This window comes from Miniopterus schreibersii, assembly GCF_964146895.1.
Source record: "Miniopterus schreibersii genome assembly, chromosome: 14".
In the NCBI taxonomy this organism is placed as follows: Eukaryota; Metazoa; Chordata; class Mammalia; order Chiroptera; family Miniopteridae; genus Miniopterus; species Miniopterus schreibersii.
Window position 1 is genome coordinate 47,273,657 of NC_138114.1, and position 144,179 is coordinate 47,417,835.

A 144,179-nucleotide genomic window follows, 5' to 3' on the forward strand; every position below is an offset into this window, starting at 1 on the left:
ATGCATGCCAATTAAAGTGAGATATGAGTTAAAGTCTCACAGTGCAGAGCCTTCCCCAAAACGCTGCCACCAGGCCTACAGCACACCAGGTCTCCACTTGGTTTTGGTTCCGAAGATGAGGCCTCAGGCTGAACAGTGGAGACTCCAGGGAAAATGGAGCTGTAACATTTATCATCACCCAAACTCCCCCCTCGGGGTCAGCTTAGATGCCTTCTTCATTCCTAAAGATGGAGAGGGGAATGGAAAGGGGTCTGATTTTTTGGAGCATCTTACTCAACAATACTGGGCACTCGGGGCTTTATGTGCATTATTCCATTTAATCTTCCCAACACTCCTCAGTCTACAAATGAGGAAAATGAAGTTCAGAGGGAGCGAGTCCTTGCCCCAAGGCTGGCCTGGCTCGGAATCCCATGTACCACCATGTGAGGCTTGGTCTTTGGAGTTCCACTGACTCGTCAGGTAGTTGCTGCTTGACCTTGGACCTGGAACATTCGTATCACCTCTCCAGTCCTCAATTACTGCACCCGTGAAATGGGAATAACATGACCTTTTTTGACAGAGGATCATCTAAGGAACTCTTGTAACCCTCAGGCCTGTCACTACGAATCCCTTCAGGAAGTATAACTGATTATCATGAAAAGCGCCTCGGAACAGGGCTTACATTGGGACTAAAAGGATGAATGACATTTGGAAAGACAAGGGAGGGAGCAAGGTGAGCAAAGGGAGAAAACCGAGTTTGAACTGAGCACGGCAGTGAAAGCGCTGCGCGCAGTGGTATAGAAAACTGCCCTTCGCTGCGTGTTGACTGTACAGCAGGGGGTGCCTTGCACGTCATGAGCATGATTTCACTTAATCTTCACATTAATCCTCTGAGGTTAGCTGTTCCTTTAGTCTCATTTTACTGATGGAAAAACCAGGGACAGAGATTTGCTCAGTGACACAGTTATGACTCCATGCTCCTGACTAACCAGGAAAAATGGCACATGCTGGAGGGGGGCTCCGGGGAGGAATGCAGAAAGCCACGCGGCTCTGCGGTCACCGGCACTATCAGTCTCTGTGGATTAACTTCCTCCACAAAATGCTGAGAAAGGCAATACCTTAAGGGCACCTCCCTCCAGTTCCTAAGACTTGTCCTACCCTTTGGTGAAAACAACAAACCCAACTCATTTCATTTGACCTTTCCCTGAGAACTCTCTGCATCATTTCACTGTTGCTAATGTCAATAGATTTCATTTTTTGTTTGTTAAACCCTGATGTCAACAGAAAATCAAGGTGGTTCCCAGTATTTACTTTTCTTCCCCTTTTGAAAATTATACTATCTTCCTCTTTTTGAAGTTAATATCTAACAATTTGCCCGGCCAGGCGTGGCTCAGTGGTTGAGTGTCGACTTAGGATCCAGGCGATCAGGATTCGATTCCCGGTCAGGGCACATGCCCAGTTTGTGGGCTCCATCAATGACTCTCTCATCATTGATGTTTCTGTCTCTCTCTCTCCCTCTCCTTTCCTCTCTCTGAAATCAATAAAGATATATTTAAAATATATATATCTAACAATTTTTTTACTTAATAATTTGTCTGTAATTCCTTGTTGTAAGAACATCAATGAGAGGTTGGCTGGTCAAGGAACAAGCAGACTTATTTCCTTAATTCCACTGGATAGAGGACAGCCCCATGAAGTACTTTATAGAGACGCACTTCCCGAGAACTCTTTAGAGGAAAATAGTCTTTAAGATCTTTGTTTTGTAGTCTAAACTTCTTTCAATTTCATTATGTTTAACAAAGCGTTTCAAGTTTTACTATTATTGTTTTAATTTCTAGACTGATTTCTCATGTGCCTATTGGTTCTTTCCCCTCTATTTCTTTCTCCTGGGTTTTTAACTCTCCACACACCTCGTTGAGCTCTTTAACTAATGCAACTCTTAATACGTTATTGTCTCAGAGAATTTCTAGGCTAGAGGTTTTTGTTCGATCATATACTTAGTCCTTGTGCTCCAGGCAATTCAAGAATTTAAAGCTAGAACTCTAATTAATATACAAATGGCATGATATAAGAAGTCACTTCCTTGCGGCCTCTCACAAAATGGAGCAACCAAATGCTTGACTCAGTGACATCAGGGTCTTAGAAGGGACCTGTCATCAAAATTAAGCCACCTTTGGTCACTGGCCCCTTTAGGTTCAGAAAGAGCTGCTCTTTAGGTGACCACCGCAGTCTGAAGCATCCACACCTGTTTTCATCCATTCTCAATGGAAGGACTCAGCCAACCAGTCACCAACCAGTCACCCAACTTCATGGCATAAAGGTTGTGACCGTCAGGCAAAGCCGCTACAGTTACACACCGCTGACTTTCCCAGGAGGCTGATGATTAGAAACCAAAACAAACACTCAGCAAATTGTCTCAGATGGGAAAACTCAGGATCCCGTGACTTCAGCTGGGAAAGGCAGTAAACTGTGTGGAAAGGGGTGGCGAGGCCGTCGGGAGGGCACTGGCTGTGCCCCCTCCGTGAGTGCCCCGCTTCCCCTGCTGCCCCCTGCGCTGAGACGGGGGGGGGGGGGGCAGGGAGCAGGCTTAGCCAGTGAGCGTCCACCTGCCTGGGCCTCGGGGCCTCGCACTGAAATGCTCAAGCCGAGTGTCTTAACGCACCATCAGCCCGTCCCGCGCCCACACGGGAAAGTGTGCGGGCGGAGAGGGATCGCGCAGCATTTTCCCGTATGCTCGCTGCTCTTCGTTTCCGATCTGGAAATAAAATCAAGTTTAATCATCGTGGCGGGATTGAGTAAGAGTCTGCCTCTGTGTTCGGTCCTTATGTCGATTCTTTCCCCAGGTGACACTTGCCAAGAAAAATAGAAAGCTACGCTTAAAACGTAAGCTGCGTAGCCCAGTGTCACTCTTTCAACGCGGTGCGTTGAACACCTGGGTGTGCGCGACACCCTTAGGATATCAGCTGGATGACACGCAGCCGCGTCCTTCCATCGCCACCGCCGGCATTTCGAAGGGTCAAGGTGAATGTGCGGCTGCGGACACGTGGGCTGAAGATCTGGAAAATCAACGTCAAGGCCCAAATCCCTTCCGACTCCCAAACTGATGACCAGCCTCAACCTAAAAGTGGGAATAAGTTTCAAGTATTAAGTGCTATTTAACCTTGGCAAATCCTCCAAATTTATCATCGCGGCTCTCTGCTAGCCAACTTGTATCTGTTTTGTTTTGTGTTTTGTTTTGTTTTGTTTTGTTTAAGTCATCGGCTCTACAAATACAGGCGTGGGGCAAAAGCAGGCTTTCAGTTGGTAGGGCACAAAACACAGAGTTTATTCTTGTATTATTATTTATTAATGTATTCTTGTCCATATGAACTGTAAACCTACTTTTGCCCACCCCTGTATTTCTAGCACCTATTACATTTCAGGTAGAGCTACGGCATTAAACAAAAGCAGCAAAAAATTGTGGCTCTTTAAAAAAAATTGTGTACTTACCCTAAAATTAAGTATAGCTATGTTATTAATAAATACATATCTTTTAAAATTAATCATTTAAAAAGTTTGACTATACTTACCATGCTGACAATATCAAAATGCTTTTGTGAATTTTCTGTTGTCCCTAAGATCTTGGGTCTTGCTGGATTGTGGTTTCTGAGGCCAGCATATTATTGCCTTTCTCCTTCCAACAAATATAATATCTCGAATAACTTGTTTTTGTCCTGAGACGTAGCCCACATGTGTACCCTTTAAAGGTCCCAAGTACTTTCACTTCACAATTTTGCTGCACTTCTGCAAGGTAGTTGGCATGGATCAGGCATTTCCTAGCAACATCTTTTGGATATAAAGAGCTCTGGAATTTAACATTCAGATGATAAAGTGCACCATTTGGAAAAAGCAAGAAATTGGTTACAAACTTGCAGAGGTCTGCATTTATTAAGAAGAACTGAAAACAGGGTAATGTGGCCAGTGAATTCAGCTGTGGCATTCCCAAAACAGCGGGGTGTCGGGGAACAGTACATCTGGATTTAGCCTGACCTTCATGGCCAACTCACTGTGCAGCCTTAGATAAGTGACAAGTGTCTGTTTCCCCACCTACTGTCCATTTAAAACCTACACCTGGCCTCTGTCAGGAGCCTTCCCTCCTAAACAATCTGACAATGTTTAAATCATATAGATTGGATCTCTGTGTGTAATCCCATTTAGTTTTAAATAGAGTCAGATGGAACAATTCATCTTCGTGTTAGCATTTGGGTTGATATTGACACTAAGCTCAGGAATTTAGAACTGGCTGTCTACTTTTCAGTACCAAAGGGCACTAACATTATTTCCTTTCATGCACAAAATGATTTTAACAGAAATTTAAAAATCATATTACCTCCCCTAGATCTGTTCTGAATGATCACAATTGGAATCTTGGCTAATTCCAAAATGACAATATTGGGACATTCACAGGACTGTAATTTAATAAAACAAAGGCAAGAGACTGGGCTGGTGGGTTGTTTTCAAATTATTTCAAGATCACATCTCCCTAGTTTCATAACTCATTTCTTCAGCCATGAAAATAATTTTTCACACAATATTTTCAGAACTTAAATCAGGTTGAAATGAGGCAATCAGACTAAAAACAACTGAATTTACCCTGCTTTTCTTTCACATTTCCCTGGTTTTTGTAAGAGCTATAATTATTGGGAATCTTTTAAGTTCAGTGAAAATTTCAGATTTATCTTGTTAAGGAATGGGTTATCTAGTCCTTTGTATAAAAAAAGGTTTTCCAATACAAATTGGCATTGAGGCTAATAGTGACCATTCTCCCCATGAGACTAGGAAAACACTCCTTAACGAGATAGTGAATTTTTTGTGTTCTTAAATTTTTAAAAGCTTTAAAAAAAGGCCTAAAAGTGGAAAGATACCAGATGGGTTTTTTGTTGGTTGGTTTGCTTTTGGTTTCTTTTTATTTTGACCCCCCAGGAAGTTTACACAATGAAGGAGAAAATGCCACCGCTGCAACTTTCCTGCTGCCGGGAAGTCTGGCAAGTTACAAGATCAAGGTCTCGCAGGTACTGCAGGTGATAAAAATTCTCACATCCTGTCCCAACAAGATATAAAATAACCCAGCAACAAGGAGGAGCCATAGACTAAGCAGGCTGAATTTTCCTTTGGGCTGTTCAAGATTGGGGTTGGCTAGAGGGTGGGGATGCTTCCTGACCCGAAGGCCTACAGAGTATCTCCTGGGAACACAAGATAAGCATTTACTTAGTCTAATAGATGTTCCTTAGATCATTGGTTAAATTCACTTCTAAGAAATGCAAACCCTTTTCCCACTCATTTGTAATTTGTGAAAATATACAGGGTCTATACATGGTGGGGTGTGTGTGTGTGTGTGTGTGTGTTTAAAGCTTATTATATTTTCTCCTGCAAATTTTCAGTTTTCTTCATGACTGGACAAAAATTAAATCTCAAATAAAATGCTTTTTAAATCTTCATGCTTCCAATATTTAAGAGAGCCTCCAATTTCTCAGTCTGACATGGACTCGTGGTAAAGGAATGCTAAGGTGACAGGAACATTGATATGAAATACATATTAATGCATTTCTCTTCCTGGATTACACGTTTTTTTATAACTCTTTTCATTTTTAGCATTTATTGATATCACAGCTTATAATCTGAAATGTGATAAAAAAATAAAAGCTGACTAATTTTAGGCTGGATTCCTGTTTGGTCAGGAGGAAAAATTCTGCAAGTTTACAGAGCAAATGATTGATTTCAACTTCTCTTAATCCATAAAAATCGTAGAGTTGAAATAGATTGTATTAAGGGTATGAAATAAATGGGAGTACTTGGTGTGGATATTACAACACTGAAGGCATAGTTTTCACTGTTACATTAACTTTCTCATTGCTGTACTATGGAGATTTGACTGATTAGCTCAGTGGCTCTCAACTCTGGCTACAAATTAGAATGTTCTGTTGAGCTTATCAAAAAAATACCAATGCATGGGCCCCTCCCCAGACCAAATTGCGTCAGAATCTCTAGGGGTGGGCTTGGGAATCTAGACCTCTGAGAATCTCCCACATGATTCTAAGAGGCAGTCAAGGGAGCTGAGGATCCTGACTCCTTAGAGTCTGACCCTAGCAACAGGAATGATCACATGGCTCATGTTCTCAAAGTTGCCACTGCGGATCTACTACCAGCAGGTAGCAGTAGAGGGAAAGAAAACACCAGGCCAGATGCCAGCCCTGGTTAAGAAGCCCGGCCAATGCACACTGGGCACCAAAAGGGCTCTAAAGATTGGAAGATGTCTTAAAAATTATTCTCAAGGCTGTGATCTTTGGCTTTTTCTGAAACTTACACTTGGGTCTAATATTTGGAAAGCTCAGTACTTGCAACCCAGGCAGGTGTATGAAAGCCTAGTAAATGGGAGAGGGGATGGGGAAGGGGGAGAACCCACAGAATAAAAGACTTTTCTTTTTCAAGGACTTCTTTGCCTCCAGGAAATGCAAAGTTGTTGGGAGAAATACCTATACTTGTGTCTATGTCTATGTTCAAAACTCTCGTGCACTGTTGGTGGGAACGCAGACTGGTGCAACCACTGTGGAAAACAGTATGGAGTTTCCTCAAAAAATTAAAAATGCAACTGCTGTGCGACCCAGCGATTCCACTTCTGGGTATAGATCCAAACAAACCTGAGACACTAATTTGAAAGAAAGAACACCTATGTTCATTGCAGTGTTATTTGCAGTCACCAAGAGTTGGAAGCAGCCCAAGTGCCCATCAGTAGATGCATGAGTAAAAAAGCTGTGGGACATTTACACGATGGAATACTACTGGGCTGTGAAAAGGAAGGGAATCTTACCTTTTGTGACAGGATGGATGGCCCTGGAGAATACTATACTAAGTAAAATAAGGCAGTCAGAGAAAGACAAGTACCATATGATTTCACTTACATGTGGAATCTAAAGAACAAAATAAACAACCAAACAAAATAGAAACAGACTCATAGACACAGGGAACAGTATGGCGATCATCAGAGGGAAAGAGGGAGGAGGTAGGTGAGGGTACAGGGGGGATGGACAGCGAGGAGGGAGACCTGACTTTGGGTGGTGAACACACAATACAATATACGGATGATGTGTTATAGAATTGTACACCTGAAACCTGTATGATTTTATTAACCAATATCACCCCCAATAAATTCAATAAAAATAAATAAATAAAAATGTTTTCACTGCAAAAAAAAAAAAAGTTGGCTTTCAGATAACTGGAATTTCAAGTCAATCCCTCAGCCATCACTGTGTGACTGTCTCCCATGTACAGAGCCCTACACTGAGGGCCATGGTCTAATGGAGACCCTGACTCATTAGCAAGCGCGGTTAGGAATCTCCACCAAAAATGTAGCCATTGCTCTAAATACCCGTACATGCCTTGACTTTTTCCTGGTGTCTCAAAAACTAGCTAATGAAGAGTTAGGATTCAATTAAAATTACTGAAATATGACTAAAATAGGACATTCTCGTCTCAGCAAAGGGAAAGAGAACCACCACATTTTTGACTGACGGCTTCTGGAGAGTCGCCAAGTTTTCAATGTTTCTGTCCCCAGGTTCTCCTGTCCCAGGAGGCCTAATAAAGATTCTGGTTGGAATTTAATTTACAATATAGTGTACTTTATCTATGTAAATATCTACAATTTACAGATGTCCTTCCCTCACCCAACAAATTGCAAAGACTGTTGATGATATTTGGCCTCCCAAGAACTAACAGATTTGTTTACAAACTACACTGAGCATTATTTTCAAGCTTTGCAATCAAAATTGTGAGCCTCAGCAGTCAGCTGCTGGGACATTTAACACATAGCCTTAGACCGATAAGCTCTCGTTTCTATGTCTTCATTCCCATCAGTACTGTCGTGACTGCGGGCAGGACCAGGACTGCTGTTCCGTGTCCCTCCTCACGGTCTCCTGCACAGGGGTGGGCAAAGGTAGGCTTATAGCTGTGAGTACACGAAGCACAGTTTATTCTAGTATTATTATTTACTAATTATTGTATTATTTATTTGCTTTACAACTATAAACCTACCTTTGCCCACCCCTGTATGTCTCATTCAGAGAAGACACTCGTCGCTTCTCTATAAGACATGAGTGCTGGAGTTGGAAGTCACCTGCTCCAATGTTCTTATCTACAGTGATGTTGAAATACCCCAGAAAGTCGAAAGAAACACCCAAGGTACCTCTGTTAGTAGCATAACGAGAACTTGAACTCAGGACACCTAACTTCCAGGTTCATTGAATGAATTAGTAAGAAGCATTAAATAGCCCATAGAAGACCCAATGGTTTGAAAGGCTGCCATTGAGAAGGAATAAAGTGCCATTCTATTCCCCGCAGTCCCTGCAGCTCCCCTCTACTCTAAGGACACTAAGTCACATGTTGGAGTAGGACACAAGAAAGCAGAAGTAGTGGCATTTGGGGGGGATTTAAAGATACGGTCAAAAAGTAGAGGGTTCTCCTACCCCAACCTGCCTCCAGGAACTTCCCCAGCTGTCCAGGCCTGGTTCTTGGGAGAGAACAAGCTGTTTCACCACAGCTCTGAGCGAGGGCTTTGGGACATCTGCACACACTGGTCTGGACCTGGGTTGGCCAGATGAGCGGGACAGGGATTTGTAAATAATAAAGCATTAGAGAAGCAAGCGGGGATTACTGCCCATCTTTTATTTTAATCCAAGAGAGGCTTGGCTTTCATTTGTACTGTTGGAATTTGGAGTCAGGACAAAACAATACCAAGAATGTTACAGAATTCAGTCTGGGCTTTTAAAACGTAGAATTGCCACGCATGTTCCTTTCATCCCAGAGACGCCCCAGCTTGCTCTAAGTGAAGTTCCCCCGCTATTTCCTCATCTGAAGGTCCATAGGAAGCACACACATCTTTCGCTGGACTCAGATCCACACGTGAACTATTTCAAAGGCTGACAGAACCCAAGCACAGCAGGACAGCTTTGTGAGTCATCCTGTGTAATGTGGTGACTTCAGGCATCCAGCGTGTGAGGTTTACGAAGTTAAGTAACAATTTCAGCTATGTTCCTTGATTCATGACAAGAGAACTCGGAGGGTAGCAGAGACAGTAAAACAATTAGAATTGTAATTCGCATCCCCTCTGAGGACCCAGCGCGTGAGGGTTGGCATAACACCTAGCCAAGGCAAGTTAGCAGGAGAGCTGCGGTGGCGGTGTTCTTGGGGGCCAGAGAGGACTTCCTCTCCCATCTGGGGACTGAGCTGAAAGCTAATTGTGCAAAAAGCCAAATCTCAGATACAGATGGAATGACCATCTAAAGCTAACACACAAATTAGCAGAGGCGCATGGATTTAGCCCTAAAGTAAAATAAATCCAGAGCAGAAGAACTGGGAACTCCAGCAGAGACTAGAGATAGATGGATGATTCTTCTCTGAATACAAGACTGTAAATATTAATGCCACCCCAGGCATCTGCCAGAATTAGTCCTAAATTTTTATAAATGATCCAGACTTGACATCTCTGAGTTTGTACATCATGCTATGTTTTTGCAGAAGCGAGTGCCAAGCTAATAAGGACAAATGGCAGAAGAGTGCGTTGAGCTCTGAGAGTGGCCAGGCATGAGCGCCCAGTGTTTTTCCACCCCAGATTATAGAGCTACTAAAAGTCAGTGGCATTTCCTGCCCCCCAGCATGCAAACTGTGGGGAATGAGCCTGGCCCTCCGGGAGGGAGGGAGGGAGGAGAGCTTCCAGGGTCCAGGGAAGGCAGCTAGCTGGTGCTGGAACTTCACTGCAGCGCAGTCTGCTAAGAGACCCCTAACAAGGCCACTTCCCCATTCAAGCCGTGCTTCCAGATGTGCCATCTTTCCCTTACGCAGTTTATATTCCTGAGCTACCAGCAGATGAGCTTCCTCAGTTTTTGTTTCAAGACCCATTGTGCTGCTATCTTTTATGACATCTGTGTATTGTAGCCTTGCAGCGACTGTTTTCTCTTTCAATATTTGTACACACATATTTCTTAAATTTTGCAGGATCCTTGGAGCTAAGCAACATCTACATTTCTTGGCTGATGCTCCAAGTGCTAAAACACTGTTCAATTTTATCTCTTACAGGAAGAAAAACAGAGCTCTGAGTCCCATGGATTCAAGTGGTGATGCACAAATTTTTGTTGGCATTAAAAGGCACCGGGGCCTTCCTCCTTAAACACAAAAGCAAAAACCCCTGCAGATTGCACAACCCCCCAGGGCCCCATCCCTGGAGATACTGCTGTAGGTCCAGGAATGTGTCTTTTTTTTTAAACTAGAGCCCCAGGTGATTATGAGAAAGACCCAGAGGTCATCCTCTGAGAAGCCCTAGAATAGAAAAAAGCTCTTTTAGCTACTTTCCACCTTTTATTAAGCTGTCATCTCAGAAAAATACCCATGAAGAGTTAAAAAGTCCTTCTGTGAGTGAACCGAACATTCTGCAGCCGAAAGTTTCTGGATGCCTCCAAAAGAGATAAAGGCAAATGCTTTGTTTCAAAAAACTGGCCTCATTCCATTGTGCGGGTGTCTTCTCCTGTTCTCCTTCCTGCTCTGTGTCTGCCCCCACCTCTCCCTTCTTTTTTGGGAATAAATAAATAAATAAATAAATAAATTATATATATATATATATATATATATATATATATATATATATATATATTGATTTCAGAGCGAGGAAGGGAGAGGGGGAGAGAGAGACAGAAACATCAATGATGAGAGTCATTGATCGGCTGCCTCCTGCACGCCTCCCACTGGGGATCGAGCCTGAAACCCAGGCACGTGCCCTGACCGGGAATCGAACTGCGATCCCCTGGATGTCAGGCCGACGCTCAACCACTGAGCCACGCCCGGCTGGGCCCCCCTTCTTTTTTGGTTCATTTAGGCCCTACATTCTTTCCTCCTCTGGTGTCCAACCTCCTTTTCAGAAGCTGCTGCGAGGTTGTCAGATGACTTTTTTAAGAAGATGGAGCAGGTAAGTATCAATGGTTAGCAGACCTTAAGAGGTGAAATTCAGAACTTCAGAAAAGCCAAGAGGCCACTATCTCCAGTGTCTTGGCGCTGGCTGGGAATAAATCACCTTTCTTATTTTTAAGATGACTGTGGTAGGCGTGAAGTAACGTGGTGGGGAAATTCAGCAGCACCCCATTGCTCGGAGCCAGCAAGGGAGTGTTCCTCCCCAGCCCACTCTACAGAGACCCCCCCAACGTTACCAGGGACAGGCGAACATACAACAGTCCATGGAGTCACCTTGTCCCACCAAATTCAAAGCCAGCGGCCCCATGGAAACCTCCAGGGACTAATGATCTAGATTAGTCCAGGGTGACTCCCGGCCTCGGAATGGAGCGGAGCTTTGAAGCAGCAGTTGGGGACCGTGAGGGTGGCACGACCAATGCCCGAGGTTGCCAACACAGCCAGAGCTGTTTCCAAGCAGGCTCTTTCATTCTCTATCGCTGAGGTGAACCAGCTGCCCCGTCAGTCTCGACACTGTAACTGGCCAGTGAAACGGCAGTTGGTTACCAGCATCCTCTCCCCGAGCCAGAAAATGACGAAAAAATGTCTCCACGGACCCCTTTCGGGATAAACAGAGGGACACGCTTAGTATCTGTTGAACATTTAGCTGTTGCGATGGGAGGAAAGAAATTGTAAAAATGGATGAATGATTAACAGTGAGGTTTGTATCCCGGCAGTTTGTATCCATCTTTCTTGTGGCCGAAAAGCTGTCTTTAGGAAATAATCCAGAAAAAGAGAATGGAACTTTGAAAAATGGTCCTTTTTTCCCCCAAAAGCAGAGCATCTCTCCTTTTGTGCGCCCAGTAGGGACCAGACCTCTGACTGGCCTCGCCGGCTAGGGACTTAATCTTGCACCTGGGAACCCGGCTACCCCAGGCCTGCGGAGGGAGTCCTGGGTGCAGGGAAGGGGTGGGGTGCACCAGTTCTGTCCTCCATGAGCAGGAGCGGCCACTTCTCCCTCAGGGTTACTCAGCTTCTGTGTTTCATCATGTTCGATTGGAGCTGGAAAACCTTCGGATATATCCTTTCTGTCCCTGCGTCCTGGACTATCAATGTTTTCTAAGTGCAGGGTAGGAGCAAATTCTGACGTGTATCAGCGACCAGTGGAATCACCAAGGAGGTTCCATAGATCTGCCCAAGCCGCCTAACGTAGCGCAGCGCCAGGCTCACCCTGGGGACTGCAGTTTGAGCGGCGAGGCAATCCTTGGCTACCGATGTAGCACAGAGGTCTTGCCAATTATTTGCACCAACACCCTATCAAAATGAATCACCTGCGTCTGTGGATTTGTTCTGCTCCTGGGTGCTCCCTACACCCCGAGAATGCTAAAGAATGCATGTGCTGTGCTCACTCCCGCTACTACTGACAGGCTATTCTGTTGCCATGGTCTCCTGGCCCCATTTTAGTGTTAATACAGCCATTTTAGTTAATACCACTATAAAGGACTGATTCTCCCATTGCTCCACCTCCAAGACCCCAAACCTAACCTGGAGAAGTTGTGCTTAGAGGGGAAAAAGTAAATAAACAAAATAAGTTGGCTCAAAACATTTTCTCATCTGACATATTTTAATATTGTAGGACACATTTATTGTGATAAGTAGCTTGACCCAAACCACCCTGTCCAAGTCCTGCAAAAGCATGAAACACTCTGGGGAAAAAAATAGCAACTGAGGTAACAGCCTCACAGAATTATAGAGGCATGAACCTAGAGGTTAGTCAGCATTCTCATTCTACTGGAGGAAAGAGGCCAATTTCAGTAATTCAGGGAAGTGAATGAATTTGACCGAGGTCACAAAATTAGTGGCAGAACCAGGCCTAAATTATAGTCTCTGGAAACTAAGCCAAAAGTTTTCACTACTACACATGCTGTATGAGCAACATCTCTTCTCTAAGAGTTCTAAATTAATTAAAAGTGGTGTGATGATGATACCCATGGCCTTTTGACAGCGCTAACCCTTGACCCCTCCAATCATCATGAAATGACGTTAGTATTCCCAGCTCACTCGGTTACTTTCATCAAGTTTAATTGGAGTTGGGAAAATTCCCTCCTTCTTTGGTTGGTGGTCATTCCAACCAAAAGGTTTTCATCATCAAAGAGCCATGCTGGGGAGTGAAGGTGCTTCACCCACTTATGTTCATCTCTAAAAGCTACTCAAGACCTGCCATCCATCACTTTATCTGCTCCTGTCTGGGCAGCTATGGCAGGGACCCCCACTCCCCCGTGGAATGCTGCGGTGACCTCATCTCCAGGGGTTTCCAAGTGTGATGTCTCAGCTCATCTCAAATGCTTCCCCAAAACTATCAGTGTCAGCGGCTACCCGAGGTTTCTCATTCATTCACAGGTTTATTGAATAGTTGCTAAGGCCTGTATTTGCTGTTGAAATCTGTAGCACATAGGTGGTGCTCACCGCCCAGAAGGTGCTCAGTAGCGTGCTTTTCTGAATGGGAGTTTTGATGTCAATGCAGGCAGTATAGAAGCATTTCGTTTGAACACAGTACACTCCACCACAGAACATCATGCCCTTACTGTTCCTATGCAATTTGCTCCCAAGAGTTACTATAAAAAGAAAGTCATGAAATACAAGATGGGAAAGATAACAGATTTAATGATGTTTAAGTAGAAGCAAGAAACAGCGCTGGTTAATTGTAGAGAAAAAGTAATAATATTATGGAGCTGTGATAAAAAGAAAATTGATGGCTTGGGGGAAGAAGGCGGGGGAGCCGTATGCAGAAAATAACCATGGCTGCGAATATCCTTAGCCAAGAAACTTTGGAGAAGTACATGATCCAAACGTCAATCAACAATCGAGACTATGACAGCAGGATAATTTTTAGTTATAAAATCTATTATCCTTTTCTGGATCTGCATGTGTGTGTGTGCGTGTGTATTTTTATTCTAGGAAAGATGAACAAGACACGCAGGAACTGGGGCTACAACCATAAAGCAGGGAACGCCAAGCATTTCGAGCACTGGTTTTGCAAGAGCCACATCTTGAATCAGCACAAACAAGTCCCTGTCAGCTCACCGATAATACACTGATTACAAATGTGACCAAGTGGAAAAACCTCCCGCTGCCAAACTAGTCACTAGAACTCTGATAAGGTGATAATTCTGCAGTGGCTACAAGTTCAGGGATGCATTAAAATTAAAGGGGGGGGACTAAGAGGTAAAGGTGGTAGATGATCCCCTCGGTCTCCTTAATACAGTAAAATGGTTCACAATCTCTAATTTTCCTGTATATTCTAAAACTCCCCAAGCGATGGTCACTAACCGCCTCTTTGCTCTAAACGCACAGGCATTTTTCAGAACTGATCTTCATGCTCTATTGGCAGCATTCCTGTCCCTGCTGACTGTCCCTTCTTCTGTGACACCCCATTTCCCCTTGTCTCTCTGGTTGTTCCCCTTTCCTCTCCTTCATGGCCTTTGCCCTTTAATTTGGCAGCTGCTGAGAGGCTCTGTCCTATCTTCTCCTCTCACCCTAGGTATATATTCCGATGAAATATTATTCCCCCTCTGACTCAAGGTACCATCTTTATGCTAATGACTCTCAACCCTATTTCCAGCCAAGATCTTGCAGCCCGGGAGATCCAACGATTCGCTGACTGACTTCGCGTGAATGAGCACCAGGAATCTGTAACTCAACCAGTCCAAGCCACTTACGGGTCCCCTCCACGCCTGTGCGCTCCTGCTCAGGAACAAGCCCTCATTCACCCGGTAACCTGGCCCGGCTTCAAGCCTCACTCTGATTCTTCCCTCTTCTGGAGATCACAGTGTTTACTGAGTGTCAACACGCAGCAGGGACTGTGCGAGGCAGGCCCCGGGACGGAGGGGTAAATGGGGTCAAAATGGCCCTTGCCTCCTGGCGCTTGCGGTCACGGACACCTCCTCACTCAGCGGTCCTGCTAACACTGTCCTCCAGAAGCCGCCTTCTTCTAACCCCACTGTCATTTTCTTACTTGGGGTACCATCATTTCTCTCCGTGATTGCTTCCATTGCTTCTCAGCTCGTTTCTCTGACTCTAGACTTGCCTTTCAAACCATTCCCACAGTAAGGGAGAAGGATCTGCCTAAAGCCTAACACACCATCTCTGCTTAACATGCTTCAGTGGCTCCTACCCGGGCCCCAACCCATCAGGAGACCCCACCACCCCAACTCCTTTAGCCACTGTGATCAATGATCTTGCCCTATATAACCCATCTCCTGGAAACTATCAGGGAGCCAGGTCTTTTCACACTAGCTTACCTGTGACCCCGGGCTTGGCACCATGTCCTCAAGTAAAGAACCCTAACTTTCTTGGCTGCAAACTACTGTTAGCGTTTGATTGGGCTTTGATGCGTGCAGGCCAATGGGTCCCTTTAGTCTGATAATACCTGGTCTCTGATGATACCCCTAAGGAATCCAAGCCCCTTCCTCTGCCCTGCACAGTGTCTTACACACAATTAGCATCCAGTAAATGTTCCCCGAATGAATATACTAAGTCACCCAATGAGGATTCAAATAACCTTTTTCATACTATGTATTAACAAAGATTTCAAGGTTCTATCATTAAATATCAAGTAGATGAAAAGGCAGCACAGTGAACGTTGAGCATCATTTCCAGCCTACACGCAGACACGTAGCAAAAGGATACTGAACATTTCCCTCAACTGTGTATTTGGCAGAGCAAGGGTAATGTAACCAAACCCCTCTGTTTCCTCCTGCCCAGGCACTTCCAATGGTGATAAAAAGAACTGTATGCTGACCTTCTATCGACTCCTGACTTCTCTCACCTGTTCTTTGTCAGAAAGGTGTTTAAAATTTTAATACATATGAATAAATCACTAGGACACAACCTGGAATAAGTATAGAGTTCTTATATAAAAGTCAACAGCTTTGAAACAAAAGGTTTCTTGGCTGATTATCTATTCTCATGACATGTAAATAGCTGAGCTATTTAAAACACTATGCTTTTATTATGTACTTTTAAAAACTGTGATGTTAACCAGGAATCATCTGATTATAGGATTTAGGGCTAAACGAGACCCAACAAGTTATTTCATTATCTAGCTTATTTTAAAGTTTAAAAACTGGATCAAGATGTACACTTATCTATTCGCACCCCCATTATGGGCCATTTTCGTAAATGACATCCCTTATTCAAGGTCAGCTGGTGTTATCTATCCTGATATTCAAAACCTTCCTATCTCACCTTCCTGTCCAACTTAGAATTATAAGGTCATTTAGCTTCCTTCCGCAAGCCGAGGCAGCGAGTTTGTTTTACCTGCTCTGCACTGCATATAACCACTTCATGATCCCTGGAATGCTGCTATGCATTTTGAATTTACTTGTTATTAACTCAGGTAATTCCCATTGGACTAAAACTGTACGCTTGTCATTATTAAACATCATCATCTTCTAGCAAACGTAGACCAAAGTCTATAAAGCTATTTTGCTTCAGTTTAAATAATACATTTTAGAATCACTTAACTGAGTTTTCTGTAGTGTCCTCTTTCAAAAAGGGTTAGTAGCCCTGGCTGGTGTGGCTCAGTTGGTCGGGCATCATCCCAGGCACCAAAAGGTTGCCGGTTAGATTCCCGGTCAGGGCACATGCCCAGGTTGTGGGCTCGATCCCCAGTAGGGGGTGTGCAGGAGGCAGCCGATCAATGATCTCTGATCATTGATGTTTCTCTCTCTCCCTCTCCCTTCATCTCTCTGAAATCAATAAAAACCTGTTTTTAAAAAACTTAAACACAGCTACCATATGACCCAGCCATTCCACTTCTAGATATATATCCAAGAGAAATAAAAATATATCTCCACACAAAAACTTGTACAAATGTTAAAGCAGGTAAAGCAGTATAATTCAGAATAGAAAAAAAAGTGGAAACAACCCACATATCCACCAACAGATGAATGGGTGAATAAAATATGCTATTTTCAAACAATGAAATATTACTTGGCCATAAAAAGGAATGAAATACTAATATATGCTAAACATAGGTGAAACTTGGAAACACTGTTAAGTTAAAAAAGTCAATCATAAAAGACCATGCATTATATTCCACTCATCTGAAATCTCCAGAATAGGAAACTCTATAGTCAGAAAGATTCGTTATTGCCTAGGATAAAAGGTAGGTGGGTGCTGGGAGGGAGGGGAGGAGAGCACTAGGGAGTAACTGCTCATGGGTATGGGATTTCTTTTTGGGTGATAAAATTAATCTAAAATTGATTATTGTAATTGTTGCACAACTCCAGTAAATGTGCTAAAAACCACGTTGTATTGCACAATTTAAAAGGTATGCGAATTATATCTCAATAAAGCTGTTTAAAAAAAACATAAAAGAGTTCGGCGCTCTTTCCATGGATAAAAGACACTAATAAAAAAAATTGTGTCTGATTGAGCAAAACAAGGGTATGTGGCCTTTATTCCCCTTCCAGACACTGCTGCTTTTAGCACATTTACAATTTTATCTGCTTATCCCATGTGATACCCAAGCAGAGCTCGGAGCCACAACAGGAAGTCCAAAACAGTTCTTTCAAACAAACTTAAAAAAGCAGCTTAATAACGTTACCCAATATGTATTAAAGCACCACTTTGTTGCCATTTTATGATCTTAAGCTCTTGCTTTCCATTTTGAAATCACAAAAGAGACTTATTTTTCAAGGAAAAAAGATAAGCCATCATATTGAGGACAAAGTGAATAGTGTACTTAGGTGTTTCTAAATCCCCACACCACCAAGAGTAGTGTGGGGACGTAGCAGCTAACCAACCAGTGAGTAGTGCTGATCGACCGGATGCAAGTTCCTGGAGGGAGGATTCAAACGCTCAATGACTGATTTAGTGACCAACTAAAGTGATAGCTCGACCAAGAAGAGAAGTTTATTTTCTAAATTGTTCCTACACGGAAGTGGACGCTAAGTAACAAGACATTTTAACGTACCAACAATCAGCTGAGTAGTTTCCATACATTTCTGTGTCAGTGGTTCTTCTGCAGTAAGACTATTCTCATTTGGAAAAAACACAAGGGAATTTTGGAAGTCAAGTTCTGAAACTATCGACGGGTTTTTCACTATTTATTCCAGATTCATTCAAGCATTACAATTTATTAGAACTGGCTCTGGACCACACACTGGAAAAGGGACTAGATCATAAAATGAGTGAGCGGGGCTGCCCTGAAAGTGTCTGCAGAATCCTGGGGTGAGGATCTCACAGGATCTGGGTTTTGGTGCTTCAGAGAAAACTGGGCTAATTAGCTCTATATTGGTGAATCTGGGAGTTATTTAAAATGTACTCTCTTAAATTCAGGTTGTAATATTTATGTTTCAATGTATACTAAAACAAAGTCATAACAATATTTTATTTAGAAAACCAAAACAGGGGAAAAAAACCCCAAACATAATTAGATGTTATGAATCCAGCAGGGACTACTAAGGTGAGGCAAGAGGTTCCCTGTGTAGAGTTTAGGGAGGCACTCGGTTTAGGGTGGTGCAAGTGCAGGGGCAGCCTTAAAAAAATGCACCCTAGACACCTCTCCTGCCTCAGTGGTGTATACTTAGTATACTTCATAACAAATGGCTTGTAAATTATAAATGGAGCTGTGAAATCCCCGGGAGAGTGAGTTGCTACAGAGAGACTGTCTACTTTTGGGAGGAAGGCAGAGATACTAAGGGAAAGATGAGACACACTTAGCATATTAAAATGGTTACCAAGTTAAAAGCTTCCAACTTTTCAGACTGAAAGTTATTCTCAAGCCCAAACTGTTCTATTATCTATAACTATTAACTTACGCTTTTGCTGACTTCAATAATTTCTTTAGTGGAATTTTTCTAAGATCAATACCAGATAAACTGAATGAAAAGTTACAAGTCACTGCCAATACTCTTCCAAGACAGGTCATTTTGGGGACCTGAGGACAACCCTCTCCTTAGTTCCTCAGTCTAGTTATTGATGGTTATTCAGGGCCAATTAAGGAAAATCCTGAATGTATCTGGTTCACAGGAATGTAACTCCATAACTGAACAAAGCATTAATTTTAATTGGTGGTTCTGAAAACTGGAACATGAATATAGAGGAAGCGATAAATAACTTAGATTTAAAAGACACTGACATCACGTGGAAAATATTTTCCTATTACATCAAAGCCATGAGAACTTGAAACCCACCTGCCACCACTGCATCTGGTAAGTGAATGTTCAGTGTCGGTAAGACGGTGAAAGCTTTCTGAGACGTCCCAAATGCACACACAGGAAAACGTTTCCTCTGTGTTGACTTCATTCCCCCGCTCCTTCTCTACACACGTGTAGGATGCTCAGAGCTATCATCCATTTAGTTTGGGTTAATTTAAGTAGATTTCTTCTTCTTCCATTTTACTTTAAAACTGAAAATTTTTACCTACCTGTTAGGTATTGGAACTAAAACTTTCATATACAGCACTCAACAGAGCCTAGAAGAGCTTGGTTGTGATTGTGACTTGTGACTGTGATTTATAAAACTTTCTGGGATGGGCTCTAAACGAGGTTTTGTATAGTCTTCAGCAACAGCAGCAGAACAAAATCATTCCAAGCCGCCACAAATGGTGCTGTTTGTGTAGAAAGATGTTTCTGTACCGGATAATTAAAGGCTGCGGCTGCTCTCAAATAATATGCCTGGATTATCCAAGTAAAACATTCAAAATCATTAAGAACCTTTTTACTAATGAAATGTGGTAATTCAAGGAAAAAACTATTACTCAAATAATAAATAAAAATGGCCCCAAAGATCTGGCCATCTCCTCTACGTTAAAAATATCAAATTTGTAGAATCTTTAAAGTTTTTTCTAATTATAACTCTTAATTAGTAATTTATAAAAAGTGTAAGGTGCCAAGCCCAAGCAAGTTAAAATATTTTAAATATGGAATTGAAGTCAACTGAGAACATAGTGCTTCATTACCACTGTGGCCCTAAAAGCTTTTCCTCCCCTAAATGTGATCCCTACAGCCGTTACCTCTATAAAGTAAAATCCAAGCTTATGAATAAAGTCCATGGGGAATACTATCTTTCTGGTGACTGAAGTCATTACTGAAAATACTTTTCCATGAAAACATTTACTAAGAACCCCCCAAATTAATTTCACTGCTGGAGGTGATGTAAGAATATGCATACGCACACATGCATATATCCGTTATGCTGGCCATTTTCATATTTAAACCCCATAAAAACATTTTTAATGAGCATTGGCCTAAAATTTCCATTTTAGATTAGTTATTTAATCTGTGTTGGAGAGATCAAGATTCACAAATAAATGATATAATCTCACTTAAAAAACCAGTGCAATCTAAACTTTTGGTTATCTGACGTCCTGAATAAACAGCTCAGATAAACATCACCATGCAAACTTTCCTCCAGCTTTTATTGGGTGATTATCTAGGCCCTCTGAATCATTATCTTGAGAGTAAAATGCTGAATTATTTGTATTGGAGTTTCATGAAATTATATGAAAGGCACAGTTATAAATCCTAAAAACCAAGACACGGTGCAGCGAATTTAAGGTTAATTTTTAATTTATATATACATATCAAATAAAAGCTTTTGCTCATAAAAATATGCTCCACATTAAATAATTTTAAAGACAAATAATTATTTATATATAATGCTTTCAATCTAATTATCCATTATAATGAATCCTACTGGTCCCTGAATCTGCCTTTATTTCCTCTGTTAAGGCTGGATGCAGAATATAACTACCCCCATTGGCAGGGGCAAAAATCAAGGGTCCTAGGGAGACCAGTCTCCGTGATCACTGATGATGCGGAGAGGCACTCAGCACCATGAACAGGTTATTCAAGTGTAGATAAGAAAATAAGCTGTATGAGTGACCTTCGTGAGGTTTTTCACATAAAGTATATTTCATATATCATTAAAGATTTAACTACTAACAAGTTACACCTAAGTTACTTAACTACTACTGAGTCCTTCGAGGTAACAGTCAATATCCAGCTTCCAATTTCCATTCTTTAAAACATTTCTCCATTGTGCTCCTAGACTTCCAGGTGCCAACATTCACGGTGGGTATGATGTTCTTGGGCCTGAGCCACTGAACAAAACGTTTCATTTCTAGGTAGCTGCTGTGTTCACTATAAGGAATTCCTAGAACACAAAAGAAAAGATTGCCTACTAAAAAAGTCAAATTAATAAAAAAAATTCACAAGCCCAAAATAAAATAATAGAGAAAAGGAAAGTGATCCCAAGTATTTTTGTCAGAAACTCCTCGATGTTTTATTTTTTGATAATAAAATTTATCTTTTACGAAAAATAAAGATTAAAACATTAAAATGTTAAAACTTTGAACATTAAAAAATTCTATTACTTTTATATGTAGACAATACTATGCATTTCTATAGATTCGTATTTATAATCAGGCTTTTCTTTTTAAATAATTCTTTCCTTTAAACACTCTGCTCAGCTATGAATTGCGAGAAAATCCTAAAAGAAATATGAGTAAAATTTGAAGAACAAACAGGAGACACTTCATTTCTGGAGTAAGAAAGCAGATTCCAGTCCTCAAGCTTTGCACATACAGAAAACAAGCAAAAAATGAATAAAATAAATAAGTAAATAAATATTAAACCCTAACAAAATCCCTCATCTTCTCTACTAAGGATCAAGTACCGCAGAAACAGGGAGGAAGGGTCCTGTTCTGAGTAAAGCAGGGTCTTCAGAGGCTGAGAGTCAGTCACTGGACTAGTGACATATCAACAATGTTCCCAGCAGCCATTACTGTAGTAAGTCCATTCTGAGGACAACGGTAAACCTCCTCCAAGAGATGAAAACATTCAAGTCAAGCTTGGAACTCCGGCTGCAGCTATCTCTAGCCACTGTTTTCCTGCTCTCAGGGGCACAGCGCCATCGAAATCTGCAGCGCACAACTGTGCCCCCTGCCCCGTTTCAAGTAGTTCCAAAATCTCCCCTACATGTCACTGATCCCTCAAGCAACACGATCTGTATCAGTCAAAGTCTATCTGCTACGTTGTATCAGCTGATGATGTACTAGAGAAGCAGGTACACGTTCGCAGAGCGATCTGAAACTCTTGAAGCATTAGAGTCTTTTGTGCCTCTTTCTCCTGCATCTTTAATTTTATGGCTCTTCTAAAAAATGTGATTACAAACATTAAAAGTGAGGAAATTTAATAATTGTACCATATATTGAAATCTTTCCTTTGGTCTGAGGTACAACATCTGCTATACTCGTCAACTTGTTAGAATGTGTCCATCCTGTAGGTCGAAAAGCCAGAATCTGCTCATATCTCCCATGATACTTCTTCAAATGACTCTGTAGACCCTGTTAAATAAAAATAGGACATCAATCTAATGGTCAGGGGAGATGGGTTCTGAGGAATAAAACAACAATTACAGGTGTTACACTGACATGGTCACAGGAAGTTTCACTTGGTAAATTTCAGCCTGTGACAATCTAGTGCAGCAATTTTCAACCAGTGGCCGCAAGAATGTTTAAAACATGCAACACCCGATTATTCAATCAGGGGCACTGACCTCCTTTCCCTTAGATTGTCAGATAAAAAAATGACAACAGCCAACACAACAGCTGTCTGGTGTGAATGAAATCAAGACTACACTTATTTTTTGTCGGATGGGCAAAAAATATGTTTCTTGGTGTGCCGCATAACTGTAGTAATCAGTTTGTGTGCCATGAGATGAAAAAGATTGAAAATTGCTGATCTAATGCCTTGCTTCCAAAAAATAAAATAAAATCACTGAAAAAATATATTTTCACCTTTACTTATCTAAAGTTAAGCATGCTGAAGTACAGTCTGAAAAAAATAACTAAGATGGGACAACTTTAAACATAAGTAATTATATGTTCAAAAATTACAATTCAGATAGCCACCAAAAAAGTCATCTCTCCAAATCCTACCACTATTAAGAAATTAATATTAGAAATACAAATATTATCACTGATAAACATCAACCCAAAAATATCCCCGTGCATGGACAGAGGGTTGACAGAAGAATAGAAAGACAAACACTTTTTCTTTTTTTTACAAATACTTTCATATACTCAACACAGACATATATTTTAAAGATGCACAGTGGCACTCTCTCATGTATTGCTCTTTTCCACCTTTAAATATGAGCTAGAATAATATTAAAACTTTTTATGCTGGTACAACTGGAAGTAATATGCTTCCCTAACTAACCAGAAGTAGAATATAAAACTTTCCAAACCAAAGTCATTGTAAGTGATGCCATTTGATAAAATCCTTAGAAAATCACTAACCAGAGTTCAATCTTTGAAAGATAAAAGAAGTCCAGTTAAGAGATAATAATGGCACAAGGGATACAAAAAGGATACCAAAGAAAGTCTAACACTCTTGGTCTTAAGACTAAACCCAGAGTTTCAAAGGCTTGGTGTAAATATGTAATAAAATTCTAGTTTTATTCAAAATAATAAAAAATCAAAACTGCTCATAATATCATCTTGGATTTCCAAGTCTCCTTCTTCCTTAATCATATACACTCTGAACTATGAAAGTGTCCTAAGAGATGCTGGAATCCATTCATCCATCTACCTATTGACTCATCCAGTAGGTATCTGTCCCAGCTTCAGTGCCAGGTGCTGGTGTGGGGCTGGCAGATGAGAGAAGCACCTTCACTTCTGGAAGCGTACAGCCTGGGGGGGAGACAGTCAAGAAACCCCACCTTCTGGGTCTTTTTTAATGGAAACTATCTGCCCTTTCTTAACTTTCCCTAAGACTCATCATCTAACACACCATTGGCACCTAGGAGCCTTAGAGTTTGACCTTTTCACAAAGAACTCAATTTTTAGTGTAAGTTTAGAAATGGGATTTAGAAATAGGATTGTTGAGTTAAAGGATTTACCCCTAATTTCTACTACTATCCAAGTGGATGAGAGTGCCAATTTCTCTGAATGTCAGCATAGAAATATTACCTTTAAAAAATGCGAATTTGGTAAAAGACAAACATAGCATAGTTATTTTACATGTTTTATTACTAGTAAGACGCTAAACATTTATTATGTTTATCAGGCATTTGTATTTCACTAATGAATTAATAATAATCCTTTCATTTCTCTTGTTTATCGAACAATGACTTTTTATTAATCTGAAGTCAATACAGGAATACCTACCATTAAACGGTCATATTTCTTACCAACTACTACCCCCCTCCCCCCAAAAAAGGTTAAGTTATGGATATATAAGTAAGTTTTCACTACACTAGCCCTGGCTTTGCAAATTTTCAAGTTTTTTGTCTTGCTTAGTCTAGGGTCTAGCTGATGCAGTGCGACTCGCTCAATTACTAATCCTAGTCCCCTTGTCCTCACAAAGAAAAGGAAGTAACAGGAAACCGAGGTTTAGAGCAATTACAAACGTAATACCATAAACTGAGAACCCAACTTTCAATACAGGTCATCAGACTTATCCATTCCTATGTGTCTCTGCAAAAACGCTCAGGAGAATTAAATGAGAATTTCTGCTTTTCATGAGACAAATTAGAGTTACCACAAAAACGTATTAACCTGTGCCACAAACAAAAACATGCTATTATCCTATCAGCCAAACACAGAAAAGATTGCCAACAGCCACTTGTCATTAATTCACCACAATTGGAGACCTACTATTATGAGGAATTTTTATTAAGGTACTCAAAGTGCCTGATCTATGACTTGTCTGTTTATTGGTAACCAGTTTGTGACAAAAATGCTTTCGGTATATGCCACTAGAATTACTTCTTCAGTTCAAAAATAATCATCTGTAAGATTGTTACAATGTTTTACCATATTTAGTCACTTGGGTGGCAGTCAACTCCACATAATGCACATAAAATTGGGATGTTGAACTAGGTAGCAAGAATGGTATTATTTAGTTTTTACGGCTTTCAAGCATGCCTTACTTAGAAACCCTGGAAATTGTATCAGGTTATATTTTCACAAAAAGTAATTAGTTCTGACGCAACAAAACCATTTCTGGCTAGTAAAAAAAATGGCTTTAAGTACTAAGTACAATATAGCTTCATGGTAAACATCAACTTCTCCTCTAACTGTGTTTTGAAGATAAGAAATCGTCAAAAATGTCATGAACATCTGGTCACTTTATTGGAGGAAGGGGAAGGTCTCCTGAAGGTGATACAAACAACAGATGACAAATACAGAAAAAGTAGACAATGTTTCAGATCATTTCTTTTTCCAAAACACTAGCCCCAAAAAACAACAACAAGAAAAAAACAGTATCAAAATGAATACTTCTGAGTCACTAAAACTGATCTGAATTCCTATCATAAAAGTGGCACTTGAGTTTGGAGTTGTTTGAAGATTAAATTCTCAGTTAAGTTTGGACTTGTAAACATATGATCTCTAAAAGGCGGCAATGCGTATCAGTGCAAACAGTCTGTAAAAGCTGTAGGCTGCAAGGGAATTGCCGAAGAGGAAGAGGCGACCCTTTTCCTGTTTAAGGCTAATGACTCCCTCTGGGTTTCCAGGTCCTTCTCAGAAACTTTACTTCGTTAATTATTCCCTTCTCTCATGCATTTGTTTCCTCCCTTATGCCAGTTCTCTAGTTCCTAAGCTCCTGGTGGGCATGTGAATTACAATACAGAGATGCACACACAAAAAACTAAAAATATTTAAAATTCCCCTTAAAAGATTTTCTAGGGCAAATTTACTACAGGCGATGACTTCATTGTAACTGAATCCCACTACATTAAATGCGGGCAAATGGAATTCTACTTTTACGGTCATCAGAGCACCTTTTCTAGTTCCTCCTAAAGACGTGTCTCTTGGATGCTTACCTTAAAATTAATTTGCATCATTGGAAGAAGGTGAACCAGTGAACCACACATGTCTGTAGTGATGAAGGAATTAATTTCTGGTATATTGAGGCACTGTAAGGTTTTATATTTTTCTTGGGACATGCCCACTTTTGAACCTAAAACATCAGCAATGGCTATAGGCGAAGAAAAAGGTTAAAAATAGTAAAATTTAAAATAAGAATTTACCAAATAAAAAGAAATTCAAAACATTCACGCTTTTACCATAACATCTCAAAAAGGCTGAATAATTTTGTTGTTTAAATGTGTGGAATAAGTTGTGAGAAAACCAAAGAATTTATTTTTAAAAACCTAGTATTTAAGAACTACAAAATATGTCTAGAAAGGGGTAGAAGAAGGGAAGAAACCAAATTTGGAGGAGTTAAAACCCTGGCTTCCTCACTTCATATCTTAATGTTTGACCTTATGTGACCATAGATAAGAAGAAATGGAAAGTACTTCAAAAAACAGTTCAGTACTATTTAGATAAACTACAGTTACATATCCAGAAATCATTTAGGAACAAAAATTAAAACTATTGTCTAAGATAATTAACTGATGGTCAGCATCAAAGAATGCAGCGACACAACTATATACTAGACATCTTCAAAGTTTATTAAAATATGAACAGAGCATGGGCATTTGCTCTATAAACATTTTGTAGATATAAAGGCTACCATAAACACATATCAAATGTTTCCATTCGGTTAAGCCTTTCAAAGTTTAAATGATTCGGACTCTATCAAATTTTCCTTCAACTTCAAAGGTAATGCTGAACCATTTCAGGAAATAAATACCAAGCACAAGAATAGAGACCGAAAGGGCTTTATGCAAAAAGAAGCTGATCTTTATAATATATTAATGTAAATTAGATACAGCTAACACTCACCTAGGAAGACTTTCTCTTTTCCAATAGAATAAGTGCCACAGACAACAAGAGTACGTGGGTTTAGAGTTACAGCCTCAAAGGCAGTGTTGATGGCAAACTGGATAACCTCTTGCTGAGACGGAAAGCAGTATTCTGGGCTGCAATATCTGGAATATGGAAATATGGTACTTATAAAAAGAGCAACAAGAAAGCCACAGCATTAAATTGGATGCTATTTTAGAAAATAAGCTTTAGCAAAACTGCATACAACAGCAGTATAATATATTAACACCAGCGCAGGTTATCGCACTTCCTGTGGGTAAAATATTTGTTACCGGCTATTGATAATTCATGATGGGATTATGCATTTTCAGTATACTTTTCTCATTATGTTTCTTTTATCACCTTCAAATAAGGAAATGCCTTTTTTCCCCTTCAAGAATATTTTGAGCCAGCCAGCTATTTTAGCTCTGAATTATAAACCTCAATCTTTTTTTTTTTAACCCCAATCACTAGCAAAGAAAAATCTATTGATAGGGATTATCTCTGAACTAAAGAATTCTGCTACGGTAAAAAAATAATTATTAAAATGATGAAATGAAACATGAATTTAACAAAGTAGTTTTAAACTGTTAATATTCACATGGTCATCTTCTCTTCTTAGGAGATACAGAAATATATACAGTGTTACAGGAATGTACCAAATCCAGGTGGGGCTACCTCAAAACAATAATGTCCAATGAAAAGCTAACCCTCAAACTACTATCTATATATATTGAGATGAACATTAAGTAGTTTTTCACTATAAAAGTCAAAGTACAAATACCAAAAGAATGTATTTTTTTCCAATTTTCAAAACTTTTCGTTGGTCAGCCATTAGAATAGAGAAAAATCTTAATCCTTTCTCCTATAGAAACACACAAAGAAATTCACAATTGTATGCAGAATAGTGCTAAGTAACAAGAAACTTTTTTTAAGACTTATTATTTTAATTTATCTGATGTTTAAAGCATATAAAAAGGAATGGAAAAATAGCTAGTGTTCGCAAACAGGATGTAGAAAGACCATCTTTTTCTAAAATATGTCACCCAAACTCCTTCTCTTTGAAATAGGTTGAAATAGGTAACATAATTTCTAACAAATTGGTGAGGTATTTTAATCTATAATAAAAAGATGAAGGCTTATACCATTACGTTATAGCACCTAATAATAATTCAAAGTTGTCACTTATAAATTACCTTAAGAAAAAAACAAATTCTGAATACTCAGAAACAGAGTCATATTTTGGCCTCAGTTTTCTCCTCACAGTTATACTTTGTAGTTACAGACAGTTGAAAGGGTAACCTAAAAGGGTGTTTTCCTAACAGCTGCATCCCAATTTTGATTCGTTGTTTCAGTAGTAGGATTCTCACATAAACCATATTTCAAAAGGAAATTATTTTTTAAAAAATTGAGCTGTAGTCAGTTAAGACATGTAATCCCAAATTTGTCCTTAAGCAAGCATGGTTTTTATTTCAAACAGCACCCCTCTGATAAGTAGCTGTCAGATGATAACTGACAAAAGGTCATAGTTTGGATTACCTAGGCAAACGCTCAAATTATTCCTAACCTACATGGCACTGCCGTCGGTGGGAAAGGGAGGCGCACAAGCAGCTCGCTTACGTGGTGTCTAAGTAGAGCGTGTGCACTCTCCGGCCAGCGAGAAGAGAACGCTCCATGGAGGGATCGGCTCGGAAGTCCCCGGTGTGCAGCACGGCGTTACCATTCGGAAGACAGAAAAGGATCATGACAGCGCCTGGGCAGCTGAACACAAACATTGCAGAGAACCGTCTTAACACAGGCAAGCACCTCAAGGAAGCATACTTATCCCAGTATCAAGTGAAGACACTTCGGCAGCTGACGGCGACGACAGAGCGCTGTGCGACAGAGGAAGTGTAGCTCTTCAATTAAGGAAGTTTACATCAGAAAAAACACACACACAGAAACTGGTGTGCCAGAAGGCAGGCCTGGTTTCTCAAACTCCACATCCCCAAGGAAGGCCCATCCTTAGGACTAGCCCTTGAAGAGGAGTTCTGAGCGCTTGGAACAGTCTGCTGCTGAGAGTGCATTATGTACGCCCGAGGCCTGGGCCACGTGTTACTAGTGTGATCAAACAGCTTAGGCCAATACTGTGATCTCTGGCGAACAGTTTTTGCTCAGGGGACTAGAGCCTGAGTAGCTGAGGTCAGTCACATGGTGCTGAGTGCCTATATGACCCCCAGTAAAAAGGACAAGGCTCCGGTGAGCTTCTCTGGGTGGCAACATCTCATAGGTGCTATTACACATGGCTCCTGGGAGAACTGGGCACATCTGTGCTACGCACTAGAAGATGACACCTGTGCACTTGTGCCTGGCTTCTCCTGGGTCCACCCCGTTTGCCTTTTCCCTTGGCTGACTTTAATCTATATTTCTTCCTCGTTGTAAGTTGTACATGTTTGGCAGCTTTGCTGAGTCCTGTAAGTCCTTCTCAGGAGCCACTGAGTCTAAAGGACCCCTGATACAATGGGGTTTAGAAATTCTGCCAAAACACAAGAACTTTCATTTTGAATTCTAAGAAAACACAGGAAATAATTACATTTGTAATTAAAACCTTCTTCTTACCTCCTTGCTCCAAAACTTCAGACCCCAATTATTTTACTGGGGAATTCTATCAAACACTTCAGGAAAAAATATTACCAATTCTATACAACCAACTTTCAGAAAAGAGAGGAGGAATGAACACTTCATGAGGCCAGCATTACCCTGATAGCAAAACCAGACAAAGCGTTATAAAAAAAAATAAAGACCAATATCCATCACAAAACCAGACATAAAATTTCATTAGCATATCAAGTCCAGCAATGTATTCTTTAAAGGGGTAAAACATGAAGACCAAGTGGGGTTTATCCCAGCAATGCAAGGCTGGCTTAACATTCAAAAAGTACACCACTGTAATTTTTACCATGTTAACATTATAAAGGGGAAAAATCATATGATCATCTTGATACCAAAGAAGCATTTCACAAAATTCAACACCTATTCATGATTATGAATGCTCAGGAGACTAGGAACAGATGGGAACTTCCTCAACCTGATAAAAGGCACCTGTGAAAAATCTACTGCTAACATCATTTTTAATGGAGGAAGAGTGAAAGCTTTTCCTCTTAAGATCAAAAACAAGGTGGCATGTCTGCTCTAACCATTCCTAGTCAACACTGTACTGAAGGTCTGGGCCACAACAATAAACAAGAGGGAAAAAAGCACTCCAAATGGAAAGTAAGAAGCAAACCAAAATTTCCTTTATTTACAGATGACATGATTGGATATGCAGAAAATTTTCAAGAATCTACGAAAAACCTATTATAACTAATGAACAAATGTAGCAAGATCTTGAGATACAAAGTCAATAAACAAAAATCAGTTGTCCATCAAGAAGTAAGTGGATAAACAAACTGTCAGGTGTCCATACAACAGACACTACTCAGTAATAAAAAGGAACACAATTGCATAGATGAATCTCAAAAACATGACGAGCGACAGAAACCAGACATAAAAGAGTAGATGCCGTGTAATTTCATTTAGATGAATCCCTAGGAAAGACAAATCTAATCCATTGTGATACAAAACAGAACAAATGGTGGGGCTGGGGATTCACTGAGCAAGAACACAAAGAAACCTTTGGGAAAGGAAACACATTTCTGTATTTTTATTGCGGCAGAAATTAAATGGGTGTGTACTTTTGCCAAAATTCAGCAAACACTTAAAATTGGTCCATTTTATTTACCTCAATAAAGTTGACTTAAAAAAAAAAAAGAGAGAACTTGAGTTGTAATTGGTAATTAAAAAAAGAACAGCAAAGTTCGCAGACGACAACTTAAAGGCGACCTGAAGAAAGAGCACTGGCCTCGATTTTAGGAGACCTCAATTTAGACTTAATTTTAAATCTCTATGATCTCTCAGGTACATGAGGCTAGCACTCTATGAAAGGTAGAAAGAAGAAAGTCAACAGCTGCCATTTTTGCAATGTAAATAGTGACAGTACTTTACATTTTTAAATATGAGGAAAAGGGGTGGGACATCTGTAATACTGTCAACAATAAATTTTTAAAAAGTGAGGAAAAGAGGGAAACCATTTCCCAAAAAAAACACCCTTTAATACTTACTGATTGGCATCAAGCAAAACAACTTTGACGTCATTCACTATGCATTCGGTGTCCATTGGTAATGGATGGATATACTGCTCCTCCACGTGAAGTTTGCTCTTCAACAAATTGCCAGTTATCTGCAAAACACAATGTGCTTATTGGTGATCCAGTAAAACACTAAATAAGTATTTTATTTCATATCCTGGTTAGAGCCCAAGTATCTTAATAATCTTGTGTTCTCCCCCTTAAATCCGGTGTAAACATTCCAAAATGCCAGGAAGATGGCTGTGTCATGCTCTGCTTAAATACTGTCACCAGCTCTCTCTTACCTGTGAAAAGTCCATCCCTGGCGTGATATACAAAACCCTTCATGATCTGGCCCCTGCCCATTTATGCAGGTTTATCTCCTATTTCCCTATCTTGTGTCTAGCGATTCTGAAATACTTGAAGTGCCTGGAATGGGTCTGTTTCTCAGGTGTCTGCCTTTATATAACAAACTCCACTCTCTACCTGGAATGCTCTCTCCTCTCTCCTCTGCCTGGTCCTGGAACCAAACAGATCTGTGTTCAACTTCTGGCTTCATTACTAGCCCTGACTGGGGGCACATCACTTAACCTCTTCAAGCTTCAGTTACTTCATCAATATAAAGAAGATAACTCAAGAACGCTGTGAGAATTAAATCAAATTCTACCAAAGCCTGTAGCAGTAGGCAATAAAATGTTCACCTTTCAATAATTAGTTCAAACTATTTTTTGCATCACGAAACCCTCTCTAACCTTAGCTTGGGACAGAGTAAAGCATTCCTTTCTCCCTACTTCCTGGCACTCCATTCACTTTTCTACTGCAATACTGATCCCATTGGGTATTATTTGTGAACACATCCCTTAAGGGTGTAAGCTCCTTTAAATTAGGTACTTGGCCTTGATTTTTTAGGCACTCAGTTAATGTTTACTAAACAAAACTTAGATTTTTCTTTAGTACACTGTGAAGTAGTTTATTATTTCCACATACTAAAGCATATTTTTTTTTAAAACTTTTGTAACTATTGAAAATAACACATTCAATTCTAGAATATCAACATAGAATCTGTTTTCTCATATCTTGTCTAGTAGATTGATAGATCTTACAATTTTAATTATTCCTTTTTAACCAAATTGCTTAGAAATTCACTGCATTCTACAAATGCATAATTTAGAATACTAAAACTCACCTCACTACAGTAAATGGGAAATGTGAAGTTTTTAGACAATCCAGCATAGTGATCAGAATGAAAATGCGTGAGGAAATAGGCCGTGCAACCTTCAACCATGCCATACTGGAAGGCGTCAACGGTAAAGCCGGTTCCTGCAATGAGAACACCAACACAGCTGCTTGAGCAACGCCAACCAAGAAAAAGATAACTCAACTTGATTACAAATACTGAACCCTCGAATGTCTTCACATCTCACTTCTAAGTTAACTTTGCAATTTAATTTAAAACTTACGCCAGGTTAGTCAGCAAAAGGTACTAGATACTAGATGATACTAGAGATACTAGAGATGAAAATGAGTCTTGTAAGTTTCCACTAAATATCCCAGTATATGCTTTTTTAAATGAATAATTATATGAAAAAATCAAAATACTAAACTACAAACCAATAACTTCTTTGTTTTACTTTGAGTATTATTTCTTGGAATATTTTCCCGATACTTACTAGTCACCTAAATTCCTTTACTGCTGCAAAATAGCCAAAGGAGAATGCTAACTCTTCCAAAACATGAATGCTAAGGTGGCAAAAATGATTGAAGGCCCCAAATAATCTTACATATTACAATGGTTTGAGGTCCTCCAAAGGGCCACAGTACAATAACAGATAAAAAGTACGTCAGTACTATTTGAATTTCATTGTGAGGAGTGGGAAAGAGGGAGGGAAACAAACACACAAAATGCCTAAAATGTCTCTCTAGAGGAGCAATTAAAAAAAAAGTTAAAAAGGCTGAGCTGTTCTAAAATGTGTTCATGAAAAAAATACCCAATTATATGCAAGTAAATAAGCAAATAATTCTATTGAGACTTATCAACACATGGTATACTAGTTTAGACTGGTTTAAAGTACAGAAATGTCAATCAAAATAATTATTAAAAGCAAAACTAGAGCTATGATGGACAAAAATGCTATTCTCTACATAAATATTTTGAACAAATTATAGCTCTAAATCATCAATAGAGCACTTGAAAAATCTTTTTGAAACCAAGTGTATTTCGGCAGTTTTCTTTTATATTCTTTTCATAAGAGTTACTGGTTCCTTCAATATAAAAATTCATTTCACCAGACATTTTCCCACTAACTCACCTATGAAGACATGAAAAATCACAAGCATATGAAAAAGCTGAGAAACTAAGTTATGATGTGGTTTAAAAATGTTTGGCATTTATGACGACCTATATAACCTGTGACATTGTCCTTCTTTGAAGCTATTTAGTGCTTTGCAGTTCTCCTCAGAGATGCTTAGAGACTGTCTTTTATTATAGTTATTTTATAGGGAGCGTTTCCTCCTCCTGTATTAATCTGATCTTCACTAGTCTTTGTCAAATCTATAACACCCACCTAACTAGTACAGTATCATGTACATAGAATATGTTGAATAAAACTTCACCGAATGGAGCAAAAAAGGTTAAACACACACACACAAAAATCTACGTAACAAGTCAGTGAAGTATCGTAGGAAATACATACACAAAACTGTTTCATGCAAACACACACACTGGGCAATGAACGTGAAATTTTAAAAAGCTGACTCTCTGTAGATACAATAAGCGTTGATATTTCAGCTTACCAGGTATTTTCTTATAGAATGGACATGTCCTTCTTAATTCTGCAGCAGATGAGTCTGGGATCTTCCTGTGGCCTCTCTGCAGCCCACCACCAGCTGACTTTATGAAACCTTTGTCTTTGCTTAAATTGACTGCTCCAGCTTTCGTCTTGTTAACAAGGTAATTTGACCTCTTCTGAGGTGTTCCTAACGGTTGTGAGTCTGACTTTTTAAGTCTCTTTCTTTGATGCTGTGCCCTCTTACTAGGTTCCACAGATTGCCAATTCTCATTCAAATCCTTGGCATCAAATTCTGAATCACTTAAAGATTTTTCTGCTTTCCTCTTGCACTGCCCGGACCTCTTTTTATTAGGACTTACAACTGGATTTAAGTTCATCCCTTCTAATGTACTTTCCCCCATCACTTTCTCTTCTTTTCTTTTAGGTGGTAGACCAAAATACACACCTATATCCATTTGCTTCATTACCTTGGTAGAAGGCTGTGTAGCATTACACTGAGAACCGGACGGCACCATTTTCAGAGACTTAGGAGAAGTAGGTGTGCTCGAAGCTGTCTCTGTATTTAAAACTGCAACTTGACTGTCTAGCATACCACCTAATGCCTTTCTGCAGGAACATGCTGAGTTAGTACTATTCTTCGCACTGAAGTTTTTACTTGATAATTCTTTAATTTTACTTTGGCTTGGATGGAAAGAAAGGCACCCTCCTCGGGCCTGGCTTTCAAAAGGTTTTGACATTTTACTCTTAAGTAATGGAAGAGAAAATTGATTGTAAACAGCTGATTCTTCAATTATCTGTTTCTGTTTATTTGATGGAGATGAGTGCAATTCTGGCTCATCAGGTTTTGCTTTAGTGGCTTGATAACTAGCAGCAGCAAGCCCTCCTGCTAATGCAGGTGGAAACAAGAAATTAGCAGCATATACTGGATCATGATACAAAATGATGTTATCATTTTTTAAAAGAAGTTCAGAAGAATCATTCAGAGTGTAGTATTTATACAATCCTTCATTGTATTTATCTTGAGTTAAGAAGCTCTTCATTTCGGGGCCGCTCTCCTCCTGATCCCTCAGTAAGGGACAGTGGGCTTTTTTAAACAAAGGACAGCTATTGTCATCTTCTTCTAGGTTGTCATCTTTAGAGCTTTCTGTAAAAAACAGTTCCTGCTGTGAATCATCCAGCTTTTCATCTATATCGTACGTTTCTTCATCACTTTGAAGAGGAGAATAGGAGATTTCACAGTCGCTCAAGTCATTTTCTGGCCATGGCAAATTTGTGTGTTCTGAGTTGTTTTGGCTTTCTAAATTTTCAGCAAGAGGCAAACCAACTCCTACCAGTTTGTCATTATTAACACATTGTACAAACTGTGGGGCTTGTTGGGAAGATTGGATATTTGCCGAAGAGGAAATCTTTTTCTTCGTTTCAGTTGGGGACTGAGATTTTCCTAGACACTGTGTCACCAACAAGGGATCAACTGAAACATTTTTTAAGTTCTCAGTTTGTTTTTGATATGGAGACCATTTTTCCTCAAGGCTACAAAGAAAGCCTGAATCAGTCGCACTGAAACTGGCCCCTGCCCCATGGGATGGACTGCTAAAAGGACTATTACCAGCCCTACTTTGAGCTAGCAGGAAGTGAGTGTACCTCTTGTAATGAGAAGGAATTGTTGAGGTACACAGAAGACCATCAGGACACTCTGAAAATTGTAATAAAGAAAAAAAGTATTACAGTCTCATAGCACAGACTAAGTTTTGACAGTATTAGCATCATAAATTAACACGTACATGTAAAATCATCAGCCCTACTTTGAGGCCTTAGGACAACTATCTTTACACAAATCAAAAGATCAGCATAAAATAACAGTAATCCAGTCTGTTTTTGCAAGGTGCTAGTTATTATTTTTAAGTCAAACAAATATGAGCTCCTTCAAAATCCATGTCCTGCTTGCATTACTTATTTCTTAATTGGGTGCTACAAACTGACACCATCAGTTGCACTTGTTCACTATTGCTCAGGCAATAAAGAATAAAGAAGATTGATCTCTCTCTCACAGAAGTTCTACTCCAAATTTTTTTTATGGAGCAATACAGATTTAGTAGCCAATTAGCTTCCATTATTTAATAATAACAACCTTAATTAGTTAGAGCTGTTCATACCCTGGACAATTTAGATTCTGTTCTAAGATTTGAAATTCAGTTTGATTTACTGGTTAATAATAATACGGAAACTATTCCCCATCATACCATTGCGATTGAGTACCATTCTGTAAACCATCTTGGCATATCCCCAAGTATGTTTATTTCCTGGTTTATAAAAATAATGATCCCTTCTTCCCCTCAAAAAGGATGTTACATTAAACTAGAAGACTTCGTTGCTTAAAACTTAACTGAAAACCGCCTCAAAAAGTATTTGTTATAGAACAGAGTTCAATTCAAGAAGAGTCCGTCTGAGACTATTCAAAAGAGTTTAGTCAGTAAAAAAAGAAAGAAGAATCTCTTTGAGGTGGTTTCATCTATAAGACATTTCACCCTGAGGTGTTCACCATGGGACTCCAACTTCCATTTCTGGTTTTCAGGCCACTTAAAAGCAAATTACTAGCATTTGATAAGGCTTTCATTTGCTATACTTTTATAAGAAAGGCTGATCCCAAATTTTAAGAGTTCTTTTGCATCTTCATGGAGAACTTTAAAATGACAGAGGTTAATAATAAAATGGTTTCTGGATCATACTTAACATGAAAGCCATGCTGAGTATTATTTTTACTTTACTGAATTTTAATTCTTTGAGATTTAAAAATCACTGTACCATATATATGATAACTTTAAAACATACAAATCAACACAACCCATTTTCCAAATACTCCAAGTTGGATTTTCTACATTTTAAACATTACATTTATTAGATGTTTTAAAAGACAAAAACATAGCTTTACTTCAGTTACCAATTGTTACATTTTTATTAGAACTTTAGTAACCTGAGACTCCTTCCCAGTTCCACTTCCTGTACATTAGCATGATGCATCCAACACAACCACATTTAGAAGACTCGATTATATTCATAATTCTCTAAAAGTCTGCTTCATAAAAGATAACAAAACGAACAAGTTGTTTAACTTTTCAGAACCCTCATCTATAAAATGTCAATACCACTACCTCATGCAGTTGTTGTGAGAGTCAAGCAAGTAAACCGAGTGAAGGTAGCTAATGTGTGCTCAATTAGCGTTTATGGAAAACAACTGAGATGTTTAGGGGCTTTTATGAAATAAAATGCATTTAGACTGCTTTCAGGTTTGCAGCATTCTTTACAATTATACCATTGGCTGTTCTCTTTTTACCCTTCTCAAGAAAGGTACACATGCATTACCTTGATTGCTTCTAGGTTTAAGTCACTTACACCTCTAGCGTCTCATCTGTCTTTTGGTTTAATGCTTCCCTTGCCTGTTTCACTGGACCGATGTTTGGCCTACAGCGGGCCTATTTAAAAACCACTGTCTTTTTTGTAATCTTACCTGTTTCAGAGGCTGGTGGAGAATCCAAACACTCAAAAACATGCCATCGAGGTGTCTGGCCTATCAAGGAGGAAAAAGGCACCTGGCAGTTTGGGCAGTATCCCTCGTGAACTGGTCGTGTCTTTGGAGACACCTGTTTGTTTTTGTGAGTCCTACAGTGCTTTCCTGGAGTGGTCTTGCCTTGGGACTGCTGGTTGCCATCGCCACAACTAGAACTCTGACTAGAAACTGTGGAAGTCTGACTGTCTGTTTCTCCAAGGCACGTTTCGGGGTCCTTTGCCTTCTCTTTAGCTCCCACAGCTCTTTTATTTCTGTTTCGTTTTGACTGGCATTTTCCGTCTGTTGCTTTTTCAACAGATTTTGGAATGTTCTGAGAGCAACTACTTGGATGCCCCGGTTTTGGTTTTCTTCTGGATTTGTATTCCCAGATGTCTTCTTCCGAAAAAGTATCTTCCAACATGGCAAATAGATTTTTATCATCAAAGCAGCACTAATCTAAATTAAATTGAGAGTCTACTTCTTGTTACAAAAGTTCAAAATGGAATTATTTTGCCGGGGGAAAAAAACAACCACCACACCACAAACCAAAATTCCCACGACCCTGAACCTGAGCAGGCCAATGACAATAAAACCACAACAATCTACCATAGGGGTAGCATCTGAGAAGTTCCCTATTTCTGTGGCTACGCTTTTTCAGGTACCTCGCCTTTTCCAGGGCTCGATTCATAAACATAATCATCAGTCATACTTGGAAAATTAAACCTTAATTTTCGAAGAGGAGTCAGAATGAGCTTTGGGAAATTGCTATAAAGCTCCTACCAGTTTCCTTTCAACTGGGCGACTGTCCTAACAGCTCACAAACCCACGCAAGTCCCGGGCAAGGGGCTCGAGCACTAGCTGGCTACCTCAATCTGCTAAACAGCACTGGGCCCCCCATAGTGAAAGACGTGTGTGACTGCCAGGAGAAGTGTGTGACTGCCAGGAGAAGGGTGTCACTGCCAGGAGAAGGGTGTCACTGCCAGGAGAAGGGTGTCACTGCCAGGAGAAGGGTGTCACTGCCAGTAAACGTAACTGCCCGTATCCATGACTCGTGGATATTCGACCGCTGCAGTTTCCTGGGTCAGTCCACCATCTTCCTCCGGCAGCAATGCACAGACACTGCACAACAGACAAACACAAATTCCTGGGTGTGAGGTCGTGCCCGCCGCGGGCCACCCTCCCAGCTCCGGGCCGCGGCGGTGGCCGGCCCTGTCCGCCGCCAGCTCAGCGCCCAGGCGCCAGGGCTCGGCCCCACGCCCGCGGCCTCCCCCGCCCGGGCAGGGAGCGAGGGGCCGCAATCACAGCCCTCCGCCTGCGGGGAGGGGACGGAAGCCGGCGCCACCGCAGCCCACCTGCCGCCGGCACCCCCGGGAGCAGCCCCAGCTGCGCCCGCTCCCTCGCGGGCCCCCTCCCGCTGCTGACACTCTATTCGCGCCCGCACTTTCCACACGCGCAGGGCGACAAATGACTGTACCTGTGTACAAGCCAAAGCCGCTGGCCGGTCACACGCCACCCCCACCCCCCACTTGGAAAAGCCTGTCCCCTGAGGATATCCCGACTCCCGTACCTGCCCGGTCTCGGCGGGCCTGCTTCCCGCCACCGGCGCCGTGTCGAATCGGCTGGTTCCGGTCTAAGAGCCGGACTTCAAAAAAAATGGGGGGGTGGAAATCTGGGCCCTTTTGTAGTCCTGCGGATTCACTGTGTTTTATTTCATGTCCTAAAAGCGACAGGGCCGGGGGCTGGTTCTCTTACAGTTTCTAGAACGCTGTCCCAGAGGCCGCTTCCTGTCGAATCTGCTGTCGCGAAAGCCCGGCCGCGGGACTTAGAAGGGGCGGGGGCGGGGGCGGCAGTTGAATTACGCGCCCGGGACCGGGAGTTGGCGATTTCTAGGAACTTGAGCGTCTGCATGCAGGTTTGCAAAAGAAACAAGTGTCTCCAGGGTGGAGGGGGGCTGGAGGACAGGGAGGTGAATGTGCGGTTGTGAAGCCGAAGGACGCAAAACGCTCCCACCCCGCCCCGGACGAGCGCTTCCCGCGCGCCCGCGGCCGCCGCCGGACGGTCCGGAGAGAACATGGCGGCCCCCGGCGCCCGGAGCCGCAGCCTCGCGGGCCTGCTGCCGGCGCAGACCTCGCTGGAGTACGCCCTGCTCGACGCCGTCACCCAGGACGAGAAGGACAGCCTGGTCTACCAGTATCTGCAGAAGGTGGACGGCTGGGAGCAGGACTTGGCGGTGCCCGAGTTTCCGGAAGGTGAGGGGCTGGGCTCGGGGTGGGGACCCCTCCGGAACCTCCCCTTCCTCGGGGGACGGCGCCCTCCCCGGAGGCGGTGGGCAAGGCGGGGGTGGCGCGGGGCGCTCGGCGGTCGGGGCGGACGGTGGGTCCCCGCGTCCCGAGCCCGGCCGCCGTGATGGACGCGCCCGGGCCCCCGCGGCCTCCTCGTCGTCCCCTGTCTGCTCGGTACCAGCCGGCGTGTGGCAGCCACTTCTCCTGTGGCGCACGGCCCCGAGCCCTTCAGGGCTGTTCCCCTAATTCCCTTCCTTATTCCTCCCCACAGCCCGTGGAGGCGCTCTGATTAGTCCCGTTTTACAGTTGAGGAAACTGAGGCACAGGGAGGCTCAGGACTTTGCCCAGGGCCTCACGATCGCTGTCTGCCAGGGTCGGACCAGAAAGACCCCCAGATTGGCCGGTTTCCCGGCCCGGCCGCCCCTCCTCCGCTCCAAGTCGTGAAACTTGCGGTTTTAAAAATCGGGCTCAATGGTGACCCGTCTCCCAGGTTGGGCTTGAACCCAGGCGCTGCCGAGTGTCTGGGGCACGAGGGGGACCGAAGTTCCCGGCAGTGCTGCTCTGTGAAGCTCGTCCTGCCCTGATGCGTGAGACCCCACTTCCCGCCTCCGGTTGGGACCGTCATGGTTTGGCCCCGGGGCGGCCCCGGGCCTCCTGGCGGGACCCTGAAACCACATGCATAGTTAATGGGCTGGGTGCGGCGGGGTTCGGTGTCCCACGGGGGGGCCGTCGGAACCTTACCTCCCACGACAGGCTTGTGTGTCTTTCCAAGCCTTTTGCTCCCTCCTTGAAAAGTGCCTATTTTTTTTTCCGTTATTACTCCGATACTGGGTTTGAAATATTGCGGAGTTCTTACCAAAGAATCGGGAGCACGGGCGCGCGTATCCCATCCAAGGAACTTTGAAAAGATGATCTACACGTAGGCATGTTTTTTAAAAACTTTGTGGGAAGTTAGATCAGTACATTGTTATTACAAGACAGCAAGGCATCGGCTACGATTTAGGCCGGTGTTTTTATTTTCTAGTCTTTGTATTTACGAGTGTACTTTGTTACCATGAGCTTTGACCTCTGTGACTGGTAAACAATGTAACAGAATAGTCAAGCTTTTGTATTTGACCGACTCACATTTTCTACTGGTCCTAATTACTGAGCACAGAGTACTAGAGATGAGTTTTCCTTGGTTTCTTTATCAGTAAACTGTAATCAAGAAGTCATAAACATAATTCTGTCTCAAAAACAGGAGGTTGTGTTCATTTCCTCAAAGAAAACACGTGTTTATAGGAAACAGTGTGGTATAATGAGTGATCACACAGACCTAGGTTTAAATCCCAGTTATTCCATTTGTAAGCTGCATGATTTCGAGTAAGTTCCTTGACTTCTCCAAGCCCACTTCCCACTTACAAAATAGAATGGGTGTTTACCATTCATGTTTATTTTGTGGACTGGAGGTAATATTCCTAAAGTTCTTAGTTCATAGACGAGCTCAGCAGATGTTAGCAGCTCTTAAAATTATATTTATTCTAATTAATGTTTTTACAAAGTTTATTATATTATTAAGCCTGAGAGGCCCCTACCACAATAACTGACATGTAATAATACTTTCCCTATCCTCAATCTAAGTCACTCTTGACTATTTATAGAAAATAAATTTAAAAGACAGATTCATAAATATTTTGCAACTAGGATGTAAAACATACATTAATTTTTTGAAGTTTTATATGATCAGTTGATCTGGCATATAATTAACATTTTATTAAAATGAATAATTAAGAGTTTACCCCAAAACCTCACTAGGTTGGGTTAATTGGCAGAAATAGTCGTTTGATTTGCAGTTTTTGAGGGGTTTTTAGAATTTTGTTGTAATTGAGTAACTCGTTACTGTTACTAGTCATTAGCTGTTATTTGCCCTTGCTCTACTGGCTTTTAGTTTCTATATTTCCAAATGCCTGCTTTAAGGTATAATTAAATATTGTATGTCAACTATACTTTAAAGAATGTATAATTAATAGTTTTAGTAGCTGCATTTATTTACTTATAAGCAATGAACTCATCATCTTTTTTCTTAAGTTGATTAAATGAAGTTGCTGTACTTTTTTTTCATTGTTACTGATTTTGAGAGAGAGAGGATGGGAGAAAGAGAAACATCGATTGGTTGCCTCTCCAGTGCGCCCCCAACCAGGGATTGAACCCACAACCTAGGTATGTGCTGGGACCAGGAATCAAACCCTCAGCAATGCTCCAACCAGCTGAGCCACACCAGCTAGGGCAAGATGCAGTACTTTTAATATTAGTTTAACAAAATCTGTCTTCATAATGCATAGTTAAAATTGTAAATAATGGTCAGTAATTATAAATTCTGATTTGCAAAAATGCAGATTAATGAGATTTTGTTTTTCTTTGGAGGGAAGGGAACTAATGTTGTTTCCATGAAATCTATAACTATATTTTGCTTGACTTTACATTTTAAATGTTTTGCATTTAAGGTTCCATTCAAATCAACAGCATTTCTGAGCTTTCTCTTACGAAATTGGTTTAGGCATTTTGTATGTTTCTCCTTTCATTTGAACGCTTTGCTCCGTTTTGATTGTCATGTCTTGCTATTGATAAGGTTGACTCGTTCTCAATAGCCCATTTGTATCTAATTGTGTACTTAGACCCTCTTAATAATATTTGATATTCCTCTTGTTTTTACCTAAATGTGTTGATCTTACTTCCTTTTACACACAGACTATTATACTATTTTTGAAATAGCCTCTTTCCCCTTTTGTCCCCCTCCCCACCCCCATCCTCTCCTTAGAAATAAGTGGTTCACATTTTAGTGAAAAGTTTTCAATAGATTGTCTTTTCCTTTAGTCATGGTAATTTATTTCGTGTACATTCCAGGGTTAGAGTGGCTGAACACAGAAGGGCCTATTTCTGTCTACAAGGATCTATGTGGAAAAGTGGTCATCCTTGATTTCTTCACCTACTGCTGCATAAACTGTATTCACCTCCTGCCTGATCTCCATGCCTTAGAGCACACCTACTCCGATAAAGGTAACTGCCCTTTAATTGGTTTTTAACAGACCTAGACTCTGGAGGAGTAGCTGACTCATTTCCTCATAGGAGAATGAATATTGGCAACACTTCAGTAATTCTAAAAGTAATTTCTAATCTTTGAATTAAGGACTCCATGTACGTTTTCAGGAGAGTTAAGCTTAGCAGTACTGGAATCAGCGTTTAATATATTTGGTATGTTTTCTCTAAGAATAGGACATAATGTGCTTTTTCATGATCAAGTATTTTTTAAAGGTCATTTTACATATCTAGACTTACCTGAATGTTTTATAAAAAAATTAAATGTGTGACTCTGATTTTATACTCTTCTCAAGAACCATGATATAAAGGTTTAAAGTTCTTAATAGGAAATGTGATTCTTCTCCCTCTAATTTCTAATGACACGAACTACAGTGAAATCAGAATATTGTAACAGATACTTTTTCTTTGACCCTGCTTTTTGAAAAATGTCTTCCAAAGCACACCAGGAAATCCTCTTTTATAGTATTGCAAATTCTGAAGATGTAAGAGATTATACTTAAAACTGCAAACTTGTAAAGCAAATACTTTCAGATATTTTTTTCTTATTTACTTCTTCCTAAAAGAGAACATAGGGGGCAAATGAAACTGAAGGTTCCATTTAATTAGGTTGAAATTAATTGAAGCTCTTCTCTTGGATAAAAAGGAGAGAGGGTCACTGATCTTGTGAGTGAAGATGAGAATAGGAGGGTACACTTGTAGAAGGGGATCTTGACACTTAAAAAACAGGAGTGATAGATAAAATCTTCAATGCTAGTGAAGCTTCGGTTGCTTTTAAATTGTAATAGGTTATATCTTGAAATGCAGAACAGTGAGGTTTATCAAGAACTCAAAAGTCCCAGTAGCTAAATCATGCTTTCAAAACTTCATCTGTAGTTATTTAGGAAGTATGAGTAATTTATCTGTTAGGTTTCGAATGCCTGTGTGTCTTGTTCAGGCCCATGTAAATAAATACATTTGTCGAATATGTATTATGTGTAAGGTACTCTGCTTACTGCTGGGGAAATATGTATCGAAGTTGAATAAAAAGCGTTATGGAACCTGAGGAAAGGAGTAACTCTCTTTGCCTAGAAGCCCTGGGAAAGATTTCTCAGAGAAGGAGACAATTTAGATGCAACTGGGAAAGTTAGCAGCAGTGCAGCTGTAAATGAAAATGGGGCAGGAGGGACAACACTGCTGGTGGAGGAAGCAACAGGTAAACAAGCCGGAAAGCAAGGAATCTCTGTTTCTTGGGGAATGGGAAATAGCCTAGGATGGCAAGATTGCAGGGGCTCATGGGAAACCTGAAGGAGAGGAAGACAGGTTAGGTTTGGACCATGTTGAGAAGGGCTTTGCATAACACTTAATAATTTAGACTTTTCCTTCCTGAGACACAGAGATATTACAGGTGGTTTTCAGTTTGTGTGGTTTTGTTTATCTGTTTAATAGCAGGATCGCATATTGAGTTTTAGACAGGCACCACAGGCTGGGCTAAGAACCCCAGAGTTAACTATTTCCATCCTTATATTACCCCTAAAAGACTCTAGTTAACTTTCTTTGTTAACCCCGTACCTGAAACACATTCAGTGACTTCTTAGAATGGACCCTTGTAATCTCTTTACCACTTTACTGGAAACTTCATTTTTATGGTACTTCATTTTTATTATTGTAATAATAAAAAAATAGAAACAACTCAATTTTTACATACAAATACACTTCTGAAAAAGTAAAATACTTTGTAAATGGTCTCAACATTATAATCTCAAAGAAACATTATTTCAGTAATATGCTACTATATGAAAATGCTGGTAGCTTATAATAAAAGATTTTTGTATTGCTCAGATAAATTCAGTTCACTCACAAAAGCAGGCATATTTGGAGATTATTACATCAAAGTTCAATGAGCTGTCACTAACTTCATTTGCTTTCTTGCAGCTAAGTGTCTTGTCTCACAATTATCTGATATGTTTCTGAACATATTTGCAGCAATGCGAATAGTTCTTGACAGTGACATTCAGCATCCTATTTTAAATTTCACAGAATATTCAGTTCATTTTATCAGTAAGCCAGGATTGCTCAGCTTTTGAGGAAGTGCTTATTAATTCAAAAAATCCTTGAAAAAGGTCCAATTTAATACCAGTCTCCTTCCTCTGTAAAACAGCTTTTAAAGTCAGGTTTGCAATGGTGATCAGTATCATGTTTACAGTACCATATGAGAAATTATAATGCCTAAGAGTCTAAAGCGAAAAGTAAGCAGATACTGTACTTAATAGTAATGAATGGTCTGGTCTTCAAACATTGTTTAAGAATGTAGCTATGCCCTAAGGTTGTAACTAATTCTTAACAGTTCAGTTCACCAACTGGTACCTTGGTGGTTTTCTTTCCTTTTCTCTTTGAGAGTTTCTAAATTTTTCTTCTTTCTTTTCATGCTGGATACATTAATGGTATGTTATTATATAATACCCAAATTTAGCACAATGGCTGTTATTTAAGGAAAAGCATTCTTGTTTTGTAAGAAAACAATTGTTAGGAAAACTTGGTATATTTTAAAATATGATTGCTTGGTGTATGTTAATATATAATTAAATTAGACTTTAAAAAACCTAAATGCCATAATACTACTGAATAAATGCTGGTATTCTCATTAGCATATACTATTTTTCTGTTTTATATTTTATTAAAAATCAGAAAAATGCATTTTTAATTTTATATTGAAACTAAACCTTTGAATGGGTCAATATATAATTTCATTTTATGTCAGGATCCTAAAACCACTGCCAGGTTCAGTAACTCTTCAGGAGGACTCACAGGATTCAGCATGTGGTTGTGCTTATGGCTGATTTATTATGGCAATAGATAAAGCAGGACCTGCAAAGGGAAAAGACACGTGGGGCTAAGTCCTTCCCACTTTTATCCTGTATAATTAACTGCGTAGAAAAATGGAACTGTCAGAAGAGGGCGCTCTCAAACTGAGAGCCCTGTCCACAAAATGAATAGGAATATTAAAAATATCACATCCATATAAACTGTAAAAAACTGAAAATGTGACTCAAAGTTGAAATCCTGATGAAAATTCTCACTTGAAAAACGATCACAAAGTTGACAAAAACTGTAACACAATTTTTCAGTTGAATTACATATCCTCAAACAGCTTTTAGGACTAATGAAAAAGCAACTTGAATCAGAAATTCAAGAGCTAAACAGAAATGGACGAAAAAGAAAGAAATGTGCTGATTGAACTCAGAAAAGAAATAGAAGGGAAAGATCAGAATTACATTAGAAATTAAGATTAAATTACAAGGTGCCCAGGGGACAATAAATTCATATAAAAATGGTGGAGTAAGGGGTATTGAAGTAAAGCAGGGGGAGGGAAACTTAGGGAATAAAAATGAGCTAAAGAAAGAAGTAAAGAGTTAGAAATGATTGAACTAGAAGAGAGCAAAAGAGGTCCAACATAAGACTACTTGGAGACTCTGAAGAATAAAATCAAAACAACTGACCAGAGCTAATATCTAAAGTTAGAATCCAAGAAAGTGTTCTGGAAAAAAAAGAAACCTTGAATCTACTTATTGAAAGGTCCTACCAGATACCGGAGAAAGTTGACTTAGAATATCCCAAGAGGTATCCCGGTAAACCTATTACACTTTATAGTTGTTTAAAAAAAATCAGAGCCTCGAGGAAAAAAGATCACTTTTAAAGGCATAGAAATTACACTGGATAGACTTTTCACAAATGCACAAAGCAAGGTAACAGAGCAATATTTTCAAGAGTCTTTTAATGTATTATTGTATTCAGTTTGCTAGCATTTTGTTAAGAATTTTTACATCTGTGTTCATCAAAGATATTAGCCTATAATTTTCTTTTTTGTGTGTTGTCCTTGACTGGTTTTGATATTATGGTAATGTTGGTCTTGGAGAATGAATTGGGAAGTGTTCCCTCCTCTTCATTTTTTTGAAGGAATTTGAAAAGAATAGGTATTAAATCTTTGAATATTTGTTAGAATGCACTAGTAAAGCTGCCTGGTCCTGGACTTTGTTTTTTCAGAGTTTCTGATTGCTGTTTCAATCCTTTTACTAGTGATAGGTCTATTTGGATTTTCTATTCCTTGATGATTCAGTTGGATTCGGTTTGAATCTAACAATTTATCCATTTCCTCAGCTTTTCTAATTTGTTAACGTGTAGCTGTTTTCAGTAGCCTCTTGCGATCCTTATATTTCTGTGGTACGCATTGTAACTTCTCTTTTTTCATTTCTAATTTTAATTATTTGAGCCTTCTTTCTTTTTTCTTAGTCTAGCTAAAGGTTTGTCGATTTTGTTTATCTTTTCAAAGAACCTGCTCTTACTTTCATTGATCTTTTGTATTGTCTTTTTAGTCTCTATTTCAATTATTTCAGCTCTGATTTTTATTATTTTCTTTCTTTTCCTTACTTTGGGGTTATTCAAATATTTTTTTCTGCTTCAATCCCTTTTTCTACTTCTGAATGCCAATTACAATGTATATTAGATCTTTTGGAACTGTTCAGGATCCTGAGATTCTGGGGTAGGGGGGAGTTGGTTTGTTTTTTTCCCCTTAAATCGTCTTCTTTGTATTCTTTAGATTGGATAATTTCTGTTGAGCTATCCTTATTTTTTTAAGGGTTATAATTGAATCATTTTTATTTATTGTTTTCTTTATCAGTCTACAATTCTTCCTCAGTTACAAAGAATAATAGACTGTATTGTAAGAGGTGGGCCACGGCAATATTATGAAGACAGAAAATGACTATATAATAGGTTTACTGCCATAAGGGAAAATATAGACAGTGAGTTTACATCTTGTCATAGTACTGATAATAACATTAATTTAACAGCCTCATATATGGATGTCTCCATTTTGCCAAGCAGTAGATTAAGGGATTTGCAAATGCTCCTTTCAGTCCCGAGAACACTAAGGCTGTTGAGTATCTCTAGGTTCATTGACTCTTCTGTCTCTCATCTCCTTTTGCATTGAGCTCATCCATTGAATCTATTTCAGATATGGAACTTTTCAGTTCTAAAATTCTTATATAGTTCTTTTTTTTTTCTTTTTTTTTTTTTCAGTTCCTGTTTCTCTGTTTCATTTCAAGAGTGTTTTCCTTTACCTCATGGAGTTATCATAGCTCCTTTAAAGTCTTTGTCTACTAACTCAAGCATCTGTTCCATTTTACAGTTGGTATCTGTCAGTGGTTTTTTTTTCTTTGACAATAGGCTACATTAACTTGTTCTAGCATTGGGTAATTTTGCATTGTATCTTGAACATTGAAATGTTATGATATGCAGACTTGAGGTTCTGTTATAAACCTCTGGGGAATATTGATAGAATTGTTTTAGTAGATATTCAACCCTGTTAGTTCAAACTGTGGGTTTTTCCCCTCATTTTTCATCATCTCTCCTTCCATCAACCCACTAATGCAATTCTCAGTTCTCTAAGTATTTGCTATACATTTTTGGGTCTGTGTCACATGTGTAGTTTAGGAGTTCAGGTGAGACTTGTCATTATACTCAGAAATGGGGAATTGCCTTCTCTAGCTCTCTTTCCCTCAGGATTTCTCCTATCCTCTCCAGTTTCCATGGTTCCTTGGGCCAAAAAGGTAGTGGTGGGGTTTTTATTGGAATTTTAGCCACCTGTATTTCTCAAAAACCTCAGTGCAAAGCCATGAAAGGGGAAGCAAAACAAAATAAAACTGGAAACACCCTCATGTGGTTTGCTTTTCCAAATTTCTAACAGTCTACATGCTTTTGTTTACTTTTTTCAGACCTTGGGGGGGGTGGGTTTGGTTTGGAGTTAATAGTTGTAAATGGAAGGATGAGCTGTCGGGGAATTACAAATCCCAGTTCATGTGGTTTTATTTCTCCCTTACGCTGATTTGTATAGTTTTGATGGGTGTGTTGGGAAGTTCTAACTTACATAACCATTATTACCTCTACTACCTTGGTATTCAGCATTGAGTTTTTCTCTCAGTTCAGCTTAACACTTCTTTTTTCCCTTTATACTATGTTCTTGACATACTATATTGATAACATAAAAGAAATATGTTGGTTTTACTTTTGAGTAGTTCTATCTATAATAAGGTTTGTACTAAAAATTATATAATAGGAATTTTAAATAAATCACAGACTTTATGTTATGGAAGCATCTTGCTTGTATAGTTGTTATCTGTAATATAGTTAGGTTAGGAAAATTTAGGATAATGTGACAGTAAATACCAACAAAATGCAGCATAGTCACTGTGACTTTCAGAGGGGCTTATAACAAATAAGGGAGAAGTTAACATAATTCAACATTTTTATATAAAAATGAAGAGTATTTTTTTTAAAGCTTTGTCTAGAATAAGGACACAAAGGGTTTTAATCCTGAAATAGTCACATGACTGATCATGTGTTTTTATGTAGTTACTAACATTGTCATGAGATTTAAATGTTAATTTTTTATACATGTGTTTAAGTGCTGTCAAAGTCACTAATTTAGTTCTGCCTTTTTTCTTGTTTTTATCTCTGGACTGTTTATTAATGATCCAACACCTAATGTGTGGATGAAGCTATTCAGACTTTAATACTTCTTAATATTTAACTTATTTCTTTCATTTAGATGGCCTGCTGATTGTTGGTGTTCACTCGGCTAAGTTTCCAAATGAAAAAGTCCTGGATAACATCAAGAGTGCTGTTCTTCGATACGACATCACCCACCCTGTAGTTAACGATGCTGATGCCAGCCTTTGGCAAGAACTGGAGGTTTCCTGCTGGCCAACTGTGGTCATTCTCGGACCCCGTGGAAATATGTTGTTTTCCTTGATTGGAGAGGGACATAAAGATAAATTGTTTTTGTATACTTCAATAGCTTTAAAGTATTACAAAGACAGGGGACAGATCAGAGATAATAAAATTGGAATAAAACTCTATAAAGATTCTTTGCCGCCTTCGCCATTGCTGTTTCCTGGCAAGATAACAGTAGACCCCGTTTCTAAGAGATTGGTAGTAGCAGACACTGGACATCATAGAATTCTGGTCATCGGGAAGAATGGGGAGATTCAGCACAGCATTGGAGGTAACTCTTATTTTTAATTACGATATATAACATATTCTTAGTGAAAACAAGGTCAAGGAAATATAGTAAATTGAAATTTATGAATAACTAATTTGTATATCTTGTTTCTTTAAAAAATAACCACTGTTATTGTATCTTATGAAAGTATTACAGTAAGTCCTCACCTAACATCATCAATAGGTTCTGCAACTTCAAATGAAACAATATATAACAAAACACATTTTACCAATAGGCTAGTTGATAAAAAGAAGAGTTAAGTGCCTGTGGCATGTCATCAACAATGTAATAAAACAATGTTGAACATTATTTGAGGACCTATTCTATACTCTATATACATTTTGGATTTGGGGCATTTTAAATGGAAGTATTGTATTTCATTTTCCATCAAAATATAGCCATATTTTTTTTAAAAAAAACAGGACAGTACCCTAGGAACTTGAGTCTTAGATTATAAAATAAATAACCTAGGATTTGTATGACTTTACTTTTCTTTCCTTCCATAAGAACTTGCACACACTCTTTTTTTTTTTTTTTTTTTAAATATATCTTTATTGATTTCAGAGAGAGGAAAGGAGAGGGAGAGAGAGAGATAGAAACATCAATGATGAGAGAGTCATTGACCGGCTGCAGCCCGCAACCCGGGCATGTGCCCTGACCGGGAATCGAACCCTGATCGCCTGGATCCTAGGTCGATGCTTAACCACTGAGCCACGCCCGGTCGGGTGTGCACACACTCTTTGATCATTTCCCTTTGGGTATAGCAAAATATAAGCATCATTCCTTATCTCCCTGATCTTAGATCTAAAGATTTATTTACATCTACATAATTAATAAAATCTTATTAATTTTTAAAATAATTTATTATTGACATATTAGTCAAAGAGAAAAGTAATTTATCTCTGCAGTCCTGCTTGAGTAGCACATGCAGCACTAGTACCTAAAGCAGGAACACCTGCATTCCTAGTGCAAATAAACTGATCGTGTTCCTAAGCCCTGGTACTGTTTGTTGTATGCCAAGACATCACTCCTTTAGCTCTTGAATTTTTTGTTTGTTGTTTTTGTTAGAGTATATGTGTGTTTTATGTTGTTTATTTTGTTTTAGCAACTTAGTTTGGTTTATGACATGCAGTTATGAGAATTGTTATTCAAAACCTATCTGTTGTAGCAGATTGAATTTAAATGGTTAAAAGAATTTTTAATAGATTCTATAATTTTCAAAATGGTGTAGGTAAATATTCTTTTTTGTTGTTGTTAAACAGAGAAAACTAGCAGCAAGCTAGCTTTTCCAAGCATGTTTCTAGGAATACTGTTATCTTGTAATAAATTAATAGTTATTCTAGAATTTTTCAAAAGAATTCTGTGGTCAGGTATAGTCAGGAACAACTGGTTAGATGTGGTTTAACAGATTTTTGTTGGGGGTGGTTTCACTGAACATCTCATATATTTTACTCTGCTAATGTACCTCATGAATATCCAAGAGGGGTTATAGTACACAGTGTCTTCAAATTTGAAGTGACCACAATTCTCTCCCTTTTCCCCCCTCAGGGACCTCTCACCACCAACAATAATAGTATTATTATTGAGAGTAATAACAGTAAAACTGTCAATCACAGTAATAATAATATTAGTATAATAGAAATACATTTACATCTAGCATTATTCTAAGCACTTTACCTGTATTAATTTATTTAGCTTTCATAGTTTTATGAGGAGGCATATTATTAGTTCCATTATACAGAAAACAACCTGAGACACAAAGAATATGCCCAGATCATCAGCTAGGAAGAGGCAGAGCTGGGATTAAACCAAGCCTGTTAGGCTCTTGAATTTATGTTCCTGCCCACTACACATACTGCCTGTCTCTCCAACACCTTACGGACGGACAGTGGAGTTTTTTTGCAAAGCAGAGTTTGGAAATGCTGACCTAGAGGCTTTGAATGGCTTGTCCTCTGGTCAAAAAAATAACAATTACACTTCATTATGCTGTGTACCTCCACTCTTGAAACTCCACATGTATTACAAAAGTCAAGAAGTAGGTCACTAGACCAGAATCACACTGTCTCTTACAGTGTTTATGGGATATAGAACTTTGTGGCAAAGTGAAATGATAAATGAAGGATTCTTAACCTAGGGTTCATAGACTATTAAATACTTGGGTGGACTTGAGGATCTAGGAAACCCTTGAAATTATTTGTGACATTTGATGGGTATGTGTATTTTTCTATAAGGAAAGGGTTCGTAATTTTCATTGTACAGTTGACCCTTCAACAATGTGGAAGTTAGGGGTGCTATACCCCCATGCAGTCAAAAATTCACATATAACTTGGTTTCCCAAAAACTTAACTACTGATAGTCTGAACTACAATAGCCTACTGTTGACCAGAAAGAAGCCTTACCGATAGTATACAGTCACTTAATACATATTGTATATATGTGTTATATACTGTGTTCTTACAACAAAGTAAGCTAGAGAAAAGAAATGCCATTAAGAAAATCATAAGTATTTACTGAAAAAAATCTATGTAGAGAGCACCTTTCTGTTTATTACATGGGATGCTGCCTGATTCATGAATCATTCAGTAAAGCCAAGTGGATCTTTAAATTTAAAATAAATGAAAAAAATCTGCATATAACCGTGCAGTTCAAACCTGTGTTATTCAAGGGTCAATGGTATTATCAAATGAGTGTATCTTCCCAAATTGTTTAATATCATTCATCTAGATGCTAAAAGATTAAAATTATATTTAACTCTTTCTATACTAAGATGCTTTTAAAAGTGCTTTTAAATTAAGATGCTTTTAAAAGTATTCTTATATGTGTTACTATAGTTAAGTGTACTGGCTATCATTATCCAATAAGCCTTGTCATTAGCAACACTTGTTACTCTTGAGAAAAACACATGTCTTAGGAAATATTTTAGTGTCTAGGTAGAAACATCATGTTATTTATTAAAATCCCAGCTTTAAATACAGATTTTCTTTTGGGGAGTTTATTAAGTGGAAAAATTTTGTCTTATGGCTATCTTGTCTTTTAGGACCCAATCCTGGAAGAAAAGATGGAATATTTTCAGAGTCAACTTTTAATTCACCACAGGGTGTAGCCATAATGAACAATATCATATATGTGGCAGATACTGAAAACCACCTTATAAGAAAGGTAATTTTCTATTTTAAATAGTTTTATACTTCCAATCAGAAAAACTGATATTTACTTGCTACATTAAATATTTAAAGTGAGAAGGTGATGCTTAAATACATCAAATCATTCTTATTCAGCCGTTTTCAGAGATGCTGGTTTTAGTTTTATTCTTAGGGATCTTGTTTTTATGTGTATCAGCCTATAGTTGTCTAGAAGATAAACCCATCAATCAAGTCCCTTTTTCAGTATGCCTAATTACCCAAAAGCCCCTCCTTTTGAGATATTTTCCTAACCACTATTTACAAAGTAGTGCTTTGTCCTTTTAAAAGTTAAATTTTCTAAACCCTAAAAAAGTAAATCGTACCACTTCCTGCTTTCCTTCAGCTCTTTTGCTTTGCCTGAGATACTTATCAGTGAATAAGTCTTAACTTTTTTATCTCATGATAAAAGTAATAAATCTTGTTTTTTAAAAATGAATTAATACATAAAGGTAAAAAAAGTCTCTTGATCATTTATTCCAGCTCCTTAGAGGTAACCAACCATTATTAAAATTTGTGTCTTTTCAGAAATTTTCTATTCATACAAATAAATTTATAGTGAAAGGACAGAGTCTAGACAATCTTTTTTAAACAAATGGTGGAATCCACTTATGTCATCTGCATTCTTTTTTAACTTATCTTTTCATATTAGTCAATAAATGATATGACTGCATCATATCTATTGTAGAAGTCCATAGTTAAACATTCCTTATTGATGAAGATTTTGGCTGTAATCCAGTGGTCTTTAAGTTGCTGTCTTTTTTGAAAATAAGTAACTAAATTGATCTAATCTATCCTGCCTAAACATATTGTTTCAGATACTCCCTTGCTTTTCTTGCTGTTTCTCTGCCTATTGATATTTATGCCTCTTTACTTGACATTATCACCTAATATTCATATAATAGGAAAAAACTTGTGCAGAACATATAATATCCACTGTAATGAAAATCTCCATTTGGGCATGAAATTTGGTTTCCTTACATCTGAAATCCTAAGCACCTGGAAGAGGGCCTGGCCCACAGCAGGTGTTCAATGGGTATTTGTTGAATAACAATCTGTTTAATGATGCGTTTTCTAAAGTGTTTATTTCTCATTAAGAGAAGGTGTTACATGAAAAAAGAATTTTGTAGATTTATAAATCAGCAGATTTAGTTTTTTTAAAGTCTTGGAGACCGTCTTCTTAGAGACTTTAATATGCTAATGTATTGTGAATACATTGGTGGGGGTACATGTGTGTAGTATTTCTACACTTACTTGACCAAGGATCACTTTTTAGGCAGAACTTTTCATAGGACTCACGATTTCATGATATATACTTTGGGAAAAAAGTTGTTACTAAGTCCTTGAAGTCAGTATTTATCATTATCTTTTGTGGTTGTATGCTACTTTAATTTATAATAATATGTCATAGATATTTAACAGGGTATTGAAGTAGTAAAATATTTCCCCTGCAACATTCAGGGAGCACTTACCCTTTTTTAATTGTTTGTTATTTCTCTTGCTTTAGAACCTACTGGGCTTTGAAGTATTGACTGCATTTCAAATACTTTTTAAGTAGCATAATCACAAATTTAGTTTACCCAAAGTTATTTTATATTATATGACTTAGTTTAGTGTCTGCAAAAATAGTAAGTGAAGTGGAATTATTATTTCTTCCTCTCTTTTTAAAAATATTTATTGTATTTTACTTTTGTTTAAACCTCATTTACAGAGGAGTGGTCATAATCTTACATTTAGAGCTCATATTGTTCCATGCAGACCCGCCTCTTGTTTAGAATACTTTATTTATTTATTTACTTACTTATTTATAAATTCCTATTCATTTCCATTCCCCCTTCATAAACACACCTGCGGGCAGGAATTCTGATATGTGTAATTCATATATTTTTATTTGTATATGATCTTGTAAAACATATAGTGTTTTCTGTACTTGTTTTTTTAACAACTTGATTTTGATATATTTTATATAGCATTAAATTCCAAGTATGTAATTCAAGAATTTTTAGTAAATTTAACAAGTTGTGCAACCACAACCATAAATCATTTTTAGAACATTTTTTCCTCCCAGTAAGAATGTTCACGCCCATTACAGTTAATCCCCATTCCCACCCACAGCACTAATCTTTAGAGAGACAGAAAGTCTCTGAACATTTCATATAAATAGAGTCATACAATATATGGTCTTTTGTGTCGGCTTTCTTCATGCAACAATATTTTTGAGGTTCATCTATGGTTGATTCCTTTGCATTGCTGAATAGCATCCTACTAGGTGTGAAGTGGCCTCTCACTGTGCTTTTGATGTGCATTTCCCTGATGGTGATGATGTCCAGCATCCCTTCCTATGCTATGGACCACATGCCACCTCCCTTTGAGACGTGTCTATTCGGATTCTTTGCCAGTTTTTAAATCGGGTTATTTGTGTGTTTTTATTATTGAGTTGTAAGATTTCTTTATATATTCTAGCTACAAATCCCTTATCAAATACTGCATGTCAAATACTTTTTTACATTCTGTAGGTTGCCTTTTCACTTTCTTAAATATGTTTTTCATGCACAGAAGTTTTATATTTTGGTGATTCCCATTTTGTTTTTTCTTTCATTGCTTATGCTTTGGGTATCACATGTAAGAATCCATTGCCAAATACAAAGCCACAAAAATTTACTCATTTTTTTTCCTAAGAATTTCATAGTTCTTTTACAGTTAGGTCTTTGATCCATTTTGCATTGATTTTTATATATGGTGTGAGGCAGGGATCCAATTCATTCTTTTGCATGTGGATATTCACTTTGCCCAGAATCATTTATTGAAGAGACTGTTCTTTCTCCATTGAGTAATCATGGCAAACTTGTAGAAAATCAATTATTTATACATGCATGGTTTTATTTCTGGACTTTCGAGTCTATTCCATTGATCTATACCACACTTTTGATTGCTGTAACTTTTAGTAAGTTTTTAAATCAGTTAAGTATGAGTCTTATCATGGTCTTCTTTTTCAACATTGTTTTGGCTGTTCTGGGTTCCTTACAGTTCCCTATGAATTTTAGGATCAGTTTATCCATTTCTGCAAAAACTTCTGTTTTTGTAAAAATAATTTTGTTGTCTGCAAAAAACAAATGGCAGGTTTATATTTTCCTCATTTATACACTTCTTGTTTTCTTTTATTATATTGCTGGATAGAGCCTCACTTGCTTTTAAGCATTAGTAGTGATAGTGGGTATTTTGTCATGCTTATAATCTTAAAGGGAATGCACGTAAATTTTCTCCAAAGTTTAGTATTTTCTGTAACTTTGGGAAAAAATATTCATGAAGTTAAGAAACTTTATTTGTATTCCTAGTTACTAAGAATTATTTTATTATATAATTTTATGAAGTACATTTTCTACATTTATTGAAATAATTGTGTAAATTTTTTGCCCTCAGTGTGTTGATGTGATGAATTATATTAATAGATTTTTTTTTTTTAATGTTAAACCATCTTTTTATTCCTGAGCTAAACCTTATCTAATGATGATTTTTTTTAAAACTTAAGTTGGATTTAATTATCCAAAATTATATTTAGTATTTAAAAATTCATGTTCATAAATTAAATGGTTTTGGAATCAAGGTCACACTAATCTTGATTTCAAAACCATCAAGGTTAGTTAGTTTTTTTGGTGCTTTTAAAAAATTTTTAGAATACTTTGTCTAATGTACGAATTAATGGTTTTTGAACATTCATTAAAATACCCCAATAACATCACCTGGACCTGAGGCCTTTTGCAAGAGGAATTCTTTGAGTGTCATATCAGTTTCTATGATACATTTCTTAAATGAAGATTATTTCACAGGCCTTATCCCTAGCTGCCTGTTGCTTTTACTGAGTTCAGTAAAATATATAGATAAGGTTACATTAATAATTTTCTTTACAATTTCAAGAGATTATAGAGTTGCCACTAAAAATAATGCCAGAGGATATTGCTAAAATAAGTCAATGTAATACACTGTAGTAAAGGAATAAAAGATCATAACTGTATGATTATGTATTCAGAAAAACATTTTAAAAGATTTAATACCTATTAGTGATAAAATTAGTAAACTTAAAAAGGAAATGAACATTGTGCATATGATAAAGGGTGTTTACAAAATGCCTATAGCTACACTTAATGCAAAATATTGACCTCTGTGGTATCACATGGAATAGTTTCACTGCCCTAAAAATCCCGTTCCACTTACTCATCCTTCTTTCCCACTAAATCCCAGGGATTTAAGCTTTTTTTTTTTTTTAAGAGTATTTGTGTTGCAAATACTTTATATATGTTTTATTGGAAACCCTCATGTACCAAAAAAATAAATAAAAGGGAACGTGCACTGCATAAAACTTGCACTAATTCCTGTAGATCGACCTAGACACTGAGACAGTGAGCACCGTAGCTGGCATCGGGATCCAAGGCGCAGATAAAGAAGGTGGAGCTGAGGGAGAGCAGCAGCCCATCAGTTCCCCGTGGGATGTAGTTTTGGGATCATCAGGTATGTAAACTTTTAATATTAAATGTAAGTAAACATTGCTTAATAAATGCAAGATTTTAAAAATATTCTGGGGACGTTCATTTGGGTTAATTCTGTTGCTAGTGACTTTATACTTTTATGCCTGTGGCTTGCGTTTATGAGCTGTGTGGAAGCCGAGTCCGCAGGAGTGTGCGGTGTTTCTTTGGTGCGCATGTGCTCCGATTGCTTCTCCTCCTCCGTGGACAGCAGCTTCCCGAGCATATGCTTTTGGCAAAAGGCAGGAGCACAAGAGAGTAAGCCCAGTCACACACATTAAGCCTTTGCTATGTCATATCAGTTTACCTACTTTTATTAAAGCAAGTTGCACAACTAAGCTCAAAGTTATGGGACAGGGATGGGCACCTTACCTACAATGAGGCCAAGTCAGGGGGGTGGGTATATAACATTACTACAGAGGAGTGAAGAATTGAGACCAGTAATTCAATCTGTCACATATATCAGAATTTACAGTGCTTATAAACAGGATGTACTTTACTGGATGCTTTACTAAGTTGGATTTATTTAATGGCTAAGGAGTGCTTAAATATTTTTCTAGGCTAAAAGTTTTTCAGTCGTACTTTATGGCATGGAATTTCTGGTTGTTTGTTTTGTATTGAGAATGCACCCAACTTGCTTTCCAAGGAAAATCTTGGCTCTATTGACAAGTACTCCCTCAGCTTCCAGCTGGAGTGACATGCTCTCTGAGGCTTGTGTCATTATTAAGCTCAGTTTTCAGTAAAAGAAGTGAGTCCCACCTTACTTAGCACAGCAGATCATTATAAGCATGTGGCTCTTCATTTAACTCACAGCTTAAAAAAGCTTCACTTCAGGTACTTGGCAAGAGGAGTCATCTTGAATGCACTTAAGCTCAACACCTTTCAAAATGCTGGCTAAGAGAGAAAGGTTTCCAAGCACTGTGTAAAGGACCTATAATCATAATGACTACTCTAGCCCAAGAGTTTTTAACCTTGAGTTACATGCCCAGGCATTCATGGTTAGGCTTTGTAAAGTACTCAAACTTCCCAGAAATTCTTTTTAAGATTTGGGAATTGGTCAGATTCTCATCAGAGTTTCGAAGTGGTACATAACCCAAAAACATTTTAAAAGCCACTCATTTGCTGTAAAATCTAATCCTGGATTAATGTATTGTCAGAGTATGGGAAATTGGATCAGAATATTTGCTCTCTTTAGTAATTGTTTTTACTAAATTATATTTGGCAACATGTCATTCATTAAAAAATATGTCAACATATAAAATCACATTCAATATATTTATATGTTTGTGTATCTTGTTTCATATTATGTATTTCATAAAAATACAATCTTATGAGACTTGTTTCTCACCTACAATATGATTTCTTTTATAGAAAGTTTAGTAGCAAGCAAGACTTATTTTATATTGAGAGATCAATCCAGACATAGTAAAACTAAAAAATAAGTGAAAAAAATTTTTTAGACTGGTGGTTCCTTCTGAAAAGAGGAGGGTGTATAGTCATAGAGGAATGCACAAATGTTTTCTTTCTTGAGCTAGGTGGTGTGCATGTGGATGCTTAGTTATTATTTAAACTTTATAACATGTATCCATTCATATCCATATTTAATTAAAAATTAAACCTAAAAAGGAAACAAAATAAATTAGGTAAAGACAATGAAAAATAACAAGGACTGATACATAGGTAAATGTATACTCTACCAAGAGACCCAGTTAATAAATAAAGGGACTTGAAATACCTCTGATTATTTTAAACATATATACATAATATGTAAATGTGTTTTTTGTGTATTTTAAACAGTGTCTGAATATTTAACCTAATTATACCATTACAGTGATAAAAGCATAAAATAATTAACATAAAGTGATTTTTACAAAAGTGATTGTTTCATCTTTGTTGATTTTTAAATACTGTTAGAACCACACAATGTACTAAAAATAATTACTAACTACAATAAATTCATTTTTTCAGCAGAAACTCTACCATGTTTCTAAAATGCATGCCTGCACTCATGTCAGACAATAACCTGAGAGATTTTTTATCATAAAGTTTAAAACCCTGCTAGTCTAAGTAGACTTTACCTGATTTAGAATCATTTATAGGAAGGATAATGTGGCCGAATCCCATTAACCCTCCTTAGCCTTTTAATCAGTATTTTCCCTAGATAGAAGTTTAGCTGTTCTTATACAACCTTTTATGATCAAAATTCAACTATTGAGTATGCTAGTCTTATAATCTACAGTGTTGGTACTTATGTGCCTAGATAATGTTTCTTGGAGTGCCATTAATATGCTATAAAATGCCATACAAAACATTGATTCTCTAAAAATAATCAGATGTACAGAATTTTTTGAGGAATAAATTTTATACAATGTGACTTGTGTATTTTTATTTTATTAAACTATAAGCAGTTGTATTTTTATGTCTAAAACTTGAGAGATGACTCTTATGCTACCTTGTCACATTGAATTGGTGTTTACAAGGTTTTTTAAGATTGTTTCTGGCCATGTTAATGAGGTATTATTTATAGAAGGTAATACTCACTCTGTTAGGTATAAGTTATATGACTTTTGAAAAATATATTCAGTCTTATAACTATTACTGCAATCAAGATAGAGAATATTTCCATCACCCCAAAAGGTTCTCTCATGACCCTTTGCTCAGTCTCCCTCCCATAACCTCCAACTCCCTCTCCAACCACTGACAACAATGCATTTCTTGTTCCTCAGTATATAGTCTTTTATATCTGGTTTATTTCACTTAGCATAATGCTTTTGAGATTCATCCATGTTGTTGCTTGTATCAATAGTTGGTTCTTTTTTATTGTTGAGCAGTATTTCATTGTTTGGCTGTGCCACGACTTATTAATTCATCAATTGATAAACATTTCGGGTGCCTCTAGTTGATGGCAATTATTATTAAAGCCTCTATAAACACATGTACAGGTTTTATGTGGGATATTTCGGGTGCCTCTAGTTGATGGCAATTATTATTAAAGCCTCTATAAACACATGTACAGGTTTTATGTGGGATATATGTCTTTATTTCTCTTTGGAAAATGCTTAGGAATGAAATTGCTGGATCATATGATAAAAGTGTAATTCTGTAAGAAACTGCCAAAGTGGCAGTTTCCAAAGTGGCTGTTTTCCTAAGAGTCCCAAGTGTCCTTGAATAATAATATTTCTGCCTGAAGAACTTCCTTTAACATTTCTTGTAGCAGATGGCTGCTGCCAGTGATTTCTCTTGGCCTTTTTTGGGGGGAGAGGGGGAGGGAGTCTAGATATTTTTGGAAGATATCTTTACTCCATGTATGTTTGGATTCACTCTTTTTTCTTTGATACTTTACTGATGTCATTCCATTGTCTTATAGCTTACAATAGTATTAAATAAGAGGTCTGATTTATTTCTTTTCCTAGTTCCTTTGTATACAAAGTGCGTATCTTTTTCTTTTGCCTTCAAGGTTCTCTCTTTGGTTTTCAACAGTTTGACTGATATGTCTAGAATTTAACCTGCTTAGAATTCTTGAGTCTGAGTTTTGATCATCCTTCATTACCTGTGAAAAAATTCTCACCCATTATCTCCTTAAATATTTTTTCTGTTCCTTTCTCCTTTCTGGGATTTCAGATGCTCATATGTTAGACTCTGATATTATATGTAGCACTTTTTACATATTGTATTCTTTTTATTTTACCCTTTTATTCCTCCTTGTGTGTCAATGTGGATAATTTTTATTGATTTGTTGTTAGGGTCATTGTTTCCTTGGCTTTGTCTAGTCAACTGATGAGTCTATTGAAAGAATTTTTCATCTGATATTTTTGTAGCATTTCCATATTACTATTTCTTAGATTCCATCCATCTGTTGAAATTCCCCACGTTTAGTTATGTTGGCCACCTTTTTCTCTAGATTCTTTGACATAGTAGGCATAGTAACCTCAAAGTCCATGTCATGTAGTTCCAGATTTCAGATGATCTGGGTCTGTTCCTATTGACTGCTTTTTCTCTTGAAAATGTTTTTTTGTTTGGTTTTGATGGGGTTGTGTGTGTGTGTGTTTTGTTTTATTTGAGTAGTTGGGTTTTGTTTTGTTTTTTGCTTACTTTGTCTTTTCAATTTTGATTAAATTTCAGTCATCTTGTATGGAATTACAGAGGCTGAGATCCATAGTATTGATACAATTATTATGAGCGGTTGGGCCAATGTAGTCAGAAGCTGGGCTGGAGCCGGGTTTTATTAGTGCTGTGAGTTCTGTCAGCTCACCGCAGCTTTGAATTCCTCTGGCTGCCGGCTGGTGTTGCCTAAGCGCGGGGCTCTAGAGGCTGGAGGGGTTGCTCAGTGTTAGTACTCCGCCTCGGCTTTCAGCCGCCCTGTGCAGGGAACCGCAGTGGCTCTCTCCCCACCCTTGCAGCTCCATGAGAGAGAACCTGCTGCTGTTTGTCGTCATCTGCGTGGTTGCATTGGATGGAGCTAAGGGACTGTTCTCTGTTCTCTGTTCTGATCGACTTCAGTCTTAGGAAGGCCCTGTGTGCCTGGGGTCCATGAAAGGAGGTGGGAGCTTTTTTCCTTCTCTCTGGCAGCTAAACTCTGCCTTGTATCTGTGAGTGGCTGTGAAGAGTTTCTTGCTTTTCCCCCAACAGGGGAAGGTCTGCTTGGTGTCAGTATGGAGTCTGGCCAGAGCCCATTCCCTGCCCCTCCCCACAGGTAGAGAGATTTTTTTCTTCTGCCCTTCTTCCAGTCCTCGAATTGGTCAGTTTCCTGTGCCCTGGGGGTGACAGGCTTTGCTGCTTTTTCTTAGTGGCTAAAGGCTTTGCTTCATAGGAGGTTTAGAGACTACGGAGAAAAGCTATTTACGCTAATGGACTATTCCACAGATGCCATTAAGAGGCTTCTAGTCAGTGGACTCTATTTTGATCATAGTTGCTTAAAATACCACAGAATATTGAAAAGCTGGATTGCAGGTAATTTTTTCATTTTCATATTTCATTTGCTGATTTTATTCCTATTTTCTGAAACTATTTCAGTAATCCTTATTGATAATTATAAAGGGTTTTGCCTTTACTCCAAAAACCTTTTTAGCTTTTGGCATTATCCTGTTATTATTTTTTATTTGTGACTGTTGAAAGTCAGTGGTACTAAGCGTTCTCTTAATTTAAAATGGAAATGTTCATGATTATTAGAAGGAACAAAACTAATATCCATGCTCAGCGATACAGCAGTGTACTTTAGATTTTAAAATCCAGGACAAACAGTACAAATTATTAACATGACTCTTGTTAGTTTGATAGACATTTTAAATGCCAAACTACCTTTTTTTTTTTTTTTAACTCTCATTTTATTTGTAAGAAGAAACTCTTCAGCCCTCAGAAAAATGACCAGGCAGGGTAAAAACTCCTTGAAAGACAGTATAGCATGGTGGTTATGAGCATGGACTCTGCAGCCAGTTTCACATCTTAGTAGTCGTGTGACTTTGGACAAGGTACTTAGACTCTTTATGCCTCAACTTCCTCATCTAAATTGAAGATGCTAATAGTACCTATCTCAAAGGCTTTTCTGAGAATTATGAGTATATATGGAAAGCACTTAGAAGAGTGCTTGCACATAGAAATGTTTTAATATATGTGTTATTTTTGTTGTTTGCTATAAGAATGGAGTCTCATCATAAAAGTCAGAAAGAGATGTTGATAAGCCAAACCAAACCAAAAATGGAAAGGCAAGGGACTAGAAAATTTTCAAAAACAAGTTAAAACATTGCAATAATTATACTGTTTCAGATGATTTATAAACATATTGCTGTCTTCCCTTAATTCAAATTTCTCAAAAGTGGTGTTTTTTTATTAACCAAATATGGACATAATATTTACTGTTTATTTTTACAAAGGTTCAGAGGTCCAAAGAGGTGACATTCTGTGGATAGCCATGGCAGGGACTCATCAGATATGGGCACTCCTGTTGGACTCTGGCCGACTACCAAAGAAAAAGTAAGTGGCAGCATCTCCTTTTGGGTCAACTGCACAACTTGGAGTTCACAGAATTCCCTTTCCCAAGTCTCCAGCCCCTCGGCACTCACTGTACTGGTCGGAGATGCTGGGATATATATACCATCATAATAGCCCAGATTCTTGGTGGCTTAAGACAGGCTTGGTTTTTGGCTCACTCACATAGGTGCACTGAGAGCACTGCTCTGCCACACAGGCTGATGCAGTAGCCACCCTCTATAGCCCTGCCAGCCATCCTGGCAGAGAGAGGGGTGGTGAGTCGCTTCTTAGCTCTCAAAGCTTCTATTCAGTAGTGACACATCACTTCTACTACATTTCATCAGCCAAAGTGAGTCTCACTGCCACACCTAACTTCAAGGAACCTGGACAAGCAACCGCACCGAGCGTCCAGAAAGAACTGGAGACATTTGGTGAGCGCTTTCCTTTAACAGGCAGTTCACATGTCCCCAGTTGTTAATCCAGGTATTTGAGTACTGGAAAGCACAGTGGTTAATAGCTCAGGTGTTGTAATCAGGCCTGAGCTTGAATCCTGGCTCTGCCATTTACTCTCTGTGTGAGCTTAGAGGAGCCACTTCAACTCTCTAAGCCTCAGCTCCCTTATTTCTATCTCCCTCTTAGGCTTGTCTGAGAATTAATAATGCGTGTGAAGAGCTCAGCCTAATGCCCGGCATATTCAGTGTAATGGTCGTAGCTTTGTTGCCACTGATGGGCATATAAAGATGAAGAGTGGTGTCTCTACAAAGTTTCTTACATCTTTTCGATAGAGCTTTTCCTCTTCTTCCTAACACCCCAGGTAGAACTGATCGTAGTCTGTGATTTCACCACACTGCTTACGTAGTTATATCACTGCCCTGGTAAGTTTGTTCTCTCTTCCCCTCCCCACCTCTTTTCCTCTGTCTCTCCTCTGTTTCTGGTTGCACTTATCTGTTAACTATTTCATCTTACTAGACTGCCTCTGAAAGGAAAGGACCCTTTCCAGTGACGTGACCAGTAACATTTTACGTGAGACGTAATTTAAACAGCAGAAAGAAATAATAGAGGTAGCCAGAATGTTCTCAGTGATGATTATGTTGGACCTAGATGGCCAAGAGTGGACTAAATTTCCAAATAAGTAGAGTGATCACTCTTCATTCTTATTAGGAAAGTGTCCACCCAGATCACACTGACCTGTATCATAATTTTAAGGATGCTTTTTCTTTGTTACTGATCTTCAAGTAATAATGACTCCTAACATTTTAGAATGTACTGTTTCTCTCCACTCTTTCTATCTCTTAAGGGAACTCCTTTTTAGATTAAGACTACTTATAGTAATTACCTTTAGTTTATTTGTTTGACATGTTATTGACATGTTCTTAGATGTGTTCCTCTAACTAGATTATTTTTACAAGTTCCTTGAGTAAGTGGCCATATTTTATACATTCCATATCCCTCCGCCTTCATCCTTGGCTCCCTACCCACCTGAGCAGTGGGAACGTAGCACCCAAAGGGTGACTAATGGTCATGTTAAAATTTCGCATGTTGTACCATATTTGGATGTGATGTGCATATAGTCCCTCATTATTTTACTTTGAGACAGCTTCTGCCCTTTCCTCAACATAAGACACCATGTTTTCTTTACATAAATTCAGAAACTCCGCAGCATAAACTCAGAAACCACGGTGTAAAACTTTCTCCGCATTACACAAGAAATCACTGCAATTATCCTTTAAGTAGAAACTTCCCTGGTGTATATAAGAAATTGATTTGTATAATTGATTAGTTCTAGCAGTGTAATCATTCTATATTTGTTTCTTAAAATGGGTGATGCTTCACGGGGTTGTCTTTCCAAGGATTCTTTCAGTTCCTCTTGCCGGTCTCTACTATGTACACAAAAACAAAACATTTTTAATGGAAATTTAAGCTTTAAACTATCAAGAGCAAGATAATCTTTTAAGTTCTCTTTCAGGACCTAATATAGCATGAAGTTAAGAAGTTAAGGTGGGATCCAGCTGTAGCTATCTCTGACCATTTTAAGAAAAAAATATATCCCATCAATCATATGATCATTATTCTTATAATTTTCACCTTGTCAGGGATTTCCTATCTGACCATTGAGAGTAGTTTCAGTCTTATGTATGTCAAAAGTAGAAAGGGGATGTCCCTACACAGTGAATAAATAATGGTTAGAAAAACTGATTTGCACTATTTAACTGAGTCAGGATCTCTAGATTTTTTTTTTTTTTACAATGCTTATCACCATTGATTGTACGCTCATTTGTTTAATAACTAAATTGGACACAATAAAACAATGTTGACTTCACCTATGAACCTGTCTTTTTCAGTGAGTTAAAAAAAGGAACCTGCCTTCGGTTTGCTGGAAGTGGAAATGAAGAGAATCGAAATAATGCATATCCTCACAAGGCAGGTTTTGCCCAACCTTCAGGTCTCTCTCTGGCCTCAGAAGATCCCTGGAGCTGTCTGTTCGTAGCTGATAGTGAGAGCAGCACGGTGAGAACCGTCTCACTGAAAGATGGAGCAGTGAAGCACCTTGTAGGAGGAGAAAGAGATCCCATGGTAATGAAGCCCCTGCTACACAGTGTGCCCAACACTCACCAGCTTGCAATTTTCTGAATTGCGAGTAGTTCATTAAATTTAGGAGAGCATGTTCTTGGCCTACCCCTAGGTTAAAGTGGGAGTCAAATAAAAGGAAATGTGAAAATAAAGAAACACAGAATCATCTAGGGAAAGTAAACTAACTGTACTTAATAATATATAAATATTAAGGCTTCAGAGAGAAAGGAAGGATAAAATATTGATTCACGAGAGAAGAGGAAAGTAAATGAGGTATTTGGCAGGATGGTGGAAAGCAGGTTGGTAGACTTGGCCCGTTCCTGTTCGTCATTATTGTCAGTAAAACTGCTAACCACCACAAATTAATACAGGTTCAAAATTCTACCATTTTTTTCTAGTCAGAATCAAATGCCCAGCACTATTTATATGAAATCAGATCTTCTCCCCTTTAATTTAAGTAGCATATACAGCCATCTTAATTTTCACTTTATATGTTAACAAAACACTGTAGAAATTTTAATACGTACTTTTTTTACTTTTAAAAAAAGAATTTATTTGCTTTTGGTGATGTTGATGGAGTGGGAATCAGTGCAAAGCTTCAGCATCCACTTGGAGTAACATGGGACAAGAAAAGGAATTTACTTTATGTGGCAGACTCTTATAATCACAAGGTGAGTCTTGACAGAATTATATAATACCTTGCTTTTCATCTGTGGCATTTAAAATGCTGAAAAATCTGTGAGCCTCCTACAATTGCCATTCTAAACTACAAAGAGGAATAACAGTCTTTGACAACTATATATAAGGCTTCTCTGTTCTTTTCTTGGTCCTGTCTTTGCAAAGGGTAGGATGGTACTCTGAGCTGGGGAAGGATCAATAAACACATTCCCAATGGCTGTGGCCAGAACTGTGAATTGCAACCCATCAAAGCTGCGTAGTAAATTCAGGAAATACAGAGAAGGCAGGTAGCACAGAAATTAATGTCATTTAACAAATGAACATTTTTGAGCTGTTATATAGTTGCAGCCCCTATTAGCAAATAATTATGTTAAAACGGAATTAAAAGCAGCATTTCATTGACTATCCAACTATTTATATTTTTTATAAAAATCTGTGGAAAATAAATATTAATATTTTGTGATGCGAGACTATAAATTTAATACAGTTGAGACAACAGGAATCATTAAGTTTAACCTAAGTAGCAAATCCTCAGCCAGTGTAGATGCTCCTTAGAAAGTCAGTTCAATTATGTCCCATTGTGAGAAAAAGAGTAACACTTTGAAATTTTTTTTTAATTTCATAAATTCATCAAGGTTACTTCCAGAGGACAAGATGTAACTGGGGACTTTACATATTTTTCAGCTCAGAATGGAGTATCTCCCCTTAGACTATAATTGGAATGTTTTGCCTTTTTCAAGAAAATATGGAAATGCCTGTTTTTTTCTTGCAATTTTTTTTTAAGAACACTAATGACAAATTCTCTGGTTTGCTTGGTACTGTGTACTATAGTTTTCTATACTACAAACATGAGCTTGAGCTTCATATATATAATTTTTTTTCTTTCTTCTTAGATTAAAGTTGTGGATCCAAAAACAAAAAACTGTACAACATTAGCAGGAACTGGAGATGCAAGTAATTTCAGTTCCACTTTTACCGAATCAACCTTTAATGAACCAGGAGGCTTGTGTATTGGAGAGAATGGCCAGTTATTATACGTAGCAGACACGAATAATCATCAGATTAAAGTGATGGATTTAGAAACAAAAACAATTTCTGTGGTAAGTAATCTTAAAGTACAAGAAGGGGACAGGCACTTTTGGTTCGTCCACCTCTAGTGGTGAAAGTGAGGCATGTAGGTAGATGGTAAGTGAATGTCTGTTTGAAGGATATCATATTATTTTTAAAGTAAAAATGCCATATGTGCCAAGAGTGAGAAAGATGCTGGAAGTTGGAAAGAATTTGATGAATTTTGAGAAAAGGAAAAAAAAAGACGGTGGCTCTGTTTTTAAAAAGGTAGGCATACTATGTGGTTGGGTTGTTTAGTTTTATTTTTAATGAATCTTAGATTAACATGTAATCTTTGTTTCCCACAGTGAGTCCATTATCAAATAGTCTTTCAGAGGCAGCTCTAGAAGCCACATTTCTCAAGACATTGAAAATGAAAGAAAAATAAGTTCTAATCAATTTTTAAAGATACACATATGGTCTCTAATAAAATTTTTAAGTTCCTCCTTGATGTATCACATCTGCCTGAAAAATGCAAGGGTTAGTTTTTTCTAAAATTCTAGGAATTTCCAAGATATGTTTTAAAATAAAAACAGATTGTCATCATAACATAAATGCCATTTCTCATAACAGGTCTAAGACAAATGACATCATACAATTGGCAGTGAAAATTACAAGAGGATGTATATTATATCCACTACATTTAAGTTAATATAGTTTTACTTTAATTTCCTTTCATCTATAAACATATTAAACAATTCTGTTTCATTCATAAGTGTTGGTAATTTTTTTTGCCAGATGAAATATATTTCTGAACCTCATTTTAGCCTGAAGTCTAAAAATAAACTCTCACTCTACAGTGGTTTTAAACTACCTGTGCTTGAACAAACAGGTTTTCTTATTTCCTAGCTCCCTGTCTCCAGCTCGGGAAATGCTATGGTAGACGGCCCTTTCCTAGTAGAAAAACAGATGACGGTACCCAAACTACCAAAATCAGCTCCAGTCATTCAGCTTTCCCCCACGGCTGCATCTCCAGGACAGACCCTGCGGTTCCAGCTGAGGTTAGACCTTCCCTCAGGAACGAAGCTCACTGAAGGAGCACCCAGTTGCTGGTTTCTAACAGCCGAAGGTATGCAAATAATCTCGCAAGTGCAAATATTCCGTAAATTCGTGACATGTAATCTAGGGATCTTTCTCATTTGTATAAGGTATTTTTACTCTAGTTGGGCAGGATTTGAGGGCAGTCGTACAAAATAGATCCAGATGTAGCCCCACTTCAGCAGTTTCCTGTAGTCTTTGAAATTCTTTTCTCTCTCTTATTAAAGACTGTGTAACTCATCCTAGCTTATCAATCATAAATGCCCCTATTTGCTCCTGGGTGAGTCCATCACCTGAGGCCAGCCTCTGTGGTCTCAGAATGACAGGTCCTCAAATGTTAGAGTAGTGAGAGGCACGGCACCTCTGTGATGAGGGGCCTAGTGGCTCAAAGAGATAAAGTGATTGTAATAAATGCTTATTATGCTGATTATGGTAAATGCTTAAGGGCATATGTTGAATTAGGTAAAAAATGGAATTTGAACCCAGTTCTGCTTGTTCTTAGTTTAGTGTCTTTTCCATTGTGCTAGTCTCTCTCAAACTAGCTCTAGGGTTTTTAGCCCAAAAATTAATTTCAGTTTTTAAAAAGACAAAGTTCAAAGCCCCACCAATTACCCATCGGGATGTTATGAGGGTTTCTAAACCTAACTCTCAGTTCCTGTATTTAACTCATCATGGTCTGTGGGTGAGCACCTGTCCACGAGTGCCCTTGGGGTGGCACTGTGCTCGGGCACTCCAACATGCAGACAGCAGAGGCGGGGGAGGGACCAGGGACGCAAGTGGGAGCAAGACCCAGAGAGTGCAGTTTCCTGGAGCAATGGTTTAAGGAGGGAGTGACCATCAGTGTCAGATGCTATTAGTAGAACTGGTAAGGTAAGGACTAAGAGCTGATCACTGACTCAGTGTTGCAGAGTTAGTTGTCCTCAGCCAGCGCTGATTCAGAGAGATGGAGGAGATGCCTGATTAGAGCAGGTTGAAGAAGAGCAGAAGGAGAAGAACGGGAGAAAGCAAATACAGATAACTCAGGGGTTTAGCTACAAAGATAAGAGGAAATAGAGCAGTTGCTAGGAGGAGGAGTGGAGTTAAGAGAATAGCAAGTTATGGACAGCAAAGATCCAGTAGAGAGTTGATGATAATGTGGTGGGGTGGGTATCCTTTAGAATGTGAGGGGGGCGGACCCAGTGCATAGCAGAAGACTGGCCTTTGGCAGGAATGTGGACACTTGCCCAGTAAGGAGAGAAGGCCCCATGTGTGACCCAGAGACCAGATGGGTAGCTGTGGAGGTAACTGCTTGTGGAAGCTCTTCTCTGATGCTTGTGTTTTCTTAGTACATCCGGAAGCAAGGCCATCAACTGAGGGAGTGAGAGGGGAGGAGGTTTTGGAGGTTTAAAGAGATGAGGATGGGAGGGTGAGTCAGTGAGGGAAATACAGTGTGGTTGCTGAATAGCTTGAGGCTACCTGTCATGAATGGAAAGCCAGACTAGTCCTTCTGGAGGCTGTTTCTTTCCAGCCAAGTTTAGCCACAGGGTGCAGGCAGTATAGGTGAGTTGACTGAGTAGTGTTAATAAGTAGGTCTGCTACTGTGGCAGGTAATTCACCATCAGCTTAGGTCTCTGGAGTCCTGATCCAGTATTAATTGTGTTTACCACTATACCTTTCAGTGATACAGTAATAGAATCTCACATATTCTCAAGAATTCTCACATATTCTCTTGAGTATGATATTTTTTAAAAATATATGCTTTCTTTTAACTGAAGTAACTTGACATGAGCTCTTTCCAGTTCATTTCTTTGGTTGTTTTATTATCTTTTGCTTTTCCAGATAGCATCTATCAAATGTTTTAGAGCTTTCAATTGCTGTTTATTTTATTTCAATATAATAGTATCAAAACTTGACTTACCAGTTATTAAGCCTGAAGCAGCATTTTCTTCCTTAAAGATGCCAGATGTAGAATTTATGCTCCATTACTTGCTTACTACAGGAAAATGGATTCCAAAGCCATATTTTAAAAGTATGCCATTCAAGTAGAAGAATAAAACATTGGAAGATATATAATTGAATAAAAATGAATTACAGAATCCAGGCAGAGCCTTTGTCCTCACTGATAAATATTTGTGATCTGTTCACCTACAAATGCTTCCTGTTTGAGCCTCTTCTCAATGTATTCAGTTTCTGTAAATTATGTAAAGATTTGAATGTGTGTTTCATTCAGTGTGAACTTATTTACAGTGAGGAATCAGTGTCCTGCCTGCCTTACAGCAGTGCTCTCCAGCATCTCTAACCGACTGGACTAATTTGAAAGTAAAATATTAGTCGTCTAGAACTAAACTCTGACTTCTTGATCTCTCGTGATCTTCCTCCGTCCTAGTCTCCCACGCTCTTTCACATGTTCTCACTCAATCTTCCATTTCCTCCCTGACCGTCCTCCCTCGTACCCTCTTACACACTTTTCTTGTGTACGTTACCCAGATCCAGGCTCTATGCCTTCTTACCTTGGTGCTTTCTCAGGGCAACAGCAACTGTCCTGCAACAACCCACCTGGTGTCCACACCGAGAGAGCAGAGAGAACTTAGTAGGCCAGCCAGGAAGAGCTGCTGGGTTAGTGCTTGGGAGTCTGGCTCTGGGGTTACTGAGCCTGTGAGGAAGCCACCCCTACTCCCCCCACAGAAGAGGGCCAAGCCATGAAGCTTCAGGAGAGTGTTTGGAGCTCTCTTTGTGTACAGAAGAGTACTCAGACCCTGACCATTTCTCATTCCTCCGTAGGTTCAGGCAGGCTCTCAATGGCCAGTTCAGCTGCTCTGCCCATGTCCATTAGTCTGGACACATTGCACCAATTGGAGATCACTGTTAATTTAACTTCTGTGGGAAATTATAGAGCAGTGTGTTGATTTTTAAAATAGGATATTGACACATTAGCATGCTTACTATAACTCTACTCTGTCAAACACACAAATTAATGTTGAGTCATTGGAATATAAATATGGGTAGTGTTAAAGGAAAGTGAAGTAGTCTATAGAGCCAGTTCTTAGCTTTATCACTTGTCAAAGATATCGGTTCCATTATATTGTATAGAACCAAATAAGGCTTCAGGCAAGAATCCCAATAATTTAAGATTTTTGAAAATTATTTTATAGGGTACATTTGTACAACTATGCTTAAAGGACATCTGTCCTCCTTGGCCAGTTATCTAGAGACAGAATCACTTATTTTTAACTAAATTTTGGTCTGTATAATCTTAAAGTTTTCAGCATATGTGAAGGTTTTAAGCAAAAAAAAAAAAAAAAAACCACCCAGCATAAAAGCACTACTAGCATATTATAACTTTACAGATTCCATGTATGATGTAGGTGAAAGATATCTAAAGAAATATTTTTGTTTTATTTGTAGACTTAGACATTAAAATAGCCCAGTTTACATTGTTGTTTGATTTAAAATAAAAGAAGTTCCTCACCAACCTGCTGTTTAGCAAAATCAAACATTCAATAAAACGTATACTTACTTAGTCCAGAAATAAAGAAGGCCAAAGAATTTTAAAGATACTTTTAAAATAATTGTTTAAAAGTTCCTGCATAAAAGCTCTGGATTTAACTGTTTGTTTAGATTCTCACCTTTCACCTTCTCCTTACTCTTTTTATTTGACATGTTTTTCTCAAATTTGATTTCCGTCAACAGAATATTAGACTCAGTCAACTAAAAGAGAGATGGAACCCAAGAGAGAGTCAGGTGCTCTGAGCTCTGGCTCATCCTGAGGTCAAAAGAAAGAGACAGGAAAGCTAAAGAATAGGCCTAGAATCTCATCACTACTCAGTAGGTGGTTCGGTTTTTGCACAGATGGCCCGAGCCATTGATAAGTCATTAGGTTATGCTCAGTGGGTTCATTTAAGATGGCAGGAAAGCAGGTCCTGCACTTTCCAGAGGCTGGCTCTGGGTATCTTCTAACCCCCTCTAAAGCTGAATGTCTCTAAGCACATGCTTCCTCAGTATGATGCATGTGTTCCTTCTGACAGAAGGCACTAGATGAATAAAGACATTTCAAATGTTTCAATACTAGAAGGTTAAAGTTTTTAGTCATTTCCTAGGTTTTTGTTATGTAGATAATCTATATATTTAAGACTCTTGGAAGAGTTTTATGTAGTAAAGAGGTAGACAAAAATCTCTTAATTTTTACATTAGAATTATATATGTAGTGTTACTTATTTCTAAGAAATCAGTGTTATTTTTTTATTATTAATTTTGGATAGTCAATAATTTATCGTAATCTTAATTTACAAGTCACTGCAGAATCAGACATACATTTGTATTCCCTAGATTGTTCTATAGTTTTCATATTATATTCCTGAATACTTTTTATCTTTCTTATACAGGCTTAATGATTTACCTTTTTACTTTTTAGGCAATGAATGGCTCCTTCAAGGACAGGTGCCATCTGGAGAAATAGAGAGCATCTCCAACCAACCAGCCATCTCACTGCAGATTCCGGGGGATTGCTTGTCACCTGAAGCCGTTGTATCTATCAGCGTGTTTCTCTATTACTGTGGCACAGACAGCAGTGCCTGTCTGATGAAGGGCCTCTTGTTCAGGCAGCCTTTGCAGATTAGCAATGCACAGCAGGGACGCGTAGCTCCGGTGGAGCTCAAGTACGTGTTCTAGCAGCTGCCCAGCGACCGGCCGGCTCCACGGCTGCCTGTTCTCCCGCCTCCGTCACTGTAACTTAGGACAAGAAGCTTTGCTCCTGCCTCTGGATACCAAGAAACCCACTGCTCAGTTCTAGCAACTGATACGAAAGTACAACTATGCTTCTTATTTAATTATTTATTATAAACAAATTCCTTCATTCTGGCTGTGTACCAGCGAAGTCATTGACCATCATCCGAACTACGATGTTGTAACCTATGCTGCTATTTGGCACACAACTTAAGTCCACACCTACAGAATATCATGAGATAATTTGCAGTGATTACTGATAACAGTAATGATACCAAGTGTTTTAACTAACTTTTTCTACCTTTATTAATAGCAAGCATCACGTTTAAATGTGTAAATTTCCCAGTAACTTTAGAGAGAACCTGAGTCCACATGTTGGTATAAGGACACCTGATATTCAAGGCACAAGGTCTGTTCTAAGCCTCTCCCTCCCCCAGAAGTCTTTCCTCACAGTAGAAGCTTAAAGAGTACCTGAGGGTAAATGTGTCCTTTGTTCTCTTCTGCAGTTTTCTCAGTTGAGATAAGTTGAAAAGAGAATTTCTATTTTTATTATGTTATTTGCTCTTCTAACTTGCCGTTATTAATGCCTTATAACTCCATACAGGAAAGTCTCTAAGGACATACAGACTCACTCCCTTAACTGTTTTCTGAATGAACAGCCTGCCAGACAATGCACGGTCATCAGAAATAGGACTTTCAAGAAGAAAAGGGACTTAGGGACACATTACTGTGATACTGTCGAGTGCTAAAGACTTGTGGCAGCTGAATCTGGTGTGAATGGGTATGTATGTGTTAGAAATCCACATTTTACTTGTGAGCATTAAATGCAGATTTGTCCGGTTTTGGTATTTTCAGTTCCCATATTCAGAACTTAGATTACGATCATTTCTTGTGATGTTTTTTAAAATCACTTTTAAGCCTTCACAGTGAAAATTTCAGTGTGATGCACTTTCATGCTGTTAATATGTATAGTCTATCCTAGTATGTTACTCTTTCAAATATTAAGGCTGAAACATACAAGGATTTGATAACACTTGGGTTTTTTAAAACCCCAAAAGATATTGAAAATTTTTTTAATCATGATTTCTTTTTATAACTATTTAAAAGCCTATTCTTGTTTTTACTAAAACTGATTCAACATGTTTGTGATTTAATCAGAGCGCAAGGTATTTTTAAATCAGGTGAACCATACTCAATATTTATAGACAGTATGTCATATGCCTTTCCCCATTCAAAAACAGTGCTGAATTTGGAGTATAATCTTTTAAGCACCATCACCTACCTATTTTTCTTATATTTTTTTGAAATATAGTTTTGAACATACTACCTCTTCTTTATTCAGGTTACTAAGTCTCTGCAATAACAAAACACACAGATCATGACTTTGACTTAATCTGTAACCTGCTAAAGCTATTAAAAGAGAGGTAGAAATGTGAAGAATTCTGTGTAAAATTATATGTAATTACCTCATAAACCTTTTCTCTCCAGAAATGTAAGGAATTTTGTCTAAAATTATATGTAATTACCTCATAAACTTTTTCTCTCCAAAAAAAAAAAAAAGTGTTCTGTAATAAAAGAATAGGCTATAGCCATTTTCAATATCATTTGATTATTGAACTTCTCATTGCCAGTTGGATAGGATGAGAATATTTTGGCTTTATCTTTTCCTATTTAAGAACATAAATAGTTTCACTCTCTAAAAACAGTTTCACTCTCTAAAAGAAGTTTATATCATTTTAACCTAATTCAGATATATCTGCTAATTAATTTTTTAGTGTTATACACAGACATATAGTATGCATTTTCATGTACATTAAAAATCCAAAAGTATTTCTTAGACTCTCTCAGTGTTCGCTTGTCTGGACAGTGTTTCAGGTTAGTATTTCTTCACTTTCATTGTGCAGTCTCAATGAACATTCTTATTCTTACCCAGCCACCAGTCTGCATTGTTTTTTACATTCAAAATATTATTTATATAATTAGTATGATTTTTTTGTAAATCATACAAAAGCAATATAAATAGGTTCCTGGAATTTATGACTAACACAAACCTCTTACATGAGAGGAAGTGTGAGAAAGTTTACTTAAAAATGTCTTGACCCTTGTCTGCCTCTGTTTCCTATAGGAACGTCTGTATATTTTTAACTTTTGCTTTTCTTCCTGCATAGATGATGATATCCCACGATAGTGGTGTAAGCACCTTAATCACAGTGCCCGGGGTGTGGCATTGCAAACACTTTGACATAATACCTGGAATCTTTACCCTAAATTATTCTACTGATCTGTCACTATTTATATCATTTCACAAACGGTAGAGTTTTTTTTCTGCATTTACACTCTGGATTGATATGATCTCTGAAAAGAATTTTGAACATGCTGTCTCAAGCAAATATTTAACAACTATTCACAAGGGAAAACTTTATAGTTTAATCACCCATAAGTGTAACTTTGGCAAAGTTCAGAGCCTAAGAAACCAGTTTTCTCCTTAACTGTTCAAATAATATGTTTAGTTACAGTATTATCAAGCCTGGAGAAAGTTATAAATCTTACAGCTAATGAAAGGGTCTAATATATGTGGGTGAGTGTATGTGTGTATACATCACAGATACAAAGGTCAACTCAAGAGTTTCTCACAGAAGTTTCTCTCATGCCCAATATGTTTTTGAGCTCTAATACCACTGAAACAAGTTACTCTCTGCTTGTTTCTCCATAGTTAAAAAATTTGGGAAGATATAATGCTATCTGTAATACAATAATTTTCTGCTTGCACAAAATTTACCATTAGTTCATATCCACCAACTTAAAAAAAGTTCAGTCCAGCCACTGTATTTGGCATCATGTTTAAGAATCATCATCAAAAGTCAACTAAATGCCATAGTTCACAGCTGCATAAAAATATATGCAGAGGGACTGTGAGTGGTGGTTCTCCTGAATGGTGGAATACTTCTTGTACTCTACTTTTCAGTGAGCAATGTGTTGTTAAACAAAACTGGAAATGTGTTTTAAAGATTTTAAATAAGCTGAATAGTAAGCGCTTATTATGTAACAGCTTTTCTGAAGTCACTTATTACCAAAGATCAAAACACAGTTTGGAGCTCTTGGATCTGCCAGTTCTAAGTATGTGACTCAGTGAAGACAGAGGTGATAGGACTTTTTCTGCTGGTGTTTCTGTTGTGTGGCGGGATGTAGTGGTTAAGAGCAGGGACTCTGCAGTCGCAGTCACTTGGATTTAACCCTATAAAATGGGGCTACTGTAAGGACTCGGTGAAATTGTGTTTGTAAAGCATTTAGTAATTAATGAAACTGCTAATGATTGACTTAGTTAATAATTTATGACCACAAACACCTGGCTTGACATTATCTCTGCAACTAGTTTCTGAAGCAAACTATTTCTCTACCAACTATTGATATGTTAATATTCTCCATAGAGGTGGGATTCAAGATGAGAAATAGTTTTATAATAAAGCATACTACTATTTTATAAACAATATTCTAGTTATAAAGAAACACCTGAAGTTTTATTTTTAAAAATTTAAAGACCTTCTAGGACTACAAGTCATAAACTTCCTTTGAGAGTGTCTAGACATACTCTCCCCAGACCATATTCTTGTAACATACTCTGACAGTGCTTTGCAGAATCTTCAAAGTAGCTTCCTGCATTTTGCCTCATTTGAGCTTCAGGGTAACCTAGAGAGTCAGACAAGGAGCTGTTATGTCCATTTTGCAGAATAGGAAACGGCTTTAGAATGTCAGTGGCATATCGAGGTCAGAGCTCCCAGAATAGCGCCTGATGCCACTGCAGTGCCTGGCAGGAGCAGCTGCTCGGCCAGTGTTTGTGAATGACTTGAAGGGTAGTGAGTGTTGGATCTTTTATCTGAGCACAGGTCTCCTAATTCCTAGAGCTACTCCTTGATGCAGAATGAGAACAAACTGAGAAACTAAGAGGACTTCCTTTTACGAGCGCTTTCTTAAGCCTTCAGGGTATTAAAGTAATGAGGATAATAGCTACATTTACTGGGTGCTTACCGTGTGCCTGGCATTTTTCTAAGTGCTTTATGTGTATTAACTCATTTAATTTTCACAACCACCTTATGAGGGAGGTACTGTTTTTTCTTACTTCCCTGATGAGGAAACTGAGACACAGTTACAAGATAGATCCCACATTTAGGAAGAGGCTGATCCTGCTGAGTCTGCTCACCTACCATGCTGTATTGCCTCTCAAAGGAGTTTGCTTAAAAATTTCAAGTCTTTCATAGTTATATGTAGTAACTAATCAACCCAAAGAACCCAAAAAGCCTAGTGATAATGGTTTTGAAATTTAAATTAAATCCACTTAATTATATGAGCTTTTTGGATTTTTCATTAAACACTCTTATCCTTCTTGGTTTGGAACAATCTGTATAATTGTGGTTCCCCAAAAGATTTTCTGTACCATTCTTTTTTAAATTCAGATGTTATCCGGAGATTTTCTTGGCAGATGGTTGTATTAAAGAATTAAATAGCATTTCAGTGCTCCAACAATGTTATTTTAATTGGTCTTCCAAAGGTAATTTTAAGACCTTATGATAAAGTTTAACTGAATTCTTAGCACAGAACCATCTCAAACCCAAAAAACTCATTTATTTTTAAGAAAATTTGGTTTTAATAAGCAAAGTGAGCTCTAGAAACAATATTTGGCCAATCTGTTCACACACACCAGGCCTCTGCTTGCTTCGTAACTAACACTGTGGTATGTAGACACCCCACCCTCCCCAACAGTGACTCAAATCTATGCAATTCCATTACAGTCAAGTTTTCCCCAGGTCAGCCTATCATTCCAGCTTTAGGTGCGATTAAAAGGAATGAAACAAAATGCCACATACCACTGACTGTGACTCATGATCACCCAGGTACAAAAATATAAACGTCTTTTCATTGTCAGTTCACTAACTTAAATTAACTAATATTAGAATTTGTTAATTTTGTTATAAAATCTTATTTCTGAAATCCATAAGGAATTGTACGTCAGCTTAAAAGGATGTCATACTTCAGAAGTAGAATTTCCCCTTTCACTGTTAGTCACCAAGATGCCTCCTTTTCTTCCTGTGGTGCACACATAGTGTAAATAAAGAGTTCGCACTCACCCCAAGTCACTGTCTTGTCCTAAATAATTAAAACTTTGCTTTTCCCACTTCCTTCCAACAGGCTAGTGTAAACAATGGTGTTAAAAGTTAGAGGCAGACTCATCTGCCTGTGTGTAACCCTCGCCCAGCAGGCCTGGCGGCTCTGGATCTGACCTCAGACCCCAGTGCCTGGGCGGGCGGCAGCCGGCAGCCTCTCTGGGCACCTCTCCCCTGGCTGATCCGGTTTAACCCTTCAGAGCTGGAGCTGGAAAGGGAGAACCCTAGATACCTGTTGAGTGTTTGCCTAGTCACAGGTATTCATCGTCTGGTGTGTCCCTCTTTGCTGGCATGTCGCTCTCAAGTGTACGTACCAAAGGGCGTTCCATTCTCTTGAAAGCTCCACACCAAATAAAAAAATCGCAAGTATTTGCAAGTCCACCCGCCAGCCTGCAGCAGCCGCACACCCGCAGCCCTCGCCCGCAGCGCCGAGGGCTACACCGCGGGCTCAGCATTTCTGTGACCCGCCTGCCAGGGCGCCGCCCATTCCTTTCTCTAAGCAGCAGCTCACAGGCCGGGAGTTGGTCAGTAATACACAGTTCAGCAAAGTTGTCAGGGGTTTTTAATGTGGAAAAGTTAAAACTGAGTTAGACGGGCAAACAGTGGACTACCTTTTGCTTTTAATATACTTCATTACATATTTACATTGGAAATAAAGCAAGAAGAGACCTCATAATGCTGAGGAGTAGAGGAAAAACTTAGCTCTCTGATTTAAATATGCCCAGTTTAAACAGTATTTTTCTGATTCATTCTTTAGTGTGTTCTGCTCATGAAAAATATTAAAGTATATGGGGGAAAACATGAGTTGATCAGTTGGTGATGGAGAGGAAAATAGAACGTCCCTCTCTGAAAACAGGACTCTGTCATTTCACTGTCTTCTGTTTTTAGAATTTGTAGTCATGATTCTTAGTCCCATCAGGAATTCATTTATTCATTCTGAGCCTGTACGTTGCGTCCATTATTGTGTTCATTACAGTATTCAGAACGCTAACAAATATTTGTATAGAGTTGAAATGTTTTGTTCACCCATGCGTCTGACAGTCATCACCCAAGTTCACCCGCAAAAAAGGAGACAGCCACTTCCTCTCCACACGTTAGGCTTCTCTCTCCGATAGTGGCGGAGGAAGTTCCGCTGAGAATTGGTTACACAAGTCACAGGTACAGCACAATGGTTTTGCGGTGGTCACTTTTTTTCCTAGAATTCCTGATATCCCAGTTTTCAAAGGAAAAGTGCCCTGTGTGACTTTGAACTTACTTTCTCTGTTTTGAGGTATGCCTTCCTAATTATGTTTTAGGTAGGTTAATATAAAAATTTTAAATTCAGTTAGGGCCCATTGATTCCAGTTTAGAAATGTTTTAATTACTGTCATTACTTTACATGTGGATTATGGGCAAATCAGAGTTTTCTGTGTGGCTGATATATATATAATTACTTTGAAATCGTAACAGTCCATAACATCTGTCAAATTTTAAAGACAAATACATCTCTTCTCTGTGTTGATCAGGCTGTGGTTTCAGTTCTGAGAATAGGGTTGGTCTGCTGTGCTGACTTCGTGCCTGTCATTCCAAAAGTTTGATTGTCCTTTCTCTCTCCTCCAAAGATGAAAAAAATGCAGTGGAAATCCAATTTACAAGGGCCCATATCGATATTTCTAGACATGGTCTAGTTCTAAAAGAATTTACTTGGTTTGCATTTTTTAAGTGTTTCCTGTAGCCAGATTAATATATTTTTATACAGCTCTGTATTTCTACATTTATTTCTAGACTATTCTCAGTGACTTTAAGTGCGTGTGTTAAGAGAAGATGTTTGGAATGCGTGCGCGGTGGCCTTCGTTGCCGAGTCAGGAGTGTAAACCGTGGTTACTGAAAGCAAGGACGTGCTGTGCTGTACACTGAAACCCAGTAACTGTTTCTAAAGCTTTGTATATTTTTTTTCATGAAACAGATTAAATATTTTCTCTCTAAAGCTGTGTTTCTGTTTTTCCGTATGCTTTTTAAGTATGAGATAATTTTACTATTTAGAAACCTGGGAGTCATGATTTCTTATTTGAACTTTTGTGAAAATGAGCATAACACTTAGTTTAAAAAAAAAGGTCTGCAAGCAAATAATTCAAAGTAAAATGCAATCGTAATCACAGTAGGTTTTTCTAAATACATTTGGAAAAGGTGTTCTTTTCAGTAAATGGTATTGGGAACATTTGAAAAGGAAAAATAGAGCTCCATTTAACACTATACACAGAATTTGGCAGGAATTAATGAGAACATGAAAAATAAAGTGCTGGAAGAAATAAAGGAGCATTAGTGGTGGGGGTGGGGATCTAAGAAACTATGAGCTCAGATACAGAGACTAGATTGGTGGTTGGGGGGTGCACAAGGTGGGGGAAGAGGGTCAAAGGTACCAACTTCCAGTTTAAAAAACCCCACCGCTATCCGTGTGCAGATTTTATACACACACACACACACACACTAAGACATACATAGCTGGGTTTTGCTTTGCACAGTAAAACCATAAAAATGACCGTGCAGCTGAAACTGCAAAGGAATCTTAACCAATGGGGAAAATAGGATTATTATTACTGTACCATGACCTTTAAAAATGTTTAAAATATTAAAAACTGTCAATTATAAATGAATGGAAAGTGAAAAAATAAACACTTAGTACACTGTAATTTAAAAATTAGATACTGAGAAAGTTTTTACGTCTTGTAAGAAAACTGATTTATCAAGAGTATTTGAACAATGCTTACTTTCCTCTCGTCATAAAATTTATGGTACAGAGCGAGTGTCTTTTCTCTGCCTGGCAAATTGTCATATTCTAAGTTTGGAGCAGCTAACACTTCAACCTTTGTGCTTTCCGTGCCAGGCTGTACTTCCAAGAGTTCCCTTAATGTTAGGTTTTCTGCCAGACTCACTTTCTCTGGGACACCTCCCCCTTTTCATCACGGCCACGTTGCTGGTGGATGTCCCGAGGTTCATCCTCCCTGCGTCTCTGGTTGCATGACTAGAGTCTATCAGACACTCCCATGGGCAGCTATTGTCTCTGTAACCATTTGCATTCAACTCAAATTTCCCTTCTAGTGTTTTCACTTCATTTCTTTGCTATATTTTTGCCTTGTAGGCCAATTTCTCCTCCTTTGAATATCTACTTTTGTAAAATTGCCACATGGCTGTCACTAGGACATGAGAAGGCAACACAGCTACACAGTTTGTACTAACATGCACAGTGACCAGTCACCAGCAGACTTTGAAAGAAGCGACATTACTGGTCGCTGATCTTGGGACACACCTGTTACTACACAGCAATTTGTGGACCAAAGAGCTAACAGTGAAGTTTGTACTTGGGTAATTGCTTCTAAGTTAATATCCCGTGGCCCCTGAACTTGGAATTGTGTTGATTTAAACTGTAGTAAATGAATGTGTGCACGAAATAGAAAAGCAGACGCCTAATAACTACATAGAGTTGAATACCGGATAGGGAGGGACTAGAGTTTATTTACCATATATATTGTATTGTTGGACTTTCACAAATGAATATTGTGAAATTTTTTTTTTTTGAGCAAACTAAAGTGGGAAAAAGATTTCTTTTTCCCAGTGGCATTGCTTGCTTTGTGTGCATCCCAGAAACAGTAACCAGAAGAGTACCGAGAAGCAGTGTTGAATAAATGAATGTTTTTTGGGAGATCGTGGGATGGTTCTCTTAGACTATGTGAAGAGCCTTCACATAAAATGGGAGTAAATTTGTCACGCAGCATAGCGTCATATCCAAAGCACCCATTTGTGCCAGCTGCCCCGACACTGTCACTAACGGAATGGCCTCGAAGTTCCTTCACCTGCATCAACATTCAGTTTCCTCCTCTGTAAAACGATATTAATACCTCGTGAATTGTTTTATGATAATGTTAGGAAAACACTTCGCCCAGTGACTAACGACCAGCGAATGCTCAGCGCTGAGTCATTCGTGCCACGGAGCCCTGAGCCCTCCGCCCGTGACTCTTCAGGCAGAGGCTCAGACAGTCGATCCAAGTATTTATCCCAGTGGGTGGGAAGCGGAACCAGATGACCTCGGGTTCTGAGCCAGCCCGAGATTCTGAGAATTGGACTACATATGGAAAAAATCAGTTTGTCTAGTTTACCATTAGTTATTTACGCCTTCAGACTTTATAAGATAATATTGTTTAGAATGAAGCACACACTACCTGCCAATTGAGATATTGGTACATTTCACGGATTTTTAGTAAGACTCAGGAAATTATTTAAAACACTTAGCTGAACACATGCAACCTTGTTAGTGTAAATAATTTTGTGTTTGATCCTATCACTAGTTAACTCAATTGCATTTTTAAACTCCAAACTAGGCAAGAAACTTCTAAGAAAAGGATTTTGAGGGAGGAATAAAAAGAATATTCATTCCCTCCTTTTTCTTTATGAAAATGGCACAAAAAAAGATTTGAAATACCCTTCATGTATATAAAACCTTACTTAGGATATTTTTAACTCCTTTAAATTGAAGGTTTGTAAAAAATCATGGGCTATCCAACTTGTGGTGATTGTGCTATTTTACAGATTTGTAATCTTGATCTTAAAGCTTTCCCAAAACTATATTGCTCTTTATTATGTGATATTTTTTTCATGACAGTATTTTGTGTTCAGTTCTTGTCAGCTGTTAAGCAGCAGATGTAGCCCGGCCGGGCGTGGCTCAGCGGTTGAGCATCAACCTATGAACCAGGAGGTCACGGTTCGATTCCCAGTCAGGGCACAGGCCTGCGTTGCGGGCTCGATCCCCAGTGGGGGGCGTGCAGGAGACGGCCGATCAGTAACTCATCATTGATGTTCCTATCTCCCTCTCCCTTTCTCCCTCTGTAAAAATATAAAAATAAATTTAAAAAACAAACAAACATATAATCAAGGAACTTGGATAACTGAAATGACAGGCTAATGAATTTCCAAACTCCTGCAATCTGAAATTCACCTTTGAGTATGTGAAGCCCCCCCTCATCCAGTGATGTGTCAGTGCTAATTATTTTCCAAGAGGAGTATAACTCCCTCAAACAGGATTGCTTCAAATTATCACTATATATCTATCCATCTATATATGGAGATAAATAGTTTTAAATTGTGGTTACATATATAATTTAGTATGCATAATTTTTGTGTGTACTTGACCTGTTGTAGTTTCTATTTTCCCCGTTTGAATCCAAAATTCAAATCCTAGTCAGTCTTAGATCACAACTTCCATAAGTAGTAACTTTGATCATACTTTGCAAATCACAATTTAAATATAGATCCAGCAGATCTTAATTTTGTTGCTAAGAGAAGCTGACAGATAGCATCACTGCATCTGCTGTTACCTCTTCCTCTTACTGAAATGACAGAACTGCCACGAGAAGAGGGTGAGTATCCCTCTGCCAGGCCGACTTCTGTAATCCTGCCAACAATAAGAGCACTCGTGTCCCCTAATATTGTTAAGATTTTAGCTCATTAAATAATAGCTATCTCTTTGAATCGAAACTTTCCTGGGTTTGGCATTTCATTGGAAATGACACCACAACCTTACTAGACAGAGTACGCAAGATAAGGAGTCTTGTTTAACTCCACATCCTGGAAAGGGAAAAACAATAGCTTGCCCATGTTCAGGAAACTGACCAAGCGCTGCCAGGGCTCTAACGAGGCTGTTTACCCTGTGCCCAGTCTTTGGGCAGCGACCCACCTGGGGCAGCCTTGCAGAAAGTCCAGCAGGAGAGACAGCTGCTTTTATTTGTTAACCTTCCTGGAGGAAGAGCAGGCTAACCATCGGCGTGGCCCAGAGAGTTCTTTGGCTTCCTTGCACCTTGCTGTTAACAAACTTTAAAATATTCTTGGGTGTTTTGCCATGGTTCAGTGTTGTAGGTGAAAGGTACAAAACTGAAGTTATTTTAATAATTTGTGTTAATAAAGTGCCTCTGCCAAATTCCGTAATGAGTGAGGTGATAGAGAAGCTGCCTTTTAGTCACTCATGCGACCAGCCAGCTAAAGGATCCAGCCTGTCTGAAAAGGCTCTTCTGCAACCTTTGTGGGCAGTGCATCCTATTATTTTGCAACCTTGCAAAGAGATCGTTTCTTGTGTGCAATCTACATGCCTTGCGCTGCATGTAAGATTTTCAAGATTTTCATTTGTTTGTTGTTCAATGAGCACACATACTAGCTCTTCATAACCTTAACCGTCTCTAATCAAAGTTAATCATTAAATATTTGAACATTTTCTTCAACATGAATTCCCTACATAAATGTCTCCTAAATTCCTTTTCTCAGCCTTCTGTTTTCTGTCTACCTTTCCTGAACTGTTCATGGCTACCTAAAGTTATAAAGCCAAGAAGTAAGCAATGCATTCTGCGGAAACATAAACTAATGCCAGAGATGAAGCATAGTTCCTGAGTGTCACCTAAAGAGCTCTGAGGACCCTCTTTCCAGTGAACAACCATAACTGATGGAAATTATTTATAAATTATTAATTGTCCCAAGGACATACTGCAAATAAACAATTACTCCAGAAAATCTACTAAACTCTTGAGAATCTGTGGCACTAGAGCCATGATCCACTCGCTTCTTCCCCTGCCCGAGATCAGATAACAAGCTTCACTCCAGGTGGGTGTGGCCTAGAAGACTAGATTTCCTCTCCCATCCTTCCCAGTAAAGGGCTCCAGTAGTTCCCCAGGAGAGCAACTGCCAACATTCTCATTCCACACACCCCTGTTGCACTGAAAAGGCTAAATTCCAGGTGCCTACAGCCAGCAGGTCAGGGGCTCCCTTCCTTTATCCAGCCACATTCATACAGTGGAAGCTCTACCCCAGGCATAGTAGGCCAAGAATACTGGGGCCCTGGACACCCTCACCTCACCTCACCTCACCTCACTCATAGGCCAGAGGTTCCATAGCAGAAGACACAAGCCAAAAAGACCAGAGGCTATCGCCGCCCACCCAGTGCCATACGCACAAAGCATGAGTATCTGTCCAAAGAAAGCAGGGCATTACCCTCACCCCCATCTTCAGAACAGTAATACAGTGAAGCTGAAATAAAAGGCAAGGCATTATTACTGACCTTACAGAAATAAAAAGGGTTGTGAATGAATAATGTAACTTAGATGAAATGGAAAAATTTCTTCAAAGACAAAAATGATTGAAACTGACTCAGTAAGAAATAGAAAATTGTAAAGGGTTTATAAAAATAAGTGGATTGAATTAGTAGTTCAAAGACTTCCCACAAAAAAATTCCCCAGAACAGATGGTTTCACTAGTAAATTCTACCAAATGTTTAGAGAGGAATTAATACTAATTCTTTACAAAACTCTTCCAAAAAGTAGAACACTTCCCAACTCATTCTATGAGCCTGATACCAAAACAAGACAAAGACATCACAAGAGAACTACAAACCAGTCTTTCTTATGAATAGAGATACAAAAATTCTCAATGAAAATACTAACAAATGGAATGACATGCCATGACTCTTATATAGTAAAGAATTTGTCTGGTCTTTACCCAAAGTTCCTGGCATGGAGCTTCTAAAACCCTTGAAATTCCTGATGAAGTGTCTTTGCTATTTATAAACCTAATTTTATGCTAATGAGGTGACTCACAGTGAACCCTTAGGTAGCTTCAGGATGGGGCTGGTCATGCTGTGAAGACCAATCATGTGATTAGAGGGCTAGAACTTTCAGCTACATATCAGCCAGACGCATGACCTCCAGGGAGGGGAAAAGAGACAAGGGAAGAGCTGGAGATAGAGTTTGATCACATGTTCAATAAATCATGCCTATGTAATGAAACTAATAAAAACTCGATACGTTGGTGGAGCTTGCTGGTTAGTGACAAAAATCAGTGTGTCAGGAAGGTGACACACAGAGAATCCATGAGGAGAAGGCACTGAACCTCTGTGTTTGGGATCTTCCCATGTCTCACACTAAATTTGGTTTATGTGTAGTGTTTTCCCGAGTTCTGTGAATTGTTCTAGTGAATTATTAAACCCAAGAGGGTCATGGGAACCCCCTGGGCTAGTGGCCAGTTGATCTGACGTGAGACCAGTCTTGTTGTGGTCTATACTATCAACTCTCTGATTGATGGTTTTTGTCTGAGCACTTTGAATATGTAATTCCACTGTCTCTGGCCTCAACTGTTTCTGTTAAGAAGTTGGCTGTTGATCTTATGCAGATACCCTTGTATGTGACAAGTTATTTTTCTCTTGCTGTTTCCTATATTTTCATCTGGCCTTTGACATTCATCATTTTTATCATGATATGTCCATTCATAGACCTCTTTGCATTTATACTATTTGGAGCTCATTGAATTTGGTGAGGTGCCTGTTCAGATGTTTTGCCCTTTTTAAAATCAGGGTGCTCGTTTTCTTATACTTGAGTTGTTAGATAATAGTCCTTTAGCAGAGATGTCTTTTGCTAATATTTGCTCCCAGTCAGTGGTTTCTCTTCTCATTCTCTTGATCTAGTAAATATTTTATTTCTATTGTATTTTTAAACTCCCAGAACTTCCATTTGTTTTTTTTTACAATTTTTATTTCTTCGTTGATATTTCTATATTTAATGCAACATTGTGATCATACCTTCCTTTCATACTTTAATCACACTTTAGTTCTGTGAACATATTTATAGTGACTATTTTGAAGTTATTTTTTGTTAAATCCAACATCTGGTTGCTCTCACAGACAATTTCTGTTGCCTACTTCTGGTGTGTGGGTCATACTTTCTTGTTTCTTTGCAGCCTCATAATTGTTTTTTTGGAAAATGATCATTTTAGATAACATATTGTAGCAACTTTGGATACTGGCATGCTGCTTATTATTTGCTTAATTTTAGTGACTGGCTGTATTATTTTATTAAAGTCACACACACATAGTTAAGCCTTCGATGTTGCTTATCCCACAGGCACAGCTTTTTGTTTACCTACAGTCACCCTGGGATGACTCTGGTATTAGTAGGGGTTTCTTCCTCTTTCACTGATGACATCCAGCTGTAAAACTCATACTAACTTCCAGCTGATTGCTCTATTGTTGTCAACAGTACCCTGGGGCATAAGTTGCTCTGCAAATGAACCCAATCAAATTGTGGCTCCTTTGAAGGAAGTTTCTTAGGTCAGTGTTTGATATTTGTTCTGACCTCAGGAGGGCTTCTCCCAGCTAATTCCTCAGTTCTCTCCTACAAACTATCCAGCCTACAGTCTAGGCTGTATATTTTTAAGTCCAGGCTTGTCCATTAAACTCATGAATCACCTCTCAATCGCCTTTAATCACAACCTCCACTGCTGTTGAGAGTGCCTTTACATTTGAACTTTTTCACCCTCAGTTGTAAATGAATCAGTTCCTTTGGGAAGAAATTAGGAGCTATTTTTACATCCTGCTTCTCCCCTGCTCCTCCAGGCAACATCTCTGATCCAGGACTCTGGAAAGGGGAATAACACAATGGCAAGCTACTCTCTGAGTGACATTCCTGCTCTAGGAGCTGAGTGTTCAATGCAAGGTGGGGAGCAGCAGCCTGTCCTCTTTGCTTGCTTCTCCTGGCAAGAAGCCACCACCTAATAAACCAGGGCAGGGGTTGTCGGGGCCCCAGTGTTCTCAGCGCACTTTACCCAAGAGAGAGTCTTCATTCCATGAGCTAGAGCAGGGAAGAAGGGAGACCACACCTCTCAGTCACACTTGCCCAGGACAAAGCCTCAGCAACAGGTTGCTGGGGGTCTGAAGCACTGAAGCCCTGCTCCTCCCAGGAACAAAGCCCTCCATCTGGGAGCTGAGGAGTGAGGGGTCCTTTGTTCTGTCCATCAGTCCGGAGTGCAGTCCTCACCTTGCTGAGCTGGAGGGATGAGAGAGAGAGCAATCTTGTTTCAAATGCCGCAGGCTCTCAACTTTTTACCAAATTTTTGTAGATTTTCTTGAACAGGTGTTTCTTCCTTTACCACTTGGCCTTAGGACCATTTTCAGTAACTTTAAGCGGTTGCTTTTTTATAAGTTTCGCCAGTTGCACTAGGGAGCAGATCAGCAGAGTTCACACAGTCATCCTGAAATTCAACCTCCTCTTCTGATACGGTGACTTAAGTGTCATGGATACTTGTGTTGTACTCTGGGAGAGGATCCTCATTCCCCACCTCGAATTCATAAGACACGTCTTTCCTTTATGATTGTCCAGTGTAGCCATCTCCAGAGTCATCCTGGGTCTTTTAATGTTGTCAAAGAAAGAAGCCTTTTATCCAATCACTGATGAACAGTCAAGCAGCTCTTGTAGAAATTCCAAAAGAGCTCTTATGCGGCCAAAAACTCAGGGCATTCATGGTTGAGAGAGAGAGAGAGAGAGTGTTTGTATATGAAGGACAAAGACTTGAAGACTTTTACTTATTTAGTCTGTTCAGGCCACTATAAGAAAATATCACAGACTGAGTAGCTTGTAGGCAACATGAATTTGTTTTTCAAGTTCTGGAGGCTGAAAGTCCAAGATCAAGCCACCAGCATGGTCAGGTTCTGGTGAAAACCCTCTTCTGGGTTGTAGATTGTCAGTTTCTCACTGTATCCTCACATGGTGGAAAGGGGAGAGCTAACTCTCTGGGGTGTCTTTTCTAAGAGCATTTAATCCCATTCATGAGGGCACCACCATGGTGATCTCAGCACCTCCCCAGGGCCTCACCTCCTAACATCATCACATTGGGAACAGGTGTCAACAGATGAATTTGCAGAGTGGGCAGGACACAAACATTCAGACCACAGCACTTACATCTCTAGTTTTATTATTTTTACTTGATACATGGGCCAAATTATTAAAGCGACGTTTCCCAAGGTATGTTCCAGGAAATGCCAGTCTAAGGAGATTACATAAAGATTCCTTGCTTAACCATTTTCAGGTTGCATAAAAATAATTCCAGAGGGAGCTTAGCTTCCAATCTTACTAGATCTCAGGAGTAAGATTCCAAGAATGAGCCTTATTGAAGGATGATTAATAATTTATCCATTACACTAAAACCAAACAATATGAACAAGCAATACGATTCCCATTTTATGGATGGAGAAGCTGAGTCAGTGAAATAGTAACTGTACCAGGTAGAATAGCATCTCCCCAAATTCATGTCCACCTGGCACTTCAGATATGACCTTATTTGGAAATAGGGTCTTTGCATATGAAGTTAATTAAGATGAGGTCATAATGTCTTAGGGTGGTCCTAATCCAATGATCAATGTCCTTATAAAAAGAGGGAAATTTGGACACAGACACGGGAAAGAAGGCCATGTGAAGACATAGAGACACACACGAAGAAGGCTATACAAAGACAGAGGCAAAGACTGAGAGGTGCATCAAAAGCTAAAAAATACCAAGGATTTCCAGGAGCCCCCAGAAGCTGGGAGAAAGAGATGAAACAATTCTGGAACCTCAAAGGAAGTTGGTCCCGTCAATACCTTGTGTTCGTACTTACAGCCTCCAGAACTGTGGGAGAAAGCACTGCTGTTGTTTTAAGGTTGCTACAGCAACCTTAGGTAAAAACCACAGTAACTGTTTAAATGAACTTTATGCAAATATTTACTGTTGTTTTAAAAAACAACAACAAAGCAATATTGTTTTCTAACTGGGTGGTACTTGCTTACTGGTTTAGATTTCACCTAAGAAATACAGTGGATTTAGAGATGTCTCAATCCCATAGGCACCATTCTGTTATTGCCAGTGGACAATCATGTTCTTTGACAAAAATTATCGAGTATTTATTTCTCATGGGTGAAAATGCTCATGAATTCAGAGAAAATTCTGTATTCTCTTTCCAGCCCAATTAACTTTAAAAATTTTTATTTATAAAAACGTTATTAAGCATTTCTTCAGACTTCTGCAGTTAACAAGTTTATTTTTCTCTCCTTTTCTGGAATATTGCCAATGTGAGCCGAGCTTGCTCTGAAAAGAAGGTCCTTTAATTAACTAATCCTTTGGAGACAACATATGGTAACCAGATTAAAGATTAAAACAAGGGCACAGAATAGCTCTGTCAAAGGACTATTAGCTCACCTCCTCCTGGCCTCACTCCTGGCTGGCTGCTGGCCCCCAGGAAAGCAAGCAAGGCCTGGAGGAAGTGTCAGGAGTCCTTGCCCCACCTACCTCCTTCTTTCCGAGATTGTGATTCTGACGGGGGGGAAGGGAAGGGATGTTTTAAAGATAACTGAGGTCCCCAAAAGAAAATGTTTCCTTTAAAAATGCAGATTGTCCCAAAGGCATAGGAATGTTGCTATTGCCCTTGTTTTGGGGAGCAGTGGTGGTTGCTTGTTTGATAGAGGGAAACCCAGCAAGGTCTCTGCTGAAGGAAACATCTAATGTAATTTACTGTCCGGTAAAGAATGGGTGCAGACGACGGTAAATAAGGGCAGGGCCAAAGTAAACGCAGCCGCTGGCGAAACTCCGGCTACTCACTTCGAAAGCACGCTGGGCTTGTCCGTATCTCCTACTAGACACAACCCCCTTCCTAACTCTCACCCCAGACCTGCCTACTGTGACGGTCAGAGCTAAATTCCACAGAAAATCTGTCCTTGTGCCTCCTGGGTGCCTTCCCATTTGTGAAATGTGCTGGGTAATTTTTTTATATATTGATGTACACTCATCTCTGTCACGTCCGTCGAGTTCATGTTTTGGTAAAATGCACCGTGAGCTGTGTGACTCCAAGAAAGAAGCCAGAGTGATGGGTTTGGTCCGAATCCATTCCAGAAGCTCTGGACTCCTAGCTTATTCCAATGGCTAAACAAGTGTGACCTGACCCTCACCCCCATGGCAATCACTGTCCTGTCCCCCACCCCTCCACCCCCGCCCAGCAGCACTCAGTGACCCTGGCTGTGTGGGAGGCAGAATAGTGCCCCTTAAAGATGCCCATATCCTAATCCTGGAACCCGTGAATATGTCACCAAGGAAGCAGGCGGCCTTTAGCACCTGCAAAAGGCAAGGGGACATTCTTTCCGAGAGCCTCCAGAAGGAAGGCAGTCCTGCTCATGTCTTCATTTTAGAGGGGAAAGGGGAGGGAAACATCAATCGGGTGCCTCTCCTATGTACCCCAACAGAGGATTGAACCAGCAACCTAGGTATGTGCCCTGACCAGGAATCGAACCCGCGCCATCTGGATAAATCACTTCATTAATACAATTTCTTCTCCAAATAGGACCCCCTCTCCACCTCCGTTTAACCATGGCTCCCATCAACCTGACGTTGGGCAGTGGCCCTGAAAGGAACCTCCCCAGATGTCCCCATAAGAAGAGATGGCTGGCCCACCTATGTCACCTCAGAGCACAGCCAGGTGGGGGTCTTTCTCCTGGACACAGGAAAAGCACGTCTTGCCCTGGGCTTTTTGGAAGGTCAGTTTTATTAGATGGGCCTGCTGCTGTCACCAATACCTTTATTGACCCCCAAAGTGGGAAAGGACAGTCTGGGGAGCAGCTTGGAGGGCTCAGGAGATCATGGGACTGTGGGGACCAAGCAGCTGATCATGTTCTCAGGGGAACCTGACCCACGGAGCCCGTGACTCACCTACAAGCCCACTGCTAATGGCAGAACCGGGCCTACAACCCCGGCGATCAGAAAGGCCCCCAGGCTCTCGCTTCGCAGTGAAACCGTCATGGTCTCAGCGCACCACGGGGGCCGCTACGGCCGCTGAGCGACTCACGCTGCCATTTTCTTGCCCTGCCCGTTAGAAAAATTGGAAAAACGACGTCCTTTCATCTCGTTTACTTTGTCTCCGCACTGATAAGATGTTTTTGTACCCATAACAAAATGCGCTTGCTTCCCATGAGATTAAATCTGTTATTTACTCAGGGCTTAAACCTGGGCACACAGGAGGCGTCCTCGCCGTCTGGCTTCCTCCTGGGAAGGGGGTGCAGAGCGGAGATCTCCGCAGAGGGGGCCTTTGCCTCGTGAAGGGACTGCCCGTCGCTTCCCTCGGAAATCCCTGGATACCAGCTAATGCTCTTTCCGCATGTGCCCAGCGCCGGCGAAAGCGCCTCTGCTAACTCTGCTATCTTATCTCCCCACCGCCACCAGGAAGGGGGACTGTCATCGTGCCATTTACCAAGGAGGAAACGGAACCCAGGAGCCCTTAAATGACGCACCCGAAGTTACCCAAACAGTGCTGCGGAGCCAAGGCTCAAACCCAGGCCCCTGCGACTCCAGAGCCACCAATACTGCTTCATCGTGGGCAACATGACCCGATTTATTAAAATGTCAATTTAGAATCTGCCACATTTCAGACAGTCATAAACCAAAGTATAAAAAGATCTTAGGAGGCAGTGTTAAAATTACACACAAGAATAAATTTAAAAGCACATCAAAGTCCATAAAAAAAACAAATGACATATTAATTACAAATATTTGTTATTTTTCCATTGGCCAAACTGCCAAAAGACCTCCGTTGCCCAAGCAATTTGCTGTTTCCCTGGGTTGAAAGTAAGGGAACTGCATTTCCTTTATAATAACCTAACCCTGACTTCACCCGCATTCAGGTCGACCCTGACTTCTTACCGGAAAGGTGAATTTTCTTTATCAAAATACAAGCAAGAAATTTTAAAGAGCAACAAACAAGACAATCAATATATCTCTCCTGCCTGGAAATAAGGTCTCAATAACCGACTCCCAGTCCGGTTAGAGGACATCATGAAGCCACACCCAGCTCCCATTCAAGTCCCTCACTGTCCTCACTCAAGAAGCAACCATCTGGCTGCAGAAAAGCCAGGTGTCTTCAGTGTCTGTGCCCAGCATTTACTCCTGTTTGCCATCCAAACCGATTTCCTCTTTGATGTCCCTTTCTTTTGCATGTGCACGTACAATGTAATTTAATTGGAGGCATCATGGACCTGGTTTTGAAAACCAACTTCAATCAGACGGCTGTGGTCTCCAGTTAGGGCAGGGCCCTGGAAAGAGTGCTTCCATCTCATTTGAAAAGGGATCGCTGCGGTGCTTGTTCATAACTGTATTTACGATCGCTGGGAGTCTTCAAGGGTGGGATGGCTTTGTCATTGGGAGGAAAGGATAAGCTCGTTTTCACGAAGCTCTCTTTCCAGGCAGGGCATTTCCGCTGGATCTGAATGCACTGCGCTCCTTTAGCCTGGGTGCATGCAGAAGGGGGAAGGAGCAGTTCCCTGGAGGACCAGAGGACAGAAAAGTGCCACAGGGACAGTTTGAGGGCCTGTGACCCTTCCTGCTGATGAACTTCTGATTCAGGCCAAGGCAGGGCGAGAAAGTGGAAAGAAAGCACAGTTTACACTGGGAAGAGATCTGAGACCTTATTTATGGCTCAGGAGCAGCAGAAAGCTTTGAAATCACTGGAGTGCTTGGGAGGGTCAACCGCCGAGGATGAGAAGGGACGGATGTGACAAGGCCCCACGGGGAAGTCAGACGGCCACAGAGGAACCACAGCACCAGGTCTAGTCATCATGAATATCCTTCTTAAATTGCTCCTCCAAATGCCATGTGACCTGGGGCCACGTCAATGCTGAGCCTTGAAGCCACCAGATGCAGGGGCTGGAGAGGAGCCCATTCAGGATTTGGAGGTCGGGAAGATGTCCACAGGACCTCGAAGAGGCTGCCCGAGAGACAAAGAAAACTAGGGCACCCTCCTGATCATATCTACAGAACCCAGAGGATCTGACATCTCCCTCATGTTGATGTACAAATCCAAGTGGTTTTAAAAAATAATTTAAATATCTTTTTAAAGAAATACTTGAGTCATGGGGTGGAATGCACCCTACTGACTGGAACCCCTGGAGCAGGGCGTGGCTCAAGGGAACCCAAGTGTTTACTGAGTGGCTGCCCTTTGGGCTACCCCCTTTCAGAACCACAGGCTGGAATCTGGGCGACGGTGATGACCACTTTCACTAGGTTAAGAGGAGAACTTCTGCTTCCCCACTCGGTTAAGAGAATAAAAACGTCATAGAATGGAAATGTCAAAGCCAGTGACAGACAGCTCGGAACTGCACTTTTCTCTTTCAGGAACCGTCAGCATCATCACTCTTCAAGGCCGAGCTTATAACACTGAAGCTCTGCAACTTTCATAAAATTGCTTAATCCTCGATTTTGTCTTTGTTGCTCTTTAGTTCACTTAAGAGAAATTATTTTCCCCCAAACATCTCCCACTTCAGGAAAGCCTTTGACAACCCCTCATAAGCCTGCAAAATTTGTGACAGATCTATGATTATATTTAAGCAGGCTTGTCAAGGGAAGCACATGCAAGCTTTCTTTGTTGCCCTGATTTTAAAGGGTGCGGTGAGCTCATTGATGTTCTAATGAGAGTCTTCTGCACCTGGAAAAATGGGGGGGGGGAATGAGGGGGACTTATAGAAGGCAATGGTTATCATTAATAAATAAGCATACTAATGAAGCCATGCTAAGAAAGTCAGTGTGGACCTAACCCTTCCGGGAAACTAAGGCAGGGTCAGCTGCACCGTCTAGTGGGGTACAGGGATCCACGGGGCAGAGTGATTCCCCTGCGACACAGAAGGCTCTGGTTTTGTTCTGGTGGCTCTGGAAGGTAGTCAGTGGATACAGCAGGAAAGCAGGCTCCCTCCGGTTACAGAGAAAAGCCTAACAATTAGACATGTCTGTAAGTGGAATAGGCAGGAAAAGTCATCCACTCCCCATCACCAGGAGTTTCCAAGCAGAGGCTCGGTTATGAGCTGGCAAAGAGCGAGTGGAAAGTGTTGCTCCTCTGGGCTAGACGAAACTAGATAACAAAAGGCTCGAGGTGCCTTCCCACTCGAAGAATCTAGCACTCCGTGGCTCTGGGCGATCCATACCCCACTCCGGTCCCACTGTCCTCTGGAAAATGCGGACCTGGACACAAAGCGGGTACCTAAGGTCTCTTCCAGCCCGAGATGGTATAAACTGGCGTATGCCGGAGGCAGTGCTCAGACATCCTAACTCACTGTCCCACCTGGAGGAGGCCGTTGGACTTCTCCGGGCCTTGCTCTGAGGTCTTTCCTGTGACCCACAGACAAGATTAGGGACGCCCGGCCGGGCATGGCTCAGCGGCTGAGCGTCGACCTAGGATCCAGGCGATCAGGGTTCGATTCCTGGTCAGGACACATGCCCAGGTTGTGGGCTCGATCAATGACTCTCTCATCATTGATGTTTCTGTCTCTCTCTCCCTCTCCTTTCCTCTCTCTGAAATCAATAAAGATATAAAAAAAGATTAGGGACTAGGAGAACAGGAGCCAGTCAGGTGCTGAAGCTCCACAGCAAAACTCAACCAGTCACATGCCTGAAGTCAAAACATTGATCAAAGAGAGGGTTTTTTTAAATCTCATTTCAGACAATATCTATCAATGACAGCATTGGGACAATGTCTCCTTGCTCCTTGCCATGGAATTTAAGGGCGATCGCCATGAAGCTCTGGTTGAACTTGGCTGAGAGAGCACGTTTCGGGCCTAAACAGGAAACTCCCTGAGCAGGGAGGAAGATGACTCCTGCTTCATTCCTAGGAGGCTGAGATGCCAAGGCTCATCTCAGTGCCTGGGCTTTCCAGCCCCGTTAGCGTTAGGTATACAGGTGGTGCTCAGAAACGTTTGGATGAACAAAATAAGTGTTACTGGGGGAAGATGTCTGCTTTTAAAGATTCTATTATATATTCAAAGATATTTACTTCAAATATGCCTATTATATACAACGTCTTTTTTAATTACCTTGACAATTGAGGTTGAAACACCAGTAAGGCAAAGTCTTTAGGGGAAAAGAACATCTGTGATAGCAGAGGGACATGTGTCAGGGCTACCAGGCTGAATAAAGCCCTGGATGCCTTGAGGCCACTCCCTGGCATGGTCTCCAATTTCTGATTAAATCTGTCCATAACTGAGTGAACATTTGCCTCTCAGGGAGCCGTTTGTTCCCATGCATAGAGAAAAGGTGTTTGCACTAATCTGTTGACCTGTTTTCATCTCTAAGCTTTTGGGGAAAGAGAGAGCAGGGCTCCCTTTACTTATAAAACTGAGATGCAAAGACTTTAAAGATTTGGGTCTCCAGGCCCCCCAGCCTATGAGCTCCTGCCTAGCAGAGCTGACACTGGGTAAAATGATAAATGGCTGAGAGGATCTGATTCTCTCCCACTCCCCAGGGCCTTCTCCTAGTGTCTTCCCACTCATCCCCAGTACTTGCTCCAAGTCCCGGTGATATCATGCCCTAGGCATTCTATTGCTGTCTCTTTCATGATATGCATGAGATCTGGTCTCCCATTCAGCTCCACAGTCCAGTGTCCCAGACATGCTTAAGCACCTTGGTATCAACCGTACAGTACCCAGTCTGAAGTGGGCCTTCAAGTGATTGATGAAGATGTAGCTGATGTAGGGCCTAGGCTGTTCCCCTTCCAAGGACAGATACTTTGTAATAAGACTCAAGTCCAAAGAATGATTCTGTTGTGGGAGAGAAGGAAGGTGGCAGAGAAAATGATTGGTTGCAGAAACCCCTGAATGCAGGACATTCAGCTTTTCCTGACCAGCAGTAAGGACACATCAACTGAAGAGAGAATGGAACATTTTTAATCAGAGGTATTTTTAAAAATTCAGGCTATATGATTGACAAATATATGTTTTACTCACTATTACCTGTAAGACTAACCGTGTCCTCTACTAACAATTCTTCTCTAAGTCTTCAAATGATTTGCTAGATGGGGAGCTAGTCTGTGCTCCATTGAAGGAGTCTAGTTGGAGCTCTAGTTATTTGCATACAAGGCTTATCTTTCTCATTAGGATCTTGCCCTAATGGTCTCCACATCCATAGTTCATAATGGCAGACCCATAGCTGTTTGCTCAATAAATATGAGACAGATAGATGGATAGATAAATAAGTGTGGATGGATGGATGGATGGATGGATAGATAGATATGCCCTAATGGTGCCTACAACTTAAACTACAGGTGCTGCAGCAACAGAGATTGTACAGGCCGATGTAGACTTAAGAAGACAGTAGAGAGGCAAGTAGGGGGAGAAATGGAGAGCAGAGAGCCCTTGGGCCACCTGGTTTGGAGGGAGGACCCAGAAGCCCCTGGGTAGACAGGAGAAGGCCCTGTGCCTTTGCTCCTCCATCTGCCAAATGAGTGGGTTTAGGTCATCTGTGAGGTTCTTTCTAGCTTGAAAGCCTAACGAACCACAGATTGTGAATGTCTAGGCGCTGGGCCCCGGTGAACACAGTGGTATAGCTCCCTTCACCAGGAGGTCAGCTGGAGAGTGGCAGGCGTTTCTGAGCACTATTTTAAGCATAATGCTTAAATTTTAACTGGAGGAGCTATTTGTCCCCCTGCAAGAGGAAATGCTTGTATTTCAAAACCTCTGCAAACACAAGCCCAAGCCCTGTGCCACAGTGTTGAATCTGAGCAGCATTCTTTTAGAGTCCCTCTCCTTTGGAACAATGCTGCCGATTCCTCTGTGTGAACCTGCCAACTTGGCCGCACAGAACAATGTGTCCCACGGCCGTCCCACCACACCCACTCCCTTTCCAGCTGAAATCTGACCTCCGCTTCTTATTATAAGCCATGACAATTATGAGGCCGTGGAGACTACCAGAAACTCTACACACACACCACACGCACACACACAGTTGCTGTGAGTGAATTGCTCCAAGTGCATTCAAGTTCAAGAGCATGGTGGGGAGAAAGGCAGAGGGATTCTAATCTTTGGCCCGTCACATGGAAGAAGAAAGAAAATCTCACGAACCATGCTTGTGTCCCATAACGTTTGTCATCTGAGATCACAGCCAACAAATGTGTTCTCTGTGTCCCTTTTCCTCCCCCACGCCTGGGTTAGGGCAACTGGCTTGGAATTAGAGCAGAAACATTGTGCTGACCAGGAGGGGAAACAGGAGACTGAATTCTAGATGAAGCCTCCGGGGGCTGATGGATCAGGACTAATCTGGGGTCACTGTGCATCTTGACCCGCTCTCAGAAGCCCTTCAACACATGGTAGACCCTGGGGGAGTTTGTGGCTGAAATATTCTTCCTGGGAGATAATATAGGTATTAGTTTCCTAGGGCTGCCATGGCCAATGACCACAAGCCGAGTGGCTTAAAACAACATAGACTTATTCCCATAGTTCTTGCAGCCAGAAATCTGCAATCAGGATACAGGCAGGGCCCCACGCCCCTGAAGGCTCTGAGACAGGGTTCTTCCTGCCTCTTCCCATCTTCTGGTGGCTGCTGGCAATTCTTGGCACTCTTTGGTTTGTGGAAGCATCACTCTAATTTCTGCCTCTGTCGTCACATGGCCATAGTCCCCATGCGTGTCTTTGTCTTCACATGGCCTTCTTATAACGACCCAAGTCCATAGTTTTTGGGCCCACCCTAATCCAGCATGACCTCACCTTAATTAAATCGATCTGCAAAGACCCTAGTTTGAAACAAGGTCACATTCTGAAGTTCTGAGCCGACATGAATTTTGAGGGGACACCACTCAACCCAGTACAATACAGCAAAGGGCAAAGGCCAAGCCTAGAAGTCAGGAGACCTGGGTTCAAGGTCGAACTCCTTCACTTGTTAATTATGTGGATTTAAACAAGTCATTAACCTCTCGATGCCTTTACTATAAAATGGGAGTGATAACAACCACAATACCTGCCTCTCAAGGTTGCTGTGAGACTGGAGTGACGATGACTGTGGAACTGGCGGTGTGGGAATCACCTCAATGCACGGCAGCCTCCAAGTCTACTTCTAGGCTGGCTAAACGGGCAGTCACAGAGCGTAAGCTGGCAGGCAGCCTCCGAGACACCCCCGTGCTCCCTGCCTCCTGCTACTCACGCCCTCGAATATCCCCTCCCTTGAGTATTGACTGGACTGAGCAACTTACTTCTAGCGAACCTGGCAAAAGTGCTGAGCTGTCCCTCCCAAGATTAGGGTATAAAATGACTCTGGCTTCCATCGCGCTCACCCTCGCTCTTGCTTTCTCACTCCCTCGCTGTGATGGAAGGCAGCTGCCACGTTGGAAGCTGCCGTATGGAGAAGCCCACATGGCCAAGAACTGGGGGAGGCCTCTGGCCAACAGCCCATGAGAAACGAGGCTCCTGCCAACAGCACTTAAGTGAGCTGAGCAGCAGATCCTCCCCCGCTTAGCCTTGAGAGCACTTCGGGCCCCGCCAGCACCTTGATCGCAGCCTGTGACTGGCCCTGAGCAGAGGACTCTGTCCAGATTCCCGACCCACAGAAATGATGAAATAATAAACGTTTGTTATTTTAAGCCACTGGATTGGGAGTAATTTTTTTTTTTTTACATAGCCATAGATAACTAATTGCTACAGCCTCAATGTTTCTGTCCCCCCACCAAAAAAATTCTTAAGTTGAAACCTAATCCCTAGTGTGATAGTATTAGGAGGTGGGGCTTTGGGGAGGTGATTAGGGCATGAGGGTGACGCCCTCATGAGTGAGATTAATGCCCTTGTAAAAGAGACCCCAGAGAGCCCCCTTGCTCCTGAACCATGTGAACCAGCAAGTGGGACCTCATCGGACATTGGGCAGCACCTGGATCTCCGACCTCCAGCCTCCAGAACCATGAGAAGTAAATTTCTCTTGTTTTAAGCCACCAGTCTAAGGTATTCTGTTATAGCAGCCCAAATAGACCAAGACATTAATACAATTTCTGAAATCAATTTGAAAATTGAGAAACAAAAGGAAAGAGATGGCATAGGGTGCATGTGGGGTGAAGGACCATACTACCTGAGCTCAGGATTATGCAATATCCACAGGCCAGGCTCTCTCTCAGCCACATCAACCTTCCCAACTGATGGTTTGATTATAGGGACCAGAGTTGAGGTTTGGGCAGAGGGGCTCACAGGCAGAAGGTACCTGTGTCAATAACACACACTTGCTCCATGGGGGAGAGGCAGGGACAAGTACTCATGGCCACAGCTATAGCTTGTCAATTCGCCTGTTGAGAAGTATGATTTTTTTTATTTTTTTTTCTGGCAGGGACACATGGGACCAGAATGGGTAACACCAATGCATGGCTATTGGAAGACCTTAGTGCCTCATATAACTTATGCATATGTAATATGTCATGAATATTTGGTGCCTTGTATACATTATGTGTGTTATGAGTATTTAATGCCTACTGGATCTTTTCATCTTTTTTTGTTGTTGCTAAAAAAGTAATTTCTCACCCTTACTATTGTTTCTCATGCCATCTGCTTTACTGGCCACACCTTCACCACATTTTTACCTTGCCTAAAATGCCTTCTGCCAAGCCTATAGAACTCCTATCCATGCTCTGAAGCCCAGCTTTCGTCCCACCTTCTTCAGAAAGCCTGCCCTGACACTCCAGCCTGTGGTCTGCTAGGGTTGGCTCATATCAGTTCATTAAAGCTAACTGGAAATTTTTCAAGAATTTTACAAGCTGGTTATTGACCACAGGCATTATTAAAAAGTAAATTATATAAACTTACAGTGAAATTAATTCTATTAAAGACAAAGGTAGTAAATGTTCAGAACTCATCCCTTCTGAAATTATTATAATTCATTTGACTATAACCTATGCTTGAGTTTATTTACATCTATTGCACCATTGTGGTGGAACTACCCTATGTAACAGTGTGCTCTTGTGCATCTCTTCCCAACTCTACGTTTCATGAAGTCAGCTTGGTGACTTGAAATTGATCATGGTGGAAGTATGGTATTTACACCATGGAAAGTGGTAAATGCTACAAAGGAGAGCTTTTATTTTCTTCCCAGGGGTTTGGTTGTTAACCAGTTACCAGCACCACTGCTGACTCCAGCCAAAGTAATGTCTCTGAATTCTAAACTCCCATAGCACTTCCTGTCTTTTCTGCTCAATAAATGGGCATTATAGCATTTGCTGCCTTAATGATCAGGTAATTTTCTGTGTGTGTGTGTGTGTGTGTGTGTACACATGTGTGTGCACATTTTGTCCCCCTAACTGGGTCGTTGCCACCTTTAGGGGCAGAGACAGTGTCCCCCTTAGCCTTTCTGAGCCCCCTTTTCCATAAATAACTGAACAAAGTGCATTTCCTTCCCCAGCGTGAGAACCAGCATCCTCTCCAGGCTTCCTGGCACTCCCAGGGGCTCATACTTTCACCATCTCCCCTACTGTTGTTCTGGCTCCTGGCCTCTCCCCGCAGCTGCTCTCCTGTTTCTGCCCCACATTAGCTCCTACTGCTCCTCCCTTTTCCCCCACAGCACTATCGACAAAGCAATATATCTTTACTCAAAATGAAGACTTGGACATAAGATCTGAAACAATAAAACTCCTAGAAGAAAACATAGGTAGTAAGCTCCTTGGCATGAGTCTTGGTGATGATTTTTTGGATTTGATAACAAAAGTAAAGGCAACAAAAGCAAAAATAAATAAGTGGGACTCCATCAAACTGAAAAACTTTTGCACAGCAAAATAAAAAAAGCATCAGCCAATTAAAAGGCAACCTACACAATAGGAGAAAATACTTGCAAATCATATATTTGATAAAGGGCTAATATCCAAAATATATTTAAAACTTATACAACTCAATAGTAAAAAAGCAAACAATCTGATTTAAAAATAGGCAGAGGATCTGAATAGACCTTTTTCCAAAGAAGACATACAAATGGCCAACAGACACATGAAAATCATCACCAATCATCAAGGAAATGCAAACCAAAACCACAATGAGACATCACTTCACACCTGTTACAATGGCTATTATCAGAAAGACACGAAATAAATGGTGATCGGGATGTAGGGAAGAAAGAATTCCCATCCACTGTTAGTGGGAATGTAAATTGGTGCCACTACAATGAAAAATAGCACGGAGGTTCTTCAAAAAATTAAGAATAGAACTACCATATGACCCAGCAATTCCACTTCTGAGTAATTATCCAAAAGAACTGAGAACAGGATCTTGAAGAGCTATCTACACACCCGTGTTCACCACGGCATTATTTACAGTAGCCAGGAGGTGGAAGCAACCTAAATGTTCATCAACAGATGAACGAACCAACAAAATGTGGTCTATACATGCAATGGAGTTTCATTCAGCCTTAGAAAAACTGTTAAAAGGGTAAATTCATCAGTTTGGTTTTTTTAAAGGAAGGAAAGAGCCTAACCCTCTAATTCTAAAAATATGAGATTCTACAACAGGACTCTAGACACAACACAAGACAATCATATGTGAACCCGATATAAATGAACTATCAGTCCACCCTTCCCCACCATCACTGTGGATAAGACGCATGTTTAATGAGGTGTTCGTGTGTTGCGGTGAGCCCACTTTTAGCTCTGGGACATTCTGTACACTGTATAACCTTTTTACAACTGGAAAAGTCTTGTCCCGTGTCACAAAGGCACATGCACACAGGAGACACAGCCAAGGGATGGCCTCGCAGAGGGAGTGTTGAAGGAAGCCGGTCACCTCCAACTGCCACTCGCCACACCAGGCAGATGGCTTCCTTTCCGCCTGTGAGCAGCCTGTTGGGAATCCTCACCCTACTTAAAAGAACTTAACAGTAGTACATCCTTTAGAAGAGAGAAAAAAAATCCCTTTTACTCTTTATTTTTGTGAATAGTGTTTGCTTAAAGCACAGTCCCCTCTACAATCGCACTAGCCGGTTTGTCAAAGGCTGATTCAAAAGGATGGCCACCCACTGCGATGGCAGCTTTGATACTCCCCTACCAAAAAAAAAAAAAAAAACTTCACTTTACCCCTTTTTTAAAAAAAAAAAAAAAAAAAAGGAGAGCAGCAGATATTTGAGACAAGGGTCACATGCTGCTAAAGACCAGTTTTTCTGCAAGACAGTTCCCACATAGGCCTTGTCCTGCTTCTCTTGGATGTCTCCAAGAAGGGTCTCACAGTCCATTGTGACAGTTTGGACTCGGGCCTGTGCCAGTGGGGTTCGAGGTCTGGAGCATCCCTTCAAAGAGTTTTAATGTTCTTGACAGACTATCTATTAAAATCCTTGTGTCCTCATTTGGAGTTTCCAGTCTGTGTTTGCACTGAGCCCCATCCAGCTCAAGAGGGAAATAAAACACTGGGTGTGTTCTTTACTGCAGGGTACAGCCAGATAGGGACCAACCTTTATTGTCAGTGGCACCAAATTCTGCACCGTGTGCCCAGCCCAGAGACTCCAAATGGCTCCCCAGGGCCGCAAGCCTCATGTGGACATGGGGTTTGGAAGAGGTCAATTTGCATCTGGCAAATGCACCTCTGGCCACCTCCCAAGCCTGAAAACATTTATCAGAATGATTTTAAGTTCAAATTAACATCAGATGATTTTATCCACGATGCTTCCATTTATGTCATAAAATCACTAATTTTTAGAGCTAAAAAGGATCTTGGAGATCTTCTAGGTCAACACCCAAAACCTACCAAAGAGGAAACTGGGGGAGGAGGGCCGTGAGTTGAAGAGGGTCATCGAAGGACACCTGCTGTTGGTAACAGAGATTGGGCCAGAACCCAGCGGGGCCTCCTGACTCCCTGTGATTGTATCTTCCCACTACTGCCCGTCAGTTTCCAGATAACCAAAACATTGACAAGACCCTGCCGGCAGCCCACCAACATCAGTCAATATTTGCTACAACCAAATTCCAGAAAAACCTAGAGATTTTGAAATTTGCACTCATGTGGTTTGATGTGTTCAGCTGGAAAAAGTGTTTTGATTTATCTATAAGTGACCTGTTTACTTAGCTCACCCTGGTTGAGTGTTTTGTACTCCTACACCAGATTCATGCTCAGTAAATGTTCCACAAACACCCAGTTTATTTCTCCTGTTTCAGCATCCCCAGGAAGGACCCAGTAACAAACACCTTCTGGTCCTGAAGCAGGCTGACTGGGTAGCAGAATAGAACTAGTATTTTCTGGTATTTGGTCTTGGGGACCTCAGTTGGTGCAGCCACTGAACCAAACTCAGGAGACATGGGTTGAGTTTGAGTCCATTCAATCCCTGCCTAGCTCCCTCAGAAAGGCTCAGTTTTGGCCTAGTCTTCAGAAGCCAGGAGGGATTTAAGCTCTCAGCCTCAACTCATGGCAACTGCCCCTTTCCTAGGTTGGTATCCATGCTCTGCTCTTCCACGCCTAAGGGGTAACCTGCACCAGAATCTTCTACCAGTTCCCTGCCTGATCTCTTCTGCATGCTCACTCACTGTCCCCCATAACCCTGTCTATGTCAGACCTCCCTTGTGCTGGGTTCTGGATTCCCTGTGTCCTGTCCACCTCTTGGGACCCAGGACAATCTTGGGCTAGACTTCTCCATTGCCAAGGGCTCTCCTGGCTGGGCTGGGGTGAAGTGCCTGGGGGTTCTGATTTCTTACGTCTGTGTACATTCAGATCCCCCAGCTGATCAGGGACCACTAAACTACATAGCTCTCTGGCTTTCCTCCCAGCCTCAGCTAGGTCTGCCCTCCTGCCTTCCTCCATTTGTTACCCCCCATTCCTCTTTCAACCGTTGCTTGAGTCAGTTCCAGATTAAGTCTACCCTACCTTTTGAAAGTCAAGGGGGCCAGTCTGGACACACATGATTTAAAGAAGTGCTGTGCACAAACCCGCAAGCACACGCATTATTTCCCTGGTTGTTGGCATGAGAGGTCCACAGGACAGGGTGCGAAGAATCTGAACAGTAGAAATCAAGGCAGCTGGGTCTCAGAAGGTGAGTTTGATTATTAATGCCGTAAAGGGACCTGGATTTGAAAAGGAGTTGAAACATTCCCACTAAACGAGGTAGATGAAAACTCCAAGGATCTTAAGGTGGTGATGGGTGCATCCTGCCCCCGGGCGCCAAGGAATGTCATCAGCCATAGGAGAGCGAAACAAGACTGAATTTTGAGGACCTATTTTTAAAGTATGAGCGTTTCTCATTAACAGTACTAAATCCATCAGCAGGAAGCTGCTACAGAAGAGACCCTGTGCCCCTCTTTTCTGAAAGAATTCAGAGCCAAGATCCTTGAGGGGGGATGTGATAGGCAGTTGGACAGACATGAGCAGAGCTAGGATGATGGGCCAGGTACAGAAGGTCACCAGGGTGGAAAGCCCCAGGTGCCTGGCAAAGGACAATTGTAGGATGACACCTCATCCCCAGGGTGGCCTTTCCTCCCCTAGCATTTCACTGGTAATGCTGTTTGGACCCCCTGACCTTTCCTCCCTAGAGATAACATCTAGGCCTTGGGTGGTATTTCAGCTCCAGGCCCAAAAAAGCAGCAAAACCAGACCAGCGACCCCATGGCTAACCTCAGAACCAGCTGCATTGGTTAATGACTCCCTGCCCTGGTGCAAAGCAATCAATCAGTGGAGACCTAGGCCCTGAAAGGACACACCTGGAAAGCTGCTGAATATTATAATGAGATCTTTCCCTGGGGCCTCCCCTAAGATCTCCACTCATAAAACCCTTAGGATGGAGGACCCAGGGCGCTCTCCCTCCTGGAAGCATGCCCATACCTTTCCCTTTCCCTTTCCCTTTCCCTTTCCCTTTCCCTTTCCCTTTCCCTTTCCCTTTCCCTTTCCCCTTCCCTTTCCCCTTTCCATTTCCCCCTACCCCCCAGGCAAGTTATCATTAGCTCCCTCACTCCCAAGCTCCTAGGGCCCTTCCTTTGCCTCTATAACTTGTTTCCTAAGCCCATTTCTCCCATAAATTACTTCTTCCACCTCTGTGATTTTATAAATAAATGTTCTCTTATAACAAACAAACGAAAAAAGTATTAAATCTGGTGACAGAACGAATGGCCCTCGTTTCTATTTAAGTCTTGTTGATCAAAAAGCTGGGTTCATGATTTGCCCCTTTGACAATTTCCAAAAGCTCATGCCTTCCTCCTACAGCTCTCAAAACTGAATCTCGCCTGCGCCCATGTCCTACGCTCAGGACTTCGGCTTTCTCTTGAAGTCCTGAGAAAGGTCACGCAGGGAGTGTCGTGGGAATAAGCTGAAGACCCCTGAGTGGAAAACAGCGCAGCCTTAGAGGACAGAGCAGCGGTGGAGGCCCCCAGAGGCCGGGAAGATGAAGGCTCCCAGCTGATCTGGTGATGGGGCGGCTCGTACAAAGTCGGAGCAGAGCGTGCTAGTCACAGAGGAGGCTGATCCTGCCCAGGAAGTTAGGGAACAACTGGCTCCAGCTCTCCTTTTAACCTCTTGTTCTGGCCCGACCCCAACAATTAAGGATGTAAGATTTGTGTCAGTTCTGCAGTGACTTCCAATGGTAATTCCTTACGAGCCAAATTTTCAAAATGCTTTTGTAAACCGTCTTCGGTTGGGTTCCCCAGAATGAATTCGTGTGCGAGTGATTTACAAGGGGGGTGCCTCCATGAGAGGAAGGGGGTGGGGATGGAGGAAGCAGCTCCAGCAGCCCAAAGGAGGCCTCAGGTGGGAGCCTCTGGAAGCAAAGCACTCAGACAACGGGGGACAGGCGCACAGAACCAGAAGAGGGCTCCAAGGAGGTCTGGGTGCAGCAGCAATGGCATCTGCTGCACTAAGGCGAGCTCAGCTCATCCCTGAACAACTAGGGGAGGCAGGAGGGATTCCCTCCCTCATTCACAGAACTGAGAAGCCAAGACAAAGACAAGCTGTACCCAAAATAGTGGCGGGATGTAAATTTCAGCAGAGGAAATACAGCCAATAATATTGCAATAACTATGTACGGCGCCAGGTGGGTGCTGGAAACACCCGGGAAACACTTTGTAAAGTACATGATTGTCTAACCACTATGCTGAAACCAATACAAAACAACACTGAAAGCAAGCTGTAATTGAAAAATAAAAATAAACACACACACGGCAAGCTGTACACACTTAATATAAATACCAAGGCGTGCAGAGCTTACCTGGCTGTGCTCCGGCCCCAGGCCCGTCCCTCTTCCACGGAAACGGATCCTTCTCGCCGCCCACCAGGGCTTCCCGCCTGGCCACAGTCCTGCGCGTTCGAGGAGGCAACGGAGCTGGGAAGTCAAATCAGCTGCGTTCCCAAACTAGCTGCAATTACTTTGGGGTTTGTTGGGCGGTGGTATTGATTCTGCAGCTTCTTAGCCCCTAAATCTGAACAGGTGATCGGGATTTGGGGGCAGTTTCTTACTTATTAACCTGGATACCCCTAGGAAACCGACTTCAGAATTAGGTTGCTCTGATAAACACATGCAGGCCCCCCCCCCCGCCGTACCTGTGCTCTTCCCATCTGTGTGACACCCTCCCTTCTACTCACATCCTCCTGCAGTCAACCCCCCCCCCCCTAAGCCTCTGAGCAAGCCTTCCCAATGCCCCCGCCACATCTGATCTCCTTGGACATTGGCTATACGGCCTCTCGGTGGTCACCTTGTTCATGGGCTGGCTCCTTTCTGCCTAACGTGGAGATCCCTTTCTCAGGCCTAGCTTGTTAGGGCCAATGCCACGTCTGTGCCCTCTGCCAAGTCCCACATGATCTTTGAACAGCATTTAGTAGCTCAGTTTTGGAGATAGAAAAATGGAAGCACCGAGAGCAACCTGCCCAGGTAAATCCGAGCCCCAGGAAGCTGGGAAGGGCCAAAGAGATCTCAGGTTTAGGGCTGGAGGAGGAAGGGCGGGCTCTGGAGTCAGCCTGCCCACCTGAGCCGTTAACTCTGTGGTCTCAGGCAAACTCACTTCACTTGTTTCTGCCTGTTTCCTACTCTGTAAAATGGGGTTATAAATAGCACCTGTCTCATGGAGTTATGGGGATTGAGTTTCATGCATATAAAGAACTTTGAAGGGTATAGAATAAGCATTCTAAATAGATTTATCTACTGTTACTACTACTACTACTACTACTATTGTTATAAGAGTTCAGAAAAGTATGGAGTTTGCCTAAACATTCGCTATCTAGGGAGATTGTGCTCATGTGCCACCTTCTCCGTGAGGCCTTCCCTGACCACCCTATTTAAGTGGCAACCCTCCCCCTTGTCTGTAGTCCTAGTCCCCCATCTGGGCTTGTCACCTTCTAACCTACCATGTAATTTATTTATTTTGTTATTTGTTCCCCTCACTAGGGATAAAGCAAGGGCAGGGTCCTGCCCATTTTGTTCACTGGCATATCCCGTGTCTAGAACAGTGCCTGGTACACAGGAGGCACTGTGTATTTATTTACTGACTGATGAGGTGGCAAGTCTGGGGTTCTGTGTGGCCTTGGTGGCTATGAGCAGCCACACATACTGGCCTGGGTGATGACCTAGGGGTGGGGCTCTCAGGGAACTGTCCTTGCTCTATAAGCCCCCACTCCCAGCACCCACAAATACACAGTGATTCTTCCGCAGCAAATCACAGCAAACGTTCTACCTCCACGTGCAGGCACTGCCTGAATTCAAAGGAAAAACGCCTGGGCTGGCAGGCAGGCAGGGGCACGTCTGATTCCCAGCTTGGCTGTTACCTAGCTGTGTGACATAGGAAAGGCCTTCTGCCTCTTTGGACCCTTTTCTTGGGCATGGTGGGCTCCAGACCTCTTCCAGCTTCCTCAGTCCCGGCTTCAAGTCTTCCTTACTTCCAGAATCCAAGAACACCGAGGTCTCCCTGGCCCTCCTGGTTACCTCTGATGGATCCAAACCAGCAAGGGTGGCTCTGGGCAGAGCTGCTCTCAGGCAGCCCTGGCCCACAGGAGAGGAAGTGCAGGGAACAGCCTCCCAGCCGCCCGGCCAGCTCTCCAGGGACTGGCCCTTGTGCAGCAGGCCCTGGACACTTGCTGGAGGCTTTGAAGCTGAGCTCCTTGCTTGGGTGGGGCATGTGTCTATATGGGCAGTTGTTTTTTTTCTTATTACCAAGAATTTCCGCTTCCAGTGGCATTCATCTTTCCCAGGAACTCCCTTCAGCTAAAAGAGAAAAGGAAAGGCAAATAAAAGACACCCTCCCTGAACAGGGAGACTTTCTTTTTCTGGCTGTGAGTCCTTGATAAGAAAAACATGCTGCCAACTGCGGCATCCTGTCCTGGACCTGCCCTGCTACTCCTCTCCCTGGCAAAGCTCTCTGGGCTTCTCTGGGTGTGAGCGAAGGCAGCGGGGCTGGGTGGCCTTGGGTGGTTGCTGCAAGGTCAGCCGTGATGAACTTTTGGGACTCGGGGACACGAATTCAAGCTGTCGGCCAAGTGTGCAAAATTTCCCAGCTGAGACTGATTAACTTCTCTCCCAAGCGTGCTTTCTCTCTGTCTCTCTCTGTGTCTCTGTCTCTTTCCCCCATACTCACTTCTTAATAGCAACTTATGCACATTGCCTGCTAGACAGTTTCTTTTCTAAGATACCTCTTCCACTTGGGTGACAACTCATAGGCATGGACTCCCCCCAGCCCCCGAAACTGAATTCTGCTGTATGGGCTCTGCTGTCTAGTATGGAAGCCACTTGCCCATGTGGCTGCTGAGCACTGGAAACGAGGCGAGTTCAGACTGGGTGGGCTATAAGTGTAAATACACACTGGATTTCAAAGACTCTGTAGGACAAAATGCAAAGTAGCTCAATAATAATTTGTATATTGGTTACGTGCTAAAATGATAATGTTTGGGATATATTGGGTTAAACAAAATATATTGCTAAAATTTAATTTTTACTTTTTAAATGACAACTGGGAAGTTTAAAATTACATGGATGGCTCTCATTACACTCTATTGAATTGTGCAGATTAAAACTTGGTTTCCTTAGCATTATTTCTAAGTCTCTAAATTCAGACAAGGGAGACCAACACTTTGCCTTGCCCACCTTCCTGGGATGTTGAATCCTTTTTTCCCAGGTTGCAAGGTAAGCAAGAGCAATCCTCACTTCTCACGCGTCGTCCCTTCTAGAAGCTCTGCAAGCGGAGGGCTTTCATCCGCCCCCCCGTCAAAAGCTCCAAAAGGAATCAAGTTTTCATTTTTCTCTGTGGCAAGCCGTGCTAATTTCATTTCCAACTGTACCCCTTACTCAGGAACACTCATTATCTCAGGGTCTCTTTGTAAAACCAGTTCTCCTAATTAACCAATTCGCAGAGGTACTTGGAAAGCAGCTGAGTTAGGGATAGCTCTGGTGGGAAGTGTTGAAGAATAAGTCATATCCTTATTGCTATGTGCTGCCCTAACTTGAATAACCTAGGAGAAATTTCCATGACTGGCCCTCAGGAGACAGGAATGCCAACACCAGCTCTCTGACAAGTCACTGCAGGACCTTACGAAATCTACTTCCCTGGCCTGCAATTTTGTCATCTATAAAGTTGGCAGGGGGCTTCTAAAATTCCTTCCACCTTTTGTACTAGAGTTACAATTCTAGTCTTAAAAAAACACTGGATTTTTTAGTATTGCATCTTAATTATGACCAACTTAACGATGTGTCATAATTAAGGTGCAATAATTTAAAAAACAGAACTTTTTTATAGTTAACTGTGATATTATGTAGGAGTTTTCTGACTACCTTATAAAGGTCTTTCCTCTTTTAAGTTCAGTATTATCAGATCTAAGCAGTGGAAGATCCTGTAGCATGTACCTGATTATTTCATAATGAAAACCATATCTGGTCGTGCAATCACCCCTGGGTAGCATTTCGGTCATGTCTATCAAGAACTGCAAAGTTCATCTCCCATGAGCCTGTGGTTCCCTTCTTGGATCCATCAGAAGGAAATTAGCAGAAACGTGAACACAGATTTTTATGCAGAGTTAATAAGCCAAACGACTTAAAATAATAACAATAATAATAATGATGATGATGATTGGAAAGAGTCAGATGTCCAGTAAGAGGTGGATGGTAAAATAGATGGATGGATAGACAGAGTAAATCCATACAATGGAATATTGTTACAGCTTAAAACTTGCTTTCAAGAACTACTTCACAAGGGAAAGTGTTTCCAGTACCTGTTTTTAAACTGGAAGAAAATTCTTCCAAATCTTAACAGTAATTTTTTCCCAAGCAGTGGCATTTATGAATGATTTTCATAGTCGTACTTTTTCTGTGCGTTTTCCAGATTATTTAATAATTCCAGTTACTTTAATAATCAGAGAAATGATGACTTCCAAAAAGAAAAGCATTGCCCTTTCCTAAGCCCGGTGGCTAAGCAACTGAACTTGACCCTGTAGTAATGGGGAGTCATTAGGCAGCATTGATACAATATTTGTATAAGTCCCTTGTTTCTTATTTGCTTTGTTTTTAAATTCTGGAAGCTAAAAATGACTATTCTACGTGAGACTACAGAGGTGTTGCTTATTAATACAGAGCATTCAAATAAAGATAATCTTGGCAAACAAGTCTTGAGGTTGAAGGAAAAGATAGCCTTTGTTCTATCAAACAGAAATATCGCAGAACTGGATAAACCCTCCTGGGCTTCACTGTGCCTACACAGCCCAAGCAAAGAGGCAAGTCAATTATCCAGTTAATCCTGTTTTATTTATGGAGCTTCCAGCTCTCGTGGAGGTGGCCTACCTAGCCTTATTTCTGTTTAGAAAATAATTAAATCCCGAGCCATCCAAGTGCTAGAGGTAAAATGGATGTTCCTTCCAGAATTTTCTTTTTTGTGTTCCTGTATTGTACAGGCCTTCTGATCCTTCCTTAACCTTTGACTTCCTCTCCTACACTCACCAGTTGCCAAGTTCCCCACCAACAGATCCCTAGAGGAAGGCAGTTACAAGAAAACTGTCAGCTCCCTGTGATAGAGCCCGATTTTCTCATTGAAATGGAGATTTAAGGTCAGGGAACCAAACAAAACGAAAACAGAATGAACTCATCAAAATGCAGGTCCCTAAATTGAGACTAACACGGCTTACTCTTAATTTAAAAGAGATGGAACAGAGGGCCGCTGGTTCCCGGAAAACATGGCACTTTTCCCTGCTGCAGCAAAATAGGTTTCATTTCCCTTCTATTTTAAGGCTGACCCTATATTTTTGGGCCTGCTCTCATATTTTTACCTCATCTCTCTTCCTGGCTTCTAATGTTTTTATCTTTGGAAGCCACCTTCAATCCTCTTTGGAACAAGACACGCACAGACACACTCATCCCGACAAACAGCATTTGAAGGCCCTCAGCCATCGCTATTTTTCCTGTTCCCATGTTGTTTCCTGAAAGCCTGGTGGGTGCGAAAGGAGACAGCTCAGCCTTAACCTCTTAACCATCTATGTTCTCACCCAGGTGTTGGCAAAGGCGGGGTGCAGAGATCATCCGACAGCAGGTCCATTATCTGTGCCCCAGGAAAGTTACCATATGCTACGGACTGAATGTTTCTGTCCCCCCCCCCCCCCGCCCACTGCCACCCCTCCCCACGCACAAATTCATATACTGAAGCCCTAACCTCCAAGATGATGGTATTCAGAGGTGGGGCCCTTGGGAGGAAATCAGGTTAGACGAGGTCATGGGAGTGGGCCCCTGTGGTGGGACTCATGCTCGTAGAAGAAGAAGGAGAGACACCAGAGCTTCCTCTCCCCTCCTTGCGAGGACACAGCGGGAAGGTGGCCATCTGCGAGCTAGGAAGAGGGTCCAAGATTCGAATCTGCCGGCACCTTGATCTTGGATTTCCCAGCCTCCAGAACTGAGAGATGAGCGTGTGGCATCCTGTCATAGCTGTCTGAGCTGACTAAGGCACCGTAATTGCACTGGCCAGGCCCCAAAGGTCTAACCTCCCAGTGGGTCTTGCCTCCAAGCCCCCTGGCAACTCATGGGCAGTGACCACAGTCAGCTCGGATGGGTTTGCATTAGCTCCTTGCTGAGTGCCCATGATTGATGGAGCCCTTCTCAGCCCTGGGCATTCCAGAGCCTTCGCCGGGTCATTTCTCTCTCCCTCAGGCAAACTAGAACCACCACCCTTACCCATCTGCAGCTCACAGGGCATCTCACTCCCAGAATCTGGGGGAGCGGTGCAGGGAGCGAATTTCCCTTTGTGTGCTCCCGGAGCTGGCCTTTCCTCCGACTGCCAGGGTGCAGTTTCCATCGCGCCTCCCCATGTGCCGTCCCTCTAAATTGATGGCTAATTTACTTTTCTATTTCATTCAATGAAAACCAGTCACAATAAATTACACATTGCGCTTTTCAGCTTGGGCAGGCATTCCGGTTGATGACAATATGCTAATTGCAGAAGCTCGCACTGAATGGGGGGGTTGAGGAGGGGGTGAGTCTAAAACCTGTGCCATTGCCAAAGTCTCCGCTGCCTACTAAGCAAGCTGGTCGTGTTTCCATGAAGGGCACAGTGGGGCGGAGTTAGAATAATAATACTGAAATGAGTCTATATGAAACCTACGTAAAGTCATGGCGTTGGACTGTGATCCAAGCACAACTTAGACTTTTCATCTCTTTGGATTTTAGCTAGTGAAGGTAACCTTCACCTTGGAAAGCCAGGCCCTTCGGGGCCAGGGATGTGGAGACCTACTGTCTTAGTTCAGAGCCTGAGATGGAATTTGAGGCATGTGACTTATGGAAGGGGTGCCTCTCAGGAAAACCCCTATGGGAGTGAGAGACAGAAGGGTGGCTGTCAGGTAAAGGTGAGCTGGGACCTGAAACATGAGGGCCACTGGAGTGTTTCCATAGGCCAGTCATGCTGGCCCCTGAGCTAGGGCCTCTGTGAGCCCTGCGGTGGCAGAGCTGGCCTCCCTGGCACATACCCGGGAGGTGAAGGCCCTGACCTGGTAAAAGGATGTGGCTGGTTCTTTAAAAGGAACATCTGCATGACTCATGTATGCAAACCACCCACATGCTAGAAATTTGAAGCGGTTGCCCCTGGAAACAGTAATAAACTCTGGTCCAATTATGAAGATATTTCCCCAGCAAAGAGACAGCTGCAGCAAAGAATGATCCCGTGTGAGAACCAAGGCCGAAGTTGGAGGTAACTAATGATTGACATAAGGGGAATGTAGCTTTTAACCGGCTACGTGGTAAAATATGGACACAGAAATTTTTAAGAGAGGGGGAGAAAAAATAACTCAGTACACAGGTTTACTGCCTGTAAAACCCAATATCAAAAAATTCCTTCTAATAAGAATGGGCACCAGGCAGGCATTTAAATATTTAGCATCTTCTGCAATGTAATTACCACTCTGCTTTGTACATCTGTTTGCTGTACCCTCAGAATGGGACAGGATGCCAGCCCACTGGTTTGGCAGATTTACCCACCTGGCTTCTGAGCCATTGGTCATTTTTCAGTCTCCCCCACCCCCTTCAGCAAACAGGTAGGTATCCCCCCTCCCCCCCCCCATAGCTCCCAAGTCCAACAGAAAAGCTCAGAGAGAGCCCAAGAGGGGAGGGTTGGTTTTCCCATCAGTTGCCTGTTTTCTGATCCTTCCAGAACATGCAGCAGCCACTCCATTTGTGACATATGGGTGGGCAGCTCAGGAGCCGAGAAATGATGTACGCCTACATAACATACCCTGAGGGATGACATCTGCTTGTTGACAAAGCAGGTGGGTCACAGCGAGGTGACTGTGGAAGGACAGAGCTGGGCTGGACCAGCTGGGAGGCCCTGGCACACAGGACAGAGCCAGCTGGCAGGAAGGCGTAGGCACTGACATCTGATGGAGCTTGAGTCTGACCTTCTAACCCGACCGGTCATCTTGTCTGGGTTTCCCCTCGGTTATCCACAGGATTTGCAATCATGGAGGTGGCACTAATTTCAAGGAAATCACTTCTCTGTTTCTTTATGTCCTAAATACTGTGTCAACAAGTGGTTTGCCCAGCCCAGAAATTCCAAAGTGGCCAGACCATGCATTTCAGGGTGACTTCCAGCTGCTGTACAGATGTCCCTTAGTCCCAAGGAATCAGTTTCTGTGGGTGAGTTTCCATCCAGCACCGGGGGGTGAGCCAAGAAGAGTCTAGACCCCCTAATCATGTGAATAAATGAGTCTTCTCCCCTGCCAAAGTTCACTGCCAACTCTGTCCCAGGGTCCCCGAGTGCCACTGCCACCCCTGCTCTACCCTCTGCAGTGGGAAGGTGGGTCATAGTGTTGGACTGGCAAGGACCCTGACATCATCCAGCCCTGGGTGAGGAGATGGGCCTCACACTTGCTTTTGCTTAGCAGTCTTCAAACCAAAGTCAAGTGTAAACGCAGGCACCTTAGGTCAGCACAGAGGAGAGACCTGACAGCCTGCTCACACACCCACCACCACGCACAGTCCCTGGGGGAGCTTCCTGGAAGCCCCCAGAGTCCCCAGAGACGTTTGGAAACCACTGATCCGGAGCAACTCCTTCGTCTGCGCATGAGAAATACCCAGGCCTGAACCAGAAAATGCATTTCCAACTCTCACGTGAACTATGGGGAAGCTGGGCCTGAGTCCTGCCTGAGTCCCCAGGCAGATGATCAGTCCCACAGGCTTGAGCAGGCTCCTGTGGGACCACATCCCTCCCCAGACCAACTCTTTTCCCCACTTCACAGCCCAGCACCAAGTGCCAGACTTGGTTTTAATTAATTGTCCTTGGACTGAGGCCCCTGCCGCATCAGCCCCACAAACCCCAGGCCCGGGCCAGCTCCCCGGCCCCCGCCTGGCTGTGTGTGTCCTGGGAGGGAGGCCCCCCGGGCTGGGTGGCCACTATTTGCCTTGTTGAACAGAGGACAAGCGTGACTTCCTTTGTTTGATGTTGCTAAGTTGTTAGAAAAAAATTAAGCCACAAGCTGCACACTGAGGTTTTAGGTGTGACTTGGCAGCACCGGCTCCCTTGGGGCTGGAGCTGGGCTGAGGCTGGGGGATGGGAAGCACCAGCAGGTGAGGACAGCAATGCTGTGACAGAGAGGCGGACCAATGGCAGGGGACAACACTACTCTTCTGAGAGCTCAGGAGACCGTCTGCCTCCCCTAAGGGGCATTTCTCAACCCCGCAAACAACGCAGGCCTAGCGCCTCTAGTCTCTTCTCTTCTGTCCTGTTCTCTGCCTGTGCCGGGCACCTGTCTCCCCCTTGCTTCCCTCACCCGCTCATTCTCGGCGTCGGTCCCTGTAAGTCTCCACTTCTCTGCCTTTTTCTGTTGGCTCTTTTCCTCCTGTTTCCATCTCTCTCTGCTTTCCCTTTGGCTGCATGCATGAACACACACATACATGCACACATGCACATGCCACGCACACATGCACACACATGTGCAACCTCCCACAATCACACACAGAGAAAAGTGCACACACACGCCTACACATACAATACACAATGCACCCACATGCACGCCCCACACAAGGTCGTACTCACAGAGCCACATGCAATCACACACAGAGAAACATGCACACATATGTATGCACACATGCACACACATACACAACCCCACACAGCTTACACTCACTCACACTGAGTAACACACTCACACATACAAAGAAACATGCACACACATGTGCACACACATGCACACACACACTCACCCTGCCCCCTCCAGGCCAAGCGAAGTTAACCTGGGGAGCAGACTAGCTTGGTACCCACAGCCTGTTGACACCTCTTTGTATTAAGAGTGATTAGTAACCATAGGGGTGTCTCAGTTCATTGAATAGGTCCAAGGCTTCGGGCCAAGAAGCTGGGGGGGCCTCATATACAAAACGGGTTCCAGCCACATCACCCCCTGGAAAGGAGCCTCCTGTATCAGTCATCTGAGCAGGTGCTGACCTCAGCAGCCAGACTGCTAAGAAATGGAATGTCTCACATCTCAGATGGCTGTGGCTGGAGTTTGGAGACCTGCGTTGGTTTAGATCTCCCGAGACTGGGTTTAGAAGTGAAGCAGTATTTTGAGGAGGGAGACCATAATCACACTGGTTTGTTGGACTGGTGGTTCTAGTCTTGTTTAAAGGACACCTTAGGAGAAATGCAGGCTTTGCTACTAAAGTCAAAAGCAGGATGGTAGACTCACCAGGTCAAGGAACAGAAAGAGACCTAAGGGATTCTGAATTTTCTCTGTGGCCCTGCTCCAGATCTACTGCTTGACATCACTGCCAGTTCACTTCCCGTGGTCCCGGCTGCCTCTTGTCACCGTGCCAGCAGCCCAATATAGAGGATACCACCAACTAAAAAGCGTATGCAGAAAATTATTTGTCGGGGTTGAAAGGTGACAAATGGGAAACTGCAGAATATTTTTTTAAATGTATTTAGGGCAAATACGTGGCTTAGGATTCTCTGTTAAATAGTGGTTGGGGCCCTCTATTGTGAAGGCAAGTGGCCTTACAGCCATAGTGACTGTGGTAGCTGAACCGAAAACCAGGAAAGGTAATCTGAAAAGAAATAGGAAAATAAGGCAGAATCCTTAAAATTAGGATCATTCCAGAAAATCCTCAACATATGGAAGTTTCCCAATACTTAGTCATCTCAAGGGCAATGCTATATTATTGGGTAATAATTAATGCTTAAAATAAAAAGCCCCCCCATGCATCATGAAAATGTTAAATGAAGTTTAATGTATTCCACTTAAGTAGAAAGGAATATATACATATGTGTACATATCCGTATATATATGAAGGAATATGTATATACAGATATATATAGGATTATGAAGGGTTTAATCTTTCTAAAGGTTAAGTGTCAAACTTGAATGTTTAATTTAGAATGTTAAAATTTAAACTTTCTCAAAGTTAAAAATGCTCATCTTGCAAAATGTTTAAAATAAAAAAAATGTTTTATATCTTAAATGAATAAATCCTCAGCTATCTGCAAAAGCTCAGTTATCACCATGGCTTATTTTGTAAGAGTCCCAGGTGACCAAGGCATCCCCATACATGATTTATAAGCAGTTCTCAAGGACGCAATAGTTATGAAGCACTGGTTACTCTCAAGCACCTAGTAGTTATGAAGAACTGGTTACTTTTGCATACTGTGAGGGCATGCAGTAGGCTAGCCGTCTAATGCTGCTGAAACAAACTGCAACAAACTTAGTCATTTAAACAACACTCACTTATCTTACAGTTCTGTAGGTCAGGAGTCCCAAACAGGTCCCACTGAAGTCAAGGTGTTGGCAGGACTGTGTTCTTCTCTGCAGACTCTAGGGAAGAAACCCTTTCCATGCCTTTTCCAACTTCTAGCAGCCGCCCACATTCCTTGGCTCGTGGCCTCCAACTTCCTTTTGAAAGCCAGCGACGGTTGTCTGAGTCCTTCCCACATTGCGTGAATCTGATCCCTTCCTTCGAAAGTCTCATTCTCTCCACATTCAGGAAAGGCCCCCATTTTTAAGGATTCACATGATTAAACTGGATTTACCTAAATAATCCAGAAACACTTCCCCATGTCAAAGTTGTTCACCTTAATCACATTTGAAAGTCCCTTATGCCTTGTATGGTAACATATTCACGGCTTCCGGGGATTCGAAGGTGGATGTTATTGGGGGAAAGACAGAAGCCAGGACTCAAGACTTGGAATTGACAGAGGTCAGTAAGTGCTTCAGAAATGCCAGCAGACTTGCACGACTAGAGTAAGGCAAGGAATCAGGCTGAACTTTTCTTTCCCCTTTGGTCAAAGAAGAAAAATAGGAGGGGTTCTCTACTTCATTTGCCATGTCAGATGCAATCTGAGGCTGTCGCATTACATGAAGCATTATAGGAAATCTTGGGATGAAGCTGCTTGCAGTGTCCTGGGGGAAACAGGGCACAGGGAGCCCAGTGCATGTCAGAACACATCATAAACAATCTGCTTTTGATAAAATCACTACTGGAACAATATGTTGGGTTTGACATTGTCAAGCAAGATTGTAGAGGGAACTTCTCTGCATTTCAGGAGACTTGGGCTCTAGCATGGTGACAGTAAGAGACTGATGATTGGCCGGGGGGTGGGGAGAAAACTGAAACCCTTGAATCCCTGGGTTCAAGCCATATATAATTTAGTAACATCATCAGCACATGCCTAAGCCGAACTCATGGAAAGATGAAATAGGGCTGCAACTTCAGGAGGAAGCTGCTACCGGGCTCACACCTCTAATCCCTCCAGGCTGCTTTGTGTCTCTGACAGAGACGCAAGAAACAGGCTGGGGGACAGCTCAGACAAACTGAGGATATCCCTTAAATTTGCCACATTTCCCTCTAATAGCCCATTATAGTTCTACCTTTCTTCTGCTTATTTAATTTCATTTTCAAAAATCTAGTGCAGTTATATAAACCTTTCAGAACCCCAAAGAATGCGGAGTAGATGTTTAAATAACCCAGAGAGACATTTGTGAAATGCCTTCTGTCTGTGTTCCCGCTTGAGATCATGCTGAACTTGCCGTCTGCCTCCCAGGGGTGCGGGGCTAAGGTGAGGCCCCGTCTTGTGAGCTCAGTGTTGGCAAACGTGACTGCTGCCCACTGCCCGGTGTTTATAAAGCACCCGCTGTATCCTCAGCAGTGTGAGTGTTCACCGTGTGGGATGGGATTTTCAACCTGGAGTTGGGGTTTCTGTGTTTATCCTGACACATTCAAACTGATGTCCTGATGGAAAAGTAACGGCCTGGCGAACAGTCTGAGGCTCGGGAGGAGAAGGGTGGGGGACGGTGGGAATATAACAATTCCACGCTGCAGAGACTCACGAGATGATAGGGATGGTTAGTGGCACAAAACACGGGGGCCTGGGTGTACACTTGAAGTCACGGAGCTCACCGGTGGGGGGGCTGAGGGTGGCGTACTCGGCAGGGAAGGAAGAAGAGAGGCAGGGTAGTGGGGGGGGTAGTGGACATGGGTACGGTGGACTGGGGGTGGGGACCGTGGCCGGGAGCCAAATCCACATCCTTCAGGGCAGGAAGTCAACAGACAATCTCTAAAGTTGATAAAATGAGAAGTAGTGGCATAAGCATTTTAGTTAAAGATAGGGAAATAACCCTGAGAAACAAGAAAACAGAAATGAGGAAATTCAGCTCTGGGGAGCAGGACTGGGGTTGCAGAGGGTTGAGCAGAAGTCAGTTAAGATTCACTCAAGAGCCTTTTAATTGATTTTCTAAAAACCAATGCACATGTGTTACCTGATGAAAAAAAAGTTATGCAAATTTATGTCCTGAAGAGTCCCTCTTTTATTTTTATAATATTCTACTCTTTCAGAGAGGTTTAATTATTTTTAAGAAAAATGTGCCACAATTTAAAATATTAGCTACATATGTGTAGTGTACATATCATATGTAGAGCGCATGTATATAAATTGTAATTACTACATTGATATTTTTCACTTTGCCAATATTTCATTATAAAAAATTTCAAACATGCAAAAAGACTTGAAGGAGTTTTACAGAAAATGCCTATGTACTCACCACCTAGGTTCTACAATTAACATTATAGCTGCTATATCACCTATCTGTCCATTTCTCCAACTGTCAATTTATCTTAGCTTTTTGAGGCATTTATTGCATTGATGTTTTTTAATGTGTTAAAAACACAACATAAACTTTATTATCTTAACCATTTTTAGGTGGACAGTTCAATAGTGTTAAGTATATTCGCATTGTTGTGAAATCGATCTTCAGAAGTTTTTCATCTTGCAAAACTGAAACTCCATACCTGCCAAACAACAACTCTTCTTTCCCCTCTCTCCCAGTCCCTGGCAACTAGCATTCTACTTTTTATCTTCACGATTTTGACTACCTAGGTACTTCATGTAAGTATTTGTCTTTTTGTGACTGATTTATTTCACTTAGCACAATGTCCTCAAGATTCATCCATACCGTAGCGTGCGACAGGATTTCCTTTCTTTTTAAAGCTGAATAAAATTCCATTGCATGGATATACCATTTTGTTTGTCCACTGGCTTTCAGTTCTTTCGAGGGCCCTCCACGCCATTTTCCACGGCAGCTGTACCATTTTACCACCCCACAAAGGATTCTAGTCTCATCCTCGCGGACACTTTCTATTTTCTGATTTTTTTATAGTAACTATCCTAATGGGTGTGAACTGGTTATTACATTGATTTTTTTTTTTTTAAGTAAACCTTGTTCCAGGTAACTGAGAAAACAGGACTTCTGGGAGAAACTGCAGTGCCAGTGACTAGAAGAAGCCAGACCCTTCTAAGTAACAACTTTTCTTAGAAATGAATGGTAAGTCTGGAAGCTCTCAGGACAAAAGCAGAAGAGGAATTTCTCTCCACAGCAAATTTCATTCGTATTTCGTTGCTAAATCAGTATCAGTTCATAGGTAGGTTTAAGAGGCCACAGTTTTGTGACCATTACAGGGGCCAAGAGAGCTATAAATTCCTTCCCTGTCCTCATAGTCAGATTATGGTCCTAATGAAACCAAAGTTCAATTGTTTCATATCCTGAATTTGTCACTGATTCTGAACCATGGGCTTCTTGTAATGTTTACACCAGACTAAGGCTCTGTCCTCTGGTGAAAACATGTTTTAGATTAAAGTCACATTGGCCTCTGAGCCAGTTACGTTTTCAGGCTTCCGGAACTCCATTTTCTTGATAAGGAAATGTTTGTCCCTCAGCTAGACAGACAAGCATGCTCTTTCTGGTTCCCTCTGTGTGGGTATCCTGGCGATCGTCTTTTTAATTAACTCAGGAAGAACTCCGGGACAGGAGTGCACGCCGGCCTCATGGCGTTACTGCCCCACAGTTGTATTACAATGGACTGGCCTGGAACTAAACATGACCTTGGGGTATTTGTGAAGCTGGTAAAGAGATTAGCAAACAGAAATCTTAAGAGCAATTAATCCGTTTCTACATAGCTGTGTGGCAGTGGCTCCACAGACGACTCTGCAAACAGATTTCTTGGCCATTTCTGGCTCCGTGTTTGCGTCTGTGGCTGATGGAAAGGCCGGAGATGAAGTGTGTGGGAAAGCAGGTGATGACTGCTCCCCAAATACTGTGTGGCACTCAGTCAACCCTGACAAACAGCAGCCAAGTCATCCCACCATAATTGCTTGACCCTTGGCTAATCCTGTTTCCAGATCATGTTTACTTGACAAGTCAATTTAGCCATTTAATTAGCATCCTTCATGGTTATTCCACTTCGAGGATGGACCCCTTTGGAATACCAGGGAGCAAGGTATATGCTTATGGTACCCCTCCCTCTCTTCTTCCATTACTAAATAAATTAATGAATTAATATTAATTAGCCAAGAGAGCCTTTACAGTCATCCAGCTCTACCTGATGCATTTTAGCAGGCAGGATCTTATTTAATTTTCACAGTAGTATGACATTCTTCCCATGGAGACAGGTAGAGTGAGGCTTAGAAAGGAGGCTAAGGGGTGTTAGGGTTTGAACCAGGTCTGTCTGAGTCTGGAGTCAACATTTTAACCACCATCTGAATGACCATTCTTTGTGCTCCTGTGTTCCTGGAGGTATCCCATTCCAGTGAGCTCATTCATTGGTGTTTCCCATGGTAGTTGTAGCCCCCAACCAGACAGTGAACTGTCCAGGGAAGGGACTGTGTCATTTCTTACTTCTCTGTCCCACACAGCACTGTCCTGGACACCTAGAATGCCTGGTGATTGGTCAATGCGCCTCCGCTGCATCCCTGCGCTTGAACTTCCCTATGCCAGCTTCCCGAACAGTCAGCTCAGCTCCACACAGAACACTGGATCTGGGAGCGACGTGGGTTCCCCTACATCTCTGTCCACCAAATAAGAGTGGCCTTGGACAAGTGGCTTAGCGTCTCTGGGCCTCTTTGTCCATCTTGCAACTTGAGGATGTCATCTATATGACTTCTCTGGAGATTTCCTGGAGTGAAATGCTGCATTTGCAATATAGCTTGTGGCAAAGTGTTGACGTGACTTGGGGCCCAAACGGATAATGATGAGGAGGCCCAGAGTCTGGGAAAGGTGATTTTCCTCCCTCCCTATTGGGGAGGAAAGAAGATGGGTTCTCTTAGTGATGGCCTGATCTGAGCCAGCTTGATGGTTCACAATTACTGAGTTAATTTTTCAGGTATTGGTAGATTCTAAAAGTTTGAGATAAGAGAGAGCTAACAGTCTCTCAACCCCACAATCCGGAAGTCTTAGCCAAATTCTGACACACATACTAACTTTTATAAGCAAGTAGACATAGCGAAACAAACGAAATAGTCATCCAACTGGCTGGTAAGCTTGACAAAGTCCCTGCGCTCTGTCGGTGGGTTCCCTGGAAGCAAGTGCAGAAGGGTCCTCCTGGGAAGTTTCAGCCAACTGTCCAGGCATCATCAAGATTCCTCTGTTAAGAGGCCAAACAGTTAAGTGGATCTTAGGTCCAAATGGCCATCCAAAAGGAATAGGCTGCTGAACTTCTGGGTTCTTATTTTATGTATGCCAGGGCAGAAGAGCCGGTACACCATTTCTAGCCAATTAATGCACACAGCTCATTTTACCAATACAAAAGTTATGTCTAAAAAGCCCTATGCTAATGAATAAACTCTTTGGTATTGATTGGAGATAAGAGTATTTCTATCTGTCAGAGCCCTGGCAGAAAACAGACAGCATGCTCACAGGAGGCAATGGAAGAAAGTTTAATGGAGGGACAAGAGCAAAGGTCAGGGCGAAGAGGAACCGAAGGATGGGGAAGCACCCCGGGGCCAGCCCCTGGGAGCGCCTTTGCTCCTCTCCTGAGCCTGAAGGAACACAGGAAGAAGAGATGCTGGGAACCTGGGGGAAGCCGTAGCTGAAGCGGCGGGTTCCCCGGTAGCAGCTGCAGCCTCAGGCAGGAGAACGCAGTCACTGCCAACCTGTCGCCCAGAAGGGCTTGCTTGGGTTGTGGGTGGCGAGGAGGGATAAGTACCCCAGCCCCGCTCTCTCCTTCCAGCCTCCAGTCTCCTGCTGTGCCCCCCACTAGCTGAACCCTTCAGGAAGCCAGAGACCAGGGGGCTGGGTTGATGCAGGTCATAAAGGTCAGCTCTCAGGGCCCACAGCCAGCTGCGTGGAGCATGGAAAATGGATCTGGAGATCAGCCTGCATAACAGCTGAGGCTTGTAGTGACCTTTAGAGTTTTCACATGCAAACTGACCATCCCCGAGAGTGTGGGTTCCTAATTAGTGACCTCTGAATGTTGATTAGCTTCCCAGAGTTTAACACGGATACCTTTGTATGTATCATACTGTGCAAGACAGAGTGGTTTAAAGCAAACTACAGATAATAGGACACCTTGCCTGAAGTCAAGCAAATCACTCTTGAAAATTGGGGGCACTTGCAAAATGGGGAGACAGGTATGTCTTTCTCCAGTTGGATATCTGCTTGGGCAGCTGACCTGGGGATTTGTACTGGAACAGCCTTCTAAAGGGGCAGCTAAAGTACCAGCTCGGAGGAAATGCTCAGAAATGTTGGGGCGCATTTTTGAGTGTAGCGCATTCATTAGGTCTGAGGCTCCCCTGTGGCACCTGGTCTCCAGTAGGGAGGAAACATGAGTTTGGAAACCAAGGGGGAGAAGCCAACGGGATGCACTTACCATCACCCCAATGACCCTCTGGGAATCTTGTGACTCCTGTCCCTGCAACTCTGGACTCTGCCTGGTCGAAGGTCCTGGTCTCCCAGAGGGACTCACTAGTGGCAGGGGACACAGCAGGCGTCCCGTTGGTCTATAATTTATGGCTGCCACCAGTGTACTTTGAATTCCTTGTACCCAAGCGTCAGCAGGCAAGGAGAAAAACCATTAAACTGGCAGGGCTTTTGACCTTGGTAATTCAGTGAACGGAGGGGTGGTTTTACATGATAAAGTCATAGAGGAATCAGTGTGAATCCAGGCGATCCCCTTGAGTGCCCCCTGGTTCTCCATTTCCTCTCTGTAACTGTGAGCAGCAGTTCCAACCTGAAAAAGGCATATTATCAGGCATTCAGATCCCCAGGAATGAAGGCTTGGGCCCTACCACCAAGCAAGCCACCAAGACCTGCCCAGGTGAAGCTGAGGGTGACGGAAATTTAGAATGGACAGTGGGGGAGGGAGAGGGTCAGTACCAGTTGTGACTCCAAGATCATCTGCATTGTGCAGGCTGTGAGAATGTGTCGGCGGACCTCCAGCTACAGGGAGTGTGACCTTCCAAGGGCCCCATCTGCTGCCCCTGACCTCCACTGCTGGCCTTGCAAGGAAGCCACACACCTCATGGACCCTATGGGCTGCTCCCGGCAGCGAATGGCATGGTAGGGATTCTAAGGTAGCCCCCTTCCTGGGAGACACAGACTCCCCTTCCCGCCGACTTTGGCTGGAGGACCTCCGCCCCCACTTACAGGCTTGCTGAGCCTTCCTTGGGGTGCACAGCAGTCTAAGACTCTTCCACTCAACCTTCTACTCAGATCAGGCTCTCACCGTGGTCTTCTCCAGGTCCCTCCTCACGCCCCCACACTCAGGTGTGTTCTCTAATAGAATCCCTATGTGTTGAATGCTAACTTGGAGTCTGCTTATTGGAGAACCGGACGAACAGTGACCACAAAGCCGTGGGTAAAACACTTCCCCTCTCCAGGTCTCACTGTCCCCCATTGTGAAATAAGGATGGTGGCTCAGATGTTCTCTAAAATTCCACTCAGCTCTGGACTGACCTCCCGGCTGGGGCTGGGGCCTGCCCTCTGGGCCGTCCCGCTCTCTCCGGCCTCATTCTGAAGGTTCCAGACCTGATGTGGAGCAGAGCAGACACTTAGAACCCCTTTGTCTCGTCATAGGCCCGGTGCAGAGCCAGTGGCTGGGCCCTTTGCCATATCGCCTGCTTCACTCTTTGGCATGTGACCTTCACAATGCCAGTGGACCACAAGTTAACACACAGCCATCAAGGGTCATTGAGCATTTCTAGAAAACTCTAAGTAAAGCCTACGGGTACCATCCCTGGAGACACCTTTGCCCTTACAAATGCACCTTCCAATCAAAGGTCAAATGTCCTCCCTGCCCCAAGATAAAGAACCAAAATAAGCCTTGGGAAAACTATGATTTTTTTGCTCAATTGGAGCCTTAAATTTTTTTTTCATTCTGGGAAATGTAGACTATTTCTTTCTGCTTCCAGAACAAAGGGTAACTGGTTCGTTGGAAGAGAAAAGACTTATGTTCAGCTCTATATCAAAATGTCTCCTAATCTTGAGATTCTATCTAGGACAGTGTATATTTTCAAACTTTAGTTCAAGTTCATGTCCTTTGGTTGCCTTAAACTCGGCGTTTGCCCCGCTTGCTGACGCAGGGGCAAGCATGTGCTTTGCTCTCAAAAATAAAAAGGGAAAAAGGAAGAAGAAAAGGAAAGTTCACGTCTCGAGGGCTGGGTTTGTTACGGAGCAGGTACTGAGTTCAGCAATATTTGACCTCAGTTAGCAAAGGCAATTTGGATTTAAAATTTTTTATTTTATTTTGCATCTCTCTCTTCCCTTGGAACTTATATAACTTTCAAGCTTTTGCTCATTTAACAAATGTTTATTTAGTTTAAAATGACCAAATTTAGCCTCTGTTTTAATTCAGAACTACCTTGGTTGCAAAAGAGAAAAAATTTCACTTAATTAGCTTGAGAAAAGAGAGAAAGGAGGAACAGAGGATTCATTGGCCCTCTGAACTGAACAAGGGGAAGGACAATACTGTAATTAGAACAAGGGTAGGTTTTGCCTTAAGGCTGTAGGCGTGAGAGCTGCATCAACTTCAGCTCTGATGCAAGAGTCTAATACAGCAGTGTCCCATCCATTCAGGACTCTCGGGCCATTACAACTCCAAAGCTGTTTTAGGGGCCTTGGTCTTCCTAGAATATGCATTAAAAAGACCAGGTTTCTCACTGGGACCTATGCCAAGGGCTCATAGGAAAAGAGGAAGTGAGACCCAAGGAGAGCCCCTGAGTGGGAGATGGCCCAGCGCCAACAGAGAAGCTGTAGCATCTTGGGTTGGAGGGGACGGCGGAGGCTGACTCTACTGTCGCCTTTGGTGCTAAGGTTGTGGTGAGTGACTGGTATTTCTCCCCACATTGCTCCTCTTTCCCTTTCCCCTGGGAGGAAGTTGCACCTTCCCAGCTACATGACCTAAAGAATTTCATCACCACCACCGCCCAGCCTTTTCGTGTGTGTATGAGGCAGAACCAATCTGGCTCCTGTCAGTTGCTATCAGAAGAGTTGGGATGGTTCTCCTTGGTTCTGTCTCTGTCTTCAGGAACCACACGTTAAACAAAGGAAGCCTGGGAACCCTGTAAGTGGAGGGTCCCATGGGATTAATAGAGATCGATTTCCTTAGGAGAGATTCCTGCCGCGACGGCTATGCCCTGGGTGTGAACGTGGGGCCCGTGCAGCCTCTCCAGGCTCCATGTTGACATAAGAGATTAACTTGCACTGGGATACCCTAAGAGCTGTTTGGATTGAAAGAACAAACTAAATAACAATAATCATAGCTCCTTTGTTTTTTGACGGCGACTTGAAAGCAAGAACCTCCCCTCTGTGTGCAAATGGAAAGGAGATAGGAGAGATGAGCGTGAGGGTCGCAGCTCCTGGCCTTTCCCTGTTCACTGCCTTTATTGCTCACAAAAGAACAGAGCACTTACATTTTTCTTTGTCTATGTCATAATTCCTTTATCAGTGCCTTACTTGTTTAAAAAAAATCATTTGGTTTTCTTTATTTTTAAAGAGACCAGTAAATTTCAAACCCAGCTTGCAACTCAACCTACCCCTCAGCTCCTGCTCTTGCTAGCCTTGTGCAACCTCGAGTTGGCTCCCAGGCATCCTTCTCTCTCTGGCTGCAACCTGCCGTTTTCACACGGACAGAGCGTGACGGGCCAGGCCTGCAGGAAGCTACACAAACACTCCGACACACTGTCTTGCAAAATCTCTCAGTGACCCATATGGAGTGAAAGTTCACCTTCATTTCAGACCTCGGTCAGGGACAGTCACCTGCCATGCCCTAGACAGCCGATCCTGTGACTGATAAAGGTCCCCTTCTGTAAGAACAGAGGAAGTGATTGGGGAAAATGCTTGTCTGGCTGCCTAGGTAACTCACAGCCTGTGTCCCCCGCCTGCTGCTGGACTGGGCCAGAAGTCCAGGAGGGAGCCTTTTCCAGCTCTGGCCACTGGGTCACATGGGGCCTGAGAAGTGATTAGAATGCTCCAGGAAAGAGCATAGAGCAGCCATTGTCATGTAAAATTAGCCTGGGCAGAGCCCCAGAGAACATACTGTTGGAATCCATCCATGCACAAGGGCATGTGAGAGATAAAAATGGTTCCAACTCCTGCTTTCGGTCATCAGTATTCTCCCAGTCCCGCACCACCCATCTCCTACTTTTAATTCCCCTCCTGCACTGGATTCATTGAGAGTCAAATTTCCTTCCCCTGGCTGCCCAGGAGAGGGAAGGTTCTGGTGGCCATGGAGGGCAGGGAGAATCCAAGGAATGAATCAAGTGACCTCATATTTGCCAAGCTCCATTGAAACCACATCTACGTTCCAGGTTAGCAAAAGGATTTGGCTCCCCTTCCAAGCTCGCCTCTCTCCGGTGAATGTCTGCTTTGCCCAAGATCACCCTTCGGCCTGATAACACAGAATAAGGCCACTGTTTGGTTGTTCCCCTGAGGCCTTTCATTCAAAGCCAGGACTGCTGACATTCTGCATAACACCTTCCCCAAAGAAGGCTGCGGCTCTCTCCCCGAGCCTTTGCGAAACCCAGAGCTTGCCAATAGCACATTTTTCTGACCCACAAGAGCCAGCTAGAGCCAGGACGACTTTTCTGGAGACTTCTCATCAATTACTTTTTATTTTCTAAGCTGGACACTCCCTGTGGAGCAAGGCTGGAAGCCGAACTATGCTCAGAGAATGTCCTGGCAGTGAGAACACCAGAGGGTTAAGTGAAAGCTACGCTCTCCCTGCCGTCGGCTCCAACAAGCGGCAAGTGGGACTCACAAGCCACAGTGAGGATTAATGCGAACACTGTCATTTCTTGGCATCTCGGGCTGAATTTTCCAGGACACAAAGGCATCAGGTGTTTCATCATCTCGATCATCTTAACTAGGTTGATGGGGAGGTAGAAGGGAATAACTAATGGGATCCACCAAGCTATGGAAGGAGTGAAACCGTAAAACGCTCATGATCAAGTCCTCGATAGAACTGACTGGCTCTTAGATATGCAAGAGATTTGGCCCATCTTGAAATAAGAAATGTGGATGGAGCCTCCAGCAGTGGGTCTCAAAGTGAATCTCTCAAGGGCTTGAAGAAGCACAGGGTGTCCTGTTAACCATCCCACCCTCAAGAAAAAGGGTCACCTACCTGAAACTAATAGAATAGTGCATGTCAACAATCATTTTAAATAAGTAAAATATTTATATTGAGTAAAAAAGAAAAGATAAATTGTCATCTAAGAAACTGACTTTGGGTTATAAACTCGGGGAAATATTGGAAGGAAATAAATAAAAATATATGCACAGGTTGTGCTACGGTAATAAGATTACTGGTTATTTTTTCTTTTCTCTATTTTCCTAACATCCTGTATATCATAATAATTAATAATTTTTTAAAATTTTCTTAAGGGACCCCCCTTTTTTAAGCCTGTGAGCCACCAAAACACCCCGTTAAAAGTTTAGTCTCATTCTCGATGCCATATTACCTTCTGCTTAAATGTCGCCATGCGCACACCCTCTCACCTCCGTCTCCCCCGCGGGGTCCTCTGTGGACACCCGGTGCTGCACTGATCCTCTTTTTGATCACCGACACCCTCCCCTGAATGACTTCGGTGGCTGCTCTCACTAATCACCCAACAGGGCCAGAGTGACTTTCTAAAATAGAAAGCCTGTCATGTCACATTCCAGCTTAACCTCTTCAATAGCTTTTCCTTGCCTCCAGGTCACAATTTAAATTCCTTTCCATAACACACAGGCCTCTTCAAAACCAAACCTGCCAAGCTCTTCAACTTCTCTCTCCCTCCCTGACACCCCAACACCACAACACCCCAACACGCCCGTCCCCAGCCACTGCCATCACCACTTGCAGTCCCCCAGGTCACTTATTCCAGCCATAGGCCTTTATACAAGCCATTCCCTTTGCCCAAGACACCCTCCCCCCAACCCGTGCAGCCTCCCAGGCTTCCGTGAAGCTCAAGCATCTCACACCTCCCCACCCAAGGAAACACTGACGGACACGCACCTTGTCCTGACACTGACCCTGTCCACGTCACAGTGCTGTACACACGCTTCTGGCCTGTGCACCCTGGGTTTGTTTCTCTCTAGACTGTGGGCTCCAGGAGGGCGGGGACCTGGTTTGCTGCATTTCTGGATCCTCAGCACCTGGTGTCTCCAATGCCTGGCACAGAGGAGCTCGGTAAATAAGGGGTAGGCAGAAGTAGGTCTACAGTTGTAATACAAATTAATAATACAATAATTAATAAATAATACAAGAATAAACTCATATAATCACAACTGTAGCCCTACTTTTGCCCACCCCTGCATTTGTTGATTTCAGAAAGGGAGGAAGTGAACCGAGGAAGTGCGGCTTCCTGCCATACCTGTCACATTATTTTGAACTGTGTCACCTACTTCACCACAGTTAAAAATAAAACTTAAGGGAAAAAAACTGATCATCTAAAATACTCCCCTAAACTTACTGAATTAGATGAAATACCTGTTTGTTCCCAGGTTCTAGACATTTGCTCTCTCCTGCTGCTTACTCTCCCGGTCCCCTCTCTGTGCAGTCAGAGGCCACTGACTCCTGGACAGAGGCCAAGGGAGCTGAGAGAGAAACCTGGAGTCCAAGCGGTAGAAGCTGCGGCCCAGTGTGGATGAGCTAGAAACGGAGATAAATTATCCCTGAAATGATCACATGAGTCAGGAAATAGGGATTTGCTTACACACAGCTGGAGAGGCCAGCGGCTGGGTTCTAGCCCATCCAAGCCCTTAGCTGTGTGACCTTGGGCAAGTCACCCAGCCCTTTAGAACATCAGCTTCCTCGGGGCAACATGGCGAGGGATTGAAGTAGGTGTTCTAGGAAAGCCTGTGAAGTTGTTTTAGAGAAGTGAAGGTCTGTGCTTGGTACGAAGGTAAGAACCTGGGCTGGGGCGGGGAAGCTGGGCTCAGTCCTGCACTGCTGAGAGTGACTGTGCGTCTATCCTTGGGCAGGGTCCTTAAGCTCTCAGAACTCCAGTTTCCCTGTCTGAAAAATGGGGCTTGTAAATGGAACTTCCTGAGCTGTTGGAAAGAATAGAGAGGAGCACTGACTATTGTTGGATTTTTTTTTTTAAATCCTCACCTGAGGATATGTTTTTATTGGTTTTTAAAGAGAGGGGAAGGGAGAGAGAGAAACACCGATGTGAGAGAGAAACAGCGATCAGTTGCCTCTTGTACGCCCCAACCAAGGATGAACCCACAACCTAGGTCTGTGTCCTGACTGGGGATGGAACCCACAACTTTTTGGTGTACGAGCCGACGCTCCAACCAACTGAGCCCCCCCGCCCAGGGCGACTATTGTTGGATTTTGAGGCCACAGAGCATAGTCATTGGGAACGCAGACCCACCTGGTTTCAAATCCCCATTCTGCTGTGTCACCGCGGGTCCTTGGTGAGCTGCTCACTTTCTCTGAGCCTCTATTTTCTCCTGTGACAAACAGAGATCACAGTTACACTACCTCTGAGGCTGTCGTGAGGACTGAATAAAGTCGATGCCAATGCATAAACCTACGGGAAGCGCTCAGGGCCCAGCAGGCAGCAGGCTGCCATCTCGCTTCTCTCACTGAGCTGCCCTGGCCCAGGGGCTCCTGCTCCCTCTCAGCTCGCTCCCCGAAGGTCAGAGGGTCAGAGGGTCAGAAAGCAAGGCCACAGGTGACAGGGGAAGGGCCCAAGGTGACCCTGGAGGCACAGAGAAAGCTGGCCTGGAACTCATCTGCCCTCAGCCCTCAGGTTCACCCGCCTTACCTCCCTTGGTTTCCGAAGCTTAAAATAGCTTGAACCGGTGTGGCCACATTTCAGTGTGGCACTCGGAGAGAGCCCCTGGGGTGTTTTCAAAGGCATCTCTGAGCTCCTCGCGAGGCAGGCTCCGGTTATGAGTTATTCATACACACCCAGGCTCCACCGCGTCTGCCAGAAAATGTGTTCTGAGTGCTTTCCTGCTAAGGCCCCTTCACGGGCAGCTCCGCTGGCTCGGCTCGGAGGGCTCAGACCATCAGCACCTTTAATGGACAGGGCCTGGGAACCCCTGCCCGCTGCTGGCAGGAGTGCTGCGGGGGGCAGGGAGGGGCTACAGGTTCCAAGGGGAGGCCAAGGACCACATGAAGGGAAAAGCCTGCACTGGGTGTCGGGAGGCCCAGCTGTATCCCTCACTGCTGTGTGACCTTGAAAAAGTCATCTTCCCTCTCTCGTATTCAAATAGCATCATCAAGACCAGGGAAGTAGGAGGGGGTAAAGGGGGGGATAAATGGTGATGGAAAGAGGCTTGACTTGGGCTGGTGAACACACAATACAACATACAGATGATGTGTTATAGAACTGTATCCCTGAAACCTATATAATTTTATTAACCAATGCCACCACAATGAATTCAAATAAGTAAAAATAAAAAGACCAGGTCTTTCTAGATCTCTCAAATTGGCTGTGTTCTGCACTATAAACTGGCTTCATTATCACACCTTATATGATGCGAAGATGGCTTCTAACGGCTCCAAACCTACCTCTTCTCCTGCTCACATCCAGCAGGAAACACAGAGCGTCCCTTCCCCCTCACTGGCCACAGCAGAGTCCCCACTCCTGTTGCCTGAGCTGGGCATGCGCCCATCTGTGGGGTCACGGTTCACCAGCCTCAGAGCCCATTCTGACCCCTCTGGGATTCTGAGCTATCGACGTTGCAGGGCTTCCCTGTGCGATCAGGCTGAGGCTGGGACTTGACCAGAGAGCACACCTATACTTGGCTTCTCCCCCTCCTTGACCTCCTCCCAAGGCCCCGGGAGGACTTCTTAAATAAGTCATTTGCACGTGAATCCCCATCGTGGGGTTGCTTCAGAGAGGAACCTGGACATACGGAAATGGCCAGAGGTGCTGACAGCCCATGAAAACCTCGGTCTCTACTCCGGCTCACTTGGAGCATGACGCTGTCAATATTGAGGTGAGTCCCACTTCTAAGCTAGGATTCTGGATGCCAAATGGTTTCCTCCTTTTTGGAAAAGAGATCATTTCACAGGGACCTCCTGTAATTCCTTCTTTGCCCTTCAAGCAAGATTAGAGCCTTGCAAAGGAAAGACAGCATCGATCAGTCTCCGTTTTTTCTTCATTGCTCCTTGATTAGAAAATACTGATGGTTACCAGAGGTGTCCACTTAAACCGAAGTTCGTAAATAAACATTTGAGGAAAGAACCATTTTCATCAACTAAAAAAACACACAAACAAACCACTGTGGTGGAGAGAGTTGCCCGGGGCACTGGAGCATCTTGGCAGCTGGGCACCAGCGGAGGTTCCTGGGGAAGGAGAGGTAGAGGGCACAGAGCGCAGGGTAAGCCCAGGGGAGTCGGCGGCAGGATGCTTAGGCGAGCCATCCTGGGACCGCAGGACACGTCCTCACATATCGAAATGATTGCCTCGTGGGTCCTTTCCAGCTGCAAAGCTCTCCACTTCCCCAAGAAGGTTGTCCACACAGCTACAGAGCCCTGGATTTTATTTTTTCATAGAAACCAGAGGGGAATAGAAGCCACTCATTTTATTGTCTTTTTCTAAGAAGTAAGCAAATTCACTGCACTACAAGCAAAGACATAAAGACGAAAAGCTGACCTTACAGCGTCCAAGAATAACTCCCAATCCCAGCCAAGATGAACACTGGGAATTTCCTTCTTAAGCAGCAGTTCAAGTGTCCAAATCGGTAATGTCTTTGTCTTGGGCCCATGCGACCCACAGTCTCACTACCTCCTACCGAGAGGGACCATTTGGGGGAGATGGTTATATTGTAAGAAAACTTGTTTGCCAAATTGGAGGGTGGGGTGATCACAATCCCAGAACTTCACGTAGGTGGTTTCTTCAAATGCCTTCACTTATTTGCTGCTTAGGGTAGAAGAAACCCCATTTACATGCCATTTCTTTTTCTCCCAGGGAGGCTAAGAGCTCGGTACCGCTAATGGACCATGTACCGCCGACTTTAATGTAGTCCTAGGAAACTGAAGGCTACAGCAAGGTGGTGATTTGATATTATAAAAAGCATCTATTTTTATTGAGAATGGAAGATCAACTACTAATATGTTCATTCAGAAAGTAATGTAGTTGCTAAAAGGCTACATTATTTTGGTAGTTTCTATACATGGTAGTTTCTAAAGAGAGAGAGAGAAACATCGGTGTGAGGAAGACACATCAATTGGCCTGCACTAGCCCTGACCGGGCTGGGGATCGAACCTGCAACTGAGGTATGTGCCCTTGGTCGGAATTGAACCCAGGACTCCTCAGCTCAGGGGCCAACACTTTAACCACTGACCTAACTGGCCAAGGCACCCTAAGCTTTCTGAGTAACTACATAATTGAAAGACAGTGCAATGTGGCAGAAGGAACTCAGCCTGTGGGGTCAGCTCTGCAAATGATGCTGCATGACCTTGGAGGTGTTGCCTGATTCCCCCTTGAGCCTTGGTCTCTTCATGTGTGAATGGAGGGAGGAACAACTCCTGCAGACCCGTGAAGGACAGACAAAGCCCTGGGCAGGCCTCTGTAAGCCGTTATTATTCTATAGTACATGACCAGTAACCCTTCCCCAAGGCCAAGGCCATCAACTTTGGTCCAAGAAGAAGTCAGTCTCCATCTTGGGACTCAGTGCTGCTTTTATTACTAAGTGGAAAGTGTCTTGGAGAGGTGGCTCCATCTTTGAAGGAATATTCTTTGAAATATTCTAGAGGAGCCGGGCATGCATTCATATCAGCAGCTCAAATTCAGTCCCGGGAGCATGAACTCCAGACTTGGGAAAAGGAGAGGCAAGAGAAAGGCCGTTTTTCTCCGGGTCTCTGACATAGGCTGTTGGCCTTGTTGGTGCTCCTGTTGTCTTTGTCTCTTTCATCGTGACTTAGAAATGTGACATGGTGTTAGCAGGGCCCATGAGCTCATTCACCCAGCCTCACCACATAAAGAGTGGTCCACAGGCCAGCAGCTTCGGCACCACCCAGGAACTTGTCAAAAATGCAAAATCTCAGGTCCCACCCTGGAGTCACTGAATCAGAATTTGCATGGTAACAAGATTCCCAGGGAAAACATGTGCAAGTCAAAGTTGGAGAAGTTCTAGTCTGGATCCCATTAGGTGGCTTCTTGGACACTAACCAGTGAATTTATTTTCATGCCTTTTAAAAACAGAAAAGAAAGCACAGCAGAGGGTTCTAGAAGAAGGTAAGGCATAGAGAATTTTTAAATGTAGATTAAAGTCCAGTGGTTTCCTGTGTAGTCAATTCTATGGGGGCAGGGGAAGGGCCTGGCTCTCCTCCCAACTTCTCTGCCCTGGGCACTTAGCTGGCAAGGACCATTCTTTTCAGAACATGTTCTCAGGCTTTCTGCTTGACCACAGTAACGAGAACACAACTGCTGAGAGCCACGATCATGCCATCCATGGCTTTATGTGCCCCCCACACACCTAATCCTGAGGAATCACACTGTGACTTGGTCACAAAACAGCAACTGGCACCTGCCGCTTTGGTAGGTGCTCTGTGGCCCCAACCTTGACCTCATCTGGGCCCCAGGTCCTCCTTCACCTCTTCTCTAGACACGCTCTGTGAATGTACGTCCCCAGCTCTGGCCACCGGCCCCTAGCCTGAGCCAGAGATAGAGCTGAAGTAGACACTGGGTGGTGACTCCAAAATTTAACCTTAGCTTCTAGGACTCCAGAGTCCTCAAGGATGTTCTGAACTCTGTGGCCTCCAAGTTGTGAGGTGCAAGCTCTTCCCTAGGCCCAAGCTTCCTGTCCAGCTTGAATTCCCGCAGGTCAAATAGAATGTGTCGGAGGGAGGGGCCTAGCTCCACCCCAGGGCTTTCCACAGTCCTCACGGGCCTCCTTCATCGCTGCCTGCGTTCAGGGAACATGAGTGTCCCATCCACCTTGTATCTGAAGTGCCCACTAGAATGTCTGGCACATAACAGGCACTTGATATGTATTTGAACTTAAATCACAGTGCAACAAAGAGCCTACATGATTTTAGACTGGAATAGTGAGAAATAAATCTAATACCTAAATCATTGGCCATGGCCTTACAGGAGAGGAGCACAATTCCCCTCCATAGACTATTGCTGCTTCTTTCATCCATGCAGATGGAAATATCCCCATGGGTTCAGTGGGCCATTTGGTAGAGGGAGGCAAGGCCTGGGCAGGCTGAGTTTAAAAAGCACAATAAAATAAAATAAAATTAAGATAAGATAAGGTAATACAAGACAAAATAAAATAAAATAAAATGAAGTGGGTGGGATGTGAAGATTTCTGGGTAGTCTAGGGAGAGGGATAGGATGATCTGGGGCCAGAGAAATGGGAGAGAAGGTGGGAGTGATCAGACCAGTTCCAGGGAACAAAGGGGGGCCCAGCAACAGCAGGAGGCTGAGGGGCTGAAGGCAAAAGTCAGGACAATGCAACAATTTGCTGGCACTCCAGCCCATCACGTCCCAGCCCACAGAAAAGTCAGCCACATGCCACATCCTGTGATAGGGTGTCTCGTGGAAGGGGAGCTGTGTTTGACATTTAGGTGGATGAGAGAGAGGCAAAGAGAAGAGAAGGGTCCAGGGAGGCAAGCTGCTGAGCAGGGCAAGCCTGAATAAGCCCCCAAGACGTGGCCTGGCGTGCAGGAGCCCGCAGAAACCTTGGAGTGGGTGTGAGGTGGTTCCTGGAGGTGGGCAGGGGCCACCGGCCAGCGAGCATCGCACTTAAAGGAAGGAGGGATCCCCAAACCGCAAGATTTAGAGACACCTGGTTGCTGTTACAGGGGCCGAGTAAGATTTCGCTCCATTGATGGAGCCACTCTGACTTTCGGGAGAGTAAATCTTTAGTCTGTGGGAGTTGTGAGCACATGACTGAGGTTTAGTCCCAATGCTGTAAAAGCCTCCCTGGAGATTCCTGGGCGAAAGTGAAAACTGTCACTAGAAAATGAGGAATGCACCAGAATAACCAGGGTTAGATGACCTCCGCAAATCGCCTGGGCTGCTCCCCGTGATAAACAAAGCCCTGCCCCAACCCCCCCACAAGTGACTGATGTCACAGTTACCACACAGGCCTCTGGTCTGGAGGCCCACCCACCCTAGGGTGGAGGCGCATTTTCAAAGAAACCCACCTGAGCTGGGCTCTGGGGCTGAGAAACAGGAATATTCACAGCGGCACAGCGAGGAAAAGTAAATGGTTGTAGCACTAGGAGAGGGCAATTTCTGAGAAAAATTAGACATAAAAAAACAGATGGTCCTTTTGTTTCCAGTAGCTGCCTATAAATTCTCTAGTTTTCTGTCCTGTGGAATTGAAATTGATTGAAATTGACATTTTTTTATCATGAGTCAGTTGACAAGAAAATTGAGAAAACAAAATAACGGATGCCAGTTTTTCCTCTGTTTCTTTCCTAACAAGTCCAGAGGTTCTAGGAAAAAAATAGAGAGAGAAAGAGAGAGAGAGGGAGGGAGGATGTCAATGGTCTGTTTTCAGAATGGAGATGGAAGGAGACTTGGGGTGGTGAACACAAAATACAATATACAGATGATGTATTATAGAATTGTATACCTGAAACCTATATAATTTTACTTACCAGTGTCACCCCAATTAATCCAATTAAAAATAAATTGAACTATGCAACTAAAAATAAAATGTCAATATAAAAAAATAATAAAATTCTTTGAGGGGGAAAAGAAAAAGAAGCCTCTGGCAGTTGCCTTTCTTAAGCTGCTCTGCAGATTTGTGGACACACTTTATCCAGCTGCTACACATCTGGAATTTTGGAACTGTCCCTGTGGTGCTCCAGGCAAAATAGCAAAAAACACCTTTGGTTTTTTCTAATCCGTGTGGTTTCATAGTCTGTTCCAGACTTGAACTGTGGAAAAATGCTGCTCTTGGCTTGAGAGTCACAGTTTAGCAAGTTTCAGGGGAGCTGGTGGACCTGAAGATTCATTTGTATTTGCTGCCTCCTGGGGCTCCCAGTCAGTCACTTGGCTCCCAGACCCACCGTTCTGAGTGTTGCAACGCACACCAGGGGGAGGAAGAATGCAGCACAAATGTCGCCAGTGAGAAGGGACTCGGTCTGCATGTCATCTGGTTGGTGCATTCCCCACCCCCCCAAAATCACCATCACATATACAGATAGGATGACGGGGGATACTCATGTCTTCCATTGACTACAAAATGCCCCCTGTCCTGGAGACCTGGGGGGGCATTCTGGGGTGGCTGTGCCTTGCTTCTGCTCCCAGCCACATGACCCATCTGAGATGCTTCATGCCAGGTCCACTGGTGAGCATGAACAAAGAGGTTGCAGTGACCCGTAGCGAACCCACTGACCGACTAATTGAGCTTGACTCATGTCTCCAAACACAATCTACATATGAGAGAAAGGTCACTGGGCTCCAAATGTAATGAATCAGCTTAGCAAAGAGTCCCTTTCCCACCCCTAAGTAGTAATGAGTCCTATAGGATGGATGACTTTTAGAAATGAGGTGGAATTTTGGGTAGGGATAGGGAGAGTAGTGCATAGATTTAAATAAGTAAATATATATCATCTGTCCTTACCTCAAGGTAAAATCCTGAGGTCTATGGCATTTTGTTGATCACTAAAGTACTTTGAGGAACGGTGTTTTCTTTGATGCAAGGTGGTAAATGAAAATGAGAAAAGCAAATGGAATCCCAGTCCCCAGCTTTGCACACACTCAGTTTGTGCATTAGCACAGATTCCTGCCCCACATCCCCCATGAAAGCTTGCCTGAGTTCCCCTTCTGTGAACTCCCATCTGCGTCTCTCATTTTCATGGAATGTTTGCAGACTAAAAATAATAACAATACCCACCACCTTCCTGGGTATTCTTTCAGTTTTTCTCAACTCTCCTTTAAGGCCCCGAGGGCAGATCTGTAACCTTTGTATCTCCTCATAGGAGGTCTTAAAACAATTTAATGATGTTGAAAGAGTCGTATATGTATGGATGGATATATGACCCACCCCAAGCAAGGACAAGTATCCTGCAGTAGGAAAAGACAAGGCGAGCAGCTCAATTCAGAAAACACTTGCTGATGTCTTCTTGGGGTCTTGGCTACCAGTGACTGTAACAGAGAAGGAGCTCCTTCCAGAGATAAATGGAATTGTGCTGGGCGCCTGGCCATCTTCAATGTGAATCATAGGCATGAATACAGGAAGTGGAGAAAATTCTGAGAAGCCACAGGAATTGGGGTTTTAAAAGTATAACCTAGCTATATAGGCCATAGAAAAAAAAAATTTGGTATTCTAGAGTCAGCTGTTATATATTCAGGATAATTGCAGGAATTTTGAGACCCAATTGTTAAATCATTGGTCACTTGAAATTGGCTTGGTGAGAGTTTACACCACAGAAATTGGCAAACACTACAAATCAGCCTCCTCCTACCCCATTCCATCCTGGAAAGCTGGTTCACCAGAACACTACTGCTAGCATCTGATTATCTGTGGACAGGCAAGAGTAATTTTTGAGCAAAAGCTTCAAGCTGACTGTGACCTTAACTGGCCTTACTGCACAAAGCACCATCCTCTGCCACAGCAGCCTATGTATAGTCCCAGGAGCAAAGGTTGGATATTACCTATCGCTGAAAACCTTTGGTCACTCTGGGTCCTGTCACCTACATCTTCCCACCTGACACCACTTATAGTCACAGCTTTTCTTACCAAGAACTACAATGTGCACACATATATAATATGCATTTTGAATTTGTAAATTTCTTTTATTATGGATTCTCAGAGACTTGCATGTGAATTAGATCAACCATTGTTCCCAATAGTGGCCCCCCAGTGTGAACGAAGCAGAACCAGGAATAACTGCAGATGGCTTGTGTCTCTGTGCATGACACCCTCTTCTTGGATCCCTGCTGCCTTTTATTTGCTCTTCTCTATCTATAATGTATCCCTGGCTGACCTTATCTGGCCCCATGATATTAGATTCTGTTGTACACTGAAAGCACCCAAACCCCACTATGACTTCTCTCCTGAGCTCCAGACTGACACCCAACTTCCTCCTTGACACCTCTACCAGTATGCCCAATGTTGTCCCAAACTTCTCCAAAGGTTAAGTTGGCTCATGTCACTCTTCGGCTTCCAATGGCTTCTCATGCCAAACACAAATCTGTAAAATGGTCTGATCTACGTCCCCAACTTGTCACTTCCCTGTCCTCCCCTCTCGCCGCTCTCCCTCCTGCCATGCTGATCTCTTGGCCTTAGGAGGAGTTGCCATTCCACCTGCCTGGAAAGTCCTTGCCCAGCTGTCCTCATGCTTCCTCCACCTCCTCCAAGTCTTTACCAAAGGCTCCTTGTTCCAGAGGCCTTCCTTGACCACTTTATTTTAAATTACAACCTCCTTTCACACTCCCTTTGTCCTTCCTATCCCCACCTCCTATCACCTCTTAGCATTTATATCTTACTAACTCCCGGTTTACTGTTGTCTCCTCCCACTAGAAGGTAAGCTCCCCGAGGGCAAGGGTTTTATTTAGCCCAGTTTGCGCACTGTGGTATCCCTAAGACTCAGCACAGGGCACAGCACATGGTGGGGACTCAGTAAACACTTATTGAATAAATTCAGTACTGATTGAAAATCTTGGTTTCTGTCCTCAAACCTGATCCTCTCCTAGTCTGCATCTCTGCTAACGGACACCCCCCACACCCCACCCATTTCACTCAGCAGCTCAGGATGAAACCCTGAGCTACCCTCATCTTCTACATCCAACCCCTTGGCAAGTGTTGACAGCTCTACCCTCAAAACATACCCGGACTCATCTCTGACTCCCAATCTTCCTCCTTCCTTCAACAGCAGGTCCCCAGGACCCACTCTGTGACAGGGCTGTTCGAGGTGCCTGGGACACAGGAGGCAACAAAATGGAAAACTATGTATACTCTTGAGGAGCTTCAATTCTACCGATAGGAAACAAGCAGCAAGCAATAAACAAGAATAATTAATAAATAACATGCAAGAAGGTGATGAGTGCTATGCGACATAAAGAGAAATTAGAGAGGAATTGGGCATGTTGAGTTTGGGCCAGTGAGAGCAGGCTACAGTAGGAAATAAGTCTGTCTTAGGAGGCAAGACGTGAGCCAAGATGAGGGTCGTCTCGCTGTCCCCGGAACCTGCTGGGGTGGGCTGATTGCGTCACCTCACTGATCTGGAACCCCGTGCTCAGAATCCCCCTCCCAGCAAGGCTCCAGGTTAGCAAGGCCATCACTGTGCGTGAGATTTGGAAGCGGGGATGAAGCTGCAGCATGATGCTGTGTTGTGTGTGTGTGTGTGTGTGTGTGTGTGTGTTGCCAGGAAGGTCAGCGCAGGGCACCAGGTGCCAGCGCAGCTCGCTCGCATTGACACTTATCCGCCGGCTCATTTGGTTGGCCGGCAGCTGAGCCACAGCAGCTCCAGCTCCCAGGGGATGTCTCCCTTCAGCAGCTCCAGCCCCTCGCCAGGTGCACCTAGCCCGTGACCGTGACCGTGCCTGTGACCGAAGGCGCTCAGGTTGGAGGCCTGAAGGCGCTGAGATCAGCCAGGCTCCAGCGCATCCCTGCGGCGCCCAGCTCGGCCCGCTATCCGTCCTTCACTCCGAGTCCACCTCCCCTCAAGGGCCCGCCTGACGCCGCCCGTTAACCGGGCTTCATGGAACCTGTGACTCTCTGAAGCTGCTCTTTTTGTTTCATCGCTTACTTGTTTGCCAGGGGCTGTCCTAGGCATTGCTCTAGCTCCAGTGCCCAGAAAAGGCGCTGCACATGGCGGGAATTAACAAAACGATGACTGAACAAATGTATCCGAGTCTTTTCTCTTTGGTGACTCTCAACAGATTTCTGAATACCAAATTAAGCTACAACGGTTTTAACTAAAGGTGTGTTAAACACAAACCTCACAAGGGCTTAACCTTAATAAAGGGCCAGCATTTATTCATAAAGTCTATAAATAAAAATACAAAGTATCTTATTGATTACATTAGTCAGAATCACTTTTATCTACAACTTTTAAAAGCACAAACCAACCCTTTATTGTATTCATTTCACCAAGAAATACCCCCGTTCTTCTTAGAGCTGAATATTGAAATAATTACAAGACAATGTCCTTTGTTAGTAAATTACACTCAAAGCTAAAGGATCTGAGTAAAAGTTAATATTCGGTAATAATTCTCTAGCAAGAAATTGAGCTAATGTTTTTTCTAGCAAGAAAATATAGAATTAGATTTTTAAAATTGTACTAAAACAAGACAATCCTTGAAAACAAATGTCTTTGTTTTACACTTTAACCATTTCAAACAAAAATACTTCTGAATCAAAACTTCTTTTGTAATGAACAGTGGTCCTAATTTTTGCCAAGTAACCCATTTTAATTGTCATTAATTATTCCTTCTGGACATTTTACTGATGTGTACTCATTCCCCCTTTCTTTCCCTTTAGAGTCTCTACTCTTAGCACCCTACCTGGCTGTAGATTTTCTGCACCAGAACCTCCACTGAAAAGAACTCAGTGCTTTTTTTTACCATGGCCAATCCTGGCATAACTTCATCTCCCTCCTAAACATATGTGCTTGTTTGTCATGCATTGAACCAATATGTATTGATCATCTCCTGTGTTCCAGACACTGCTTTCATTTCAAGATCATTGTCTTGGAAGAGTTTTTTTTCCTTTTTCTGATCTATAAATGTTGCATCATTGACCTGATGCAGTAAGCGTAGCCCTTCCTTGTTTCCAGAACATTCTCCCTGAGACCATTTGGGGTGTAACACTTCCTGCTCCTATTCCTACAATTCTCCGCCACTGATTTCTATTTGTCTTTGGTTAAGTGCTCTTCCTTCCCATTTTTGTTCCTGCCCTTTTAAAGTCTGAGAACATCAGAGGATTTCCTGCATAGCCTCTGGTTTTACTAGCTCCCTTTCCTTTTCTTCGGCAGGGGGATCACTTGCGATTGCAGATTTATGGTGACGTTTCTGAGCATCCCAACTCTCTTGGGACAGCATTCATTTGAAAGTCTCCGACCATGACATCTGGCCTATCTCTCCTCTGATCTTTGGGAAATCTGCTTCCCTAAAGTCAACCTTGTATGTTTTAACTGCAAAACTTTCCCCATCCTTGGCTATCATGAGCTCAAAAATAGATTCTGGATTCAGACAGCCATGGGTTTGGATTGTCAGATACCGTTTCAGCTCCAGAACCGTGCATCACGTGGAGAGCTGGAGACCCTCCCTGGTCATTCTCATGGCCCTGTGTCAATTCTGTGATTAGCTTTGGGAATCTTTTTTGTATGTATCTCTAATTCAGTTCCACAAAACACACTTCTGCTCTTCTCTCCTTTTATCTCTACACAAAGACTGATGTGCTTCCTCCCACACATTCATGAGTTTCCATGAAGATAGTCACAGATTATCATTTATGTGTTTGTTTTCATGTTTCCTCTCCCACTGTGTGCTGATGCCACTATTTAATGGTTGTTATAAATTCCTGATCATTTGGTTCCTCCAGGGCCCCACAGATGGCTCCCTACCCCATCCCACTTCAGTCAGGTCCCTGATAAAATCACACCTATTCCTCCTCTTCATGTATGTTGAAATTTGCTGATTGTCACTCAAAGTAGAAGCATAGGATCTTATGGTACCAAAAATGTCCACATCCTAATCCTTGGAACCTTTGAATATGTTACCTTACAGAGGAAATTTAGCGGTGTAACCAAGTTAAGGAACTTGAGATGGAGAGATTATACCGAATTATCCAAGTGGGCTCAAAGTAATTACAAGGGTCCTTTTCACAGCAAGGCAGGAGAGCCAGAGAGAGATGGAGATGTGTTGAAGGGAAACAGAGGTGAATAGGATGTGAGGCCATGAGCCAAGGAATACGGGCAATCTGTAGACTTTGGCAAAGTCAGAGAAATGATTCTTTGCTAGAGCTTCCATAAGGAACGCAGCTCCTTACTGACACCTTAAGACTGATTTTGGACTCCTGACCTCCA

At 42.0% G+C, this 144,179-nt stretch overlaps 2 protein-coding genes and 1 long non-coding RNA gene across 6 annotated transcripts; 1 reads left to right on the forward strand and 2 right to left on the reverse strand.

Annotated features, from left to right (window-relative positions):
- Window positions 1-20,502: 20,502 nt before the first annotated feature.
- DCLRE1A (DNA cross-link repair 1A) lies at window positions 20,503-38,844 on the reverse strand. Of its 2 annotated transcripts, none has more exons than XM_081157642.1 (10): window positions 38,762-38,844; window positions 37,156-38,313; window positions 33,655-35,343; window positions 32,048-32,181; window positions 30,856-30,974; window positions 28,337-28,477; window positions 26,696-26,841; window positions 25,789-25,943; window positions 22,162-22,303; window positions 20,503-21,111 (listed from the first exon to the last, which is right to left on the reverse strand). In XM_081157642.1, the coding sequence occupies exons 2-10, from the start codon at window positions 37,613-37,615 to the stop codon at window positions 20,951-20,953; spliced, it is 3,147 nt and encodes a 1,048-aa protein (XP_081013768.1). In that variant the 5' UTR covers window positions 37,616-38,313; window positions 38,762-38,844; the 3' UTR covers window positions 20,503-20,950. The 2 variants fall into 2 exon arrangements, with proteins under 2 accessions (XP_081013768.1, XP_081013769.1); XM_081157643.1 differs by lacking the exon at window positions 38,762-38,844 and adding an exon at window positions 38,547-38,616.
- NHLRC2 (NHL repeat containing 2) lies at window positions 38,834-80,473 on the forward strand. 3 transcript variants are annotated; one of them, XR_014000236.1, is made up of 13 exons: window positions 39,079-39,443; window positions 42,360-42,512; window positions 49,138-49,593; window positions 52,628-52,749; window positions 57,146-57,275; window positions 63,160-63,259; window positions 65,599-65,830; window positions 66,376-66,498; window positions 67,399-67,605; window positions 68,462-68,681; window positions 73,041-73,828; window positions 73,956-74,132; window positions 80,275-80,473. XR_014000236.1 is itself a non-coding variant. In XM_081157644.1 (11 exons), exons 1-11 carry the CDS (start codon window positions 39,266-39,268, stop codon window positions 73,295-73,297), a joined length of 2,178 nt encoding a protein of 725 aa, XP_081013770.1. In that variant the 5' UTR covers window positions 38,834-39,265; the 3' UTR covers window positions 73,298-74,950. The 3 variants fall into 3 exon arrangements, 1 of the variants encoding a protein (XP_081013770.1); XR_014000235.1 differs by having other exon boundaries at window positions 73,041-74,132; XM_081157644.1 differs by lacking the exon at window positions 80,275-80,473 and having other exon boundaries at window positions 38,834-39,443; window positions 73,041-74,950.
- A 43,185-nt stretch (window positions 80,474-123,658) lies between these two features.
- LOC308567174 lies at window positions 123,659-130,788 on the reverse strand. Its single transcript, XR_014000277.1, has 3 exons — window positions 130,710-130,788; window positions 130,236-130,391; window positions 123,659-124,973 (listed from the first exon to the last, which is right to left on the reverse strand). It is a non-coding gene; the product is annotated as an uncharacterized lncRNA (long non-coding RNA).
- Window positions 130,789-144,179: the final 13,391 nt, after the last annotated feature.

Coding starts and splice junctions, on each gene's coding strand:
- DCLRE1A (XM_081157642.1), bottom strand. CDS start 37,615: ATGTTGGAAGATACTTTTTCGGAAGAAGACATCTGGGAATACAAATCC. Junction 32,182..33,654: donor ATTCTATAAGAAAATACCTG/GTAAGCTGAAAT, acceptor TTCTCATTGCAG/GAACCGGCTTTACCGTTGAC. Junction 26,842..28,336: donor ACGCTCTACTTAGACACCAC/GTAAGCGAGCTG, acceptor TCCATATTCCAG/ATATTGCAGCCCAGAATACT.
- NHLRC2 (XM_081157644.1), top strand. CDS start 39,266: ATGGCGGCCCCCGGCGCCCGGAGCCGCAGCCTCGCGGGCCTGCTGCCG. Junction 57,276..63,159: donor TGTAGTTTTGGGATCATCAG/GTATGTAAACTT, acceptor ATTTTTACAAAG/GTTCAGAGGTCCAAAGAGGT. Junction 65,831..66,375: donor GAGGAGAAAGAGATCCCATG/GTAATGAAGCCC, acceptor TTTTAAAAAAAG/AATTTATTTGCTTTTGGTGA.